We start from the raw sequence: 142,945 nt of genomic DNA on the forward strand, positions 1-142,945 counted from the left end.
AGGGACCCCAACAGAAATTGTTTTTCTTCAGCTTCCTTCACTCCTTGCCAGTTTAAAAAAAAAATTAACTGAATTAACTTTGGATGCTGGTGTAGAGGTGGCACTGCATGGCCTAAGCAAGGCTCTGCCCAGATGGATCTGACAAGCTCCTCCAGAATCCAAACCCAGCTTCTTAAGAGCCTTTTATTCAAATTCCCAAGTATATTTCATGCCAGGCTGCTTTCAATCCCTGAGAAAAAAAACCCCAAACCAACCCCCAACCCTCCAACCAACCAGCACAGAGCAGGAACTCAAGTCATTTCACTGCAAGTTTATGATCTCAACACAACAGAAAAGGGCCATGATCTTTGTTTTGCAACAGGTTATTTATTACTGCTTGTTTTAAATAAAACCAACACTCAGTACTCTCTGTCCCAAGCTCCTGTGACACAAAGCCACTGGTAGGACAGCTATCCTTAAGGAAGTGTCCAAAAGAATGCACGAGATGCAGATTTTTCAGTGTTCAGAGAAGTAGCACTGCCACCTACTTGGGAAAGCCAAAATCCATAAGTAGGTCACCACCTCCAAGGAAACATTTCTCTGGGTTACAAACAACAACAGAGAGAGATCACTGAGGTCACATTTTTCTTCTGCCTTGCCTCACGGTTCAGTTATCCAGACTTCAGCTTGCTGGAGGTAATTGTTTTGGGAGGCAGCATTCAATTATTGGAGATCCCAAGCATTATATGAACTGCTGGGTATCAGGAGCTGCTCCAAAGGCAAAGCAGGATTCCAGACCCTATTCTCTGTTTTGATGGAATGGTTTAAACGAGACAGAATGTGAAGGGAAAACCAACACTGAGTCAGAGTGGCAGCTGAGACACCCAACACACTGATGCTGCAGGGCTACAGAGCTCAAAAGGCATTTCTGACCTTCAGGGTCATGGCCACCCCCTGGCAGATTAGACAAAGTCCAAAAATTAATGTCCAGGTGTGAAAATGCACAGAAAAAGCCCTGAACATGCAGGTTACCTTGACTATTTGAGTCCCCACACACCCACCCACCCTTTGCTGGGCTCTGAAAGCCACAAGTGCCCAAGTCAACACCAACATTTTTACCAAAATCTCCAAAGCTGCACTTTCTGGAGCACCCTCCAGCCCTGCTTTTTTTTTTTTTTTTTTTTGAAGAAAAACTCCATCAAAATAACCCCTTGAGTATTTTGGAGTAACCATGTGAGCTTTCTTTGTCCTTAATGGCATCAATAAAAAAATACTAAAGGAAGATAGCAGATCAAACTGGCTACTGAGCTGTGAGAGCGTGAGATCTCCCATGGGTGGCCTCAATGGCCTTCCTTAGCCATGAAATTCTGTCTGGAACAGAGGGAAAGTGATAGGAAAATGCTACAACACAAGGGCCAATTGTGAGTGCACTGCACATGCCTTTGGGCCAAATCCTTGTTCAGAGAAAGCAAGAGACAAACAAAAACAGTCCTAGGAAGGTTCTGGTTTTTGAAAAACTCAGTCAATCATGAGAATACTTAAAATCTTCAGAAGAAAAACACGTAAGACAAAACCAGTCACTGGTGACACTTTTAATTTGTTATGGACAGACTTTTCTGAAGTAAAACCAACAGAGTAAGACAGAACTAGCGGACAGGCAGAGTCATATTTACAGCCATTCAAAACTAAGAGTGTAAAAGCAGAGCTCAGTGGTGAAAGAAGCACAGAAGCATACAGAGAATAGTATTTTTTTGGTTATTATTAGAATTTTATTATCTTCTTAGCTATTAAAAGAATCTGTTGCATTTTTACTGCCCAATTCCAACTCACCAACTCCCTCTCAAAACTTGTGATACAAAAAGCGCCATTTTTTCTGTTTGAAGACAACAAAACCACCTGCTTTTATTTTTCCAAACCTTGCTGAAGACACGCAGCACAGTTAACACTAATGCTCTATTCTTTACCATTAAATAAAAAATAAAACAGTTGGGCAAAGGGAAAAAACCAGACTGAGTCAGTGTAATCATTCAGTTGGATTCTGGATGACAATCAGGAAATAGTCTTTATCTGGAGAGGAGAAAAAAAAAAAATTATTCTTTCATTCCTGGTATTTATTCACAGAAACAGTAAATTCCAACATTTTTCACATCTCTCTGATGCGCTGTGGGAACTCCAGAACCCTGACATTCATTCTCAATGAGTGAAACAGCCTCCAAGTGGCAGATAATTTATTTTATGGGTTTTACTGAGAAAAACTCTCAGCTTTAGAAGCTGCACGTTCCCACGGCAGCCAAATTTAACCTTGTTTGTGCCAGGAAACAACTGGCACATGCCACAGTGGTGCAAGGTGGTCACTGCCCTTCTCTCACAGGCACACTGGGGGCTGCAGCTGTTTTTTCTGGAACACCACTTACTCCTCTCTTTCCATCCTTCCTGTGGAAATCCGAGGCTGCCTCAGCATGAGCCAGAGCCCGTGTTAAGATCTGCCCCGACCCATCCCTGCCTAGGGGAACTGCCATTCCCTGCTTGGCCTCTCCACCAGCCCCATCCCAGCAGGGAGCATGCAGGGACAAAGCTGAATTCCTGCCACCTGAAGGACCTACACTCATCTCGCTGCTTCCCAGTTTGGAATTCAGCAAAATATTGAGGATCTTTCCTGAAAAGAAGGCTGCTGCTGCTGCTGTATTCCATGATTTGTGATTACAGCCACGATGTGCTCTAATACTTTTCCCAGAATTGGAAAATCAGGACTGTCTTTGTTTTATCACTCAGTCCACAGTTCTGAATGGAAATTGCTCTCAGAACATATTTCTTTCCAAATCCTGAGGTTTTATACTGAAAAACAAAGCATGAGAGGGTGCACCACACTCTCCAGCATTATCTAATATTTTCTACTTTGATTAACACAAAATGAGGGAAGGGATTTGCCACATTCAAACTTGACAAAGGAAACTTAGGTCAACGATAAAGCTTTCAACTCTCCAGGAAGCAGAACAGTTTCTTGGAAAGAAGGGATTATCCAACGTGAACACAAGCAGCAGGCACTCCTTCCAGGCTGACAGTGTCAGTCTCAAGAGAAAACAATCCTGCTGGATTCCCAGATTCCTGCTTTCACCCTGCTCTCTCCTACCTGGAGCAACCATGATTTCGTTCTTCTTGGAGCGGATCCGCAGGAATGTGAGGTCGTTCTGGGGATCGATGTCCCGCACGGTGCTCCTGGCCTTCATGATGAAGCTGTGCATGAGGCCGGCGTACTGAATGGTGGTGGAGTTGTCTATGGTGCTCTTGATGGGAATACCTGCAGGAGAGGGACAGCAAGGTTCAGTGACAAACCGCCAGGACCAACCCTGCACTGGGCATCACCAGGTCCAACCTCGGTTGTCACTGCCCCAGGGGTTAGGAGTGTTCTCTCTGAAGGCAAGAGGAAAACATGAAGAAAAACAAGATATGAAAAAGCTGAGATGTGGGACCACAGCTATTTACCTCTAGTAGCATCAGTGCTTTACTTTTGCATTTTTAGTGTTGGAAATAGAAATAAATTAAACAAAAACAATTATTTGTAGAGGAGAGAGGGAATAGCAACGTTGCAGTTTTTTCTCCTGACTGGGGACATCTTTTCCTTTCAGAAAGGCTCCCCTACACCAGTTAAATGATACTGAGGTAGGCCAGGTTGGGATCAGTGACTATGGAGGACATCAGCTGCTGCGTCACAGTTCCAAGGCTGAGGCTCCAACATTCAGCCCTAAGAGGTGGTGCAGTCCTGGGAGGTCCCTGGTTCAGTGACAACCAGCCAGGAGGGCAGACACACTGATCAGCCAGAGCTTTCCCTCCCTTACACTTCAGCCACCCATTAGATGTGTTTTCCCACCAAAAGCCAGTCAAACCCCAGCTCATGTGCCAGAACACAGCAGCCAAGTACCAAATCCTGCAGGGCAGAACCAGGTGTGTGTGCCAGTAACTGCAGCTGCAGCACAGAGAGCACAACCCACTCAACCATTGTGGAAAAGCAGTGAGCAGGAGCCAAACTGCATGATCTGATCCTCAGTATATTCACATGTAGCTACTGTCATCTTTTCTAAGGATTATTTGTAGGAAACATTCAATTTTAATTGACAATCACACAATTTTAACATTTTGGGCTGTTCACAGTGTATTCAGAGTGCTCTGAAGAAGTTGCTCTGTTGGACCCTTCAGAGACTCCAAAAAGAGACAACTTGCTGATGAATTCCATGAGGCCACAAGCACTAAGCAGTGCTAAAGAACTCAAGTCTGCCAGGCCAGCAGCATTCTGGACAGGCCCAGCAGCAAGATTTACACCTCATGAGTGCCTCAGTGCTCCTGATTAAAGTTTTCACAGACCCAGTTTCAAACACTGGCATAACTCAAATATTTTGATGCTTTTGCAAATTATTTTATTTCCTAAAATAATAAAGTGAGCTTGCAGAAATGGGAAACCAATTTTCTCTTGTAGCCTGACTACTGTCTGCCTCCTTGGGCTCCAGGAAAACCTCTCCCAAAGCCAGACTCTAAGCTAAGTGCAAGTGGTACAAGCAGCAGCCCTCAAAGTATGTGACTGGAGTAAGTGATAGGTCAGAAAAGTGAGGCTGACACAGCACCTTCCGAATTAACCACGATGATTCCCTGCACTCCCTTCTGGCTCTGGATTCGCTTCAGTGTTTCCTCCACCTCAGCCTGCAAGAGAAAGCACAAATCAATACAGGGTTACAGCTGCTCTTTGCCTCCCCCCAAAGCTTTGGGATAACGTGGCTGAAAACAAAACAAAGCTGCACAGGGATATCAAACACTGCCTACACTGGTTTATGCAGCCAACTGTCCGTACTTTGGTGCCACCTTTTCTGCAAGAGCTTTCCAGTTATCTTCCATCTGCCTTTCTTCTTCATTCATTTGTGATTATCATCCTGGAACTCCCCTCTCTCCTCCTCCCCAAGCCTCCTGCTGAAGGCTTGCAGCTGGAAGCTGCAGTCAGACTGCTACAATTTAGGTGTCAAACAAAAATAATCTTTGAAAAATTACATGGAATTTATGAAGAATGTAGGGAAAGGATACATTGTGGGTGCAAGATGACCTTCCCTTTTACCAAATGAATGCCAAAAGCAATTACAAATATGATAAGTGAGGGGAAAAACAATGAATGAACACTATTTGTTTATAATTCTGATTCGTGCTGGGATGGCCACAAGGCTGTAACCACTGCCAATAATTTACAACTTAAAAAAGGAAAAATGCAAATGCAAGCCAAGGCAATAGTCCTTCCTCTTCTCTATAAAAACCATCAAAGGAGGTTTCAGTACCTTCTGCACAACCTTCCTGCTACAAGACACCCATCATATGGGATCTGTAGCAGGGGGAAACCTTCACACCTGAGCTGATTTCCATAGCTGGGTGAGTATTTGGCATTTGTTATTCCCATTAAAAGAGAAACAAGCAGCATCATTCAGATCCTGCAAGGCAGAGTCCCACAGATGTGGTTTAGGAAGGGAGACAGGAATCCCCTGAACCAGGACAGGTGAGACCTACAAGGAGCATTTGGCCAAGGCTGTGTTCCCTGGGCGCCTTGAACAACCCTCTCCACTTCCTCCCACAGCAAACGGGCACAAAGACATCACAAGCCCTGTTCCCTGGGAAGAGACCTTGTCACACAACACAACACAACACAACACAACACAACACAACACAACACCAGCTCAGCCCCAGTACCACCAGCACTTTCCTCAGGGTGCTGTTGGTAACACGACCTGTGGCTCAGAAGAAATGGGACCCCCTGAGCTGGTCTTTATGAAGCAGAAGTTTTTCTGTGTGATCCAGCACAGAAAAATTCAAGTATTTTCAACAAAACTCTGGATTATTTCTGAATGCTGGACTATTCTCAAATGGAAGACAAGGGAAGTGAAACAAAGAACAAACTACAGGGTGTACAAATGCTGAGAAAATATAGTGGCAAAACGTTAAATCTGTTGAGAAATTAGGATATGACTTCCTGCCTTCTTACTAGCACTGTTTAAGTCCTGATTAAATACTTTCCTTCACAGGACCTTAACAAACCTTTTCAGATGCAAAGCAGCATCCATAAAGGATACCAGTTTTCAATTTCCTCTAACACCTTTAGCTGATCTAACTCACAGGTGGGTGATCTGCTCTGACAGTTCACTGCTGCTGACATGGGAAGGTCCTGTTTCTCCTATTCCCACTCTGAGGCTTGTCCAGCACTTCCACAAGCCAGTGCAGCTCACCAGACCAACAAAAATAGTACTGAGAAAAAAATTACATATTTAATTCATAGAACAAACAAACCCCATTTTAATGAAGGGCTGAATAACGACAAGAGATAGCACACAGAGAAGGAGAGATGCACTCTAGGAAAGGAGAATAAACACTCCCTCATCACCATTTTGCTGCTAAACACCTTTTGCTATATGTACAACAGCAGCCTTTATCTTCCTGCTTCCATCTGGAATACCTGAACTCCTAGGTTTGCCTAAAAAGTACATCTTATTAGGCAATTTCAATTTTCCCTCTGCAACTTCGGTCAGCATTTATTTCTTTACAAATGTTGACATACATTTTGATCCCCAAATTTCATCAACATGCAATAGCCAGCAACGCACCTGAGCAGGGAGAAACCTCCAATACAATCACAATAGAACGAACACAGCCCGGGTTATTAAACAGCCAAACCCAGTCTCTTTTCCCTGACTGCTTCCAGCTTTAGGGTTGTGCCCTGGCAGCCGTAGGAAATGCAGGTTTCGCTGTAAGCGTTTCCACGGCACAGGGCTGGGCTGGATCGGGTGAAGGTTCGGCCTCTCCCCACAGTGACTCAGGGCCGGGCAGGGCCAGGGAAGCCCCTGGGAGGCAGCGCCGGGACCCCCGGGCCGGGCCCGCCCTGCACAAACAGGACCCCGCCCGGGGCCTGACACAGAACCCGACACAGAACCCGACGCGAACCGAACCGGGCCGGGCCGGGCCGGGGCTCCCAGACCCCGCAGAGCCCCCGCCGCCCGCAGCGGGGTCTCGCCTTTACCCGGGCCCCGCCCGCGGGGCAGCGCCTGAGCCTGAGGGGAGCCGGGACCGGCACCGGGACCGCCCCGCCCTGCACCGGCCGCAGGAGCCCCCGAGGGCCGGGGGGGGCCACAGAGACCCCGAGGGCGGCACAGGGGCTCCGCCCGGACTCCGGACAAACCTCACCCACCATGATCGAGCCGCCGCCGCCGCCTCCGCCTCCGCCCCGTCTCGGCCCCGGCGCTGCCCCGGAAGCGCTTCGAGCTCGGGGCGGGACCGCGCCGGGAACACCTCCCTGAGTCCCTCGGAGTCCCCACGAATCTCCGCCAGCCTCCCGGGGCTGCGGCGGATCGGGATCCCGCTTTAGGGACATCAGCCATGTGTGGGGAGTTTTCTCCCCCCAAATTGCCGTGTCCCCTCAGCTGCTGCCGGAGCCCCCCTGGGACACGGGCAGAGCCACTCCAAGGCATGGTGCACCCTAAAACCCTGGGACCTCCCTGCCACAGCCCCAGGGATCCGTGTCCTGAGGGTAAAGGTGTCTGCCGCCCTGCCCTTGAGAAAGGATCCTTGAGGAAGGATCAGCTTCCTTGGGGGAAGGACTGGGGATGACCCACAGTCTGATGGCAAAACAAAACAACGCACTGAAGAACTGCATCCCGCATAACCTCAGCTCTGTTCTACACACACAACAGCAGCATCTGGGACTTTCCCCATCCTCAGGCTCTGCTAGAAGTGAAACAAACGGTCCCAGAATGGTTTGGGTGGGAAGGGACCTTAAAGCTCATCTCATGCCACCCCTGCCATGGGCAGGGACACTTTCCACTAGCCCAGGCTGCTCCAAGCCCCATCCAGCCTGGCCTTGGGCACTGCCAGGGATCCAGGGGCAGCCACAGCTGCTCTGAGCACCCTGTGCCAGGGCCTCCCCACCCTCCCAGGGGAGAATTTCTTCCCCATATCCAATCTAAACCTACTTCCTATCAGTTTGAATGCTCCATCTTTCCGGACCACAACTCCAGCATCAGCAAACAGACACTGGGCTCCCACTGAGCTCCCACAGCACTCACAGTGAGGTGGTAGTTGGGTGAAATGTAAAACATGTCCTCACAATGTGTTTCTAGATTTTTTTCCCCCTCTGAAAGCCAGGATTTGACACAGCAGGTAAGCTCGCTGGCCCTTCCAATATGTCAGAGCCTACTTTCTCCTTAGAGAAAACAAGATTTCTGCAATGAGCCCTGTCATCTGTGCACTGCTCGGCTGACAGGCTGAGAATGAACATGGGAACAGGCATTGCCAGAGATCAGGAAAAAATCCTTCTTTAGGATCCAAGAGATAGGGCTATTTCCTCTTCTAGTGGCTATTTGCAACTCTGCAACCTAATTCAGTTAAATTCTAATCTCTCTTACCAGTCCAGCAGCAAGTTTCACAGCTTGGCTACAAGACCTCATTTTGCCATGGATTGATTTAACTTCCAGTCCCAGCTGTGATGGTAAGATTTGGGCAATAGTAAAGCTGTGGTTGATAATTTGGGCAATAGTAAGCAGCGCACAGCTGCCATCAGACACCCAAACCAAACATGGGTTTGTTTAAACAACCATTCCCATTTTGCCATGAACAAAACCAACACCCCTGCCCAGGGCTGGTGCTGACATTAGCACCATCATCATCAAAGCAAACAGAAAACAAAATGCTGCAACTGAGACGTACATTTATCATACATATTGTATTGTACATATTGTGATTAATTTTTGCCTTTTTAAAATAAACTTCAGATGTATGTGAAATACCCTTGTAGCTGTACTCACATAAAGATGCCCAAAGCAGTGTCAAATCCTGGGTTTACACAATTTATTAGGATGCTCTTAAGTGGTTCCATTCAAAGCTTGGAGGAAGCAACTCCACACCAAAAAGGCAGTCATTATTGCATGTATTTGCGTGGCACAGAAAATCATCCTTGGGATTTGCTGCCACTGATAAAATTGTGTTAACCGAGCCTGTGGGGAACACCTGGGAAAGTCAGCAGAGGGAGAACCCAGTGGGAAGGTCTGCAGCAGGGAATGTCTCCCTCAGGGAAGGATGACCACTTTAGGGACCATTTGACCGAACTGGACATGACCATGGACATGACCAGGTCCCTGACACAGAATCACAAAATTAACAAGGTTGGAAAAGACCTTGAAGGTCATCAAGTCTGACCTAAGACCTGACGGGACATCCCGTGAGCACTGAGGGAGCTGGACTGTCACTGCAAAGCCCATCTCAATTATCTGGGAAAGCTTGTAGCCATCAGGAGAGGTTCTGATGACAGGAGGAATCTAAATGCCACCTCCCCCTTCAAGGAGGATCAGGGACACTACAAGGCTGGTTGGCCTCACTGGAGCTTTCCCCCCTCCTTGGTGGCATTCTGTCAATCCTACCCACTTGCAGTGTCATTCCTCATTGCAGATATCCCTACAGCAGTGCCACAACAAGGTGTTACAGCTGTGGCTCCTGCAGAACCTCCCTCCAGCCTGTCTCCCTTCGGCCTCAGCAGCCTCACAGCCCTCACTGGCTCCTCAGGGCACCATCCACAAGCACTAAAAATCCAGGAATTGTGTCCGAAATCTGCTGTTCAATATCCAATGCAATCAACAAGGGTGGATGAGGTCTTGGGAAAGAACTATTCCTAAAGAATCCTAGTGGAAGGACAAGTCCAGGCAGCCTGACCCTCGCCCCCAGGAGCACACAGACAATTCATTTCCACCTGGATATTCTGTCACACATAAGGAATAAGGACCAGACCACCAGCTCTTTAAGTAGTTTTATAAAAGTATTTGACTTACTGAGATACTGTTACAGTTACCTGAGTATTTGAAATTACAATGCAAGGAAATATCGACAATGAATTTCAGTACAGTATTTTACAATCCAGTGCTGCTGATCCCAGTTTCTACATGAGTTCACTAGAGCACATATACACAAACAGTGATTCTTGGAGAAAATTAAAAGACACCACAAAAAAGGGGGCTGGAGATACCAATATAACAGAGTTGAGATTACAAATCCAGTGCAGCATGTAATAAAATTAAAACAACAACAACAACAAAAAAAAAAAAAAACAACAAAACACCCCCAAACATTTTTTTTACTGTTCTCAGAATAATAAAAAAAAAAGGTGTTTTTTTTTTAAACACAAGCAACTGGATTAAAAAAACCCCAAACTTCCATTCTAGATCAGATAAAGACATGATGTATTTATTGTGCATGTCATTAGTATATGAACAGTACCTGAGCTACTTGTAAAAATAAGGCTTTGTTAATTCTCAGCATTTAATTTTCTCACTTCATTCTCATGAGGGAAAATTCTAAATAAAATTTCTTTTAATACTTGGTAATTAGGATCAATTGAAAGTTGCATATGAATGTACATTTGTGACATACTATGAATTTATGCAGCTCAGGTTGCTAAACAGTTGAAGCAGTGGGAGACAAACTCATTAATCTCTGCTGAAAATCCAATCCACAAAAACCTGTTATCTGGGATAGCAGCTGCTCTGGGCTCATCCCTGTATTGCTTCACCAGATCCCCAGAAAGAACTGAAAAGTGCACCAGTGGCTTGTATGAATACCTTTTAATTTCTACACAACATGCTGTAAAAATTTAACAGATTTGTTCGTATGCCAAATGCCTAAGGAATCTGAACCTGTGCCTTCAGAAATATTGTCAGTGTAACATGGTAAAGTTGCTTTAAACTTTTTATATTTGGCCAAATCCAATATGTCACTGATTATTTTTCCGTCTCAATGAGCTCTTTATTTGCAATATTTTTAAATCATATCTGGTGCTTGGGATATCCAGCCCCCTTTCTCCCATCCTGGTACAGCAGAAAAGACATATAAACATGCCATTTAAATTAAAGAAACAATGGAATAAGTGGAATCCTGGACATCAAAAATATATACAAGCAGGTATGTTTTTCCTGAACTAAACATTTCAACCATAAAAATATTCAACAGCCAAACCCTATAGAACTAGGGCTAAGGCTATTTCAATTATAACTATTCTTTATTTTAAAAATATAGGGCTGACAGCCTTTTGGGTGATATTTATACATGAACAACAGTTCTAGGTTCCCTACACGAATCGTAAAGCAATATGCAGAACATAGACTATTTTTCATAGCTTAATCTTGCATTATCTTGCTTAATTTAATCTCTCTTGTAAATATGTTAGATAACTACATTTCAATGTAAGAATTAATATAAACAGAAAATATATATAAGGCTTTTTTCTGTTTTCCTCATGAGCTGTATACTGTGATAGATCCAAATGTTGTGGAAGTTGGCAATTCTCCTCCCAGTCACACCTGAAGGTGAATTCTCACCATCAATGAAACTTTAAACAAGGGGCATTTCTGTATCATCAGCACCTCTCCCCGGGCCTTCCTTCGATTAAGCCTGACAAGTCCCACCCTCCTGCCTTCCCCAAAGCTTTTATCACTGAGACCTGACACACTTGTGAACTCAGTTAAAACCTGTAGTGTCTTGGTTCTTTCTCAGGCCTCAATCAGATTTTCCCTCTTGTGGTTTAGATGGATGAGACAGCAGGAAAGAAATACTCTTTTCCAGACTGAACGTTCAGTTTTACACTTTCCCACTGTTCTGTTTCAGCTCTGTCATGTCAAAGAGTCTTAAATGCAGCTCCTGCCCCAGTGCTCTGAGCTGCAGGTTTGCTTTAATGTGTGCTACATGTTATTTCAAGTGTCACGTCTCTCACTGTGGCTACAGCTCATTTCACTGGTGTCTGCCTTCCTCCCTTCAGGGGAAGGGAAAGGGCTGACCAGACCCAAAAAGTGCATTCAGTCTAAAGGAGCAGTAAAATGCAAAATGTTCTTGTAAACCAGAAAAGAATTAACAGATTCTAAAAGGAAATAAAAGATGTTAATCCAACAGGAACTCGCTACAAAAGTTACAGGCTGTAAGTAGCTTAGGGTGAATTAGCTTAGAAACCTCCCCAAAACTTTAGTTTCAAACTTTATAGAACTATTTACTGATGCTCCGGCTTTCCGAAAACCTGAAATCCATGTCTGAACTTTCTAATCCTCTTGGCCTCAGCCAGTCTCACACATCAGTTCAGCCGCAGAAATGATGAGCAGGATCATTTTCTGAATCCAGTTGTTTTGTGTCTCTTCCTGAGAGCCCAACGAACTCTTCGGAGCAAACTGACTGCAACATGTAGGAAAAACACTGAGGGTAATGTCCATTAATGCTGCTGACAAACATCAGCCTGCAAACAGGAACCTCAATGGAATCAGTGCAATCCCAGCTGGGCTTGTCTTTTGCAAAACAAGTGAAGTACCACAGTGTTAATATCGATTTCAAAGTTAAAATGTGTTACACAGCAAAAGCTCAGAATCCTTAAGAGGGCACAAAGCAGTGCTCCAACAACTTTGGGCAGGTGCCTGTTTTGCTGACAGGAGCAGGATTGGGATAAACCAAAGCGAAGCTATGCCCTGGATTTGTGCCACAGTTTGACATCCCCTTAACAGCAGCTTGAGTCCAGCTGGCACATGAGCAGACTCCAGGCAGGGAAAAACAGTCTGGCCACACTTGAGTTAGAAAAAGGAGCTTAAGGAATGGAGCTGCTCACGGCACAGAGGTGGATCCAAGCTGGCTCTGACACTGCTGTGAAGAGGCTCAGGATGCTGCTGCAGCATTGCAGCTACCAATGAACTTCCCAGTGCATCAGTAGCAAAAATGCTACTAAAAAGGAAAGACAAAACTATTGTTAAAAATCTGTCAGTCATTAAGGACACATTCTAATTAATGAATGGTAAAACAAAGCAGAGCCCAAAGCTGTATTAAACCTCTACTTCGGTCATTAGTCACTCGTAGCCATATCTGATTCCGCATTTGATTTCTGAAAGTGCTCAGCAGAATTCCAGAGTTAATGTGGATAACCTCAGGATAACATCCATTTATTTACACATTAGTACTGTTAAATAAATCCAAGTCATTTCTACTTTACAATGAAGTGTGCAACAAGCAGAAGAAGTGAAGAACATACATCGTGTTGAGTTCACATTCTTCAAGGTGCAAATTTCAGCTACTCTTGCCCAAATCCTTCTGTTTCTTCAATTGCAAATAACAGCTTTTCCTTCAACTGCTCATAATTCTTATATGGTGGAAGGTCTAAGCGATTGAAACTGAAAAATAAAAAAAGTTAAGTACTGGTGAAGAATTCAAAAGTAACAAAAAATCCATTATGAATAGGGGTGATTGGAATTTTTGCTGTGGAGATGGATACAGGTATTTATACCCTGAGAAACGCTGACTACTGATATAAATGTATGTATTTCTGAGGGCAGAGGTTAGGATTCAAGTGCTCATACAATGATAGTTTTGGCTAACTTTTCCTTGGAGGAAAACCAACCTCTAGCTGGTTAATTAGAGTCATCCCTCAGATTGGAAATTTTCAATTTGTGTGGTTTTACCTACCACTATCACCCGAAGAAATGAGTAAAGTGACCTTTTCTCTGGGAAGTGTGTGACTGTGGCTATTTCACTAAGGTGTGCAGTCGTAACAACGGATAGTCCCAACCTTGCTAGACAGTACTGTTAATTACTTTAATTGTTCTGTAACATAATACACAAATCCATGGAATGCACAATGAAACCTACTCCAAGCCACATGAGCTTTTCAGAAGTTCAGCTATTATTCAATGAAATAGTTCATTGGTGTAATTTGTGTTTGCTTTCACAGAGTCTCAACTATTTCAGCATATTACCCATTTACTAAAATGTCAAAGCAGACTGTGCTCAGCAAAACCAGAGCAATAGCAATATTCTGGTTTGTTATGTACTCACCAGGTATGACTTCTGGGTAACCAGTTTTCCTTTCCAACTTTTTCGATACAAAATTTTTGGGGTCCATTGCTCCCTGTAACAAATTCCAATAGACAAGGCATAGGTCCAGCTACCTTTGTATCATTATAGCACACACCTGAAGCATGCAAGGCTTAAAGAAAGCAGGATTTCCATTATTTGCACAGAGAAGGGACATTTGTCTCACTGTACAGCTCTGCCTGGATCAAAGTACGCACGTGGAGAAATGCACCATGAAGCAATTTTAAAGCGCAATAAATAGGTGTAAACATTCCTTCCCTTTTTCCATCATAGCTCAAGTATATGCAGGGCTTACCAAACAGCATTCAGTGTAAGAGTCATTAAAAATGCCATAAATATATAATTTGGTTCTTTTAAAAAGTATCTCCTGCATTAGAAGGGTTATTAATACATACCCATGAGGTCAGCAAATCCTCCCACTGGCAATCTGCATGTCCCAGTCACAAACTGCAAGAGTCTCATTCTCTTCTCATTATCTATTTCTTTCACAAACTGAAAAACAGTAATTGAAATAAACATTTAGGGATAGAGTCAATCTTCAGATTTTCACATGACCACCAACCACAGATGAACAGTAACGTGGCTGTTAGGAACATCTGGATTAGCAGTAACAGTTTCTATCTGCACTCTGCAGGTGTGCTCAGTGTTCTGACTACTGTTCACTGAGCTGTAGCTGTGCTCTGCAACTTCTGCTGGTCTGAGAATAAAGCAAAGTCTGCAAACCTGCCAGAACCACATGATCTGCCTGCTGGTCCTGGTGTAGTGCCTGTAGATGGTGTGTCTCTGCCAGTCATTCAGGTCAATTTCTTGCATTCCACAGAGAAGCACCTTTGGGGCAGAAAAAGGGAAATAAGCAGAGGAGTACAAATTTCCACTTTCCTTCTGTGACTTCCCACACAGCAAAAGAGAACAACTGGACCCTCACTTAGCAGCACCTGCAATAACTGTGCACTTGGTTTTAATTTTAAACTTCATCCAGAACTTCTATAAACAAAGACTGGTGATGGCTCATGAAGTGTATTTGGAGAGGCCACAAATTAGAGAGCATCTCTGTTGTGAAAAATGGAGTAATTGCTTGCAATTTTAGGAATAAATTCTTCCCTCTGAGGGTGGGGAGGCTTGAGTACAGGTTGCCTAGAGAAGCTGTGGCTGCCCCGTGCCTGGAAGTGTCCAAGGCCAGCTTAAAGGGGGGTTGGAGCAACCTGGGATAGTGGAAGGTGTCCCTGCACATGGAAGGGGGCTGGAACAAGATTATTTAAGATCCCAACCCAAACCATTCTGGGATTCTATGTAGACATTCGAACCAGAACAGTTTATCTTTGCCATACAATTCTTCACTAGGGATGGGATGTTTTGTTTTGATGGTTCTACTTTTCAAACCAAACAGATGCTTCAGAAGTTGTAATTTTGAGAGATCAAACTGAGAACTTGGCCCAATCTATGTGCACCATCGATGCACTGCATATCTGGTTTTATCTCCCAGTCTGTCAAGTTACTCATTCTTTGAACGCAGGCGAATCAAAGAATCACGAAAACAAAGTAAGAAATTTCTCCTGACAGAATCTTGGCCTCTAGAAACATCTAAGTTGGCTGCAAAGAGGAAAGTTAAGGAAAACACATTAATCTAATACTATTCCATGAAGTTTCCCACATATTCCCTATAAAACAGAGTTGTCAGCCTAAGTGAGTTCTGCTCTTCAGATGTACTGACTGGAGTTTAAGTATTTTATGTGTAATGGCCTGGATCCAGCAACAGCCAAGCAATCCTTTACCTCCAGTTCCTTTGCATCAAAATACTGCAAATACTGTTGTGGCAGAATTTCATTGAAGCCTTCAAAGAAAGCCTGTGTCTGCTCCTCAACACCTCGGGACAGTCTCCATTCTGCTACTAGCCTGGAAAAGAAGACACACCAAGACATTTTAAAGGGCTTATGCTAACCCAAGTCCACATCTTTGCCTATTTTGAGATGAACTGTAAGCCAATTTAAAAAAACATGGAAAGTCTGGAAAGTTCTGGGGATAGAGCTCTATATAATTTTATCAGCAGCCTTTACTCTGTGCAAATGATTTCATTTTTTCTCTAAATTAAACCCTAAGTGTTCAACCATTCTGCTACAGAAGTGTTTTGGACTCAAAGAGGAGGCAGCATCTCTTCACTGATTACATTAATGAGAGCACAGCAGTCCCAAGGTATTTGAAGATTTTGTCTGATATTCTCCCCAGAAATCTCAGTTGTTATCCATGACAAGGTAAAAAACAAGTCAAGCTGTACTGGTGAAGAGCAGCAGGACTGCCAGCTTACCAAGCAGTGACTATGTCCATTTGGAAAGTTCCATATTTGTTTCTGTTAATCATGAAACTTTGCTCTGTGGCAGAAACTCCACTCTCCATTAATAAAAGGGTGAAAAGCAGGCAGGAGACCCGGAGAACCTGAACCCAGGGAGAAGCAGATATTATGCTGAATTCAAGCCTAACCTGTCAGGAGCACTGGAGTCTAAAGGAGAGGTGGCTATTTCTCATTTCAGTCCTAGAAACTTTGGGGACTTAAAGCAGGACTTGGAGTAAGACAAAAGAATCTGAATGAAACTGGAATCCGAGCTCTCCCTGGGTTCCTAGGAACTAAAGAAGAATGATTTCCTGCAGATCCTTCCTCCTGCCAAATGCCAGTATGTTTCTTGTGCAAACACCACCTTTTTTGTGAATTGCTGAAACGTCTGCAGATTTCTCATGCGATGAAAATAGAGCCCACTCCCGACTCCCTCCCCCTGCCCACGGAAAAAACCTTCACAGAACACATCCTAACAAAGAGGAAAATGATTCAGTTTAGTTTGTGCCTGCAATGTGTGATGACATTTTTTTGTTTTTGCAAGCACATCCTCCAAGCTTTTATGTTGACATTCACACCTTAAATCAGAGCTGCTGTACTGCTGTACACTGAGGAAGGAGGGGCTATTTCAGGACAAAGCAGGTCACTGTTCATATTTTTATTCCTTAATCGCTCTTAGGCTCCTTCACTCTTAATCTACTGCTTTAAAACATTTTGGTGCTGCAAATATGATCCTTACTTTATGACAATACAACGTATGCCATCATTCATACCACTGTTACAACTACAAGACCAGTTCAGATAAAACTAATAGCAATTCTAAGTATCTTTGAAAAATAAGAATCTTCACAAAAGCATCCAAAAATGTTCTCCAAAAAAATCCAACAAAAACCAACCCCTCAAAACTCCAAATGAACCAGAAATGGCTGGCTAGAACATCAGCAGGCTATGAAACAATATAATAATAAACACATGTAACATTTCATGAAATACCTGACATTCACAATTCTTGTCATGGTGTTCTGCTAAACTGAGATAACATTAGAAAAAAGTGGACTTTCTTCTAACCATGATCTTTAGGAAAAGTGCATTTTAGAAACTTATTTCTATCAATATTCCTCTTTCAAATATGAGATCCAAACACTTGCCACTTGTTGCCAGCATCAGCAATTATTCAGCAATGCTTTAGATGACACAGTCTTTTGTTGCTAGAACTCAAGAAAGAAAATGACCAAGTATTTTAAGGTCTTCACTTATTCTTCTCACCTGATGTAGTCTTCTTTATTTTCTTCTGTGACCAGAATGTTGCTACCATTTGGCTTCAAATCATGGCTTTTGATTTCACCTAGTATTTCTTTATCAACAGAAAAAAACATTTCCAAGCCACATTCTTCAATATCATTCTCTCTGGAAGGAAAAAATAGTTTTAAATAACTGTGTTGAGAACTTGCACACAGTAGAGGACATGAATATAAAGAACCTTAAGGCAGAAGGTTTGGAGCTAAATGGTCAAGATAAGGAAATGCTCCTTACACAATAATTACAGCCTTGCAAGAAGTCCTGGAGTTTATATGTTGATTTATGCTTTTGCAAAGTGAAGAACTGCCTGAATATACAGAGGTTTTCATGACCATTTTCCTCCACAATGAAGTGCAAAATCAAGGCATTTATCCTGGCCCAGAACACAGAAATGCCACTCTTGGAAACATGGCTGTGGTTTATCAAGCCCCATGATGCAACTGCACTTCTGAACTTCATCTTTCTGAAATACATGGTATTGCATGAAACCTTGGGTGAGGAGGGAAGGCTTCAGATGAAGGGCTGATTTTATTTCATCATCCACCCCTTTTAAAAAGAAAGCTACATGCTCCAGCTCAGTTTGAGCACAGACGTTTGGCAGATGACCTCTAAAAGTCCCCTTCCAAGCTCAGTCAACCTGTGACATCTTCAAAATTGTGGGAATGAGACGAAGAGCTCCATGATACAAGTGCCAAGGAATGCTTCCTGCAAAGTTGTAAGATTTGGTTTTTCTGCAAGGAACAAATTTATGTCTGTCCTGACAGACATGGCTCTTCTCCCCTGGAAATGTGCAGTCCTTTCCTCAGGGGTACCTCCAGCAGCACTACAGACAAGCAGGCTCAGCTACCCTGAAGTTTGGGTCTGGACTGGGAGGACTCTGCAGCCCTTGGAGGTCCAAAGGCTTTTGTCCAATTCTCACATCCTTAAGTATTTTTTCAAAGGGGCAAAGCCTTTCCTGGACTACAGCCTAGAAGATTTCTATCACTGCAGAAATTGCTTTGAATTAAAATGAAGGCACATTAGCAGCACATCCATGGGGTGCAGAACATTCTACTCTGAAAACCAAATAAAATTCCTATCTCAATTCTTAAGCATCTCATATGCTGCTTTCTCTGCTCCTCATATTTATAAATATTTAGCAATATTTAAGATAAACCTTCCAAGAATCACCACTACAGGAGATGAAAATCCTGGCTTTTATATTTAGTTTTGCATTTCAAAAACCAATCTATTCTCACACCTTCTATGGAGCTTTCAAAACACATTTAAAACTAGTCTGTCTTAGTGTGATTCTTAAGTAAAATGTTTTGTCTCTAGTCACATGAAAGACTAATTTTTCTGTGAAATTGTTTTTACTATAACTGAAGAAAAAAAATTTACTCAATTTGTCTTTCTTTCTTTTTCTTCTAATGTATTTCTTACCTCCTGGCATCCTCCTATGGCAAAATCAGTATAGAATTACAATCAAAGGGGTTTTAAAGATGACTTCTTAAAATATCTGTAATACATAATTCCAAAATAACTGTGGTTTAGAAATTCCACATCCTTTTCACTTGCTCATGTCTGGTGGGGAATTTGCAAAGGAGTGGAAGAGGAGGACTCCACAAGAGCATGGACACAGAGGTGCCCGACCACGGAGATGTGGAAGGCTGCAGGTAGGAATGATCTGGAATCATTAAGCTTGGAGCAAAAATACCAGGACAGCTAGAATTTCTTTAAAGCATTAAATCTTCAATACTAACCTTGAAGTCAAATTGCAAGTGTGACTAACAGAAGAATTATGTGGTAGTAAATAATAAACTACATTTGTTAACTTTGTGTTATTGTAGCACTACACATTTTGTTTTCTAACTAAACCAGGTACTAGAGAAACATTAAATGGATTTTTGCTGATTTCTTTTAATCAGTTATCTGAGAAGTCTCAGTCAAATTTACTCAAGCCATTTTATTTGTAACCATGTTCAAGACAGCCACGTCTGTATGTCTAACTAGAATTAATAAAGCCAACAAAAACATGAACACAAGATACTGCATGAAATATTCAGTGAACTAGAAAAGCTCTGCATTAACAAATCATTCTTTGTGTATCTTAAGTCACAGTAAAAATTCCATACTGCTCTGCAATGTTAGATTATACTTTTCAGTGGGGTTGTTAGATTTACACCTACTTCCTGGCAGAAGTGGAAACCAAAACCATTGTATTGCTATTTCAAGAACAAAATGAAGTCAAACTCACTTTACCCAGATGAGAGAGTTGTAAAACTCTGGGTCAACAGATTCTAAATCCTTGAGTCCTACTGCCTTGTTTAGGATACGTTTATAGAATGGCAGAGAGAAACCAGTGTCAATGAACTTCCCATGGAACAAAGCCTGAGGAGCACAAAAACAGAGAAAATAATGCAGATGATGATTCAGGACTTAAGATGACAATATTCTGTTCTCTGTGCCCATGAAATCTGACAGCCAAAGAATTCAACCAACCTGAATATCATGACTATCAATATGCTGAATTAGTTAATTCCAACAGGAGTTACAGCCAAACACCTGATAGTTTCAACTCAAAAGTGGATTTTTAATTATCCATCTGATGGCACAATATTTATTTATTTATAGGAAAATTACAGGGCAGGCCCTCTTCCTGCTTTAGGACTTACCATGGCAATGAACCTCCCGATGAATCTGAAGTATTTCAGGTGGTCGGGGTTGATGTAAGAGGCTGGGTTTATCTGTAAGCAGTAGTTATCTTTCCCTGCATATTCAAACAGGCAATACATGGGGTTCAAGACTTCGTGTGACAATAGAAAGAACCACTCCCTGAAATCACACAAACAATAAAAACACATTTCAAAATAAATCACAGCAGAAATGACTGCAGCTAACTCATGTTGACTCAGGCCCTTGTTGGCACAGTCTGCCTCCTTCCCCAGAGAGCAGCTGGCCCACACTGACACCAGAGGGAAACTAGAGCGAATTACAAATTAAAATGCAAAGCTGCAATGATACACAACTGTCAGTGGTTTGGATAAAACCCACTCTTATCTAAATGAGCACATTACAAGTCTACCACTGATCTAAACATCCGGGGTTGGGGAATGCCAATTAACATATGCACTTCTCAGTTACATTCCAGTCAAGATTTTGGATTTAAATGTAGATTTCTGTTCATTTTTTCAATAAACTCTACTTTGAGATTAACGGTTGGGTCAAAAGCTCACTTTAGATGAGTAAACTGCATCTCTTTAATCGTGGAGATGATTAAAGTCATTTCTAATGCAAACTGAAAATCACTTTATACAGTTTTAAGAGAAGCAAACATCTTGCAGAACTGCCTTCCTCAGATGTTCCAAGATAAGGAATAAACTTCACTCCTATTGTGAAAGCACTGCAGTTTAAGTATCTGCTTTGGGGAAGCCTTCACATCACTTAGAGAACAAGTTATTATCTGCCATTTCAATGTAGTTTACCTTGCCACACCTCCATAATCTAAACCTTCTTCACCAGGGAAAATAACCCATAAACGTCTCCGGAGATCCTGAGGGCTGAAGCTCATTATCTTAGTGAAAGAAAAACAATCAATTCTTTTTAAGAAAACAGCTATAAGCACTGGCTAGAATTATTACTATTTTCTAACAAGAACTAGAGCTTTTAATAATTTGGAAAAATTTTAACCAGGGTCTACAGAGCTTAACATTTTAACCTTAGGTCTACAGAGATTAACAAGAATTTCACTACTAATAATGCAAATAGAATTAATAATTTTTGTTTTTAAAAAAATTAATTACTCATTTCAAGACAACCAGACTAAGATCAACTTAATATATTTTCGTACATAGCCCACACTAGAGTACAACACACTGTGAGGAAAAATGCACTAACAAACATCAGCACAACTTGAAAACATCCTGAGAATGGGGTGCTGCTCTGCCCCGGCACGCTCCTCAAAATTAACTCACATTTTAAATCACCCTGAGGAAAAACTTAAAAAAAACTAACAAAAAAAAAAAAAAAAAAAAAATCACCTTTGCCAGATAAATCAGTGCCAGAACTTCATATTTTAACATGATCTTCTAAGTGTGAACGCAGCCTGACTATTAAACTAGTATTTTTTGTTAGCCTGACTTAAAGTAACATTAGCAAGCTATCAAAGGCTCAAAAATGACATGTGACAAGAAATTTAATAACTCCAATTTTCATGCCCATTACTCTCATGTTTTAATACAATACCTGCTGAAACGAGTCCTCAAATAATGTTTTCCTGCTCACTGTGATCTTTATGTGCTGTGGCATTGCCAGTTGCTGAAAGGAAATTTTTTAGAGGTGAAGGGTACAATCACTTAAAGTTTCCACTACTGAGTTTGGACCGGTATTTGTTGTATATATTATAAGGTACAGTTGAATTTCGTTAATTTATATAAAACAAACCCAGTAATCAAGGTAACTGAATTGGAATTTAATCCAAGAACAGACTGCTTCCAACATTACTATCTACAGTGGCATGCACACATCTCCAGATGCTGCTCAGAACAGGTTAAATATTGCACTCCTACAAGATACTGGAAAACATGAAGATCAGTAACATATTCTACCTGAGAAAGGGTTTATACCCCAGAATTTATGAGACACATGAAGTACCTCTCCTATGAAAAAAGGCTGAAAGAACTGGGATTGTTCAGTCTGGAGAAGCTTCAGGGTGACATAATTATGGTTGGAAGGGACCAACAAGAAAGATGAAGAGAGGCTACTGAGAAGGGCCTGGAGCAACAGGACAAAGGGAATGGCTTCCCACTGCCAGAAGGCAGGGGTAGATGGGATATTGGGAAGAAATTGTTCCCTGGGAGGGTGGGGAGGCCCTGGCACAGGGTGCCCAGAGAAGCTGTGGCTGCCCCTGGATCCCTGGCAGTGTCCAAGGCCAGGTTGGACATTGGGGCTTGGAGCAGCCTGGGACAGTGGAAGGCGTCCCTGGCCATGGCAGGGGGTTGGAATGAGATGAGCTTTAAGGTCCCTTCCAACTTAAACCATTCTGTGTTTCTATTAATTTAATAAAAAATTAAAACATTCAGGCTATACTGCACAAAATTCCAAGTGAAAAATGAGGCTCTCCACTATTTTCAAAGGATAATTCAGTGACTCTTGAAAACTGGAACATTTAAACCTAAGACTTTTTCCTAAACACGAATTTACTTCATCTCTTGATATAAAGAGCTTAGAGGACCAAGACTGACACACTGGAATTTGGTATTATGTTAGAGCACCCTAACATGCACCACAGTATATCCTTCAGTGCTTAGACATGTCTGTTGTGTGGCAAATGCCCTGCATTTTCTGCCAGAAGTGGGTATTTATACAGAAAGTAGATCGTGTATTAGCTCTAAAAATACTGCCTCCATATATTCCTGTATGAACAGCAGCAAGAAAATGCTATTCAGAAACCCACCACTTCAAGAAAAGTAGGTAAATCGATGTCTTCCTTTATTCTAAAACATTTTAAAGCTATGTTACGTTGCTTTAAAGCTTACCTGAGATGATACAATTCAATACAATACAATGTATTTCCTCCTTCCTAATTTACCTCACCTTTAACCTTAAAGTAGTTTGATTCCCTTTATTGGAAGGCACTGAAGAAGGCATTGAAACCATCTAAGCAAAACCAAAAATGCAAGCAAATATTGCCAAGAAATGAATCCGTACCTGACACCAGAATCTGAAATAATGGACCTTGGCCTTGAAATCACGCACATAAGCTATCTGGGGTCCATTGTCTCTGCAACCAAAACGAGGAAAAGAATGAATTTCCAAGTGTTTTTGTAACTGAAGTAAAAGTCTGCGAATGTTTTAGTTATACAGCTGTATGGTTTAGCTGGCTATCTAGTCACATTTTTTGATTTTGGAGTGTAATTTCTTGTTTTTAAACTAAAAGAAAAAAATCTTCCTTTGTAAACTGTGGAATGCTTATCAGTACATTTAAAACACTACCTGATCATTAACTGTAAAAAAAGATTCTAACAATAAGGATGTGATGACATTCAGTTAACTTGGGAGGTAAATTCTGGTTTTGACTTCATTCTGGTTCCTAAGAAAATCAAAAAAAGAAAGGGTTGGGTCTCTTTAAAAAAGAGAGACTAGTAACTCTCAGGAAGGGATCTGGTCATCAACAGGACAGATGCAGCTTCTCCATTACTCTCAAATATCATTCACTATGTGGCAAGAAGGATTCTGCAGTGTTCGGAACTCTGCCTTCTTCAGGGACTTAGCAGTGAATGAAAAATCCCAGGTAATTAAGCAGCATTGCTCTATGTAAAACTTTCTGCCTAATAACGTAGTAAGAGGGAAAAAAAAAAAAGGTTTTGAAAATGATGTGTGCTAAACTTGACTTTTGAAAACTTAGTAAAACGTTAAGAACACTTACAGAGCTGACTTGCCCGTGCGGGGATCTATGTATGTAGTGGTTCTTCTATTGTGATCCACAAAGTAGGGAATTCCATCCACAGTAAATCGCATTTCCCAGCCCTCTGGCAAGGGCTTCTCATTTAACTGACTATGGATACAATAAAATACATGGTAACTGATCAACTAAATCTATTAAGTCAATCGAGTAATACCTGAGACATTAAGCATTTTGGAACATCTAGAAAATCTACGGATTGAGAAAGTTTCCATTTGGATTTATTTTGGCTTTTCCCCTGCTCCTAAATTTGCAGTCAGCTCTCCATTAGACCAAAATGACTGGTTAAGTAAACATTAGCTCATTTGCTTGCACTACCTTAAATAAAAGAAAAAAAAAAAACAAACCTTCAGGGAAAAATGTAAGCAAGGTTTATTGTTTCCTTCACAAACAACAGAATTTTATCTTCTAACTACAAAGCTTTTACTCATAAACTGACATAATTTTAACAGGTAGCTTTTGGTACCTCATGTATAATCACAGCAGCCAAAAACATTTCAGAATGACAAAAATAAAAGAAAATGCAAATACTGATCATGTATAATTTTTTGACAACTCCAAACTCAGTTTTGCTATACACAAAAGTAGATCTCAGTATATTTGGAAGACCTGAGCAGTATCACTGTGACGTGCTCCCCAGTGACTTCCCTCCATAAACACCCTGTCCTGACTGTGCAGCCCAAACATGCTGTTGTTGGGCTGCTCCAAGAGTAACTGTTCTGCACAGCTGGCTGCTGCAGAGGTGAGTGGCTACAGCTGTTAGCCCTCTCACACAGCCTTGGCTGTCCCCCTTCCCCTCCTTCTCCACGGAGGACAGGTGAAGTTGCTTCACCAAACAGAGATTTTCAGCTCAAACAGCAGCTGGGACTGAACACCCTTCACCCTCAACTTCCTGCCTCCATTCCTTACCTCAAAGACTCACAGTGACACAGAACTCCAGTGTTTCTAGTAGTGCCTCAAGCTCTCTGTCTCCTTTGTTCCTCCTTTTTTTAAAAGGTGTGAGGAAAAGATGCTGCAGTTTTTTGGGTCTGTCTTCTTTCTGTCTCCTGCCTATCCCTGGAACTGTCCCCAAGGCCAGGTTGGATGGGGCTTGGAGCAATCAGGCATAGTGGAAGGTGTCCCTGCCCATGGCAGGAGGGTGGAACGAGATGGGCTTTAAGGTCCCTTCCAACCCAAACCATTCTGTGATTCTGTGACTGTCTAGGAAACAACCAAAGTCTTATTCAAGACTCTCGGTACTATCCCATCATCATACAAAAGAAATCTCTCCTTCCTCCAATGATACAGGTGTTTAAACAAATGTCATTGATTACTTATGAAAAGCAGAAGCTGTCCTGGGGATTGAGCTTATTGCTTACTGTTGACCAAGGCTTTCCTGGTAACTGTAGTATAACAAAGTAATACTGTGACAGTTTCCTTTTTGGCTAATATCTCTTAATTTTTTATGAGCTCTCTGATGTTTGCATAGCACAATCCATGTGTCACCTGTGCACAGCAGTTCCTGGCTCACTCTGCTCTCACTGCTTGGCTACATTTCTGTTTCATTTACATTTTCATCATACATGAAGCTGCAACTGATTTCTTACCCCTGACTCCTGGGGTCTTCCCACTGAGTGATTCGTGTGTTGTGATTGACAAAATACACTCTGCCATTGCTGTCAGTTCTCTTTTCTGAAAAGATGTAAAAGGAGAAAAAATTCAATTCCCCCTTTAATGTATTGCTGAGACTACATCAAATAAATAATACCAATCACCAGACCCTGCCACAGCCTCTCCTGTCCTCAGGTTTCTCTGTACCTCCTCTGACCCAACATATTTTAATAATAATTAAATAATAATAACAATCAAATAATCATTGACATTATTCCTTACTATGTCATTTATTTTTCAATTGTAGGAAAAATTAATTGAAAAAGGGAAAACTGTGAGCTGTTTTGTCCATAGGAAATTTCAACTGTGTCAAATATTGTGATGTGCCTGACAAGCAACACAGAACGCAAACACAGAGGAGGGAACAGATGTACACAGAAGTATACAGAAGGTACCAGGGGGCTTCATGTTCAAATTATAGCAGGGAATAAAAAATGGTCAATGCAGTTTCCAAGAAAACCAATTTATATTTTCTCTCAGATGAACCATGGGCATACACCAACCTAACACAGCTTATAAGAAATGCCCTGGCTTGCTCTTCTGTACCATTCTGCAGCTCTTCATAACAATTTTACTCAGTGTTGCAAGAGAAATTACAAAAATGGGCCAAAATCTGACTACCACAAGTCAAAAGGTTCAGTTTCCAAGAGAAGTCTGTAAATAGGCATTTGCCTAAGAGCCTGACAGCAGAATTCCACACAATGTGGAGACTCAGTTTGCCATTTCCCGGACAATGCCAGCCTAAAGACTTTTCTTTGAAATGCTATATATGTAATGTACTAAGCACAAGTGTGGGGAACAACAGCTTTATGGCATGAAGTTGCATCACTACCATGATACAAAAAATCCAATAGTTCTGTTTGAAAAGCAGATGAGCCCAAATACCGAGGTCCAACTCTGCCAAGTAATTACTTGCTCCAAATTCCACAATTCTGAGAGCTTCGCCTACGTATCATAAAACTTGAATTTTTGTATCTGTTTGATAGTCACACCAGAAAGCAGTTTTACAGTTCTATATTTTTATTACACCCCGACAAAATTCGTATTAATTGTAAATTCTCAACCCTGTAAAGTACAAGAACAAATTTATTCCAGGGGGAGGGCCAAGTCAAAAAGTGCTTAGTTGTCACTATAAAAAACATTTTCAGACCAACAAAACTGTTCAAGAGTTGTCTTGGAGAGAGAATTTGGCAGTTTGATTTAGAGAGGATTTGGAGGCTGATTTAGCAGGAACAGGATGGTAGGGGGGAATGAAAAACTCTCAGAAGGATGAGAGTGTTAAAGCAGCTATTACACTTGTTACCAGTGAACCAGAACACTTTATAGTTTCTAAACCACTTTGAAATGGAATATCCTAGTCAGGATTCTGTTTTAATAGCACATTTGATTAGATCTAATTTTAAAATATTTTTAATCCAGATTTTAATTTTTAAAAACTAGCCTAGAACAGCTGACAAATAATTTGGCAGAAGTATGCTTTAATGTTTAATTACACTGCATTACAAAACACATTCAAGTTAGTCCTACCCCATCCATGTGGCAGAGGGCCAAGAGGATCAAACTCTTTGTTCTGTGTGGATGAAAAATCCTGGTTCTGCAAGTTACACAAACAAATGAGGCATTAATGACTAGTCATTTGCTATCCAGATGTTCTACCATAGCCATCCCAGATTACTGAAGTAAATGCAGCTTTGTTGATGTTACACATAAGCAAAGATGCCAACTATTTCTTTTTCTTCACAGAGAAGGCCTGTTTTACTGACCCTGGCATGCTTAATTAACTACAGTGCCAAGAAATAATTACTCTTTGTTTAGTGCCCCTGCCTACGCAGGAGGAAATTAGTACAGTAGCACCCAAAACAATCAGAAAGCAAACCACTTCATTCCTGCACTCAGTACAGTTCTCCCTACCACCTCTTACAGGCTCCATTTTATTCTCACACATACACCAAATCAGAACTCACATCATTCTTGATGAGCATGAGTATCATGAGCTGGAGTGATTGAATGTCAGCTATTCATCACAGGCAGACAATGGATTTAAAATGCTGGAAGGATTATTTTCAATTTCCCTGCTCTAACATTCCCTGCACATAATTCATTTTACCCAGAGCAGAAATGGGTAAAAGCCTGGGAGCTTGCCTACCTCCCAGGTGTTTGGCCAGGGTAACACAAGATACAATACAAATAAACCAGCTTATTACTAAGCTGTAGTTTGTTTTGAACCAAAGGCTTTATCAATATTGTACATAAATTTTATCCAAGATATACTGAGGTGACAGATAAACCCCATGTGCTGCCTGCAAGGACATGAACTAATGTTACAATGAGCCCTCCCTGCCGTGCTCCACACAAAGATATATCATAGAACATAACAGAGTCTGGTGCCTTCATAGGGAAAGGTCACCCACAAGCATGCCCAAACCCCAAAACCACCTCAATCCTCAGAGTCACCCATGTATTCCTTACCCCATAGATAAACCTCTGGTTGAACTGCTGCATGGCTCCTTGGAGCTGGCTGCGCTGGAGCTGCCACTGCTCGTAATTGCGGACGGACTCCAGCGTTGGTCTCTGCCACGTCGTCGTTCTGGTGAAGTGGTCAACGTAATAAATCCTCCCCATGTTGTCAACTCGGCGCTCCCAGCTTGGGGAAAAAAGACAAGTCACAGTTACAGCAGGCAATTTAAGGGCTCAGAGGTGCTTGGAGGCCAGTGTGGTGGAAGGGAACAGAAAGCATGGGCTCATCAGCAGTTTCTTCTCCTTGCACCCTTCGGTAAAATTATGCAAGAGCTAGAATTGTTTTAGGAGAATCACTTTTTTTTGTTGCATGCTATACAAAGTCAGACTCATTCCATTTACTGTATTTTTAGGGTTTTTTGAAATAGTTTTCAACTAAACCACTGTCCATACTGTGCTGGCATCACTGCAGTTATCTCACCCAGCCTGTACCACAAATCTGCTGGTTTCTCCTAAAACTCATCAACTCCCCTGACATTTCAAGCTATTCAATGCAAGACTTCCTCACACTGATTTGGCAGAAAAGGAAGGTTTGGGCATTGGGTTTGGTGTTTTATTTTGGTTTGATTTTCTTTTGGTTTTTTTTTTTAAATTTTCAGTTCATATCTGATCAGTACTACTCACAAAACTTGAAAGAAAACATTCCTATTCTAAGTAAGCTTAAGCAATACACAAGTTGATCTGTTCAAAGAGTTCAAAATAACTTGAAACATGACAGGTGGGCTCCATTTAGGAGACTGTCTGCCAGTTTTTGTTCTTTTAATACAAAGTTCTCTTTACTATCCCATATTTTCACTTTGTAATTCTTTCTTGTGTGTCAACTATTTAAAGATGAAAAAGTGCAACAGAACAACTCTTGTATTTTTCTTATATTGTTAAAAAATAAGAAACATAGAAAAACTGTGAACTAACATCACTGGCTGTTCTGATGCCAAGAGCTGGAGAAGTTTAATAACCAAAGCTGGTTTCTTTGTGCATAGTAAATTGGCAGTTGGGAACCCTGAGACAAGATCAAAGGCCTGTGAACAGTAACCTTGGGATAAGAAGTAACCAAGAGCATTCCTGCTCAAGCTGATAGTTACCTCACTCCCAAAATACTTTTCTGTGGTTTTGGTTCTCTTACTCTTGGGGGTGTCTACTGTCTTTAACTGACAGTCAGTAAAGATGCAGTTGCTTAATCTTTGACAGTAAATTGAGATTTGGTTGTTTTTGACATTCAACTCTTTTCCATATGTAATCCTTAGAGACAACCTGGAGCAACTATTTGCACTGGGTTCACATTTCTATTTACAAATATCCTTTCCAGCTTTAGCAAACTGTCAGGCAATTAATTCCTGAAAAACCCAGACACCTGAGATGATCATATGGCTGATCCTGGCTCACCTTGGAGGAAGAGGCTCTGGCCGATCCCACGTTGTTCTTTTTTCAACATGATCCACATAGTACACTCGACCATGCTGGTCTACTCTTTGCTCCCAACTGAAAATAGATCAAAGAGTTTAATCTTCCTCCAGATCAAACTAATCCAACCATGCATCTACAGCATAAAGATGAGAAACATTTGTTTTCATAAAATGCTTATTTCTAAACAAAATGCTTAAAACTAACCCTTGGCTCATGAGATGCACCAGAACGGTGTGCAACACACAGTGGTACCATTCCTCTAACAGTGATTCTATGTCAACTAAAATTTAAAAAAACATTGTACATGACTACCTTTCTGGGAAACTGAAGCTCAAATTCATGCTTATGTGTAACAATTTTAGCAAAATTTTGTACTCAATATCAAGCGTATCAATAACCTGTTGAACAGAACCAACTACAGATCATAATCCCCTTTTAGAGTATTTGGAGCATTAAATTAATACATGCACATTTTTCAGTGATCAAGTCTATGCAGAGATCACCATAAGGGCATTGCTCACATTTTCTGCATATGCAGCATTTGGGATAATGACTTACCCCTGTATTTGCATTAAATGTAACATCACACGGGGAAAAAAAGATGCTATTTGCTATTTCTGTTGAAATCAAAATGATAAAGCAATAACTGATGTTTTCAAGACCACTTTTTTATTTCCATTATCCTGTGAGGTAATTCAGACCTCTCCTACCTTTTGGTTCAACTACCTGCAATTTAAGGCAGCTATTTCATCAATTACACCACTCACATTGGGAAGTTTTTGTTTTCCCTCATTTAGAGAGTCCAGAAACTTTTTCACTGTTGTTTATTTAAAGTTGAGAGCTTTGAGGCAACAGGCCAGCTATCTCACAAATTCTATGTGTACCCAAAGCACAGCAGCATGTCCCTGCTACTCCCAGGAGCTGCAGTATGAAATCCAAATCTTCAAGACACGCTGCAGATTACGAACTGCAACAGCAGCTTTTCTTCTTCTTATCTGTACCAATATTTTCCTACCTGATTTTATTCTAATTTGAAGACAACAGGTTGTCACACTATTTTAAACCTGCGTTTCACTGACATGGGAATATATGATAAGTATCAAAAGTAGTTCTTTCCTTGAATGCTTGAAGACCGATCATGCAAAACAGTTATAAAACTCTCCAAATTCATATTGGGGGATTTTTGTCAGGCAGCAAAGGGCAGATGTTATCAATGGTTTGTTACACCTACTGTAAGTAAAATAAAGTAAAACCAGAAAAGTCAGCACACACAGGGAGAAAGAAGTCATTAAACCCATACCCAGGTGGAAGAGGACCTTGACTGGCTGTAGTCAGGGCCTGAGGTGGAGGATTTACTGGCTGGACTTGTCTCGACACTGGAGGAGTGGTGAGTGCAGGAGTGGCAGGAGCTGTGGTTGCGGCTGTTGCCCCCTCAGGGCTCTGCTCTGAAGGTGTATTTGAGGCTGTACCTGCCAGTGATCCTGCACTGGCCCCATCGCTTTCTGTGGACATGGATGAAGGACCATTTGCATTTGCTATGATGTCAGAGAGAGAAGAGAAAAAGCCTTGAACTGACATTTATCACCAATCTATTGTAGAAGTTATACATTACAAAAGCAAACCTGCAAGAACTGCTGTTTCCACAGCCACGTTTTGCTCTCATACAGAAACTAAACAGCAATTCTGTCTCACTGTAAAAATGCTTTAATCCAAGGACTGCCATCAACAGCACAATTTGGTATTTCTGATAAATATTTACCTTGTCTGCATTCTGTAAACATTAAATGATGATAAAAAACTACTTCCTTGTACTAATGAATTAATTCTTTTCCATTTATTATTTGGAATAATAGTTTAAGTGATGATAAGCATAAAATTTTCAAGAGAAGATTTGATATTGCATGGAAAGTAACAATCACAATGGGAGGGGAACACAGACATTCTTTAAATGTTTTCAGTTTTATCTTAATGTCATTTGGTGGGTGGGGTTAGAAATTGAACACAAGTCAAATCTTATTAACTAACTGCACTGGATTAATCTTTTGAAGTAATTTCTGTATTGCAGGGCCCATCCAGACCCAGTATTTATCAATTGTAATAATGAGACTACCGAAACATTGCACTGTATGGGGGTAAAGGAATTACTCAAAAAACATCAAGTAACTTTTCAAAATTAGTGGCCTTCAAGTAGTTTTTAAATAACTAGATAAAAAAAATCTATCCATTTCAGCAGAGAAGAATAGTAAATGTTTTAAGTGCTGCAACTTCACAGAATCTAACTGGAATTGTAGAAACCAGTAACTCGTATCTCAGAACTCAATACTATCAACTTGAGACACTTCTGTGAGTCCTTCAATGGATTTCATGTCACCCTCAGTGGGTGCCTTAGTGCAGCAGCAGCAGCATTCACTTGTGTTCTCCTGGTCCCAGCTCCACTCTCTGTAGCACCATCACTGACTGCCACCACCTCTGAGCAGACATGGAAACAAGAAATTTCCAGTAACAGGAACAATGACTAAACAACACGTGCTGAATGCAAGCTAAAAAACACTCCTTCAGAAATGACCTGCCAAAGAGTTTACCATCAAAAAGTGCAGTTAAACATCAGGAGCAGAAACAGTTACGTTCACTCAAGGAGTGCCCACCCCACGGACGTACCGGCTACCGATGGGGGTCTGCGGGGAGTGGGGGGCGGGGGCCTGGCAGGCCTGGGAGGTCTGGCAGGTTTGCAGTTTCCATTTGTGAGTAATGGAGAGTCACTGCCATTAACGGTCTTGTTTTCACTGGAAGCAGCATCCTCACAGCTTTCAAGGCCATTTGAGTTAGTCCTTTTGCAGGAAAAAACACAGAGAACTGTTCTAGTAGCGCATGGGTGACATGAAACTTTGCAAATCACAGAATCATGGAAGAGTTTGGGTTGGGACAAGCCTTAAAGCTCATCTCGTTCCAGCCCCCTTCCACTAGACCAGGTTGCTCCAAGCCCCATCCAGACTGGCCTGGGACACTTTCAGGGGGGTTGAAAATACACATGAAAGACACTAGAATGCTACAGTTACAACTAGGTGAGATTCTTAACACTCACAATAATTCCAAGCATCTTTACATCTGTAAAAACATACTCAGAGTTTACCTCCTGAGGTACTTGAAACCTCAACTGATGGAAAGGTGGTGAAATAGATGTATGTAACATCTGTCACCAAAATCTCCTCTTTCATTTCCCAATTCAATACCCTTGCCCTTAGGTCCAGGCTCTGGATTTTGCTGCTCAGCTATTTCTGCCCATGAGTCCCACTTGTCTCTAATGAGATGAGAAGCTGACTAAGGCCTGAGAACAGCCTGTATGCCTTTACTCCACAGGGCTGCCATATGCTCAGAACACACAAAATGATACAAGTTTTAGAAATCTTACTTATGCATGTCGCAGTATCCCACAGTGGTAGGGAGAAGAGAGATCCAGCAGGCAGGAATTGTGCAGCAAGATCGATTTCTTTAATTATTTTACAAACTCTTTTATAGACTTTTTTCTTCATAGTCTAATTGGTCAAAGGATCAGCCACCCCTTGGGGGTGATTGGCTAAAATCCTAAAACATCCATTGTCAAAATATTTTCCTACTGTACTATAAACAAAGCTTTGCAAGGTCACAGGTGTTCATAGCTTATAGAATTCTGCTAATATCTTCCATGAGAGAGAAAAATATCTCCTGGGACTGGAAAGAAGCAAGAAAAATTCTTGCTAGCAGCATATTTGTATCCACAAATGCATACATAGATTTTCCCTGTAAACTCAATTCTGGAACAGGCTGAAGAATTTAGGACGAAGTTTTGACCAATAGCTATGAATATAAACTGCTCAACCTTACTAGACTTAAGAAACTACATAGCAGTACTGACCCATGCTGTGCTGTTCACTTACACCTAGCACAGTATTATTCTGATGTATTTGTAGCTTCTTAAGCAAAGTTAGAGGTGTCTACATCTTTATTCTAAAGCATTTTGTTTTCAGAATATGTTGGGCAAAATAAAAAGGTTGTCAACTAAAATTCTAGTGGATTTACAGGTCAAGCACATAAGCCATCAGAAACAAAAGGTTACAGTTTCAATCCAGTACCTCTAAAATGACATTCCTTTAAATGTACAGAAACCCAGTAGGTAAGGCTAAGTAAATCATAAGTCATAAAGGCCCAAGTACAAACATGTTCACTTAACCTCAATATCATTGTCAAACACACGTTTGCTCTCTACCAGGTATGGTGCATGTAATTCTGAAAGTGGATCCAAATCATTAGTGACCTCAAGTCTGTAGGAGATTTAGCCCCAGTTTTTCAGCCGTTCCCCCTTGTTCTTTCACTACACACCCTTGTAGAAAGTCACTTTCCTGAGCATTTACATGATCCTCACAATGACAACCAAAAGCCACCTGGCTGATAACAAAACTAAATCATTACTATTGTTGTTGTTATTATCCTAATACACACCCAGGTATTCTGAATATCCAGGGATCTAAACATTCTTTCAAACACAAAAAGGAAGCAGAACAAAAACAAACTTTCATGGGAAGACTTCAGACAACACAGCCAAGAATATGAACTATTAAAAAAAAGTGAAATTTAGCTTGGCTACTCCAGATGTCATGCAGAGTGTTGTGCCCTGTACAGATCCCTAAAATACTCTTAGTACTGGGAACTAATTAAAGTAACATGGTGCTGAGCACACTCTTATCCTACCAGGCAGCAAGGTTCATAATCCGGTATCAGCCTTAACGCACTGTAAGAGCCAGACAGCTTTTGGGATCTTCTTAACAAAGCTAAACATAATTCTGATACCTCCATGCTACAAAGCCAACCAGTGTAAAAATAACCAGTGCCATTGGTTTGGGGTTTTTTAACTATAAATTTTACTTTGGGTAATCACTGGGCGAAGGATGAGGAACACAAAGGGAAAAAACGAAAAGATAATCAGGTTTGGAGGCAAAACTGAGGCCAGACAATGGAGCTGAGCAACAGTTCAGTATTTTTGTTTAGGGCATGCTCAGATCTCGACAGATACTGCTGCAGGGCATATTCATAAATTTTTCATTGTCTTCTTTCCAAAACACACAATTCCTCTTTCAAAACTGTGAATACTAAAAGGCAGAATAAAAAAAAACAGAAGAGGAAAGAAGTCTTACCGTGTATCACTCTTTACTCTGGAGCTTTCACTCTGTGTAGGACCTTAAATACCAGGAAGAAAAAGACAACAGAATTAAAAGCAACACTCTGAATCATTTCCAAGTAAAACAGCAGCCTTTAATGCTCACACTTCTTTCAAGTGTGGAGGTGAGACACTATGTGCTGCTTATCTACTGTGTTTCAAAGCTGTACATGTTTTGCATGTCTCTATTTGTGTGTGTTAATACAATTTTTTTTTAACCACTGCCACTGTAATACTTCCACCTTACGGAAGATACAACAGGATCTCATTTGACTGTACGCATATTCCCAAACCCACACACACAGAGTTTAGTAACACTGTCTTTCTAGCAGTATAAAGCAGTGTTCATTCTTTTACGTGGAGCTGGCTTTTCATATTCTCTCCCCTTCACTGATGACAGGCAGAGCAGAAAAGGCAAAAACTTCACTAAAATCTCCACTCTGGTTGGCTGGGGGCTTTGTTTTCTGCGGCTCTCTAGCCCAGACCCTTCCCCTTCTCAGTAAATTATTTAACATAAAGGCATTGAAGCAGGTACAAAATACGGCTGCACTCCAAAAGCATTACAGCAGCTCAGCCTAGATTTGCAAATGTTTTGCAACTACTTATTCAGCCGGCTTGGAAATATTTGCCTTTTGTGCCAGCATTTGCAAACCTTGGATATGCAGCACAGAACTGCTCATTTATGTACATAGCACCAATACTTTATTTCCATAGAGTTAAACAAATGTCATTAATAAAGAAATCAGTTCTCAGTTCTGATGGGAACTGTGGACAGATCTAGGCAAAGACAAGGATGTAGTCACAGAAAGGCTTAGGATAATGTGCTGTTAGTGGACTGTGCACGGAAGGAATTTAATCCCAGCACGAGAAATCTTAACTTAAAAGCAACTCTGTGAACAATGTGTTTGTCTGAAGTGCCTTTAGTCTGCACAATGTGCTAGACTACTTTAACATTTAAATCCTTCCTTACGTGCTCCAGTCCCCTGATTATCTGGGAACCTTCTGCCGAACTTGGGGCTTGCTATGTCGAGCCCAACCCTCTAAACAGTACTCAATTCCACTACCTGCATGACTTTTCCCACCTTTTTCTCAGTAGGTGAACTTTGGGAAATTGAAGAAAGCACAGATGAAAATCAAGTATTGCATAAGAGGTAAACTTGGTACTTTCACTTGATATTTCTATCCCTACACCTCAGCCCTGCTCTGTAAGTCCCCCAAAATCCCAGCACTTGGCTTTTACTTACAAATAAAATTCTATACAATCAGTCTGTGCGATTGATCCTCTTAATAAAATGGAAAGGAAATGGACTAAAAGCTCTAAGAAATAATGGTTACAGAATTTGTGTATTGATTAAATTTTTCTGTGATACTTACATGAAATTTCAAAGCAACTTCTTCTAGGACTTTAAAAAACCCAGAAGCCTAGAACTTGCCAATTAAGTGCCCAGCTGGTCACTACACCAGACACTCTCTCATGCTGCTTTGTAGAAAAGTAACTCTTATCTAGTTCTACTTCTCAAAGTACAATATGTCAGAAATGCTCCACTGCCTGTCCTGCTCCAAGGGAATTAAAATCACTTTTTTATTTCAGTGTAATTAGATATTTTACATGTATTCAAGTTTTCAGTTTAAAAAACTGTACACACAACTACACAGAAAGTGGATCCCTCTCTGCAGCTCTCCACAGGGAGCTAAACCTATGAATACATTTATTTAAATGAGCTATTTTAAGAAAAATTAATATAAACCCCTGTCTCCTAGTAAGCAGAATACTTATTACTAGGATGATGATGAGATCAAACCAACTTTATATTTTTTTCTGTTTATGATGTTATTAAAATTCAGAGACGCTAGAGGCTTTCATTAATGTTTGGGCTCTCTAGGTAAAAGTTTGCAAAGTCCAGGAAATAAAGATGCTGATCTGGTTTTTGTTACAATAAGGCTGAAGGTCTGCCCTGTGAACTATGACTCCACCTCAAATAAAAATGCACGAGACTTCTGATCTCTATCAACAGAAAGTTACAGAAACTGCTGTTATTGGAATTATTTAAATTGTGTTAAAGCTTCCCCAAAAAAGGCTTTGCATAGCAGATACATCTAGATTTGGACTGAAAGTTACTTCTTGTACTTGAGGCTTCCCCATTGGTCAGGAGCTCGGGGTCGACCTGCATCCCATCCAGACAGACCGACAGATCTCCCACCACTTCTGCTGGCTCCCTGTCACCGACGAGGTGCAACGTCACCACTACCTGCTCCACTGGAAAAGAACACAGAACAAAGGGAGCTTATCTTACTACATGAGAAAAAAGGGCCTTTTATTCAAGAAGCCAATTGCAGATCTCAGTGATCAAGGGGGGAAAAAAACCCCAAACACCCCTCCAGAACTACAGCTCTGCCTCTCCATTATTTTTTTGTGTGGTAAAAACTGAGCGTTTTCATGTATCATTAGAAAGTTATTGTTTCTACAAAAAGGGCAAAAACTGGACCATAATCTTGCTGCTGCCTAGAAAGGGTTATCATTACAGCATATTTCTGCAGCAATTAATGCACCTGCCCTCAATATAGAGTTAGGAAGTGTAATTCACTTTATTCTTGATTAAGAGCAGATATAATTTCTGTCTTCGACTAAAAAGCTTCACATTTACCTAATGACATCCAGATTCACATTCAGAATGGGAACATTTTCCATCATATCCCCAGACCAATGGTATATTCAGGGTTTTCAGTGAAAACAGAACTGTAAATAAACATTCTTGCTGAAAAGGTTTGAAACAAACCCCAGTGAGCTCCAATAGGTGCCTGGTGTCAGACAGCAAATGCACTGACCCAAGAGGATTTTCACCCAGCTTCAGCAGGACAGGCACTGCCAGGAGAGCAGCTCTCACTGCTGCCAGCATTCTCCATCTGCAACACCCATGTGGGACAGCTGGGAAGCCAACACTTCTTTAAAGAACACAACAAAAGCAGGACAGCACAGAGCCCTGTGCTGCAGCCCCATGGGTGCTGTAATGGGTCTGTAGAACTCTGTATTTCTCCTTCAAGCTTCCCAGGATGCACATATTGCCCAAAGCCTAACTAGTTCTAAGATGAAGGAAATAATACAATATATCCCTGTGGAACTACTTAGAACAAAAATAACTTTACATATTTCCTGTCTAGCACCAGAATCCCAACCATAGTTTTATTTTTTAAGCTATGTAAAAGGAAACTCTTCTCTTTAATTAGCCTTTCACTCCCTCTTGCACACACTAGCAAAGGAAAAAACATCTTGTTTTCAGGAACACTAAGGCAGCCTGTGTATAACCAAAAAAGATTACTCTGAAAAAGTAGGAGGAAGCTCATAAAAGCAACCTGTAGCACCAAAAGGAACCCTTAAGGGCCATTTCCAGAGGTGCACACAGCATTCATGTTCACTAACAGACAGTTCCTGAGGAACTCCATGGCATTCTGAGGTGCCCTCCATCTCAGACTTACATTTCATACTGTTGGATTTCAAAGTCTCATGAATATCCAGAGCAGCACTTCCCAGAAGGACATCAGACTTCAATGTTTGATGGCTCCAGACCCGGAAGTTTAATTTACTTACGGGAGTGACAATTCTGAAAAGAAAAAATTGAGCACTGTAAGGGCATTTGTTGGTGGGGAAGGGGATGAACTGAGCCATCTGCTTCCACTGTCACTTTAAGTTATTTAAAAACAAAGAAATAATGGTGGTAACATCAAACCATTTCCAATTATCACATTCTCATGTCATCTATATATGTCATGTCAATCAACACTGCTGCAAGACTCTTCATAGACAGAGTACATGCTTTATTATTACTATTTTAAGGAAAATATAGAAAAACTACCAGCAACTCCATAGTAATACACAGTAAGTTCCATAACAGCAACTTCAAAGTAATTTTTAATACTGACATTCTTTTTCTAGAAGGAACATTCTAACATTTCTATAGTTTTAAACTATTTTCATTTTGAGAAACAGGTACAAATGACTGCTTGTTTTCTCAGTGGAAAATTTCAGCTGTATACGGTTGATAAGTCCAGACTTTCACAGTCAGCAATCCCTTCAGAAGATCCACCTAACAAACTCTCTCCAAGGAAAGGAACCCCAAGAGGGTCCACCCTCATTTGCAGAAGCCATTACATCTTCCCTTTTCATCCTGAACCTGAATATAGGCAGCTGTGCCAAAATATTTCCTAAAAACCAATTCACTTCACTAAGCTCCATGTAGCTTTAGTGTAACCTTCAATGAAGTTGATATACATGGGATGTCTCTGCTTAGCTCTTACTCAACAGAGGCAAAAATGGCCCATGTATTATTGTGTGGACTAGCACAGCACAAACCACAAACATTCCCAGTAAAAAAAGAAAGAGAAAAAGACAAGCTTTAAAAGGTAAAAGAAAATTCTGCTCTTCTAGACTTTTATGCATATAAAGTGCAAGATTTCCTTTTTCTTAATATATCTCAGTGCCAACTGAGGTAGTAAATAGTAGTAACTAAAACTTCATAATAACCTAAATTACAATAGAAGTACAGATTCAAAAAAGGTTTTCATCAGGCAATGTTCCAGGTGCTTCAAGAAGAATAATCTACAATTTAAGTACAAGCAAACCAGAGAATCACTGAATGGTTTGCATTGAAGGGACCTTAAAGCCCATCTCATTCCACCCCACTTTCCACTCCAGCCTGGCCTCGGACACTTCCAGAGATGGAACAGCCACAGCTTCTCTGGGCACCCTGTGCCAGGGCCTCCCCACCCTCACAGGGAATAATTTCTTCCTAATATTCCATGTGACATGCCTTTCTGAAAAGTCCCTGTCCAGTGTGCAAGACTGACCTTTATCCCAGAGTTCCATGTGACATTAAGAGAAAACTAAATTTTATAGAACTTGTGTATCTTTTTTATTCATGCTTTACACTTCCTATCATTTCACAGCAGAAATACTCGGCCAAGCAAACATCAACAGCTGTATTCATCTTGAATCTGATGTTAGTTTCATACTAACAAGTTGCACAAATCAACTGGGCATTTTGGATTTGTGCCTGAATTTAGAGGTGCACAAGACAGAGCCAACTATCTGTGTTATGGCATGGTACGCCACAGTGGGACACAAAGAACAGCTACACTTTTCAGCCACAGAATTTCTGAAAACTATAACTTTAAATATGACAACAAAAATGTGCATGGGACCATCAGTTTTAATATTAAATTACCTTACTGTCCTTACTACTCACAGAATTAGAGCTCCTTTGATATGCCACACACATTAATACAAAATATAAGCACAAGCAGTGTAATAGTTTGTAAATACTTATTTTGGACTGTACTATAATTACTCCAGAAATTACACAAATCTTACCATCTCATGCAACATTCCACTCCTTGCTTAAAATAAAAACACAACCTTCAAGCCCACTGTCAATTGCATTAATTTAGCTCAAATAAATTGGAAATTAAAACCAAACCTACACTGTAAGATGCTGTTTCCACTTTGGACTATTTGTATTGTTGCATTTTTCTGTCTTCTTTGACTGTCCATCTACTGAGACTTCCACATAAGGGCTAGGTCCAAACCATTTATTCTTTTCTTTTAGTTTTGCCGAAATAACTGTTAAGAAAGAAAAAAACCAGTAATTTACTCAGGAAGATGTCAATTGCAAAGAGTATTTTTCAGTTGTGTGCTTCAGTATCCAAGTATCGGGTCATTGATGCCTGACAATAACACTCAAGAAAAGAACCACATTAGATGAATAAAAACCATCTTGCATTCCAGCTCATTTATACAATGCCATAACTCACACAAATACCTAAAACAAGCAACAATACTTTTGCAACATCAGACACTCTAATTAATCTTAACCAGTGCAAGATCCACAGAAGTGCTTAGATGCTGAAAGCAGAAAATATCCCCTACAACCTTCTCCTGTCTATCGCCAGCCAAGAGAATTCCTAGAGTTTATTACATTGCTTGTTAAAAAGCTCAAAGCATGATCTGCCTCTCAAGGCACCATGGAAAATTGCCACAACTTCTCAGGAACAGAACATCACTGAGAAAATTAATTTTGTGTAAAGTCTGCTGTAGCTAAGCAAGCTTACAGAAAAGCTGAATCCAAACCCTGAGTTCCAGTAACTACCTCCTGTTCCAGCAACAACAAATCTCTACAGGAGCTGCGGCTCAATTTTGGTGGGGAGAGGGTGTGCTGGGTGTTGACTGGGGGATTTTTTGGTGTTTGGGTTTTTTTTTTAGCATTCAGCATTACTGACTGCAGCATTCCCATGTTTCCAAACAGCACTGTTTTGCTGCCTCCTTTAAGATGCGTGTCTACCGTGATGTTTGAATCCCGGCTGTTCTTGGATTCACTGGTGACACTGAACCCACAAAACAGTACTGAAGACAAAGATATTATCATTCCCAGTTGACCCCTGAATTCACTGTTCTAAGAAAGAACAACTTGCTCTTCTGTGTGTTTGTCACCCACCACAGCCTCACTACATCCTTAAAAAAGAGATGACTAATTCAGGCCCATCTGGCTAATCTCCCCAGATTCCCTTTATAGTCTATGCTCCTTCAGAGATTTAGAGAAGTAGCTTAGTATAAACTGCTCTGAACTGCTCCCAAGGAAAACTCCTTTTCTGTGTATTACAGACATCTCACAGAAATTAACTCATTAATTTTCACAAACATCTCTCCATCCTTCCCCTCCTGTCTCCAGGACTTCTATGCTATAGCACCTCATACCTCAACATCTCTCATTATCTCAACGACCTGCTTTGGAACAGCAGAAATCAGCAGATTTGTACCTACATTCAAGGTTTGTTCTTACCCAGACACCCTAAAATTTCATTTAAAACTAATGAGGGCAGCAGAATGGGGCACTGAGGGTAGGGCAGGTGGAAAGTAACACCAGCAACAGTTTGCTGCAGATCATGGCTGAACATCTACAGAAATTCAGACCTGAAATTCAAATATCTCAGTAGTCTCACTTCTAAACACTGAGGCATTTATTCAGCTTCACTGTCTTTGTGTGAGTCCCAGGGATAGCCTTAGACAGCAATCACCACTTCAATCCTTGGCTCTGCTCTCCATCCCTATGTGGAGGAGGTACTTCTGTGAAACCCTCTTCCAATTTCTCTCCCATATCAACCTGTAGGAACAAGATTTCTCTACAGCCTCACAGCCTACTGAGGAAACACGAGCTTGTGACCTCAGAGGGATAGCTACAGCCTGTGTAACTTAGTGAGATCCAACCTCCCTCCTAGCCTAAAGCTTTCCCATCTACTTTTCACAGTTCTTTTCATCTCCTCAATATGCCTTTTCTGAAACTTCTGCATATGCCCCCAGGTCTTCACACTGCAGGTGCAAAATTTACTCTTGATGCTTCTAAACAGAGACCTGCACGCACCCCCAGCTCTCCCATTCAGTTTTGATGCCTCAGTTAAATTTTCAGAGAGCAAAAGCGAGAAAATTAAGTTTCAACAGCTGCTCTGTTGGTGAGGCACTACAAAAAGCAAAGCCTGTTATATAAATCCATTTCAAAACAATTCAGAGGTGTTCAATTACAGTGATAGTCTCACCAACACTTTTATTAAATTTTTTATCCCTTTTTTTATCCATTGCAATGGTGGCCATAAAAACATGTAACAAGGGAGAAGCAGTAAGTCAAATTTAACAAACAGCAGTGTCAGGAAAAAGTGTTAGATTTGATATTATACCAAGTTTCAGTAAGTGCAAGCAGTATCATAATGCACTATTACATTTCCAGAAGGACTGCCTGTACAACTTACTTAAGAGCACCCAAAAAGGATTATTCCTTCCTTTTTTTTCTTACACAAAAATGTATCATTTCAAAATGCATTTTAGATAAAATGAAGATTAAAACAGTTGCCAAGTGATTATGGCCTAACATCAATTTTGACCTCTCTTGGGCTTTCTACAATGCAAAACTTCCTCAAATGCAACATAGTAAACTCTGTTTAATTGCAGAAAAACAGTGTCACATTTCTAACCAGAAAAGACAGATAATTTCAGAAGGCTCACCAGTGATCTGAAGCTGTGATTTCATGGACAACCCACTGGCTGGTCCTGATCTGGACCCACTGCCAGCCATAATATTGGCTGGATCTTGAATCTGCATGAAGAGAGAATGCAAACATTTCAATACTCAGAAGCTCCAAAATTCATCTGGTTTTTGACATCTGGACACATTATAGTGCAAACAGACCCACCACACTTGTTTTCTATCTAGTTCCTTTCCATTCCCCCAAAAGTACCGAAAATCCTTTACAAAGGGCTGTCTCTATCACACGACCTGTACCTATTCAGGTTCTAGGAAAGAGGTGTTTTGATTTTGTCCCTTCAATATGCCAATTAATTAGTGAATGATGTCCTAATTCCAAAATTTGCTGTACCTCTTATGTCTAAAACACCTGCTTGTCTTGTGTCTTAAATTCTGGATAAGTTTATCTTCCTGTGTCAAGTACTACTTGGTTTTAAAAAATAAACACCACAATCCACAAGCACAGCAAAAAGACTGAAAATAAATTATTAAATTAAAAAGTGAATTTTGAATTTAGAGAAACCTGCTTTTGTATCTTTTTTGTTTTCACCTGGTCAGAGCAAATCTACAGACAAGGGCTGTAACTCTACAAAGCACTTAATTAGAGAAGGAAATATATCACTTTTGAAAGAGAGCAAGACAACTTCCAGTTACTGCACAACTTTTCTTCTCGGCACATCCCAACCCTCACATCAAGCATGGTCTGATCCTCCCAGCCCAAAGCAGCAGAGGTTCTTACTTGCAGTATTTGGTTTTGGGGGGCAGGCAAAGTGGACAATGTGCATCAGAGAGCTTCCAGAGAAATTAAATGGTGTACTATTATATTATATACAGACATCCCTCTGGAAATACCCAGATACCCCTGTCACCTATTCATTTTTAGAACACATTTCACCTCAGCATCTCTCACCAACTGAACTACACTGCAAAATGAACAGCCTGTTGGATACAACTTCCAGACCACTCCCTGCATCCCTGTCATGCCACGTTCCCTCCTTTGTGTCACTTCCACATCATCTTCCCTGCTCAGAACCTACTGCAAACCATTCATGAACCTCTCTGGGTGACCCCTCTCTCGTGAGGCTCAGCTGCTGTGGCCAAGGAGATGCTCATCAGCACTGAGCCCACACTGCTGATCTGCTTTGGGCAGCCACCAAATGGGATCCCAACACAGAGCAAACATCACGTGCCAGCTCTCAAGCACTTTTCTGCACACAACATTACTTCCAACAAGGAAAGTATTAGCTTAGGCTGCCGCTATCTGTATCGTGAGTCAAAAGACTCAATTTATGAATTTACAGCTGATAACACCACAAGCAGTTTATCTAACCCCAAATGTGTTCAGCCACACCAAGCAAACCAGGATTTGTACAAGGGGACCAGGTCCCAATATGGCAACTTTCTTTTTGGAGGCTGTGATTTGAAGCAAAAGTCTGTGACAGTGACTGTGGAAACTGGTAATTCCACAGGTATTTGAAAGTGGTGAAACGGGAAGTTCTTGCATCCTGCAGCTTGCCAGTGTTCCCTATTGCAAAATGTGACACCACCAAAAAAGATACTAATGACTTGCTCAAATAGTTTTTGGTGTTATTAGTAGAGTTCAGTGCTGTTTCTAAATTACAGTGTGAATAACACAAATTTATATCACATTAGAGTGAAAAAGATTTTAATGTGAGTATTTAAAAAGTAGCCTAAATTTAAATAATTTAGAGGGCAATTCTTAATTCTGCTCCTGTGACTGGTTGTACCAAACTCCCTGGGTATTCTTTACACTATATGAAAGCAATCAGATTACATCTAGACCAACACAGACACATTGGGTAGTCTAAAGCAGTTTGGATTTACAGAGGAGCTGCCAGTTCCCACCCGGAGAAATAACACTGCACAGAATACACCTGGGATCCCTGAAGGGCATCACTCTCAACTGAACTCCCACACTAAGCATTTACACCATACGACACTCATTCAGAAGCACATGTTAAAGCCAACTTTCATTTCTAACCCTGCAAATGCACTCACTGAAATTATTTTAGTAACATTTGATCATTTTCATTGAGAATATGCAGAGAAAAAATCTAGCAGCTTAACCACATCTGAAATGAGTGTCCTGCAAACACCCGCTGAGTTAACACATGTGGATGTGTAAATGTGTATGTTGGGAGACACAGCCTTCACCAACAACCAGCTTAAGGAAAATTCCAGGAACATAATGCCTGCCAAAACGTCTAAGAAAAGAAACTATACTACACATTGTTTAGTTCTCTCAGCTGCCAGAAAGTTTCTAATTATTTTTGAACAATAAAACTGAAAAGTCTTATTTTATTGTACTCTTGCTAAAACCTAGAGGCTGTTCACTTATGGCAAGCGCCATTAATTAACCAGGAAAAGCAGAGTACCAGAGAAAGAAGCAGGAAGCAACAATTTACCTCTGCCCTGCACTTCAACAGCCCTACCTCTCTTTCCATGTTTTCCAATACCTTGACTCCAGTGCCTCTTCTATTCCCCTTAAATGCCCGCTGAGAAAAGACTCCACAAGCGGAACCCTCGCTGGTTCCACGTCAAGCTTCCAGCAAGGAATAATCATGGAAAACACACTGCAGCTTTTCTCTCAGCTGGGTACTAATTTAGGTCCCTTCCCTACCATGCATGTATATACTTTATCTGGATTTTTCACAACTCATAAAAATTTAACCAACTTCTCTACCTCCATCTCCATCAGTTTTTAGCCAGAATGGATCAGTAATTAACAAAGTCTGTAGTGCAACACACAGGAAAATGGGAAGAGAGCAGGTGGAATTATATGCACCTCATTTTGTTAGGAAACAAAGCTAAAATATATTGATTAGCCAAAGAAGAATCCGTGGTGATTAATGAAGTAGACTTAGAAGCAAAAGAGAGTGCAAAAGGCGGTAACACTGTCAGTCATACATATGCAGCTAATTTCTATATTTAAACTTAATTTTTAACATTTTACTCCTTTTTATTTATGTCAGGCCTCTCCATACTTGTATTTGGACCATCACCCACCATACCACAGGGGCTTCACCCGCTTGGCCTGCTTGATCACAGCGCATGTCTCACAATCATGGATCACATGGGAGATGCTGTCCATGGTTAGATCCACCCCTCGGTCTCGTGCCCACTTATAGGTGGCATCTCTGCCCTGATGGCCTGAGGCATCATGGGCCCATCGAGCTAGGAACAATTCTCCCTTGTGTTTCCAGTCCAAGTCTACCTGTGACACTTCTATCCCCAACACAAAGTAGTTAAATTCAAGCAAAAATGTAATTAGCACGGGTTTTTCACTTTCCTTCGTGGGTTGGGGCCTCACGTTGGGCACCACTAAATTTGTGCCGGTTTGGCCAAACTTAGAAATATATCCTCTGAGAGAAGGTAGGTTACAACCACCCTTCCCCCACCAGGTTCAGGAAAAAAGAAACTTTTTTCTCAAAGGAAAGTGAAAGAGATAAAAACTGTTTATTTAACAAACACACGGGAAAAGGATAATAATGCTGAATAATAAAACCTCTCGCTCTGCTGAGAGAAACCTGGGAAAATTTCAGAGTCCATCCGTAGATCTCTCTCTCCCCCTCCTTGGAGCTGGGACCAAGGCCTTGGTGGAAATTCCTCCTGATATATTCTGATGTTGAAACAGTCCAGCAGAGAAAAAAGGGGAAAAAACCAAAGTACCAGGAAACAGAAGTTCAACTCTCGTCTCTCTCCGGAGAAAGAAAAAGGAGCTGAAAAAACTGGTTGAAAGCAAGCAGGGTGCTTTCCCCACTCTCGCTCTGCTGCTGCAGCTGAACACAGAGCCATTTCTATCTCTGTGTCCCTGAAAACAAGAAAATAAACTGCTTAGAAAGTTCCCTCTTGTCTCTCTGCCTCTCAGGCTGTTTAAAGGCATAGAAAGGCACAGAATTAATTTCTGGGCATGGGGCAGCGATAGGGGATACACATCACAAAGTCACCCCAAGATATTAATACACCAAATAGATTTTGTTTGTGTGTAAAAAACCACTCTATTAAAAGCTGCAGATGATTTCAAACTCAAAACCAGCCTAGGGCTACTTGTAAGCCTAATCACAAAATAAAAAAACATACACTCCTTAATTGTTGTTAAAGTACTTCCATCTAGTTTTATTATAATAGAAATGATACTTAGGAATGTGAAAAGCCAATGTCTTTATAAATTTAATGTAATGCTACAAGCACTTTCATGAGTTGAAACTCTCATTCCAAACCTGAGAATGCATGTTCAGGTTTTTTACTGCAGTAGAAAATTAAACACATCTTCATGGATATTTAGGGATTTGGTGTGGTTTGGGTTGGGTTTTGAGGATTTTTTGCTTGGTTGGTGTTCTGTTTTGTTTTTCTGGTTTTGTTTTGTTTTAAATTATAGTAAACTCCTATTGCCATTATTCTCCCAGATGCTGCTAACTCACTTCCAAGAAACCTGTCAGAATCTGAAATTTAGGAACATTAGCTGAAAGGTTTGAGAGCTGTGACAGAATGACTGGGGCAGTGTAATGGATGTTCAGAGCATGATCAGGTAAGTATGATTTTCTCAGAAATGAACAAGATGAATTTTGTGGCATATAAAAAGATAGAATACAGAAAGAGTATCTTCTTGCCATTAAAAAGAAACCATTCAAATGGCTGTCTGATTTTCTTTGGTGGCTGCATACCTACTCCAAGGGAGGTTTGTTTCTGTAACATCCTACCATAATATGTAAATTATTAGATAAATTATACTCAGCTTCATAATTGCATGCACCATTGTTGGTACTCAGGCAGGTTTGAACAAATACTGCTTAAAATAAATCTGCCTCACAGCAGGAAACTCGGACCACACATCCTTTTGGTCCTGTTCTCTGAATCCCACCTGCAGTGCTTTCCCAGCAACTTCCCCTTTGGCCTGACCCAGTGCTGCTGGGGCACTTTCATCCAAGACAACAAATTTCCACCACAGTTTGCAGTGTGAGGGGTGTGAAGGAAGGAGGAGAATGCAGCCCAAATGCTACGCTGGGAAAAAGGAAGGCAGCAAAGGAGGATCCTCAGTTATTTTTCTAAGAAATCATGAGAAAGCTGCTTTTCTCCTCACCCTCTTTAGTGCTTCATGGTTAAAGCAAAGGGAAGAGCTGGGGAAGAGCTTCTCATCCCACAAAATCAGGGAGCATAAACAGAAGAAAATGCTATAAACGTACCGAGCGACATTCAGTGTCACACCAATTTAACTTGGGTGACTTTAATCAGCACTGGAATTCATCTGGTAAAGAACCAACTTACTGAAGAAGGTAATTTTGTTTCATGTTTATTTCAAAGAACAGAAGACACCTAGGTGAGAATGAAACCCTGTGACTGTGTATTACACACGCATAGCTTTGGAAATATGTTGGCACATGCTCTTTATAATTTAAAAAATACTGAAATAATTGCGCATTGTTGGCTGCTCTAACTCTTATGTTTAGTAATTAATTTTAAGAATAGGCTAAGCTGCTCTTTGCAGGTGATCCTATTCAAAGTGCATTTGCAATTCCAATAATGGAGAAAAAAACCTGCATAATAAAAAAAATTCTTTTAACATACCTAGTAATTTTAACAATGGTTTTGAGAACTTCACTATGTAACAGGAATACAGACTTTTGGAAAAAGCATAAAATATACAAAGTTTTGTTTAAAAAACTGCATGTAAAATGTAACATGTACCTTTTATCAACAGGTATGTGATAAATACATGCACTTCTTTTGTATGTGAGAAATTATAGAAATGCTTCCTTCTCCTTCCCTCAAAACACTGAGGCCGCTCTTTAACTGAAGGCATGCATATTGTGGAAAAGGTTTTTCTCTTTAATGTTAGCTATAACTACACAGTGAGCCCAGGCAGACACAGGCAGTTTGGCAACTTACTTGCTTAGCAAATTTGCAGTTACTTTAACTGTTCAAGTCTCATCTTTCAAGTAAAATGTGGTTTGACAAAGCTGGTTTTAGTGGTTTACACTTTTTTTTTCCCTAAAATAAGTTTTAAGGACGTGGTCAGGTTTGCTGAAACAAGTCGAAAGACAGAAAGGAAGAAACTGCTGAGTAATCAACCAGGGAGAAAAGAATAGACACAGATTATAAGAGTGTTGAGTACACGTTGGAAAGGGAAGCAATTATGAGGTTTGCATCAAGGGATATTTATATAAGGAACGGATCAGAGAGGTTAAACAGAGAATGCAGCTTGGCTCCCTTTGGCCATTACTTTGTGAGCAGCACTACATCCATTCACCACGAAGGCTGGAAAATCCGAGCAGTCTGTGCCAGAATACAACTACTGGAATTTAAAATGCCTGAATTGTTTTTTGAACAAATGTGAAATACATGCTGGATCTGAAAACAGGCTGTGGGTTGGATTACTGAGCTGTGTGGTCCTGTCTCCCCTGCCATTAGAGCCAGCACAGGCACAGTTCCCTGCAGCCTCCACGCTCAGGTTATCCAGGTACACAGCCAACATCCAGGCAGCTGCTCTGAGAGCAACGAAAGAGATCCTGACTGAAAGATAAGACTGGAACCAATTCAAAACACAGGCTAAAAATGTATTTGTGGGGAATACAATTTAATTGGTTTGGGAAGCAAACCAAGTGGTATGACCTTCAGAGGCTGCAAAGAGGGACAAGCAAGACATATAAACCACAAAACAAATGAGAAGAGGTACCCAGCTTCTGGCCTGGCCCTATAGTAGACTTTCTAATGATATATCCTTGACGCTGAAGTAGAAGTTTCATCTACTGTCCTAAAACTGCGTATTTTACTTTTTTTCATATCTGATCCATGTATACAAAATATATGATCTACTGTACTCCTGGCTCAACATAGGAATCACTTTCTTGTTACATCTCCTTACAGATGATCATTTTTGTACCCTTTCCAAGCACAGTGGTACATCAGAGTCAGAAGTCACATCTCTAAATCAACAGGTCTAATTCTACAAGTGAGATTATCTGAATCTATTCTCTAGACCCACCATTCTGAACTTTTCTGTTGAATCTTTTATTGCTATGAGCAAACATACCTTGTAGAGAACGTAATGGAGATGCTAAATTGAGATGAACCAAGTAGGGATGAAAACGTGCATGTATAAATCAGCTAAACAAGAGTTAAAATGGCTTTGATTGATAACAAAGAGCACTTCTTGCAGGAATAAAACTGAGGAGTGTTTGTGTCAAGGCCAGGATGCCTTCACTCTGATAGGACTCCAGCACAGATGCCTAACCAGCAAAACAGCCTGTGCTTCAGAGAGGAGAGTGCCAACAGGGTTATGTCACATCACGTATGTCATTCCATTTCCTGTCAGCGCAACAGGAAAACATACTGTAGCTTTAAAGACATGGATATTCCAAATAAGGAAAAAACCAAGCAGCATCAGCCTTCACCGAAGATTTATGGAAGCTGAAGTAAGCCAGACTCTGAAGCAAAGGACTAGCAAAAAACAACTCTTGACCCCTAGAGGATATAAAATATCCAGCTACGAAGTAGTTTGTTGTCACCAACAGGAACCCGAAGCACAATAAACAATGACAGATCTCATTAGTTCCATCCTCCACGGAGCACAAGAGAGACACTGGCTATCCCACCTCAACACGTGGACATGTCCTGGTGTCTGCGAGTACACAAGCGAGAGGACAAGTTAGTGAAATGTGTGACAGGGTACAAGGAATGTGAGATTTTAAAGATAAATATACCACATTCTCTGTGATAAAGAGTGAGACTCTTTACCCTCTGAAGTCTCATACTGAGTTTTGTTTCACTGTTTCCTACGACCTCAATGCAACATGAATGCTAATGACTGTGATACTATAATGATATCCTACAATGGCATCAAAAAATGACTGTCACAAACAGATTTTAAATTACAGCAGCAAAGACTAAGAAATTACATACTATCAGCCTTAAATACCTTTTCTAGAAACAATTATTTATGCAACAGTAATCCTCAGTGCTGATTCCTTGTTGTTCCTAAACATCTCCCACTTCAAGAGAGAACTGAGCATAGGGAACTCCTCCGAATCTGAAGTTTCTGCGTTGGAAATGCTGAAAAACCTTCACCCTGCCGACCAAAGCAAAGACATTGCCCAATGAAAGGCAGAATAACTCTGGAAACGTTCTAGCCAGATACCCAGTGAAACTCACTTTAACTTCTCCCTGAATACTTGGGATCACCAAGTAGTATTCCTTGTGCAAATGGCACAGGTTAGAAAAACTGGTCTATCAACTTCAGCCTGAGGAGAAAAATGCTTCCAACACTGCTTGCAGTCTGAACTAAACTGTCTTCAGGCCTTCCAAACAGGAGACTTACAACAAAATTATAGAGAATTCAGTCATTAGCATTTCTCTGCAACGAGAAGCCTGCTTGTTAAACCTGCACCTCAGCAGAAACTGCTTTTTCTTTTTTCCACATACATGTAACGTTTGATTCTGAATAAAATAATAGGGAAAAGACACGTAAAGAAATAGAACTGCAATATAAAAAATTCAAAGAAAAACAAATGTAATTTGACAGTTTTTCATACTTTCAACAGTACATCAGAAATTTCCCAACCACAAGCTGTTCTAAGACTAAAACAGAGGCAGGCAGGACAAAGTGATAAAACTGGCATTGCCACCAACTCAGGAAACTTCCCAATGGATTTCCTTCCTAACTAGGAGGATGTTAGCTATTACTAACTTTTAAGAAATGCTCAAAGAGGGGAAAAAAAGAAAACTGTACATGATCATATGCCTTTTGCTTCATTTCCAAAAGCCTGGCAAGAGCAGCCACTGCAGAGAGCTGCACAGGATAATTAAAACCATTTGTGAAAACAAAGAGATGGTCTATTTTTATTTCAGCCATTTCCTTCTCATGGTACAATCATTTCAAAGAGGACAACAATTCATATATGCAAACCACTAAGCTAAAACTGGTTCACTGCTGTAATCTTCGAAATAGAGCAATATAAAAAAGTGGCTGGTTCTTAAACACCACCACTGGAAAACATCTATGAAACTTGGCATGCATGGTAACCCCCAGTACAGAGAATTAAACTAGTATTAAGATGACAGGAAAAGGCAGTGAAACGGGAATAGTTGTAACTACAACAACCTTAAACAGATTTTTAAATTACTGGATTTACCTGTATTAACTGGACATTAACTGGATTAACTCCTGCATTCTACAAACCACTGCTTTTAGAAATTAATTTTGGCCTTTAAAATTCTTTGCAAAAAATCTTTGGTAATCACATAGTTTCAACAAAATACTGCACTGACTCAGAACTATGTTTCATTCTAATGCTTCTGTGATGAGGTTTCAGGAAAATTTCCCAGTGGGAGTTTACGACCAGAAGAAAGTTACAAGCTGGCAAGTGGAAGGTAAGCAGTTACCTTGCTGCCTGCAAAGCAAGACAAATTGCTTTTCATTCAAGAAACCAGATATTCAAGACTGTTCCTTTACAGCCGAGAGTTCCCAGGTGTTACCATGGGCTGGCAACACTCAAAGTAAAAGCTCATTTATAGGGGTCTGTGTTTTTTTATCTACTTCATGATGGGCAAAACTCTTTCCTAGGTCCCCTTTTCTGGAAGCTACTTGCAGGTCAAGAGTTTTAATTCACTGTTGGCTGCCTTTTTTCAACGGAGACCCCTAAAAGTGAGAGCACACAAAAGTTCTACTTATCAAACACATCTGGTTGAGAAGGCAGTGAGCACCTGGCAGCCAGCCATGGCTAACCCACCCCACTGCTCTGCTGTGACCATCATATTTCTTACAGAATGGTTTAAAGCAAGTTTAGCTTTCAAAACACAAACTCACAATCTGAAACCCCCCAGGTAACAATACAGAGCAGAGAGTTTATGCCCTTAAAAGGTGAAACTCCTAGAATTGGGAGTGATTTGATTATATAGTGAACCAACTTCTCAGAATGAGCAATTATCTTCTATAGGGAAATACCCTTTTAGCATCTCCAAAGTTCCTCTGACCTTAAATATTCCTGTTACTAAGACTGTTAGACTGTTAATACAGATCTCTAACAAAAAAAAGCATCAAGTTCTAGCAATCAGAACACTCACATCTTGTAGAAATTAATTACAGCTTCCCCTCTTAATTCTTCCACTTCCTTGCACTGTGAACCATGTCCTATATGGACCTTTGAGGAAACAGTGGTTAAAGAAATATTCTGTGCTGTAACTTCAAGAATATCCTTCCTGAGAGAGGAAGACGACAGACTGAAGCAATGTAATTGACAGCATGTATTTCCCTAACAGGCAATTAAACATTTTATATTTCATTTTCAAAAAACAACAATTGCTATGTTTCCAGGTTTTTACAAAGTAAGTATCTAGAAAGTATAAACAGCATTTTTTCAGTGGTTACCTTGGAAGATAATTTTCTCCAGGGAAAAGCACACAGTGTGGCCAGACACTTCCAAGCAGTCACCGTTAAACTGCTCTGATATTAACCTGACCAGGTATCTGAAAACATTTCGTGCTTTCTATAAACTGCAGCTGCTTGATAAACGCAACGTCCTACAGCACACAGCCTCGGTTCACCCCAGTAACATCCCACCTGGACTGTAGGAATACAAGCAACACATGTTTTGTAATTCGGAGATCAGGTTTCCCAACACAACTCACATTTTATCAGAAAGGACAACTTTGAGCCCAAAGAAGCACTGAAGAGAAGTAGCACAAGGTAGTTAACAAAACAATTACCCAAAGCAATAATGTTTTATTCCATCTGCCCTATAAAAGCTTAGTTAGCCCTTTAGCCATGTTTAGCTTCAGTTGGCTCAAAGGTAGAGAGGCTCCTACAAAGCAAAAATCCCAATCTTGAGCATCTCAGTCAAATATTCAAGGTGGTGTTAGCAACAGGTTATTTTAGACCTTACCATGATAGTATGCAAAGGAATCTTCTGAACAAGTTTACCCAAAGTCCCTTCCTGCCTGTTGCTATGGGAAGGGGAAGGAAAGAATTTATCTGGAGGCCTCTGCTTATCACTGCTTCAGCTGCATGACATAGTAGTGAGAAGAGATAGTCACATAAATCCACAAGCTATAAGCTACTTATTCAAGTTATTCAATTAATTTTTAATTAGGGCAATGAAATAATGTGATCACCCAGAGCAAAAATACCAAGTCAAAATTTTACATTATTTCCCCCCCTTTTAGGCAATTTTCTTACTTATAGTCTATTAACTGATGACTGCCTGGAAGAAATAATTCAAATCACCTTCCTTTTAGCCCTCTTTTTGCAGTTTTAACAGTTTTCCTGCAGTGCAAGAAGTTCGTAGAAGTAGCCAGGAAAAACACAAATTAACACTTATGTATTTAAAACAAAGGCATTCATGGATTAAAAATATAAAACACATGACAAATCTTCAGAAGATGAAAATACACCAGAAAAAAACCCCAAAATATTGCCTGTTATGAAGTGCCCAGAAAATTAAGGACAAGGAGACAAAATACACAGAATTTGCACTGACTTTGAAGTCAGGGTACATAATCTTGTGACAATTTTCACTGAGGATGAGAAAAGCGTGCTTGGTTTAACTCTCAAGACATTTCTGAAGACAGTCGAAACAAGTGCCAAGCTCCATTTATATCTTTACCTCTCACACCCTTTCCGTGTATTTCTGCCCTTCCCTATGCTGTGCATTTAAGCAAAACACGATCTAAGAATGATCTGAAAATCACATAAATGAAAACGTGTTACTGGAAGAGCACATGAGGATATCTTAAAACACGAACACACTTCTAGGAATTGCTTTTAATTTTTTTTTTTTTTAATTGGAAACAAACCATAATTTGGACTGGAAAGGGCCTCTGAGGGTCATCCTGTCCAACACCCTCCAAAACAGTTTGGAATATCAGTGTTAAACCAAGCTGTTCAATGTCTTGTAAAAATGTTTACTCAACTAGGAGCAAAATACAAGTTATAATAAAGGCATCTTAGTAGACATTCATGTTTCAAGATACAATGACAACAAAGTGAGTGGCTCTGAGGCTTTACACAAATATATCCTATTTTACTAGGGCATAAATGTGCACAGTGCCTTCCATCCTTACATCTCCCTGCCACACTGCTGATGAAACCTAACAAGAAAACTAAAACATGTGTAATATGAAATTACAAAAAGATGCATTCCTTAGAAATTATATTCCTCTTGATATTGGCAATAATATGGTAAGAGATTGCTCATAGTCAAGATTGCTTACTTCTGTCCAACAACTTCATACCATAAATCAAACAGCTTCACTAAAACCACTGGAAAAATCTAACAGTTAAAACAAACAAACCAAACATTGTATATAGCAAGATTTATTTTGTTACATTATTTAATTCTTAGAAGTGCAATCATTTTTTCAGTGTATGTTTGTACATTCATTTCAGATGGCTTTCAACTGAAAGACTGAGAAGAGTTTCCAAGCTAACTCCTTTGGAAGCATTCTCCTGCTCAGTTTTTTAGCTACTTCTTTAACACCTTAGGATGTGTTTCCCTGTGCCTTTTATTAATAACAGTTCATATAAATGCTTCCCTTATTCTCAGTTTCGGTGGATTTTTTTGTTTGTATCTTATTGTTATAAACATATATTATAATATTGGCTTCTTGCAAAGTATTAAGGTAGATATTATATAATGTTAGAAATGCTTTTTGCTGTGTAGATGTAGTTTTCTCTCTTTTTAGCAAGAATGTTAGCAAGTGTGAGCAAGTAAGAGAACCTCCAAGCGAGCAGAGGATGAGGCCCAAGGAGCTGCTAATCAACACTTTGTCCAGAGAACAAAAGGGCCCAAAGGCTGCTCTGCCCGGAGAACGGGCAGCCAGGAGGGTCCGAGAGCCCTTATCACCGCTCTGCCCGGGGGGCAAAGAGGCCCAAAGCTGCAATCAGCCCTGACTGTCTGGAGAATTAAGAGATCCACCCTACCATCGACTCTTACCTAGCGGGCCCAACCCCAAGAACCAAAAGAAATAAAACCGCGAGGCAGAAGAATACGCATGCTCTAAAAAGGCGGAACCAAGGAGTGGCCATGCAGAACAGCTCCTGGAAAAGTTTTAATATGAATAGAGAACAGACAGTAAAAATGGTATAAAAAAGACTCACCTCGAGCATCAGGTGTGCTCTTGGCAGAGCGCCAAGGCACCCGGCCGTTATCCCTTTGCTTTATTTTATGTGTCTCTTATTGTCTTTATATTAAACCCTTTAAATTCTCACAGGAGAGTGAACCTCGTTTTTCACATTCTTGAAGACTTTCACTTCTTCTTTGTTTTCAAAACTTGCTCATATTGTACACATTGTACACATATTGTACAGAGAAAATTAAAATAAACCAATAAAAGCTGCATTTAAAAATAAGACTATTACCCTTCAGCTGGTACCAGCTAATTGCACTGTCATATGGCTTCTAAGCTTCACTGAGGGAATTACTTGACAAATCAGATTCCTATTTTCTTACAGACCCATTTTCATCTCCTGTACTGGAATCTTCCTAAAAACTCTGTGCCACACCTTTCAGAATTACTGCAGTCAACCCGTCTCTTTTTTGTTACAGCACCTTTTATGACAGCACAGCCTTTTCCAGCGCAGTCAGTCTCTGAACTCCCCCTGTACGGATTTGCTGTGCCCACACCCACAAGCAGGGCAGTGCAACAGGAGTGGGGCCACAAAGGAAGGTCTGCAGACCCAAAATCTACATGGGATACGTTCTCGGAATTTTAAGTTTGGAACAGCCCTATGGGATCCCACAGTCCCACACCAGCAGGACCACAGCTTCCAGTTTAATTTCATCCAAAAGCAACTCAGCTTCCTTGATCCAAGCTCATTTCACAAGTCAAATCAAGTGCAGTCTGTGAGAACATTCAGTGGATTAATTTCCAAAGTGCCCTCCTTGTCCAAATTAAAACAATTAAACCACTAATGAAGATTGTTTCCTTTCCTGTTCTCTCTGCTATGCATTCTGGCCCTGAGGAAAACCTCCACAAGTCTCTCTCACATCCACTGACTCAAGTTCACTCTTTTTGCATTACTTGTGTTCTCCTGCTTTAATTTCCTGCATATGGACATGAGGATTTTCATGTGTAACCTTGCTTGGCCACTTTGTTTCAAGACTGCCACCTTTCACTCAATTTCAACAGTTTCAGAGGATATTATTTTTCAGAACATTTTCCTTTTAAAATTACAAAAAGGAAATCCCTAAGTTTCTCACTCTCCATCAGTGGGACAGGTGTGCTTTTTCCCTTTTTCTGTGCAAAAACAAGGCTAGAAAATTGTTTCTACAAAACTACTAGAAAGTTTTAACTGCTGTGCTCTGGTCTAAGTAAAAATCGGAGTATTTTTAGTCAAATAGATTGAGGTTACATTTAGAGTATATGTCTATTTAACACAAATGATGAATGCTGTAGGTAAAAAAAAAAAGTCTGTCATAAAGCACAATGTGTTTGTGTCATCAAACAGGGTAACAGATTGTCTCCCTGAGGCCTAAGTGATGAGCCAGACCACAGAACCGCTTGTTTTGTGTGGAAGGAGGAGCAGTAACTGAGTACCACTACCTGTGTAAGCACAAATGGTTTTCCTTCACAAGGAGGATAAACTTCCAGAAGTATTAAGCATCTAGAGAGATGCTGAAAAACTGAAGTTTCTTTTCTCATTCATCCTATGCATTAGAGAAAATCAGTGAAGCCTGCTCTGTGCCACATTAAAGTGAGAAGTCCAACTCCTGTGAGTGACTCTCCACATTCCTGGTACTGAAAAAAGCAAATGACACTTCTTTCTTTGAAGGAGCAAGAAGGATGACCCAAGAAACTACAGGCTGACCAGTGTCATCACAACCCCAGGGAGGTCAGGGAGCAAATGCTCGTAGGAGCCATTTCCAAACAAAATGGGGACAAGAAAAGTGATTTGTATTAGTCAGCATGGATTTATAAAGGGGAAATATTGTCTGACTGACCTGACAGCTTTCTTTGAGAAGACGACTTGGTAGGTGGGACAACACCATGTCCTACAACATCATCACACACAAGCGGATGAAGCAGGGGCCAGGCAGGACTAGGGGGGGTAGACTGCAAGCCTGCGTGAAGGGCAAGGTTCCTGGGGCTGGGATCAGAAGTGCACTGCCCAGTTGGAGTCCAGGCATTAATGCTGCAGCCCAGTGGTACAAACTTGACCAGCACTGTTTAACTTCTCCATTTATGACCTGGACAACAGGACCCAGGTCACCCTCAGCAAATATGGTGATGGAACAAAAATTCCACACAGGGAAGTGCAAAGTTCTGTACCTAGGGAGGAATAAACCCATGCACCAGTAAAAGCTGCGGGGCAGCTGGACAGAAAACAACTCTGCAGAAAACACTGGTGCTGTTGTACATGAACTAGCAACATTTCCTCACAATAACAACAAAATAAAGGGTTGGCAGCATCCTGGATTAGGAAAAAGCATCACTAGCAGGATGAGGAAGGTGATCCTTCTCTTTCACTCTAATTCTAGGCTCCCCAAATCAAGAGTGACACAGATGTAACTGATGTGACACCAGCAAACGGCTATAGAGATAAGAAAGGGATTGGGAAGAGGCTGAGAAATCTGGGATTGTTAAACCTGGAAAAGAGAATGATCAGGAGGATATTATCAGTGTGTAGAAATACCTGAAGGGTTAAAAGGCTGAAGGCAGACTCTCCCTAGCAGTACTCAGGGATGGGACAATAGCCAGTGGGCACAAATTAAAATACAGGAAATTCAACTTAAGAACAGGGGATGGAGTTATTTATTTTCCTGTGAGGTGGTTGAACAGCAGAGAAATTGTCAAGAGAGGTTAAATCACCACTCTCAGAGTCATTCCAAACCTGACTAAACACGTTACTGACTGCTCTAACTGGCCTTGCTCTAAGCAGATGAATTTGGATCAGGCCATGTCCAGAAGTCTCCTCTAACCTCAAGTATTCTGTGATTCTTCGAGTTTCCTAAAACAACCTCAATAATTCCTGTTGCACCTGTCCTGCTCTTCTTGTTCTCTTTGGGTCTCTGTCTTGTAGCAGATTCCTCCTCTAAAGAGACATATATCAAACTGGTCATATAGGTTACTTTTTTTCCAGAGGATCCCGTTCAGTGCATGGTTATCAATACAGCTTAAGTTTTACTAGTTTGAATGGAAAGGCACAGATTGCCTAAATCAGCATTGCACTTTCTTCAGGTTCAGTAATGTTCATCTTGAACATCACCTACTTTCATTTCTACAGCTTTTCCTAAGTCCTATACTAACATTCAACGCACAAGTGTACACCAGGAATTCCTTCTCACTTTTAAAAACCTACTTCCACTTCCCTTATTGCTGCTGTGTATTATAAGGAGCAAATCAATACAGCTTGAGTAAATCTCCTACATGTCCAGCACTATACAGACCCAAGAGTTAGCCAGCTCCAATTAATCAGGTAACATGAAACTGAAAAACATGCAAAAGTCAACTGGATCAACTGTCCCAACATAAAGATGCTATTGGACAGTTAATAAGCACACTGGTTTCTTGGTTTATTTTCATTTTCTTTTGTCCTAATAAGAAACCTCATAAAACATTCACATATCACTGCCTTGGAACCTGTGGTATCCCACCATTATATAAACAACACCAGAGATGAGAAAGTCATTAAATATCATGGCTGATACTCTGTTTATTCAAAAAGATATCATAATTTGTTGATAATTTATTTTTTTCATTTAAACTTATATGGTTATTGTTTACCCAAGAAAATCTGGACAGTTACCTGGATGTTGCTCTGTATCTCTGCCATGCTTTTTTAAAACCACTGTCCTGGTACTTTCAATCAAACTAATTACCCTCTTTTACATGAAAAATATCCCATGTGTGACAAATTTAGGCTGGAGTGTCACTAAAGATGCTGATCCTCTACCAGTTTCTAAAAGCTTCTCCTAGGTGTCTATATAAATTAATCCAAATCTCTGTGGGAAAGATTGGCATTGAACTTTCACTTACGATACTAAAACCAAACAAAAATTATGCTGACAAAAATCCCCACAATGTCTATACAGGTAACTTGATTTTGGAGGTATAATATAGTTGTATACCATAACATAGCTGCCTTTCCCATCAATGTGCTTTTCTACCACTTTAGCCTGATGACTTTCACATATCTACTGACTTTCCCTCATTTCCCAGTGCCTACATTTATCTCTCCTATCTCATTAATACAGACATACCCACACAGCATCACAGCTTACATTACTGCCTTATGTTATTTTCCAATTAAAAAGGTGGAAATAGTCAACTTTCATGAGCAAATTTCAGAAACTGCAGAACTTAATTTGATGCTTATGGGGAGAGATAAAAGACTTATCACTAGATATGTTAAGAGAACCACTTGAACTATAACTAATTTGACAGGTTATTTTGTGACTTGTCATTGGAAGAAAATCCATGGTTTTTGTATTACAGCTATTTTTAAATGTACTTCAAAGGCATTACTTTTGAAGCGTGTTCTGCTTATTGATGGGGGCAATTTAAAGGACACAGACACCAATGGAAAGAATGGTCCTATTTGACTGTGAATATTAAGGTAACACAAAAGTATAATGATACATTCAATAAAACTACATGCTTGGCTTTAGCAACAAGCAAAAGTAAGCAGAGTAATGCCCCTAATAACTGCTATATGAGAGAGAGGATAGTGATTGAGAAAGATACATCACCAATTGCCTGAATACTTTACCATCATCCAGATCCACAGTCACTGGGGAGCCCCGTTTGCAGCAAGGACCTGGAGAACCCTTCCTGGCAATTGGGGAAATCCTACACGGTGTGTCCACCCGTAGCTGAGGTCTACAAATTCACCCCGAAAGTGGGTCCAGCTTTTATAGGCCCAAATCAGCAAGTCCAAGTGACCTGATGATATTTTTAGCGCAGAAACAGCTGGATCTGATGGCCCACTCCCGACCATCAGGGGCCAGGGCTTGGCCAGAGCCCAGGCCTTGGCTGGGAGGGTTTTCCCCTAAAATACCCTACAAACAAGCCTCTATTCATGTCAGTTGGGAAAGTTTCTTGAAATGATACATTTCTTGCAGATAACTACACAAGGTTATACAGAGCTAGCATAAGCATCTGTGTCATTTATTTTTAGCTAAATAATACTGATGGTGTTGGTCACATAATGCCCAGGGTTCATCTTGTAAGTCAGCTCTGGCTGAGGCCTGCTGCTCTGGCCTAAGCACATCAAAGTGTCAACAAGAAACACTTTCTCTACTGTAAAATAGCACAGTAAAACAAAATATGAGGCCACCACCTTCTGTTTCACCACCTACCTTGCAGCTTCGGAACAAGTCCCTTCAGAAGTAGTTACACATTCAGTTATTAACAGAGGACAGCATTTACAGAGGATTTCATAATCTCTGGCCATTAGTTTTACTTCCTATTTACAGCTCAGTGCTTGCTTCACATTATTTCCCCATTCCTTTCTCAGAGCTACATTTTATTATCAATGGTTCGTACACACGCTTAGACAAACCTGCAAAAAGCTTTTAACTCTGGGGAATGAAAAAAACCAGAAAGCCTGACCATTAAATTACCCAATTACCTGCAGTCATTACTAAGAATGACAACTTCAGCTGCCGTTACTGTTGTCATACATGTTTTTGTATGTTTGTAAAATTGTGCAGTTGTAATGTTTTTAAAAGTAGCTTTTGGAAAGACCTACCAGCAAAATGTAAACCCTGATCATCTCACCTGGAAGCCTCAAATGGAGCAGGTACAATTTCCAAAAGTACAATGCTGGTGTCTACATGAACCTAAACATGATTTTTCAGGATGCTCTGTGCAGGACTGACCAGCACACAATGCACCTTGTTTTAAGTGTCCAACAGCAGCGGTGCAGGTTTAATGAGTACAAAACTGCCTCCCTCTGTGAGTATAGCAATGAAGAGAGCCCCAGATATACCTTCACTCCTTTGCCCCCAAGAACACAGAGAAAAAGGCCTGTGGAGCTTTCAGGAGATACTGCCTATAAAAACTTGCTAAACAGATTGTCACTGTAGGTACCTGAGCAATAAACGAAACTGGAACAGACTGCACAGCTCTGCAATTCAGCCTGGCAAGGCTCATCAAAGAAATGATGAATCATTCCCTACTACCAGTGACAACCACACATCTGAAATGTGCTGATGACTTGAAATCTCTCAAAAAAGAAAGCTCTTTGTCACTTGCTGCTTGTACCTGCTTTAGCAAAGTAGATGGTGTAAGACAGTTCCTGTTGATTGACTCAGCTGTGGGAACAAGAACTGCTGTAGACAACGCACTGAAATTCTGACAGGTAACTCGTTACCACGGTATGACTACACTTACATTGCTAAGAAAAATAAGCTGCTTCTCTCAATATTCTTAAACAGTAGAATCGAAGAAACTAGAAGCAGAAAGCCAGTACTTGCAACAAAATGAAGGAATATTCCTGTGTGCAAAATTCAATGTCAGCTGAAAATAAAGCTTGCATTTTTCCGAGCTAAATTATTTATTACTACAGTAAATCCAAAAGATGTAATGGAAATTACAGTTTCAGGGGAGGGAAGAAGTATTGAGATTATTTAAGTCAACCCTGAGGTATCTGGAAGTCTGCCACGGGTCACCGTCTTTTCCAAAACAGCAAACTGCTGCAAGCAAAACCTTGAGTTCCAGAGAAGTCGTCTTCATGTTTCCTAATTTCAGTGGCAGTCCATTACCTGCTTCCCAGGAATTTTATACAAGTGATCAGATGGCAACATGAAAGTATAGCCATGGGTGGACAACACAACCACCCCAACCTTGCAAAATCTGACTGCTTGCTACATTCCAGCTCATGCCTCTCTGTAAAATAAAACAGAAACTGGAGGACAAAGGTGGCCTAGAACTGTACCACTATTTCAATATTCTCAACACTTCTATTAAACTTGGTTCTTCTGGGGCTGCTCTAAAATTCCTTTGACCTTTATCAAAACATAAAGCAGATGTCAGAAATCTCAATTCTTAAGAAATCTTAATTCTTCCAACTAAAGTAGTAAGTAAAATCCTCAAACAAAAGTTTCAGTCTTTACATCCTAGATCTTCTGTGTGAAAAACTGACAACTGAACACTAAATAAAAAAAACCAAGATCATCTGCTAACAACAAACATTGACTGCATCCTTCAATTTCAAGGAACTCACCTTACTGCTGGGATACAACTGGAAGCCCACAGGTCTGTGAAGAAGCTTAGGACTAGCTCCTAAACCAAAACTTGCAAGTGAACTGGAGGTAACTGCATCACCCACACGTGTCAGCAGGGCAGCAGCTGCAGCTATCGAGCACTGCAGCTGGGGAGTTCTCCTCCTGCAGCTGGATACTGCCCAAGGAGTGGGCCCCCCTTCCCTTTGACACTCCCCTGTCTCACAGTCCTTCCCTACCTTTGTGTCAATTCTAATCATAAACTGACATTCACTGATCTGTTTAACCCAGGAAATCTTCAGGAAAAAAAGCCTAGGGCCCCTGATAACTGTGAAACTGTGTATTTAAAAAAAAAAAAAAAAACCAGCACACTTTGCATGCCCTGGCAAAATATTCTATTCAGGGAGAGTAATTAATTGTGAACACACTACACCATATATCCACCCCTTCATGGCTTCCCTGGCCATGCATCATGTGGAAAATCAAAAAGGAACCGATATACTGGAGCAAAAGTACAGGCCCATAGGGTTATAATGCTGTGCAATGACCACCTTAATCAGCAAAACATCTTTACAGATACAAACCCTGAGTCTGAACCATGTGAGGAGTTCTGACAGTTTTCTTCTAAATTCTGTTCAGACACTTTAGCTTGCAATACATTAGAACATTACTGTGTGTGATTAGAAGTCATGAAGGCAGAAATACAGAACATGAAGTATAGAGTTTACTATTTTTGAAACAGGAAGTGAAATTCCAAAAAGCAAAGAAATCCCAGCTATGACACAGGCTTTCTCAGAATAGATCTCATCCCTATTATTACTGTCTGTAAGTCCCCTCCTCTCTCACCTCCCACATCAGCCACGCTTAACTATGAATTTCATTTTCTTGGTGTCTTCTCCACTCAAACACAGAGTTTATTGAGCAGCTCCCAGCCTCAAAATGAACAGGCATTAGTCTGAAAATATTTTCACCTCTAATATCCCCCTCAGGACAGTATTATTTTGTTCACATTGCAGATGTGAAAGCAAGATATTGCTTAAATGTTATTTTTTGCTTTAGTGACTCAAGCTCCCACTAGTGCCTTAAGTCTTGTAGTTCTGAGAGCCTGATGATGAGTGGAAAAGAAGGGAAAGGAGAAAATTATATGCCATGCCACACCTCACAGGGCTATGTTTAAAACATGGAGAATATCAAATAAACCACCAGCAATGTCAACAGGTCTCCACACAGAGCAAATCTACCTGCCCAAACTAGATTTCAGAACAGGAGTTAAATACCCTGATTCAATGGGTGCACAGAAGAACAATGAGAACACCGCTGCCTCATGATAGCTTATTCATTGACCTGAACTAGATTTGGTTCAGGCAAATGTTTAATAAATGCAGCTTTGCTCTGGAAATTGGTCTTTTTAATATTCACCAAATGCCTCATTGGTATAAGGCAAAAAAAGATATTCTAAAATCTTACTGGTACGCTCAATTTAACATGCACAAAGTGGAACACGCCAATTACCTGCGGGATTACTGCCTGTGGATCCTAGGTTCTACTCTGTATCTTTAGGTGACGAGCACTTAAACGGAATTAGAAATGTTACACATGGTGAGTATCCACCTGGAAACACAGGTGACAACTGCTTAGTTTGGACAGCTATGGAAACTTCTTTCATGTGGAGTGAGGCAATAAAAGTGTCCTCCTCCAGCATTTCCCTCCTCTTTCCTGTTAGCATTATACACATTATTCCCCTTCAAAAAGCTGGAATAAAACTGCTCTGAAGACTTCATCATTGAAGACAACACATGCACTGGGTCAATCACAGACATTTAAGAACCAAAGCAGCTTTGTGATCTTTGAACTGGTGTCTTTAATGTTCCTTCCAACTCAAACCATGCTATGATCCTGATACAAAAAGCAAATCACTGCCACAAGTGTCACTTTTTATCTTCTAAGCTCACGAATTTTCTTTTCTCTCATTTCCTTTATAAAGTGCTCTTCACATGCCCAGGAAGTCTTAACCGAATAGATAGGAAAGGGTGTTGAGGTAAAATCTGGTGAAAATATGCAGCTCGCCACTTTCACAGAACTTAGCAAGCCTGGTTAAAGATTAGGCTAAATACGTTATGAACATTTTTATGTATTAGTCACCCCACTTCTTATCTAGTCTCTGAAATTATATACTTACAACAGTAGGAAATACACATGTACATATACAAGGAACACACACTTTTAGAGACAAGCCTTATTAAGAGAAATTAATCAGAGTGATCCACAGATCAGTTAATTCAGACTCTGACTAGCCAAAGTAAAAAAAAAACTTTAAAGATGAGGAATCCTTATACAGAACAAGCTCACTCCATCTAGCTGCTCTGCACATACATGAAAAGGGCAGCACTGACAGAGCAAAAACCTCAAAGAGTCAGAAAAATAGAAAAGGAGTATTCAGAGCAACAAGTCTTAATCGATTCAAGTGTTTATGAAGCCAGCAGTGAATAAAATAAAATAAAAATCTGGGTATCTGAGCACTCTAACTGTTAAGCAAGAGTAGTGATTATTAATACGTAATTAAAAGTCAGCTAGCACTGGGGACTGGGGAGGCACTAAGGATGGATACTAACCAAAAGCACGTTAAAAATTAACACAACCCACTCTTCCATGTCTCAGTCCACCTCTTCAGCTTGCTCAGCACTGAGCTTTCCTTCAATTTTTCCACTGAATGAGGCAAAGCTAAAAAGGGTAGTAAGTTATGAATGACTTGCCTGGGGAAAAGTTCCACCCCAATCACGTGAAACTGAAGGGATCAAAGAGCCTATTTTATTTTTCAGTAAATGAATATGCTTCCAGTCACAAATTTTATACTCCTGATGGATATTTCACTGCAAATGGCTATTCATTTGATGAATTAATGAATAAATCAGAAGCAGATTACAGAACTGTCTTACCATGTCTTTTTCTATTTCAAGATCACCTTAACCTTTTACCCGATCTTTCTTTTCCTTAGTAATAAACTTCAAAAAGATTACTAGGTACCCAGCTAATACTTGGAAAGAAAAAATATGTGTGAAGGCTACCCTTGAAAGAAAAATAGACCTATAAAGAATAGAAAACTAAGAGCACGAAGATTTTATAGAGGCTGATAGTAACACACTCCTCTTGAAAGCTCCAGCTTCCGTATCATGGGCTAACAAATCCAGAACCTGAGATCTGCACACTTCAGGTAAAGGTAAGTCACCTAACTTTCACTTCCTGATTAGAAACAAGGTTCCACACAATCAAATTTGAACAATCCCCCTGAAGAGAATAGGCCTTTTCTTGCTGAGCAACACCACCATTTGAGTGTGAGCTTCAGAATCAATGATGTAAACGCAAACATGACAGGAGTTCTGTGCCTGACTGAAACAATAGGCCTCTCCCAGCAGCAGAGCTGAGAAAAGTTCGGGCAGGTGGGTGGAAGGAAGAAATTATCAGTTCCTAAACAGGAGGAGTGTAATAAAACTTTAAAAAAAAAAAAAAAAGAACAGCAAAAAAGAACTTGCTGCCAAGTTTGAAAAATTATTTGAATAACCAGCACAACAAGATCTGGTATCGCGTTTCCTCAGAGGGGAGAAAAAAACCTGCTGTGCTTTGGTATAGTAAAAGCAGAAATTCCAAGCATAACTTGAGAGCTGGTCATATGAAACAGGGCCTTGGCTTCTTCAAAACACTCTTTCCCAGTTTGCTGCAATACTTTCATTTCTATTAAGTGTAATTTGCAATTCTTATGAAGAAAAATATCAATCCTTCAGCTCCAGCAACTCTGCACCACAGTAAAACCTGAGTGTCAGTCACTTACAGAAAATGACCAAGTCTCTATTGCTTTATTCTTCAGAGGGGAAAGATGAAGAACAACTACCTTTCTCTCACCAAAATGTGCACACAATTAGCTCAGCTAACAGTCCAACCAAGCCCAAGAAGGAATGCCTAAACTCTTTAAAAACACTCAAGTTATGAGACAGTAAAAGTAAATATCTAGAATACTCCCAAGCTAGACTATAATCATAGCTTGTCAACTTCCTCTTCTGAGGTGAGCACTCACTTCAAAATGCTTCTGCAGCTGGGCAAAGTACAGTTACAGCAAGGAACTGTGGCCAGCAGTCCTCTGGGTTATGCACACACCTTCACTTTCCTCAGTTGTGAGGGCACAAAGTAGTTCCTGCAATTACATGTAAGTACAGCAGAATGACAAAAACTAGAACATTACATGAACATAACTGGACACCCAAAAAGAAAAGCTTAAAAATAAACTCCCAGAAGCTTCACCATCACCATGTGCAAGGGGTTTTTCTTCTGCTCTCACCCTGCAGACTCTTTTCCTTGCTTTTTAAGAAGAAATTAAATTGGTTTTGCGGCATGAAAAGTACTTCACTATGGCTGAATACATTTACCACTTTGTTTAAACAGCTTAAACTCACAAAAGATGTTTATTTAGATGCTATCATTGACTGATATTGATAATGCTGCTGAGAAGCATCTTATCTCTTGCACACATTGTAAAATAGAAAATGACTTTGTAAATCTCTTATGAAACACTTTTCAAGCAGTCTATGACAAGCTCTCTTAGAAAAAATGATTAATTAATTTAAACTCCTCAAGACACACACCATGCTACTTTACTGCCTTTCTTCTTATTACCTTATTTATTCTGTAGTTTTCCCTGAACCATTGTGCAACTTAGAAACAAAGAAATAAGGTAACTCATGTTTCAGGTCTGCTTCACAACAGAAGAAGCAGAACTTTAAGAAGGGAGAGAAAATTGAGGGAAGAAAAAGTGGTGATGCTGCTTAACTAATAAATTCATATAAATAATCTTCTCTCAATCTCTCTTAAGCCCCAAAATAACTTTAATCTGTAAGAAGCTTTCAAAGTTAGCACTCAGAAGTCTCAGTTATTTTCCACTCCAAAATTATCTTTCACATCTACTGTATAAGTTCTTGTTTTAAAAACAAGAAAACTCACTTTGGGCCTGAATGCTAATGTTATTCCAAAGATCACTTAGAGGTGAATGCATTCAGTGCAGTGATTAAATGTCAGCTAAATCACAACTAAGAACACACACTAGACACAGTTCAGATTTAAACAGCTGTAGTGAACAGCAATATAACTGTGATTCAATTAGAACTGCTCTGGGCTTTCACTTCAAGAATACAGAAAAGAATTTATTGTTTTTTCAAACAATACGTTTTTAAGCATTAAAATCCTCAGAACCAAAGACAGCCTGTGATTCATGTTTCATTCTGAAATGCCTGTGCCTTTTCTCAGGTAAATACAAGCAATTGCTGGATCTACTGTCACTCTCTCAGCACAGAATGCCTTCTTTCAAATACCAGCCCAGATGTCTCTCCATTTCTCTTTGAAAAGGCTGACTGGCAGGGTAGCAGAGACCAAGCAAACCAATGACAAATTCACAAAAATAAGCAGCAATACACTGGGAAAAGACAGTCTAAAATACCCTGGTTCCTGACTTCTTCAATTCTAACTACACTGGGGATATTTCCTGAAGCATCAAGGGTAAAGGATGCCACAACACAGATACCCCAAATGCTACACATGCCCCTTTCTCTGCATCACGCACAGATCAGAAGATCTTCTGCCAATTTAACATCAGCAATTACAGCTATTAAAACAAGCTGAATTCTCGAGTATCAGAGCAAATTAGAGAAACCTATCCTCAAACGCCTTTGTCTGCTTTTATCTCGACAGTACTGGCACACAAGGTCAAAGACAACCTGCATGGGAGCGGAAGAGTTAACAGCCAGAACTTGTCCGTGTTTCCAAAATAGAGCGGTGGCACCAGCGTTGCCATTCTTCTGTGTTTACAGAAGAGGGAACACAGTTCGGGATAAACCTAGCTGTAGTCACTCTTTATCGCTAGGAAACATCCTACAAGGTCCGGCTGTACCCGGCCGAGACAAAGGCACCGAACCCTCTATACCTGGAATGAGCCCCGGGACAGGGGGGACACACACGGGGGAGGAAGGCTGTGCTGGAAGGGCTGCGGAAAGCACAGCCCTGACGGGAGCGAGCCCCCGAAAGGGCGAAGGTTTAAGGGCAGATCCTGGCGACCAGGAGCCGAGAGAGGCTGGCGGGATCCGGCCGGGGAGGGACGCGACACTGCTGGGGACGGCAGGGGAAGGGACTCGGAACTGGAGGCACCGGGGAGCGCGCAGGTGCCCCCGGGCAGCCGCGGAGGGGCAGCGGGGCCGGGCAGCGCGGGGGTCCCGGGACCGCCGCCCGCGCCCCGGGGAAGGAGCGGCGCTGCCCCGCTCCCGGAGCTGCGCCGCGGGGCCCCAGGGGGCACAGCGGCGGGTCCGCCCTCAGCGTGCCCCTCCCGGAGCGAGCGGCCCCTCCGGATCCGGGCCCGACCGCGGGATTCCCACGCCCCCCGTGTCTCCCTGCCGCCCGCAGGGTCCGGTCCCCAGCGCTACCCCCGTGCCCCCCCTTCGCCCCCCGGCCCCGCTCCGCTCACCGGCCGCGACTCCCCCGTCCCTCAGGTCCAAAATGGCAGCGCGGCCCGCCCGGCCTCCGGCAGCGACTTGGCAAAGTCGGGTGCGACGTGCGCAGGCGCCGAGTGCCCCCGGCTGCGGCGCAAGGACTACAGCTGCCGGCGTGCCCCGCGCCAGGCACTGCGCATCCCTTGGGCGCGTCACGGGGGCGCCCGGGCGGGACCGTCAGGGGCCGTGCGATCCACGTTAAGTCCTACTTGCGCACAGCCTACGGAGCCGGGCTGGGAGAGCTGGGGCTGTTCACCTGGAGAAGAGAAGGCTCCAGGGACACCTCAGAGCCATTTCCAGTGCCTAAAGGGGCTCCAGGAGAGCTGGAGAAGGACTTTGAACAATGGCCTGTAGTGACAGGACAAGGGGCAATGGCTTCCCACTGCCAGAGGGCAGGGCTAGATGGGATATTGGGAAGGAATTCTTCCCTGTGAGGGTGGGGAGGCCCTGGCACAGGGTGCCCAGAGAAGCTGTGGCTGCCCCATCCCTGAAGTGTCCAAGGCCAGGTTGGATGGGGCTTGCAGCAACCCGAGATAGTGGAAGGTGTCCCTGCCCGTGGTAGGGGTGGCACTGGATGATATTTAAGGTCCCTTTCAGCCCAAATCATTCCATGAATCTGTGATTCTGTAAACAGTGTATATGTATGTGTGTGTGTGTGTGTATGTATACGCACACTACAGTAAAAATCTTCGATCATCGAAGCACCCCTGAGGGTTCGGCTGGTACAAGAACACCTTGAGGAGCCCACGGCCGTCCCTGGCCCCACGCTACTGCAGTGACATCAGTAACAGGAAATCTCTGGGAGCACAAAGGGACGTCCTGGGTAAGATCAGTCTGTAACAGTCAAGCAGCTGGGACATCACTGCTGTCACTGTGGGCTTTGGGACGCACAATAAAGGTTTTGTGATTTTGAAGTATCTGCTGCAGGTACTTAGGCCACTGATATTATTTAGCCTTTACATAAAACCTTTCTTGTTTTAAGCGTATTTTTTCTTAACCTGAATGTACTACTGTATAAGTAAATGCATAGAAATTACAATATACCTTCTCTTTTGACAGTGAGGAACAAGAGAGTCCACACTCTGAAATCAGAGGAAAGACTCCCCAATTTTCAGAGAGTAGGAGAATATCCTCAATAATTCTTCAGGAAAATTACATACGTTGCAAGTGCAAAGTTTAGCATTTTCTTACAGCTGGTAGGGATGTGAAAATCCATCTTGCCTTCCAGGCATAAACTCCAACAAGATCTCACAGCCACAATTAAGCGATATCTATTGATAATGCCTAAGCAAGAGAAGAGCTCCAACTGTTTGCTCCAACTGTTTCCCCGACAGACCAACATGCATGTTTTGATGCCAATCAGCCATCTGTGGTTCCGACTGACCAAGGTACACGTGCACATCACTTCAGGCACAGAAATCACTTTAATTCCAGCACAGAACAATGCATGCTGCTCAGCCAGAGGCTGAGTATGGAAAAGTCAGGAGTGTGCAGCTTTGTCAGAGAGATGGGAATCCCTGGGAAGCAAGTTTGGAGCCAAGTTTACAGCCCAGTATAAGGACAAACAAATTGATCAGCTGAAATAAGGTCTGGAGGGTTTTTTGTTTTCTCTAAACCTTTTCTATGCACCTTTAAATCTTTATGTTCCTTTAGTGATATTTGACCACATATACATACATTTACAGTTCCATAGTTAATGGTATATTCAAAGTAATAATGATAAAAATGAGTTCTACAAGCCTTGCTTATCGGAGATTTCTGTCTCATGCATCACCTTCATAAACAGTTGTCTCTTGTCCAGTTCCTGTCCTGGCCAGTGAACCTCTGGTGGCCTGCAGCTGGAGTTCCACATCTGCACAGCTGGATGTGGGAGGAGAAGGACTTTGCAGTGGATTTGTTGTCTCCCAGCTGGCACATAACACTGTTTGGTTTTGCAGATCACCTGTGGTTTGATTCCCAGCGGTAGGAACATTGCACTTTACCCTTCTCCCCAGCTGCCTGGATTAATGTTACCTTTAGCAGACTTGAGTGTTTGCAGGAAGAAGCCGGATGCTGCCCAAGGACACATCCCTGTAGCTCCTTGGAATCCAGCAGATGTGCATATACCCATCCCTAGGTCAGTGTGGCCATTTGCAGTCTCTTTTTGTCTTACCGGTTTTTGGTAGGTAAAGGTTGCTAAAGCAGATGTGAATAACACTCAATGTCTCTTTCTAAGAACATCACATCACTTGTCCTCTGTGTTACTGTTTTTTCCCTCCTTTTTCCAACTGGCATTTCGGACAAAGTGCTTGTTTTTCAACCTCAGCAGCCCTAATCTCTTTGTTTTTCAGCTTCTGATGCCTCCAGTCAAGTTCCACTGGTTCCATATGCTCTGTAAAATTCATGAGAAAAAGAATGTATTCCAAGTGCACAGAGTACTGATCAGTTTGTGCTTGCCAGGACAAGAGGAATGCAGAGCAATCCCCACATTCACGCTCTTTCAGATGTCATTTTCCCTGGTAAAAATCATGGCCTGTCAGTGAACTGGAAAAACAAATAAATAATTAACACAGAATACGTGGCAAGCAAAGATTAATGTAATCGAGTGGCAGAAAAACTGTGTGTCCAAGATTTTACCTTTGGGGAAAGGAGGAGAATGCTTGATTATTGTCTTTTTTCCCTGTGCTTTTTCTAACTACAAGATACTCAAGCAGGATGGAATTTTCTTGCTATTCCCTGTCATAACTTTCTTTTGACGAGTACAAACCCCAATAGATAGGAAAGTTTCCCACTATAGTGCAGGATGATCTTGTGCAAAGATTTTTCAGGAAAACCGAATGCTTTGTAGCTTTCCGGATTTGCTGGGTTTGATATGGTGAAGCTGTGCTTCTGGAGATAATTTCTGACAGATAATATTTAAAAATTTTTGTAATATTTTTCCTTTATTTCTCAGTCCGATCCAGACTGGTCTGTGGGACAGAGATTGGTGTTTGTGGCAAAATATGTGTAGCATTTATTCTTGATTGGGCTATGATAAGTAATAATATTCACATCCCTAATGAAATCTTACCCTGTTGTAACAGCCAGAACTGTCAGACAGTGAGTGCTGTTGGTGCTGGGAGCTGACTGGGAAGCCACTGAGGATTAGGGTCCGTGTGGCAGAGTGGTGCAAATGATTTTCATGTTGAATCTTTAGTGTGGTAATAAAAAAATCCTGCAAGATCATTAAAATACTGGGATTCTGTTTGATTTTTGAGCAGAAGTCTGCAAGTGGAGATTGCTGTCTCATACCTCTGGGCCCTGGGCTCCCTCAGCTAAAGGGCTGGGACAAGACTGTGTAACAGAAGCACTGAACACTTATTATTCTGCTATCCCTAGAGTATGGGATCCCCTCTCTTGAAACAGACCCTGCCTTCATTCCCTCCCTTTATCCACTCTCAACCAACTCCATTGACCTCATACATGACACACCTCTTTCTAATACTACATAATTTCCTAAAGGTTGCACAGCAAGTCTCTTATCAGACTTGGAAGCAAGGCTGGGTTTCTTAGCTCCTTGACAAGTGTTTAATGATTTTTTAGTATTTTTTTTTTTAGTGAAGCACACAAAAATCCTGACAGAGTCACTTAAATACAAAATAATTCAGATAGGAAGGAACCTCTGGAGGCCTCTAGATCCACCCCATGCTTGAACCAGAACCAACTTAGATAATGCTGGATAGGTAAGAGGTAAATACCTTCAAGGTTGGAGATCCCACAGCCCCTCTGTGCCCTGATCAAGTGTTTGATGACCCACATAGTCCATTTTATTTCCTTATATATATTTGGAATTTCACTTACAGAAGCTTTTCCTTTTTACCCCTCATCCTGTGGCTGTGCAGCTCTGCAAAGAGTACAGCTCATCCTCTTCGCACCTTCCCATCAGGCAGTTGCAGGCAGCAGTAAGGTGCCCCTTCACGTTCTCCAGGCTGAACAGATCCAGCTCTCTCAGCAGCTCCTCCTGTGTCCTGTGCTCCATCCCTGATAACTTGGTGGCCTCCTCTGGACCCTGGTACATCAGTACCTGTATAGGACAGGCACCAGGGAGCTCAGAGTGGTCCCAGCACTCACAGATGGGTTTTTATCACTGCAGAGTAAAGGATGAGGTTCCTCACTCCGCTGGCTGCACTCTTAGTGACACAGCCCTGAATGTTCTTTTTAGTCACAGAACACTCGGTTGGGGTCCAACTCAACGTATCAGGATGGCAGCACCTGTTCCACCAAATTGCTTTCGAGGCAGCACCCCACGTCCTGCTGGATTTGGGTTAGTCCCTTGTTACAATCCAGTTTAAACCCAGAAAAGCAAAGCAAGCTAAGTCTCTGTGCATAAACTGGAAAGAACTTAGAAGGTTCAAAATATTCCCAGAAACGAGATTAAAACCAAAACGAGATTAGATGTTGTTGCCAAAAAATTGATGTATTTTATTTAATAGTAAAAGAGGCAAAGAGAAGGAAAGAGAAAAGAAAGAAAGCAGTGTGTGTGGGGGTGGGGGGACAGGGAGCGGTGACAGGGGTTGGGTGGAAGCACATCACCCATCCGAGGGCCCCAATGATGTCTCGTTGCTCCCCTCCATCTGCCCTGCTGGTGCTGAGGGTCCCCCGCCGCCGCCGTGGCCGCCACAGCCGCAGAGCCCAGAAGGCCGTGGGTCAATGCCCGCCGGGGCCGGCCGGGAACGCCCGCGTGTCTGCCTTGCAGGGGCCGGCTCGGCGCTGTCCCTGGCAGCACTGAGGGGCTGCTGCATCGTCTCTGGTGCTCTGTGCAGGGTCTGGGACCCCTTGGAGGGGCCGCTGTGACGGGCCGGGTCACCCCTTCTGCTGGGTCTGAGCTTCCCCCCTCGGTGAGGGCCCCTCAGCTGGGCCCCTCTGCACAGTGGAGGACGGGCGCTCACTGCGCCTCTGACCAGAGGCTTTTCCAAGATACCCAAAGCCTCTCCTCCGCCGCCCTTCGGTGCGAGGGTCTGGGCGAGCCTGGCAGCTGATAGCCCTGGGGCTGTGGTCTCCACCTTGGAGGTGTTAAGCCTGTGCTTTGTGAATGTCCCCAGCCCTGAGCTGTTACTTCATCAGTGAGCGGTGTAAGGCCTCACTCAGGGCCCCATTCCGGGTGCGGTAGTCTTGTCTGCAGCTTTTGTAACACAGTTTTAAAAGTCCTTCATGAAAATGTTTAAGTCATAGACTAAAATATTTCAGTCTCTGACATCCCTCCCAGACCCAGAACTATCTTTGATCACCCACATTTGTCTTTGCTGAGTTTCCCAAGGGCTTTGTCCACCTTCCTGCAGGACCTCAGTCCCTATCACAATATAACTCGACAATATGAAGCTGGTCCTGGTACCGGGGAGACCACAGTGACCATCTCTCCATGGAGGCAGTTTTGGTAGTGTGGATGTTTATCTGTTTTGGGATAGACACAGCCCCGAGCAAATATCACACAATGACTATGGAATAGTCATCGGGTGTCATCAGCACCCATTAGCACCTAAGCAATTGTCAGTCTTTAACTGTGGCTTAATGCTGCTGTCTGACTTAAGGCTGTGTAAAGTTGGTGATTTATAAATGCACGAGTACTTTGTTTTCACATAATTTCTCTTTAGTGGTGTTAAAGCACTTTGTAAGTACTATAAAGTCAATCTTCTTATTCTTCTGGAGCATTTTGTTCATTGGGTAATTATTCCAGGTAGTGCTTTATATTTTAAAATCTGACTACTTGTCTTGAAATTGTCATCCCTAGAAGGAGAAATTTTGTTGAGCTGCCTTGTAAGGAGAGTCTGAAATAATTTCACTCATGAAGATAATGGTGTAGTGTCAGAGTGTATCTATTTCTAATTGACTTTAAAATCAGAATTGATTCATTTGATTTAGGATTTAGAAAAATACCAGTAGGAAAAAATAGATTACTTCCTGTTATTTGCAGAGAGAATTAATGAACCCTTCAGGCTGGCAAGAAACTATTATTATTCCCAAGTAATCTAATTAAAGGATATAACAAAGGCATGCGGCTATTTAATTAGGTGTTTTATTACTCAACTGCTCTACAGTGCGTAATCAGAGAAGTGGGAGGGAGTGATTAGGTGTCTTGAGAACGGAAATGACACAACCAAGATATGTAGATGTTTTAAAGGATGGAGAAGCTACTGGGAAAATTGTGTCTCTCTTCCCCACGCAAAAGGCTGAAGATTATTTTTCCCTGGGAGTGAAGAACATTGTCATGAACAGCACATGTAAATGTGCTGGGGGGGTTTTCAGAAGCAGACATGAGATGTTGGCAGTGGAAAAGGTAAAACACACCAGGCAGTGCTTAACTGATGGCTCTGTCCAGCTCTTGTGTCCACACAGGCCTTGCAAGCAGGATCAGCTGGGCCCATGGTGAGGCACCACAGCAGGTCTGCAGGGTGTCCACAGGCACCACTTGGATCCCAGTTAGAGCTTTGCCCTCTGGATGATATATTGACGACTCAGGATGGGAGCAGATGCTCAGTGTCAGTGTGAGTTGGATGCCTGCTTCTGCCAGGCTCTTTGAGAAGAGGTTTTGACATGCAGATGTTAATAGAGACAGAACTTTTTGTTTAGACCCAGGTTTATTCCCATTCCACCCTGATCACCTCCCTCATTTATACAGTTATGAATTATCTACATCTGAAAGGTTGACTGATCCCCTGAGTGGTTTGCCTCCTTGCAAATTGCTCTGGTATAAATCAGCTTGTGTTTCAGAGCAAAACAGGTGCTGATAAAAAGCCATGTAATGTCAAAACTAATACAGAGGGAGGAGGTATGATTTAAATACTTGGAGCTTGATCCAAAGCCAAATAAAGCTAATGAACTGGTTTCCATTAATAACTCTTTAATAGTCTTTATCAGCTTTAGGGGTCTGTACCTTCCTTACCTTATGTAGCACCTCGTAACAGGATACCTGAATGTCCTTCACTAAAAATTAAAACCCCACACAAGCTATCGATTCTGAAGAGTGAGAGGTGGAGTTGTGTATTTCACTATGTCCCTCTGTCCCTTGGAGCTGCAGCATTACACTTGTGAACTCTGAACAAAGCCTCTTGTCTTGGACTGACAATCCAGGTTTAGAAGATCCCTGGCTGAGCAGAAATCTTGCTCATTCACTCGATTTCTTTTATCCAGCCTTTCTTAGGCTCACTGTGCAGTGGGTAACTGGGCACTGAATTGCAACCTGAGGGTGAGTAACAGCAGGGGCAGGAAGGTTGCTGTACCAGTCCCATCACGTGCCATTAACATACCAGGTGCAGTGCTCATGATTTCCCAGGCTGGATTAAGGGAGAATTTACTCGGTTAAACTTGCTCTGCGAGGCCCAGGGTTTGGTCCTCAGTTGATGTTCTGCGCGTGCTTGCTATGACTGGAGAGGGAGGAGAAGATGATGCACTTGACTTACCACCAACCCAGAGCCTGGGGCTCTCAGGGACTGAACCAGCCTCTTGTGTAACAGGCTGGCCTCATGGACAAATGTTCCCATAAGGAACAAAATGTTCTAGTTTTCCTCTCATTGAGGGTATAAGAAAAATAAGAGGCAAGAGGTAATAAAATTAGTCCAAGCTTCCCTTCACACGAGTTCATTTGTTATCTTCTGGGTCTTGTTTCAGCTTCTGCCTGCACTGGGTGTACAAACAGCATTTTCATGAGTAAATAATTTCTAGTGTTCTTGAAACAAAAACACAGCCATCTTTTAACCCTTGAACTAACTGCGCTCCTCCCAAAAGGCACCCGCTCGATCATCCCCAGCTCTTGAATGTTGTTGGTCCTTGTTCCCAGAGAAGCCAAACAAAGGCTCTCTCTGCCCCCTGTTGGGCAGTTCGTGGTGGGAAGGGATGGTACCATTAGAGCATCAGCACCTGGCACAGTGTAGAAGCCTTTATTGAGGACAGAGTAGGAGAAAATCAGCTGCAGTAAAACTGGAATGTGTTAAAATTAATGTCACTGGGGCAAATGGTATAATCCTCATAATGGAAATGCTTGCTACAGTAATATAAACATTTCTGTGGATGGAGACAGTATTAACTGAACTGGATCCCAGCCATTCTGTACTGCTGGCTGGGGCCCTCACAAGTGTGAGACAACAGAACAAAGCACTTTGCTTAGAAGACACCCATGATGGCATCACTGGTGTCCTCATTAGGCACTCTGTGACATTTACCATGGTGTGATCAAACTGGACCATCAAACACTCCATGTGTCCCTCTGCACAGAAAGGCTGTGCTGGCTGGAACAGCAGTTATACACCTCTGTGGTGATCTCTTTACCCATTGCTTTTCCTATCCCGTGTCTTCCTCCCCACACTTTCCCTTGCCCTAGCTCTGGACACTCCCTCGGGTTCTCCCTATCGGTTCCTGTATCCCAACTCCGCCCATGCATCGCCCCTGCGATCTGACAAAACCCCCCTGCACCCGCCTCATGAGGTCTCTCTGCCTCTGGGGATTTCTGGGACAGGATGTAAGATTAAAGATCCTCTAAAGCCCTCGTGGAGGACCCTTCTTGCCTCCTTCGCCGTCACTGTGTTGTAGAGCTGATAGCGGGCCTGAGCAAAACTGCGGAGCTGTCCGAAAAGGACTACAGGAGGACAGAATGGAAGCCCTGCCCTAAGAAGCCCCTGCAGCAGGGAAAGCTGCAGCTTGCTAAACTAAACCTAGCATTACAACACACCTCTTCCATCTGCATCATTCACCATGGGGATTCTTCTTCATGCCTCACTAAACCACTATGCAGAGTAGAACAACACTGGTTTCCTAACCAGGGTCTCCTGAAGGCCACCACCACAATATTGTAGTGCCTAAAAGGCAGAACTGAATTTGTGTTTGCAAATGTGCATCTGAGTTTGTGGAAGGGTGAAATAATTGCAGTTTGCATGGCAAGGGCAACCTGAGGTACAGAATATGACAGTAAGTGGTTTTTTTTTTCTCAGTGGGTACCACTTTGAGACATGTAGGGAGTGCTTTGTCAGAGTATTTGGCATCGTGCTGCATTTACTAAGGTCAGTGATGTACTCTGGACTTTGGTCCCTGCAGCCTGGCAGAACACCAATCAAAAAATAGGAAAGAACAGAGAACGCTTGTCATGGACATCTAGAAAATGGGTATGAAATTAAGGATCACTGCAAAGCCTGTCCTAAGGGCTGAGGCAGCACCGAAGGGGATGATGTGCTGTGGGTGGATAGAACTCTGTTCTCCGTGCTCACAGAGCACTGCATTATTTGTCAGACCATCCTTGCCACTCTTTGGTGCCCATCTTCCACCTGCTGTGACAAATGAAGTCCTGTGAGCAACAGCCTCATTTTCTGTGTGTTTCTAATTCTAACTCATACAGATCCTCCCAGTGTACTGTCAAGTGAAAATCTTGTTGAACAAATCATTCTTTTTATAATAAAAAAATCAGATTGCAGAAAATCCTTCTCATAATGTTTATAACATACAAATCATCCCAATCAAGCCACTAACTGGCTTTGTATGGGGCACTTGAGTCAATATCATCTGCATTACAGAGGCTCAGACTGATGTTTTCCTCCTGGTCTTGACATCTACAGCACTTCCTAGCCACGCCAGTAAACCCAGTTGGTTTTTTAAATACATTTCTGAAGAAATGTCATATTCTTAATTTTTAAGCAGTGGGGCTTTTCGCCCTGAGTTCCACAGCTTTTCAGTGACTGTGAAACATGTAAATTTACATCCCAGAACTTCCCTACTTGAACTCCTACAGTAAATGAAACAGTCACGTGATATATAACATAAAAAAACATCCTGTTACTGTGTCATGGACTCTTTTGGGTAATAGGGTTTAGTACTCCTCTTTTTCCTGTTCCTTCTTCTTTTTCACTACATCCTATTCTCTCCCTTTCATGACTGTCTTGTGCCACCTGGTGTCCCAAATTCACCAGTGACAGCAACAATGAATGGACCAGGGTGTATAGGAGCAGTCAAGGCATGAAATACTTACATGAAAATGTAGTAAAACACAGTGTGCTGAGATGTATTAATCTTTTAAATCAGAGGGTCAAGATGAACCATGCAGCTAGAGTGGCTTCTCCTTAAGCATTCCTTATGCACCCAGAAACCACTGAGAATGTTTTTTCACTGGAGCACCTTCACACCAAGTGGAGCTGATCTGTCCTCATTTAATAAAACAAGTGATTGTGAAGGTAAGAGAAAGAATATGTGAATGCCAAAGGAGAGCAGGACCCAACACCACTGTTGGCAAAACGATCCTTTGCTGTAGAAGTTTTTCCACTGCCTGTAACGCATCCGGTGGGATCTGTGGAGCTGGCAGGGCCCCAGATCCCCTGCTCACACTGTAGAGCACATACCTCACTAGTCACAGCTACCTGTGCAGCCAGGCAGGCACAGAGCTCCAGCAGCATCCTTAAAACATAGACTACCTTGGACTGCCCAATACTATTGATGTGTTTTTCTAACATACCCAGAAAATACTTGCAAACATTTCTCTGTTCCAGATACTTCCATGCTTGTACTGAAGCTGCAAAACTAACAGTGCTCTGAGCCACAAAGGAGACAAGAGGAGACTGTGCTGATGAGCAAGAGCCAGGAGAAATAACTCCTGCTGTGCTGTTGGCTCTACAACAAACTTTAATACTCTGGAATTACTGGCTTCTACCCACAGAGCTGCTCACAGGTACCTTGGGGAAAGCTTTAAAGCAGAAGAGTTGCTCTAAATCCCTTTTGTCCTGCTAACTTGACAACACTCCCTCTCCCCCCAAATATTTTTGACCTTTATGAACTTAGAAAAGGGATTTACATGTAACAAAGAAATTACTCAGGAATCCAGGTTTGTGCAAGAGAAGAAGTCATGCAACTGTGATTATTCTTCAGCTGGGGTTTCACCATGTCCTCAAAGAAAATAGTCCAGTGCAGGATGGTAAGCTCTCCTGTCAGTCTGTGGCAGGATAGACATCATCCCTTGCACGTCAAAGAGCAGTGCTAAAAATGCCCATTTATTTTCAGTGCCCAAACAAAAGACTTGGAGAGTTGATCTGGTAGAAAAAGTCATTGAAGTAAACAGGTTTCCTTCCAGTAGCCATGGAAGAGTGCAGAAGAGTCCAGCATTCATAATTTTTCTAGAATTTATAATTTTTTCCCAAATCCTCTGCCCTATATCTACAAATTCCTAAATTTTCCACACAGTCAGATCTGTGCCTTCAGCACCAGACATCCACAGTGTCCCACACAGGCTGCAAACAAAGGCCCACCATGTCTCATTCATCACTTTCTCCAGGCTTTCTCCAAGTGAAGCCAAGGGCAAATGGGAGCACAAAACATGGAGAAGGACAAGAGTTCCCACAAACCATTGCATCCCTTTAACTGAGGTATGGGCAGGGCAGGAGGAGTGATCCACTGTGCTCTCATTCGAACCATCCCCATTTTTCTGCTGGGTACTGCCTGAACAAGTAGAAGCTGTTCAGTGGAAAGAGGCTTTTGGGGAGCACCAAAGAAAAACAAGACAGGCAAAGATAACCCACAGTTCTGTGGGAATAAACCAGGAGCCTCTCACTGAAGACACCCCTGGCTGCTTCCCCTGTAGACAGCAATTTGGATTTTATTTTCTCTTTCAGATCCAGAGCTAGAACAAGACAGAGAAAAACCCCAGCAGAAATGGTGCTGAAAACCACAGGCCCAGAGAAGACTCTCTCAGGAAGAGCACAGTGACACCACCCCACCCATCCCCACACAGTAGGGTCAGCTCCATGCAGGATGACCCCACGCCGCATTTATCCAGAGCAGTACTGTATTCATTGGGCACAGCCTGGTTCTTTGGTAGCGGGGAAGTGCCACAGAAGTGGCTTCTGTGAGAAGCTGCTGGAAGCTTCCACCGTGTCTGACAGAGCCAATCCCTGATGGCTCTGAAAATGGACATGCCGCTGGCCCAATTAGCGCCTCTGTGATGACAATTTAAGAAGAAAATCAAAACAGCCCAAGGGCAGTTTTTTCCAGGGGTGGCAAAGAGCCGCTGCTGCCGTGGCCATCCTGGTGCAGCGCGCGGTGATGCACCGCAGCAGCCACCATCTCGGTGCGGCCCATGGCGAGCCTTGCCTGCCTGGCCACCCCTAGCCAGCTGCTCCGCGGGCAGAAGGACAGGGGTGGCAGTGGCTTCTCCTTCCTGGCGCCCTGCAGGAGGAGAGGCATTAAATAGCGCCAGCGCCGTGGTGGTCACCACTGCCCACAGAGTGGCAGCAGGGCTGCCTGGCTGGCAGCGGAAGCAGGGTGAACGATTTCCTGATGCAGAACCTACATGAGATCAACCTCTCGGCGCTGTGGGGTGCTGCAAGAATCTTTGAATTGGTGGAACTTGTTGGCAATGGTACCTACGGGCAGCAGCTTTTCTTCTATATAGAGAAGAGGAGGAAGGGAGGAGATATGAGGGAGAACAACGTGGTGGCACCAAGGGCAGTGGAAAAAGAGGGGAGGAGGTGCTCCAGGTGCCAGAGCCGAGATTCCTCCACAGGCTGTGGTGAGGACCATGGTGAAGCAGGTTGTCCCCCTGCAGTCCATGGGGATCCACGGGGGGTGCAGAGATCCACTCGGAGCCTGTGGGAGAAGTGCTCACAGCAGAGTGAGTGGATACCAGAGAAAGCTGTGATCCAGTGGGAGACCCGAATGGAAAGAGAGGGCCCTGCTTCCAAACTAGAGCAGCTTATCCTTAGAGGACTGCACCCCGTGGACAAGTGACCCACGTCGCAGCAGTTTTAGGAAGATTGTTTGCCTGTGGGAGGGACTCACGTTGCAGCAGTTTTGGCAGGACTGCTGCTCATGAGAGTGGACCCATGCTGGAGAAGTTAATGGAGAATTTTCTCCCATGGGAGGCACCCCACAGCATAGCAGAGGAAAGACTTCTCTCCCTGAGCAGACAGAAGAAGATCTCGAGTGCTAAACTGACCAAACCCCCCACGCCCTGTCTCCCTGTGCTGTTGGTGGGAAGGAGGGAGGGGCTGGGAGGAAAAAGGTGTTTTAAAGGCTTATTTTACTTCTCATTATCCTCCTCTGACTCTGTTAACCATAAATTTACTTTATACCCTTAAATTTGAACCTGTTTTGCCCTTAGAGTGTTTTCTCCCAGTCCTCATCTCAACTCATGAGCCCTTAGTTAACTTTTTTCCCTCTATTCTGCCCAGCTGAGAGCAAGAAAGGGTGAGTGAATGGCTTTTGTGGGTGCCTGGCGTTTGGCCAGTGTCAAATCACGACAAGTATCCAGCCTGCCAAGGCTTTATCCCTTCCCTGAGCACCTTCCTTACCTTTGGTGAACAGTGTGGTGGCCCTGAAAAAGCTGTTTTTCAGCTGTTTCCAGTGAGCTTCCTGCCTGAAGTGCCAGGCTGAGCAGGGAGGGCAGTGCTCCAGCTGTCTGAGGACTAGGACAGGCTGGGTCATGTCCCTCTGTGTGGTGGGGGAGCACCAGAACAGGCACCCCACCTGTTGATTATGGGAGGGCTAGACTCTACCAGAATCCCCAAAAGCTGCTGTAGGTCCTGCTCTGGGACAGGGAGGGCACCCACAGCCTGGCAGGTTCTGTGTCCTCTTAAGCACATCTGTAAGTCCCAACACAGCTGAATTCACAGTTGAAGTATCTGTTTTGTAGGTACAAACTCACGAAATAAAATAGCAGGAGCCCAAGTCTTAGCAAATGCCACAGGAACCTCTCCAAAACAAAAACTTCCCCAGGGGATGGATAAGGCTCTGTGCCACACTTGCCACCTACCTTCCGCTGTGACTTCTTTCAAGAAGTTTCTTATACCTGAAAGGTAAATCTTGGAAGTGATGCATACCCTGACACCTGACACTGGGGCAAGGCAGGGACCAGCCGCAGGCAGCACCCCAAGTCCCAGCCGGCTTCCCAGGCTCTGCCAGCTCCCAGCACAGAGCATCCTGCACCCCAAACACCCTCCGGTCCTGCCCTGCACCTCGGCTCTGCTGTCCAGTCCCACATGGGCGGGGTACCAGCTCCAGCCCCCTGCAAGCTGGGACTGCCTAGAGGACAGGAGCAATTCCTCTGTCACCCTCCCATGTCTGCCAGGACACCAGGCATCCGTCAGGAAGGGGATGCAGCCGGCTGGCTGAGCTGGGACCTTGTGCACTAGGAGGGGACAGCTCGGTGTTTGTCCGTGTGCCCTGTGCTGGGGAGGACACCTTGCCCAAACAGGGGAACCTGAGTACTCTGCTTACATCGTTTTCCTACCGGGTCTTTTGTCAGAACACCAGCGTGAGGGAGTTCATTACACCGATTCGCTGTGGCAGAAAAAAAACCCCCAGATAATGAGAAAAGCTGGAGCCAACCCAGGCAACCTGCAGTGCTCTCTCCCGAGCTGAGGCAGCGGCAGAGGCAGCTCTGAAGGGCGACAGTTAAGACTGGCCCGTGTCTTCAGGCAAAAAAAGGCACAAGACCCCGGGGACAACCCTATGTCCGGCATCCGCACCCCCGCCCCGGCAACCGCAGCCCTGCCCCGGGCAGCATCGCATCCCGCCGGGACTCTGTGCCAGCCCCCAGCGCTCCCCACACCGACGCTGCAGCCACCTCCAGGCACCGGCACCCACAGGGCCCAAAGCCCCCGCCCCCTGCCCAGCACAGCCTGCGCTGCCCCCTCTCCTCCAGGCGTCACCCGAGCGGGGCACAGGGGCCAGTGGCCGCTGCCAGCAGCAGGAATCCGGGCAGGGCGAAGATCCCCTCGCTTGGCTTTTGTCTCTTGGACAATCCGGGCACAGAGCAATGCAAAGCAGGGGGGGAAGCAAAGCCCGGAGCCTTTGGAGGCTCCAAGCCTTAAACATCAGCTCCTGCAGCTGCAAAAGCTGCTCCCCAGGTCCTGGCTGCAGCAATTCCCAAGGCTGTCACGGCCTTCAGAGCATACCCGGGGATTTCGCATCCCTGTGGCCTGATGCCGGCTCTCGGCCCAGGAGTCCCGGTGACTCCAGCAGGAAGGGGGGCAGAAGGTTTCCTGCCTGCTTTGGTGGCATTGCTGCAGGGGCCGCTCCTGTCAGAGCCCCCTCTCTGCTGGTGACAGCTTTGCTCTTGGGGACACTGCTCTGCAGCAGCCCAGAAGCACGAGCAATGCCCAGTGCCGGGAGTGGTGTCAGTGGGAACACCCCGTGCACAGGGACCCCCAGCCCCGGGGCGGCCGTGCCAGCACCCCCAGGGACCTCCAGCCCTGGGAACCCGGAGCAAGTGGAAACCACAACTCTGCAAATGCTGCCTGTCCCCAAAGGAATTGCAAAGAGAGCTGGGGTGTGACAAACGAGGACAATTTATTTATAGAAAAGCAGAAAAAACAATGAACTACAGAATGTATTTCCAATACAAGAATCGTTGTAACAACAACAATCTATAAAAAGTATTTACATATAAAGGACCTATCTATTTAGTAACCTATTTTGTTAGGTTACTAAAAACAGTAACCTAACAAACGTATTTACAGAATAAAGCACCTATATAAAAAGACCAAACTTACAAATGTATTTACAATATAGGGGCTCTACAGAACAACTGGAATCTAACACACATATTTACAGAAGAACCCAACAATTTCAAAAACATATATGCAGACAGGTCAGTGTCTGTCTTCCCTATCAGTCCTGGAAGAGAAAGAAACAGCACGGCCACTCCAGCCCTGCCCTGAGAGCTGTTCCCTGTGTCCCCAGGCTGGCACACGCTGGCAGAGTGGGACTCTGCTGCCAGCATTGAGCCCAACTGGGGCTGGGAGCCGGGCCCCAGCCACTGGGATGGGGCTGGCGTGGCCCAAAGCAAGCGCAGGGCAGGCTGGGGGTGCTGCTTGTGCCGCCAGAATCCAGGGCCCCCCTGGGGCACCTTGTCCCTGAGCGGGGCACCCAGCCCAGCCCTGGCCTGGCAGCAGGGCACCCACTCTGCCTGTGGGCAGGGCATGGGGAGCACCTGCCTGTCCTGCTGCTGGGGTCGGTCTTCATCCCAAAACCATATCTTCATTTTCCTTTTCCGCTTCCATATCCACCTCTATCTCTTCTTCCTCCAAATCCACCTCCATCTCTTTCACATACTATCCAAAATCCACCTCCATCTTCTGCACATAATCTTCCGAATCAACCTCCATCATCTCCTCTCCATCCATCTCCATATCCACTTCCATCTCTTCTATGGTCTCTCTGGCAGCCTGCATGAGGGAGCACAACCTCACAGTGGGGTGGGTCCCTGTTCCACACCATCCCCACAGGGCTCCAGCCCACCCTGGCAGTCAGGGAGTGCCCACCTCCCTGGAATGGCACTGTACCTTCACTGGGACAGGAGTGTACATCCTGCTGGGATTGGTGCTGAGATCCAGGCAGCAGGAAAAATTCAGGACTAATGCCAATAGCCAGCAGCAGCTGAGGACAGTCTGGTGTGACCAGGGTGAAGGGTGGTCTCCGAGCAGACTGAAGGCTCTGCTGGCTACAGGGGAATGGTTGTGTTGTGCTTGAATAGATGAATCTGGGAGCTGTGATGTGGCAGGAGTTCCAGGGCCACTCTGCATTGGAGGCTGCTATCACAGAATGATCAAATCCTTGAATGATGTGGCTTGGATGAGTTCCTAAAGATCATCTCAATCCAATCTGAGCAACCTTCCTCTTGAGCGAGATGCTCAGGGCCCCATTCAGCCTGGCCTTCAACCAGGTTCCCATGGATGGGGCATTCATAGCATCTCTGCACAGCCTGTGCCAGGGCCTAACCACCCTCATTGGAAAAAACATCTTCCTCAGACCAAAGCCAAATTGAGCTTCTCCAGTTTCCAGCCATGCCCCTTCTCCTCTCGCCACAGGCTCTGCTGAACACTCTGTCCCCATCTTTCCCCAGGGCGCCTCCCAGTCCTGCTCGGCCGCAGTGAGGCCTCCCCGGGGCCTTCTCTCCTCCCGGCTGAGCAACCCCAGCTGTCTCAGCCTTTCCTCAGAGCAGAGGGGCTCCAGCCCTCGCAGCATCTCCGGGGCCTCCTCTGCACTCCCTGCAGCAGCTCCAGGTGCTTCCTGTGCTCAGGACCCCAGAGCTGGGGACAGGGATGAGCCCTGGAGGGGCTGCAGCTTCACGGGCAACAGCAGGGAATTTTGTGTTATCCCTGGAGAGGAGCTAAACGCACTCTGGTGCAGAGGGATAAAATCAAAGGAATGAAGCCTGCACTGGACACTTTTTGATTTACAGAACTCCTTGGTATGGTATCAGGAGTGCCAGTGCACCTGCAGCACTCTCGAGTATTATACAGAAATCCTGCCATTTCCACATGTACTGATTGTCTGTGCAGGTGTCTTACTGGGATTTCTGTCTTTCTGTGGTCTGTTCATTGTAGGACAGTCACTGAAGATCCGTTGCTGCTCACCTAACAAATAATTACCCTCTTTTACAGGGTGGACTGAGAACTGGGGTCTCAGGATAAACTCTGCATTGAGAAGTATTTCAAACTTTGCAAAACAATTAAATGAGAATTTCTGTGTAATTATGAGGAAATCCTCACTCTTATGTATTTCATGTATTAAAGGAGATGGATATATCAGTGTGGCTGAAAAGTTCATCCCAGTTCATGACTGAGGCTTATGAAAAACATATTGCAGATGTTAGAACAGAAGAAAATTTGTGTGTGACCTACAGGCAAGGCCGAAGCGGGGCTGTGCCTCCTGCGTGTGTGGCAGGCATTGGCTGTGCCCAGGGGCCAGCAGCCCTGCCCAGCACCTGGCAGAGGACTGCGGCCTGGGGAGGGGAGCTTGGCTGCAGCCAAGTCCAAGGTCCAGGCTGATAGAGCTGCTCATGCCTTGGCCCCAGCTCTGCCTTGCACCTCACCAGTTGTATCCTGCCCAGTACCCTGGGCCCCGCTGCAGTGAGGGGTCTGGGTGCCCCAGGGTAACACCTCACACTGAGCAACTGTCGGATCCTCTCGGGAAAGTGAGACAGGGAGTGCTGCCTGCTCAGTGCCCACATGGCCAGGCCGGGCATCAGGAATCAGGGCTGTTCCTGGCACTGCTCTGGGACCTGCTGCAGCTTCATGTGGCTCTGGGTTACAGAATCCCATAACGGGTGAGGCTGGAAGGGACCACAGTGTGGCTTCTGGTCCCACGTCCTGGGTCAAACAGAGTCATCCCAGAGCACCGATCTGGAGTATCTCCAGTGAAGGAGACTCCACAGCCTCTCTGGGCAACCTGTTCCAGTGAGTGGTCACTTGCAAGATAAAGCTCTTCCTCATGTTCAGGTGGAACTTCCTGTGCATCACTTTCTGCCCGTTGCCTCTTATCCCATTGCTGGGCCCCACGGAGCAGAGCCTGGTCCATGCTCTGAGCCCTCCCTGCAGATAGTTATACACCGGCTCCTGTGCTGGCACCGGTAGCGGTGGGTGCAGCGGCCGCCAGAGCCTGCTCGGGCACGGGGCTGAAGCTGCGGCAGAAGCGGTAGTGGGGGGCAGGTTCTGGGGACAGGGCAGGTTCTGGGGACAGCCCAGCCCCGGGGACTCCATGCTCGCTGCCCGCAGAAAAGGCGGGCACGCGGCCGGCCCGGCCCGGAGGAAGCGCCGGCCAGGCCCAGCGCCTGAGCGCAACCCGGCCCCGCCTCACGCTGACGGTGCCGCCTCTACTTAAAGCGCGCCCGGCGCCGTTTCCACCTCCTCCTGTCCGCTGGCCCCGCAGCACCACCATGTCGGACCGGCTGCCCTACAAAGTGGGTGAGTGCGAGCTCTGGGCCGGCCCCGCGGGGCTCGGCGCCTCCCCCGGGCTGCGGCGAGTGCGGTGCCGGGAGCGCGGCCTCGGCGGCCGCGGCGCCGCGCTGGACGCGGCCGCGGGGGAAGGACGGCGGGTCCTGTCCACGGAGGAGCCGGGCCTGAGCCCCCGTGCGCCGGGGAAGCTGCCGCGGGGGACGGGGGCTCGGGGATGTTGCACCGCTGGGTTCCCACTCGCGGTTGTGCCGCTCTCCCGGCCCGGCCCGCCTGCCGCGTCCCTCCCCCGCCGCTCAGAGCCCTTGGCGCGAACAGGCTTCGCTCCGAAGGTGAAAGTATTTCCCATCCTGGGACCTTCGACTCATGTGCCCTGAAGGTTTTGGCGGGTATTTCTGTAGACCTGAAATTTCACAAAGAACCCCAGTTTTTATAAAGAGTTGGGTGTTCCTGGGAGGCTCCTTTCAAAGAAGCGAACATTAGTCTTTAAGGCTCAGATTCATAAATAATTTACCCTGGAGGCTCTGAACCTAAAATACTGTAGGATATTTTTAAAGCAGCCCTGGTAAAGGCTACCAGGCCCTTAAGAGGGGTAAGATTAAACCTCCTCCTCTTGATGTATTTGTTTCCATGGTCCTTTCCTTGCCTGTTTTCAGGCAGTTTTCAGTTCCGGTGGTGTACAGACTGTGCTCCAGTCAGCTCTAGCATGTGCAATAGCATCAGTGGCCCCAGGCTTCAGTCTGCAGCAAAATGCAATTAGCGTGTCTGTATTAAACCTGGCAGTCTAACTCCGAGTCCTGGTGTTCCTTAATGCTTTAAACAGTCTGTGTTCACGAGGTAGGTGACAAAAAAGCATCCGACTGTGGCCTAAATGGAATGGTGAACTTCTGAAATCTCTCAAAGAGCAAACCGAGTAAGAGGGACACTGTGTTGGCTGGTGCTGTAGAGTTGATGCATCTGGGCATTACCTGCTTAACCCTAGTGGTTTTAAGGCTGGGGTTGGACATCCATGGTGAGTGCAGTGAGCCTGTCAGAAGCCTCTCTTGCTCATTTTTTGCTGGACTTTTCTGCTATAGATCCTTTTTACAAAGGTAGAAGCAGACGGGCAACTAAGGTAATTATGGTCACTTAAAATAATTTGTGTGTATCCAAGGACCTGCAGCTTTGCTGTGAGGAGGGGGAGCTGAGCTAGGCACTCAGCTCCTGGTGCACTCTTAGGGAGCATTCTGTGTGTGGGAAGCCACTGCCCTACAGCCAACCCCTCCCCACATGCAGGTCAGTACTGTGGAAGTCAGTCCCTGTAGGAAGTGTTGGATGCTCGGGCAGTGTCTGTAAGAAGAGCTTAAGGCTGTGGCTTACTGAATTAATGAGCTTCAGGATATCTGTGCACTAGATCACAGTTGCTTTATACCTTCTTGCAGTAGCATGCTTTTTGCAGAGGGGCTTGTAGGTTTGGTCTAAACTCATTTGAAAGCCTGTGAGGGAGGCTATTAAACCAGGGAGTAACTGGTTTAATAGGATCTATTTCCTGCAGCTCTGACTCCCAGCTGTTGCTGGGTGTTCAGTTCAGCTGTTGCAGCCAGTGCCTACCCACAAGTGTGTGAACAGATACCAAGGTCTCAGCTATTCAAACTCTGACACCTGTCCTGCTTCTCTTGCAGCTGACATCAGCCTTGCAGACTGGGGTCGCAAGGCCATTGAGATTGCGGAGAATGAGATGCCAGGGCTGATGAAGATGAGGGAGATGTACTCTGCATCCAAGCCCCTGAAAGGTGCCCGCATTGCTGGCTGCCTCCATATGACTGTGCAGACAGCAGTGCTCATAGAGACCCTCATCGTGCTGGGGGCTGAGGTAACGTGGCTCTGAGTTTCTCTCTCAGCTCTTGGGTAACTCTCTGCCAGGTCACTGCTCCTGCTTATGTAACACCGTACGGAATCCTGGCAAATGTCTGTACTCTTTGGAAGAGGCTGCAATCTCCACGTGGATGGATTATGTCTTCTCTCCTCGAGCAAGAAGCTTGTTACCTGCCCTGAACAATTCTGGGGTGTGTGTGTTCCCTGTGGACAAGCTGCAGCTTTGAGTGCCTGTTGTGCCCTGTGTGCAGTGCCCTGGGCAGTGCCCACAGCTGCTCCCACATAGCCGGGCTGTGCTTGGACTTGCAATGCTGTGGCTGCTCGTGCTGCAGCTCTAGGGACTGCCTCCAGCACAGATTAGCCTGTATTAAGAACCCCACAATGCCCTGGTAAAGTCAGCAAAATCTAATGAAGCTTTCTGAGGGCTGTGCTGGCTTTTGAGCTGTGCAGGAAAACAACAGGGATGCAGTGTGGCTCAGGGACCAAGGGCTGGCCAGTTACTCTCATCCATATTAAAGTCTGAGATACTTAGAAGCCAGTTACTGCCTTGTGTCCCATGCCTGACTGGCTGAATGAAGTCCAGACATCACAGCTGAGTGTTCAGGGCATGAGGAGAGCCAGGTATCTGAGCACAATCTGCATTGCTTGTGTGCAGAGCAGGGAGCTGGCTGGATTGCTAAGTATGTATATGATCTGAAGTTCCTTCCTCCTGCAGTTTAGCTGCCTGAATTCAGGCTGCCCAGAGGTGCCCTATATGGGAGCTCTCTCTGGGAGCAGTTAAGAACTGAGCAGTGTCATGCTGATTGAAAGGCACTGGGAGAAGGGGAAGTTTTCCTCTGTAGCAGTGAAGGCATTTCCTCAAAAAGAGGAGGAGGTAGGTGTGGACAGTGTGCCAGCTCAGCCTGGGCAAGGTATATGCTGCTGTGCAGGCGCTCCCCAGCCTGTTCAGAGCTGTCCTGTGGCTGCAAATGGTGCAGTGCTGAAGGAGAGCTTTGATGTGGAGGTCCAGTCCTGGCTTTGTTCCAGCCACTCTATGTGGAACTCTTGTCCGTCCACAGGATTTACAGGAAACCAGTAGCCATTGAAATTTGGGAAGCTCCTTGCTGCTCCTGTTGGTTGCTGTATCCCAGTATGGCTGGCTTAGGAGGCAGCTGTGTGATTATTTAACATTGCCAAGCTGCTTTAAGCTGAGCACAACCCCATCTGAGTCATTCAGGGAGGTACCTGCAGAGACTGGGTTCCTCTAAGAATGTTGTGGTTGTAGCTTTGAAGGCGTGTGCTGCTGTGTTAACTCCTTGTCTGATGCCTGTGGATTAGTTGAGGCTTTAATTTGAGTTTTGATTCAGCCCTGGTTCATCTGTTCTGTCAGAACTTTGGTGCCAAGGAGGGAGGAATGAAACTGATGAAATCATATCCCATGTAATGAGAATGTAGCTCACTGCAGCACAGCAACGTTAGTGTCCCTTTTTTGGCTGGGATAACAGGGATAGAGTAAATGCTCTGTGCTTCAGAGTGTAAGTTCTAAATTTGTAACAAAAACCAATCGTTCCCATAACCAGTGATGTAAATACTAGGGTCTGAGCCCATCAGGTGTGCCAGTTAATCCAGGTTCTATGTCACTATGACAAATCTGTATCAAGTCTGAAGTGTAAACAATATATAGGTATTCTGTGTACTTTGAATGTCATGACACCTTTTGATGTCATCTGTACTGGTATGGGAGAAACTTGAAAAAACCCAGGTGAGGAGGTTCAGCTTTAGGTTATGGATTCTGTTTTCCTGTGCTCCTTCCAGGTGTGTTTTCATGACAAGTGTTGGTTGTGTAGGCTGCTTCCAACTGCAGCCCTTACTTCAAAACGTCACTTATTGATCAAGTGGGATGAGTATCTGAAAGCAGGCTGGATGGTTGTGCCTTGTTGCCCTCTCTCCTCAAGCTCTTTAACCAGTGAATATGCAAATAGCTGCCAGTCAGCCCTGTGGGGAGCAGAGGGTATGTGGCTGTGATGTGGTGCTGTGAGCTGCAGTAGGTGTGCAGATCCTTTTCAGTGCAACTCAGCAACATGCTGTTGCTTTTCTAGGTGCCTGAACCTAGTTATGAAATCTGAGGAAAACACTTAGCTCAGCTGGAAAAGCTTCCATGACTGGAGCACAGAGTGGGAGGTGGGTGAGCATAATCTTAGAGAATGCCTGGATTGAGTGTAATGTTTCAGCTGCATTTCTGACTCTTGTGAGTGCCAGCAGGTGTGTTGCTGCATGTCCATACCTTCAGTAGACACTTGCTATGGGGCTGTTCTGAAAATCTGACCTTTATTTGACCAAAACTTCCCAAACCCATGCTGTTGGGCACCCCTGAAGATCTGGAGTATGCTCTGGCTGTCGGGGAGAAGTGCTTGTGAGATGGCTGAATATATGGCACAGCTAAAGCTCATTCACCTTCTCTCCATGTGACATTATTTTCCCTTAGTCAGACACCCAGTTTTCAACTTATCTTTGCAGAGCTACTGAAAAAGGCAGGAATCTGCACTCATTTCTTTCTGCTCTTGTTCCCTTTTTAACTCCCGTGTTTGGTAGAGAGTGTCTGATATCTCAGAACTTTGTTCAGCAAACAAAACTTGTTTTCCAGGTACAATGGTCAAGCTGCAACATTTTCTCCACGCAGGACCACGCTGCAGCTGCTATTGCAAAAGCTGGTATCCCTGGTAAGTTTTCCATGTTCTGGTTTGGCTCTGAGTTGGGCTGTACTGCCTGTTCCTGCTAAATCAAACTGTGTACACATTAAGCTCTTCTGAACAAGCTTGAGGATGGAAACAGCCCATCAGAAGCAGTGATTGTTACAAACCAGGACATTTGATTCAGACTGTATTGCATCAGCCTGTGCACAGGTCTCCCAGCAAAGGCTGCTGTTGGGCTCTGTGTTACCCAGCTCATCAGCGCTGGGTGATTAAATGGAGTGGTGTATAGGTGTGTGTAGCTGGAGGTGTTTGGTGCTTTCCAGCAAGCTCTGTGCTAAATAGGGGTTGGGAAAGGCAAGGGAACTGCCATGTGCCCTGTCACAGTGGCAGGATCAATACCCAAGATATTTTTAGGCTAGAACTAGCCCAGCTGTGTTCCTGCCTGATATCCCTTAAGTGCTGTATCAGGATTGCTGCTGTCTCGTTACTGTCACCTTCCAACAAGCAGCAATTCCTCACAGATCAGTAGAAATACCTGAAACTGTCTGCTGTGTAACTCAGCTTAAGGAAATGCAATCCTCAGTGCTGGAAACTGCATTACCTGAGCCCAGCTGCTGGCAGATGCTAAATCTGATTTCTGGCAGCCTGGTTCTTTGCTTTGGGAGGGGTCTCTCATTTCTATTACAATTAACTATTGCCACAAGTCTTTCCTCATCTGTGGCACATTCTAAGGCAGCAATGTGGTCCCTTCATCAGCTCCTTTGGCACTACCAGCTTCAGGCATTGCCTCTGGCGTGGGATGTCAGAGAGCCATGTGCGATTCTTTAGATGTTGAGTTGTCTTCCTCACTGCTTTCAACACCCAAAACTCAACTGAAGAGCCGTTTACAGGTTGAGTGTTTGTCAAAGTGTTTGACCTTTGTCCTTGGTATCCTCATTTTTGGAACTTGCTCTCTTTGTTAATATTGTACTTCTCATACTAAATTTATGAGATCTCAGAGGAATGCTGGTCCTTTGGCTTCAATATGAGATCCTGACACACTTTCCTTTAGAATAGGTAATTGCATGATTGGCTCTTCATGGCTCAAGGTTAGTTTTCTGTATAAACAGTGAAAACATGACAATTTAGCCAAATGCTGGAGTGTGTAAATAATGTGCCCACTATGTGTTTGAGTGGCTGAGTACCTCTGAGGATTGAGTATATCATGAAGACAGTACAGATGCCTGGAAAGACACAAATCCTGGTGACTGCAACATGCCAGTGGTGGCAGCCTGTTGCTGGGGCTGTACTGACACAGAAATACACCCTAGTTAGAGCAGTTAAGGCACCTCAGCTTGGATTTTAGTGCTGGGCTAGAGATTAGAATTTAAACTCAGTTGCTGAAGAGTTTATATTCTGCTGCTTAGCTCATGCTGAAGTCTGGTCCCTCTTTTCTGCTGTGCTAGAAAATGCTGTAGTTGTGTTTTCATTTGTCTGTATCAATATGTCTAGTGGCTGTTTCTAATGAGTGGGGTGTTGCGGATGTGAGTCTGCTTTAGTTTGCTTTGTCTTCTCCTTTTTCATGGAAGAAGAATGAGAGCAATGAAGTCTCAACATTTTGACCATGTTTGTGTCTTGGAACAGTGATTATTCTGAGGTCTGTTTTTCAGTGCAAATGTCTTTGCTTGCCTGCAGGCACAGATAATCATCTGTCTGTCAGCTGCTACTGGGAGCTGCTGATGAAATCTTCCTTTGGCTGCTTCACTACATGCTGAGTAAGAAACTGGCTAATGGTGTGCGTTTGTTCCCATGCAGTGTTTGCCTGGAAAGGGGAGACAGATGAGGAATACATGTGGTGCATCGAGCAGACCCTGTACTTCAAGGATGGGCAGCCCCTCAACATGATTCTGGATGATGGTGGAGATCTTACCAACCTAGTTCATACCAAATACCCACAGCTGCTGAAAGGTGACTCATGTTTTATTTTCACAGGCACAGTTCTGCTTAGGGGACTATTTGGGGGGATGTTTTCTGCAGGAATTCCCTGCTGGTGTAAAAAAGGGTGGGGGATGAGGGACAGGCATGTGCAAACAGGCTGTGAGAATTCCTTACAGTTCAAGACCAGAATCTGTTACCTGGAGGAGCTGTTTCCACCTCTGCTCTGTAGCCCATAAGCTGCAGTGTCCTGTCATGGCCATCCTTTACTGTGCCCATTACCTGAGAATGACCACTGGTTCTGCTGTCATGCCAAAAGCTTCCTGGAAGTGGGCTGTGTTCTAGAACTGCTCAGTGTCTGCTTGCAGTTAACGATTTTCCATTAATGCGTTTCTTACCCATCTTCTTAGTGCAGTTCTGAATGAAGTCATGACCACCTGTAGCCTTCCTTGGAAAAGGAACAGTTTTCTACCTTAAATACTCATTCTGTTTGTCAGTGAAGATGCTGATGGAGTGAGGGTTGGCACTCTTGCTTTGATTTGCCTTCAGTGCAAGTTAGTAAAACTGATCAGTGTGGTGTTGCTAGCCTGTGTTTATGTAAAAGATTTATGTGAAGGGAATTTGGCATGACCAGGCTGATCTGTGCCTGGTGAGTATGACAGACTCTTCTTAGCCCTGCCAGTGTCCATCAGCTCTGCTGCAGCAAGATGTGGGTGCCCAGGGTTGTTAAAGGGCACGTTTAGTTTGGGATGTGAAGGAAATTGGAAGGTAATACAGTGGGGTGTGGTGGCGCTTTCATAGAGGTGCGGTAGCTGTAGAAGCCTGCTGGATCAGCTCTCCTCTGACTCGTGCTCTGCTTTAGTAGGAAGATAGGAGGAAAAAATCTGAAGGTGGCAGGTGGTGAGTGGGGCTGTGTGAGGGGAGTCTGGGGCTCTGCTCCTCATCCATGTGTTGCTGCAGGTAGGAGCACCAGGAAGAGGGAAACGCTCTGTGACAGGCTTCACTTTGTCCTTCGTCCTCAGCCTGATGTCACTCATAATCCAACACTCAACATCTTTGTGTTATTTAAACTGTAATGAAAGGTTTTCATTGGTCTTTGCTCAGCCTCTCTTCTATCTAAGGTCTTGTGCTTCCTGGGTTGCCTCTGTGTGATGTTCATGACCTCTTGCTTTTCCCATGTTTGATGCCAAGAAATACCTCAATTGGTCATCCCTCTTTGTCTTCCTTGTGTTTTCAGAGGCCAAAGAAAGTATTTTCCATGTTCATTCTCTGTTTTCCAGGGTTGTTTCCCTGCCGTGCACACCTTGGTTAGTGTCCTTGTTCCCAGGGTCTTTGAGCTGAGCCCCTTTCACTTCCAGCCCTCCTGTTGTCCTTATTTCTCCTCTCCAGCCCTTTCCACCCTCTTGCTTGTCTTGTGCTCCTGGTGTGGGAGGGACTGGCATAATACAGTGCAGTAGGACAATGGCTCTTGCACTGTCTCGTGTCTTGGCATCCATCTGTAGTCTGCCTCTGAAAAACATCCCTACTGCCTGGATCTGCTTCCTAAATTCATAGGAATGGCTCTTCCTCTGGAGTTTTAAAGAGTCCAGGGAGGATGCAATACCTGTCAACTTTTCCCTTCCCAAAATGTGTGGCTGTCTGCACTGGCTGTAGTTGAAAACCTCCTTGCAGCAGTTCAGTAAATTAAGACCAGTCTCTGCAGAGGGGAGCAAACTTGATTTGTTTTACTTTCCAGTCCCTTGCTCCTTGGAAACAGCAAAACTTCCAGAATGGACCCACAGAGTAGAGTCTTGATCTCATTTATCTGAGCTTTGTGCTTAGCCCTTTGCTTATATGAAGCAGTGTAGTATCCAGTTTTGGTATCTTATAGCTAACAGAGGCTAATATATCCTAAGGGCTTGTGGGGGTATCTGACCTCTGTGGAGGTGGAACAAGAGTGACATTGGCAGAGCATGCACAGTGTGGATTGTGAGCACAGGAGACATTTTGGCATGAGGCAGCTGAAAGTGCCAAATTCAATTTGACAATTAAGGGCTGGAATAAGTTTTCTGGGCTAATTTTAGAGGGAATTGTCTTCCATGCTTCAGCTGCTTCTAAATTAAATAGTTCAGTCCTAGTGTGCAGCTAACAGTTGAAAGTAGGATTCCTTCAATTAGGAGATGGGTTAAATATGTGTGTGGAACTGTTCAGTAAGCTTCCCCTCTCCTGAAGTATGCCTGCAGTTAGAGGGCAGAATGGCCTTTGTACTGTTGGCTTATTCTATTAAGCCAAATGCCCTTAATACCAAGATAAATAAAAGTAGGAAGGGGGAAAATGAGAACTGACCAAAGGGGAAAGGCATCTGTGCAAGGGAGCTCTCTGGCATCCGTGCAAAGACCTGTGTGGAGAAGATTGGCTTGTGATTTCATTCATCAGATTTGCTCATTGCTCAGGTCAGAAATATGGGGGAGCAAAGCAGGTCTGAGAGTTTAGCAGGGCTGTCTCAGTTTAATTCAACCTTGTCCTTGCTGCAGGCCCTTCTCTGCTCCCCAGTCACTCAGGCATTGACCATGAGTGGTGTAGGCAGCACTTGGGGCAGCTGCAGAGTGGTTTAGACCAGCTGTAGATGGCACCTGGAGCAGTGTTTGGGTGCCTCCAGGGAGGGGAAGTTGTTGGCATACAGGATGTGAGGTCTGCTTAGTGCCGTGGAAGGATAATCTGTTAACCTCAGGACTGTCATCTTTAGAGCCTTTGAAGGATGAGGACTGTCTCCTGCTTGACAGATACACCAGAAGAGAGAGAGGGCAGGTTTGAACTGGACGTTCCTGCTGCAACCTCCAAAAGCTTTCCTTCACAAGGGGATGACTATCCTTGATCCAGGCAGTTGCTCTGGAAACTGATGCTTTTTGGAGACTGTCTACAGATCCTCCGTTTCGCTGTGCATGAGGCTGCACTGTGAACTTTAAACTGTCCTCTCCCCTCCTAGCAAGCCCTAAATATGCCAAAGCCTGAATGCATTCCCTCAGCAGGTGACCATCAGGGGAGTGGGGCTATGGAGGACTCTGTGGTGAGACACAAGTGATGGGGATCAGTCAGCCTAATCATAGAATCACAGAATGGTTTGCTTTGGGAGGGACCTTTTAAAGGCCATCTAGTCCAACCTGCCTGCAATGGGCAGGACACCTTCAACTCGGGTTGCTCAGAGCCCCTTGAATGTTCCCAGGAATGGGACATGCAGCACTTGTCAGGGCAGCCTATGCCACCCTCATTGTAAAAAAAAAAAAAAAAGCTGCCTTATAGCTAGTCTGAATCACCCTCTTTCAGTTTAAAACCATCCCCCCTTGTCCTGTTGCAACAGGCCATGCTAAAAACAATGTGTCCCCATCTTATAAGCCCCCTTCAAGTACAGAAAGGCTGCAGTGAGCTCTCTCTGGAGCCCTCTGTTCTCCAGGTTAATCAAGTTCTTCTAATGCTGTTGGTCCAATTTCCTTTATGTGCCACAGAGTGGTCTGGGGAGCAACAGAAGGGTCTCATGGCTCAGTCTCAGGCTTTACCTGGGCTTGGACTAGCTCACACTGGGTTTTTTGAGCAGTGAGGACAGGTTTGGACTGGACTTGGCATCTGTGGGTGAGCAGTGCTCTGAGAGCCAGGAGGGCCCACTGTGTCCTGGGGGCATTGGGCGCAGTGTTGCTGGCCAGGCCAGGGAGTGGATTGTTCTGCTCTGCTCTGGGCTGGGGCAGCTTCACCTTGCATATTGTGTGTGGTTTTGGTCACTGCAATATAAGAACGATATTAAACTGTTAGAGAGTGTCCAAAGGAGATCATGAGGATCATGAAGGGCCTTGAGGGGACGCCATATGAGGAGTGGCTTGAGGGCACTTGGTCTGTTCAGCTGGAGGAGACTGAGGGGAGAGCTCATTGAGTTACAACTTCCTCGTGAGGGGAAGAGAAGGGGAAGACACTGATCTCTGCTCTGTGACCAGTGACAGGACTCAGGGAACAGCTGGAGCTGTGCCAGGGGAGGGTCGGGCTGGGTATCGGGAAAGAAAGGCTCTTCCCCCAGAGGGTGCTGGGCACTGCCCAGGCTCCCCAGGGAATGGGCACGGCCCCGAGGCTGCCAGAGCTCCAGGAGCGTTTGGACAGCGCTGCCAGGGATGCCCAGGGTGGGGTTGTTGGGGTGTCTGTGCAGGGCCAGGGGTGGGACTGGGTGATCCCTGTGGGTCCCTCCCGGCTCAGGACGTTCTGTGGGTCTGTGGGGGCCGGGCTGAGGGGCTGCCCCGGGGTGTCAGCAGAGGGCGCTGCGGCGCCGCGGAGCGCGGCCGGGGGCGGTGCCGCCGCTTGTGCCGGAGCTGCTCCGGCCCCGGGCACCGATCCTGGCACCGATCCTGGCACCGATCCTGTCCCGCCGGGCAAACCAACCCCGAGGGGCTGCGGCAAAGCACCTGCCTACCTTCCCCCAGGAGCTGGGCTGCTACAGCCTGCTAGGGAGTCCGGGCGTACAGCACCAGAGGGTGCAGAGGTGTGTGGCTCTGAAGCACATCCTCTGGTGTTTCTGCAGTTGTTTGAGGGTTTTTATCTCTTCCTTGCTCTCTGCCAAGGGTTTGCTTAACTTAAGCCTCTAGGAGTTGCTCCCAGCACCTGGACATCCTGGTTTGCACAGCATTGACTCCAGCTAAGGTGAATCCTTTTACTCTCCCCACAGGAATTAGAGGTATTTCAGAAGAGACAACCACTGGGGTTCACAACCTGTACAAGATGAAGGCCAACGGGACCCTGAAAGTTCCAGCTATCAATGTGAATGACTCTGTCACCAAGGTAATACAGAACAAGCCCTTCTGCATTTTTCTGCTCTCTGACCAGCTTGGTGTTGGGATGTTGTCATTCCCGTGAAAGTATTCCTTCTCTTGCTGAGCTTCTCCTGATCTGGGTTGGAACAGAGATTTCCACCATAGCCTTAAAGTGAGCCCTTGATGTCTCTAATGGGACATGCCATTGTAAATACCCTGCTGTCAGGACCTCGAGAGCTTTTTGTATGTAAGAATGTACATTCTTCTGCTATTTAATAATAAAGGTGAAAACACCTTTGGAGGTCATGGCTCCGGAGGCACAGTCAGTACCTGTGGCAAGGAGCCTGTCCTCATTCTGAGCAGCTTAAAGCCCCCCAGTACGTGTCAGGTAGCAGCTGGAAAAGCGAGTGTGACTTGCATGAGCTTGTGCTGGTTAGGGTTGTTTGGTCAGCCTGTGGTTGATCTCTGTGAGCAGCAGTTGCAAAGGAGAGGGCAGGAGGGAGATATTTATCCCTTGCTTAGCTTTGGTACTGCTGCCGAGATAAACCCTGGTGAATTGAGGATGAAGTGAAATGATGTTTAAAGGGTGCTCGTGCTTTTTGGCTGCAGATGAATTATAGTGGGAATTAAAGGTATACTAAAGGTTTATGTATCTTGATGTTTTTTAAATCTAATTACTGAATCTATTTCAAGTTCCCATGCAAACATAATCCTGGTGGGTTGGCAGTTCTCCTGTTTGGCCTGCCTGTTCTGCAGTTTGCTGTCTCCTTTTTGCTCACTAAGATGCACCTGACACTTACTTCATAGGTAGTGGGCTGGAATCCAGTTCATGTTGGAAGAAGTTTATTCCTTTACATCCTTTTCACCCAGATTTGTGCCTCTTGCATAATAATTATTAATACTGTTTAGTAGATTTGGAAGTTCAGATGTTTCTAACAAAGCCTCTTGAAGGGATTTGGGATCCTAGTGCCAAACAAGTGCTTGTTTTCAAGTACTGTTTGGTATTTATACAGTACAAGATTTGCACTAACCACAATTAGAGATCTCTGGGAAAATGTGCAACTGAGCTGACAAATTCTGCTCTCCTAGTCTGATATTTCCACTTGGTGCCAGGTTCCTGTGCTGACATTTGGAGAGAGGAGGCAGGTACAGCAGCCAGTTCTGTTCTTCCCTTCTGCCACTTGAGTGTATTTTGGGTGGGACAGATGTCTGCATCCAGCACTCTGCTCTCTTGCCTGCATGGGAATACACAGACACCTGGAAGGCTTTGATTGCAGTTGGGGGATTTGGTGATGGGGAATCAAATCTGATGATGCTGCTTTCCTCCATGCTGCAAGGAAAATCTGCAGGACTAGGAAAGAAGGATACCAACTGGCACTAGCTTTAGAATTTGAAGGATTGGTAACACAATTTTCTGAAATATTAATGGCAGATATGCCTCTGATAATGTTTATAGGCACTGAGTCAGAACTTCTGGATCTGAGGTATAATTTGTTACACTTTGGCCAATTTCTGCCATGCGCAATTTATCCCATTTCTATTCATACTTAAAAGAACTGCAGGTGTTGTGGGTGCACCTTCCACTAGACCAGGTTGCTGCTTCTGGGAATTTAATCTTATGATTACCAGTAGCAGACAGCGCTGTGTTAAGTGAAAGCAAGAAGAATCGCTGCCCTAAGGCTGTAGAAAGCTAGCACAGGCTTTGAGACCAGAATTTTGCTGTGAACAGTGAATTCTTCTCCTTGGAGAACACAGCAGAACATTAGTAGCGAGCCAGACTTTAAAAAAATTCTTGGGCTCTGTAACTCCCCAAATAATCAAATCTGTTTGTCCCTCTTCCTGGTCAAAACAAAAGGTCCAAGGAGAAGAAGGCATATTAGAAAAACCAGTACAGCAACGTGTGTTTCTGAGTTTAGGAAGGTGTTCAAGGACTGAAGTAATATTTAATGTCTGACTTAGCTGGGCAGTTTTGATTTGAGAATCTGGCTGTTAATGTCATGTGATAATGTTATAGTAGGAGGATGTTGTGTGATGGGGCATTAGGAGATGAAAGCCAGGGGTTCCTGGTTGCAGTGACCACTATTGTGAGTGGCTGCTTGCTGGATTTTTCCAAATCTGAGCAATAGTGAGGTCTTGACAGTGTTAGGGTAGCTCTTCATGGAGGAAGAAATTCCCATGGGGGAATTTTGATCTTCTGGGTCTGCTGGAACCAGTTTCTCCTGATTGATGTGGGCAGCTTGCTACTCTGCAGGCTGGACATGTCTTGCAAAGATAAGATGATGTGCTGCTGGTGTGTTTTGCCTTCCTGTGGCACTTGGTTCAGTTATTATCTGATAACCAGCAGCAGGGAACTCATGAACATCTAGTTTAGAAACTCAGACCTGCATTGGTGTGAAAGCACTTGATAAATTTAGGTTACTGCTAACAAGTTTTTAACAAGTCCAACCCCTGGTCAGTAGACACAATGAAATTTATGAAATGCTTCTCACCACGTTGAAGCCTGTGTCTGATATAACTCCCTAGACTAAAACTGGATAAATAGAAACCTCAAACCAAGTTCTCTAATTCCTGTCCCTCATGGTGATTAAAGTATTTAGGCGACTCTCGTAGTACTTGCACATAAGTCCATCTTCTTTCTCTAAGGAAATTTCACTTGAGTGGCTTTCCTCTATTCTGAAACTGCTCCCTTTCCTTCCTCAGAGCAAGTTTGATAACCTTTATGGCTGCAGAGAGTCCCTCATCGATGGCATCAAGCGTGCCACAGATGTCATGATTGCTGGGAAGGTGGCAGTGGTGGCAGGATATGGGGACGTGGGCAAGGGCTGCGCCCAGGCCCTGCGGAGCTTTGGAGCCAGAGTCATCATCACCGAAATCGATCCCATCAACGCGCTCCAGGCAGCCATGGAAGGTGGGAGCTGAAGCAGAGCAGGAATTCAGGCATCTGACAGGGTCTCTGCACATGCAGTGTAGAGCAATAAATGAGATCTGGCCAAGAAAGGTTCAGTGGGTTTCAGCCCTGTGCCTGCTGAGGTACAGTTGAATCCAGTTTAACTGTAGGAATCCCTTCCTTGCAGTAAGGGAAGGAGTTGGTTACTAGAGGCTTTGAAGATGTATTTGGAGTCAAGGATTCAGAGACCAACCATAGTGTGGGGTAAGGCTGAGGGAGTGTCCTCAAGTTGTGCAGTTCTAACCTCCAGCATGGGATAAGACTTCACTGGAATTAAAACAGTAAAAAATGCCAGGCCTTATGTTTGGTAGGTTTTTTTTGGAGAACCAATGCCATGCTCTCTCTTTTTCCAGCTGAGCTCAGGGCATGCTCTGGAGCTGTGCTCCTTCTCTTCTGTGGGTGCCTCGTGTAACTGTGCTTCTTGGTACCAGTTTATTCCATTTCTGTTCATACCTGACAAGAATTGCAGGTGTGGTAGGGGCACTTTTGCAAATTCAACCCCCTGAATCCAGTCTGAGTCCTATGCCAGACTATACCTCTGGACATTGAATGCATAGATCCGCAGATTTGGAAAGGATGAGGGATGAATGGGTTTTGTGCCTTGTTGGTGTTCAGCAAGACCAGTATCCCACTACCTTGCATCATCCCTAGGCCAGGTGTCAGCAAAAACATTTGACTCATTCTCTCTCGGTACTTTTCTACTTCTAGTATTGTGTCCCACTTGTTAATAAATGTTGGTGGTTGTGTAGAAAAGTAACCTTTTCTCTTTTTAGGTTACGAAGTTACAACCATGGAGGAGGCCTGCAAAGAGGGCAACATCTTTGTCACCACCACTGGCTGCACTGACATTGTGCAGGGCAGGTATGGCTTTAGTGAAAAAGCAGCCAGTTGCTTTAGTGAAAGCATACCTGTACAGCCAGGTTTCTTTTTTTAAATACAACCATAACCTGTCAGCAGTACGGTGAGGGTTAGCACACAGTGATCTCTGGATGTCAGAATTTAGCATGAATTTAGTGAGAAATTAAGCCTTTGGTCTTTCAGTTTTGTTGGATGTTGCCAGATTGCAGTTGTTCCTGGCTTATGGAATGTAATGATGGAGAAACAAAAGCTGCAGAGGGATAAATTGACTTTTGGAGAATGAGGGCTTCAGGGCTGAATTCTGTGTTAGGCCAAACAAATGTGAACAGAAGAGGAGGCAGGTAAAGGTTGAAAGTGATTGCATCTGTGGATGCATATAGCAGCTGAAACCAGCCTGTTCTCAATGAGCTGCCCTGCAGTGTTTGGTTACTGCTGCTTAGATCTCAGTTTATAGCCCCAGCTGCACACAAACTCCTTCCTTCCTTTGCCATTGACTGTACATGTTGTAATAGAAGATCAGATTAGGTGGGAGGAGATCAGGCCATTAATGTCTAGAGATGTAAATCTGCTGGGAACTTCAAAGTCATGAAGAAAATGATTTCTTCTGTGTAAGAAGGAGAATAACTGCAGGTATTTGTTTTGACCAATTGAACAAAATTTTATTACTTTCTATATTGGGGAAAGTACTTTCTCTCCAGTAAGCTCTTATATCCTTGGGAAATGTCCTTCCCTGGAAGCTTGGAAGTCTTTTCCAGTGGACTTCTCATGCCTGGAGGGGTTACCAGCCCCTCACACCTTGTGAGAGTCAGTGCAGTTACTGAGCTGGGCACTTGTCAGGGCTGTGGATTGGAGCATCTGCTGAGGGAGAAAACTCTGTGGATTAACTTTTGGTACAACTTTTTTTTCTTTTGCAGGCACTTTGAGCAGATGAAGGATGATGCCATAGTGTGTAATATTGGCCATTTTGATGTGGAAGTTGATGCCAAGTGGCTGAATGACAATGCAGTGGAGGCAGTGAATGTCAAACCTCAGGTGAGGCAGCCTTTGCACAGGCTCTCCTGCTGGAAAAAAGCAGTAGCTACTCAGTGTCCATTTCTAGAAAGGTGATTTTCTCTTCAGGTTCTTTGGTGTTTCTAGCTTTGTTGGAAGCCACTGTTGCTCTGGTCAGAATGCAGATTCTGCTTACCTGGAACAAGTTTCACATGATATTCTTGGGTTGGCATCAAAGCAGTTGTTTCCAGCCAGTGCCCAAGTCCCTCAGGGTGACCTCTGGTGCCTGGTATGGATACATTTTTCTCCATGTGTTCCCTCTTCCTTGAGAGATAGGAGCTTACCCTTAGTACTGGTTGTGCAGACAATTAATTGCATCAAGTCCATTCCTTATGGGAAGTCAGCTTTGATGTTTGGGGCATGGGCAAGAGGGTATGCAAGTGTGCTTGCTTTGATAGCCCTGAGCTGAAAACAGTGCCAGATTTCAGCTGCAGAAAGCAAGTTAGATGAGGAATACATAGCAGACCATTAGCGACTCCGTAAAACTTAAGAGCAGAGCCCATAGATTGCCTGGTGCCTGGTCTGAATTTCCTCTTGTGAAGCTGTTTGCTCATGTACTGCTCAGCAGCAGAACAGTTGTGGTCCTGAGGGAATGTCAATGGAAAGTCTTTCAGGATTCTGCCAAGGTTTGAAAAAATTCACACCTCTTTCACCTCTTTGTTTTCAAAGTGTGGTGTGTTGTTTTAGTCTACTCTGAGATTGAAACCTCAGGAAAGCCTATCTGGAGCTCTGCCAAACTTGGGTTTCTCTTCCATACTTGGTGGCTTCATTTTAGAAACCTGTGTGGGCAGACCAGGCAGGATGTTTTATCCTTGCTCAGATTGCATGTCCACCATGCATTTGCTTTAAGCTGTGCCTGTAGCTACACAAGGAAAATCAGAATCTGAAAACTGCAGCTTTTCAACTGTCTTAAAGCAGAGGAACAAAACTGAACTAGATCAAAACTGTTTTGTGGCACCAGGATTGAAGGAGAACATCACATAAATCAAACCAGACTTTACCTGACTTGGTGTGGCACTTCTGGCTATCTTTGAAGAGGGAGTGTTCGTGCTGATAGCAGGATTCTGGGACAGGTTTTGTACTTTTTAATAACACCACACCCAAACATAACTCTCAGAGCTCCATCTGTCCTTCCAGTTTTCATAACTCCCCTGTGGCTATTGGTCACCCACATCAAAGTCTTACTAAGCAGTTGTGAGGGGTAAGTTGGGACACTTTGCATGGCCTTAACCAGGTCTGAAGTTTTACCCTCAAGTTCTCACTATGTTCAGGTTCGTTCTTGCCCATGGCTGTAGTGGAGCTGCCTGTGCTCAGCAGCTCTTGTCCTAGAGGAGCCCACAGGTACCTGCCTGCTTTCTGGTAGCTCAGGTTGTTTTAAAACTAAACCTTGAACTGCTTGAAGAGTAAACACTGTTGAATGTTCAATTGGGTGTTAATACGGCACCACACAAACTACCTGCACAGAGGCAGTAAATTCCTTTTTGTATGCTTTGCTTTGAGGAGCCAGTCTGGCATTGATGAGAGTGCAGTAAGGTGCAGTGTAGTCCCAGGTGTGAAAACTGTAACAAGTTTCTGCTATAAAAAAAAAATTAAATTACCTTTTGAAAAGAATGGAATTGGGGTCAGGGTTGTCCATATGGATTAATGCTGAAGAAATCTAATGTTCTGAATATTCCAATTTTTACTAAAACCTGGCAGCTGCTTTTCTGTGTACTGAACCAGAGAGGGGAATATAATATCAAGAGCAAAAATCCCTGACTTTCTATGAAGACATCTGTCTCTTGATGAGAGGATTAATGTCAGAGCTGAGGGTTGTTACCTTCACCTGGAGGTACACAGTAATTGAGACCATGTCCAGCATGGAAGTTTCAGTACCAGTGCTGGGCAGATGTAAGAGATATTTAATACTTCAGTAAGAAAAACATCATAGTGTGCCGTTCTGGCTCATGTGATGCATTCAGAGGACAGTTAAGGAGGAAATAGGCTTATTACTGAAAAGCTGGCAGGTTGGTTTTGCTCTGGGTTTGCACTGCAGCCCTGCTCAGCTGTGTTTGGGTATCAGAGACTGACCTGCAGCACAAACTCAACTCGAGAGGGGAAGGGAAGGTCAGGGTCAATGAACTTCAGCTCATAAATAAATTATTCCCATATAGTGTGCAGGGAAGTGCAAAGCAGGCAGAAAGTCCAGAGCCAGGTAAATTCCAATGGGAAAAAGGAGGAGGCATTTGTCTGTGTGTGGAAAGGAGCTCATTGCTTGGGTAACTTGAATTCTACTTCTGGAGCAATTTCCTGAGCTTATGAATGAGCCTGTTTATCTGTCTGTATATGAGATGTGTTTCCACAGTACTGACTTAAGCCTCTGCTGGTACCACTACTACTTTGTATTTATTTTTGTGCATTAATTTTACATTTTCTATGTTCCCTTGTGCATTGAATGACCCTGTTAGCACAGGTTGCTGAAGGTGTGGGGTTCTGTGCACAAGCCAGGAGCTGTCCAGGGGCAAGTTGTGTGGCTGTTATATAAGGATATAAGATTTTGACACCTAAACTGCCCAATTCAGACTTCAAAACTGAAATGCTACTTTAACTGCTCAGCTATCTTTTAGTAGTTCAATCTGTAAATGTAATGTTTGTTGTAAGTAATATTGTAGCTGTTCTTGGGATTTTTCATGTTCTGCTTCCCATCTGGTTCCTTCTTTGTTTTGTTGCTTCCTCCCATAATCTCCTGATGGCCCATATGGTGTTTTTTGGGTGGATGGAGCATGTCACTGGTGGTCCACCATGGAGAATTTGCATTCAAAATGATAGCTGCAGCTGCTCAGTGGGGATTGTTCTCACCCCACCTGAGTGCTGAATGCTTTTGGGCAGGAGAAAGCAAGACTGCTTTAGGGCTGCCCTTTGAGGTGGTTACTGCCTGCATGTGTTGTGCTGAAATCACAATCTGTCATGTGATCTCAAGAAGCAGAAAATGGTGCTGTGATTGAAGCATAGCTGAGGCAGGCAGGTGGAGGCACAGACCTGCTCTGAAGGCAAAATACCTGTTAAAGAAAAAATGGTTTGGATGGGTTTGCTCTTGACATCTCTGCTAAAGTCCTGCACAAGGATGTTTTTTCAGAAGATGGTATTGTTACACTTAAAGCCTCATCCCATGTGGCTTTTAACTTACAGGCCAAAACTTTAAGAACAAAATTGAAAATGATGCATTTTACTTAATATTAAATAACTTCTGGCTTCTAAAGTTTAAATACAGCTGTGGAGAGGGACCCTTTTAGGTCTGTCACAGTTGCTGTTCTGTGCTAGCAGAAGATAAATGCTCTGAAGCATTAGGTTTTGTTAAAGTGTGTTGCTGATTATGTTTTAAGTATTTCCAAACTGCTCTGCTCCCAAATGCCTGGTATGACATGAGCAATAAATATCAGTTAATACTGAATATTCTTGTGACTTGTGGGCCATATTGGTGTTTCATTAATTGGTTTAATATTGTAACCTCCTCCAGGGTAAAGGCAGGGCAGAGAGGAGCTAGTGAGAGGTGGAAAGGAGAAGCAGGGTTGAGTTTTACATTGCAGGAGTCCAGTTTGGCCCAGGTAGTTGGGGCACATGCTAAGTGACATTATCTCCTGAGCTATGTGGGACAGTGAGATTATCTATCTCCTGAGCTGTGTGGGACTCTCAGAGCTGAGGACCTGTCTCCTTAGCCCATTTGAGCCTGGATTCTGTGTGCAAAGTCCTGCTCTCCCTGGCGTAGCTCAGGGAGGATCTTATGTGTGGTCCCCCAAGAGCAAAGGAGGGTACACCAGGAGCCAGGACAGCTTTTTATTGAATGTATTGGCCTTGCAGAGGTGGGACCAATTCCAGGGGACCTTCAGCAGGCTGAGGGCTCTGGCTGTTATGCTGTGTTAGATGCCAAGGCTCTGAACTGCTGCATGCAGAGCTGTTCCCTCTGCCCTGTGTCCCCACACCAGTTGTGACCACTGGGCATAGATGAACTGGGGTTTACTGCAAGCAGCATGTTCCCACCACAGCTGGCTGGGACTGCACACACGTGGAAAAGCCAGGAGAATTGGGGAGCTGGTTAAATAAATTGGGGAGCTGGTTAAATACGAAGCAGATGCCAAGATGGGTGTGCTGTGAAGCGCAGGGTTGCTGCAAGCTTTGCAAACACTGGCTGGGATTGAGGGAGGGGTCTCTGGTACAATTAAAGTGCTGCAGTGCTGGATTGCTGAGAGGGAGGGAGGCCCCCCAAGCCCCCCAGGTTCGCCCTGTGCCTGACGTGGCTGTGGCACCGCTGCTCCCACAGGTGGATCGCTACACCCTGCGCAACGGCCGCCACATCATCCTGCTGGCCGAGGGCCGCCTGGTCAACCTGGGCTGTGCCATGGGCCACCCCAGCTTCGTCATGAGCAACTCCTTCACCAACCAGGTGCTGGCACAGATCGAGCTCTGGACCCACAGTGACAAATACGCCGTGGGGGTCCACTTCCTGCCAAAGAAGGTGAGTGACAGCCATGCAAAGGTGCTGCTAAGGAAGCCAACTTCAGGTGTGGCTTTGTTTGGGCTTGAACTCATTTCCTGATGAAGGTTTTTGTTGCAAAGTGGTTCTGTCCTTCAGAGGATGTTTGGCTTTGGATGTGCTGGGTATGGATGAGCTGTTCTTTTGTGTGCAAAACTTGGACTTGCCTGTCCTGTGATAGAACATCCAGGCACTTTTTGACTTCTCTAAGGTGCTGGGAAGCCCTGTGCTGCCTCAGGGTAGTTGGAAAGCTTCTCCCCATCAGCTTGTTCCTTCCACAAGCTTGTCCAGCAGCAAAATGTAGTGGGCAGAGTTGAAGCTGGAGTGAAACTGAATCCCTTTTACTGTGGGTGGTAAGAGTCCTGATCCCATTTGCACCTGAGAGAGGGTTATCACAATCTGGTTCTAGTAACTTCACAAAGTATAAATGACAGATTTCCTTGGATTTCCCTTTAAATTTATCTCTGCATTCTTTGTTCTTGGAAAAGTCTGGATCATGTCACAGCTTGCAAATTCCTTTTAGAAAACTAACCTGGTTTTAATTTTTCAAAACAAGACTGAGAATTTGAGATGGCTCATGGAAAAAGATGCTGGAGTTAAATCACACTGCCTTTGGAACTCACTGCCAGGTGTGAGAGCAAGTGTGAAAATACTTTCCATTTAGGAAGTAGAATGTGTATGTAATGAGGTGTTTTCTGAAGGACTTAAGTTTCCAAACTCATCAGTTAAGGATCAAGCAAAGCATACCAGAAATGCAGTGTAGGAGTTGATCAGGAAACTGCCACATAATTGTCTTCAAAGGAACAGTCTTGTTGACAGTTCTTGTGAAAATGATAGCCCAGTGTTGTTGATTAAATGTGGTTTCATCCTCTCACTGAATAACAATTTTTAGTAAGCATACTTGAACTGGAAATGAAAAGTAATGCCCAGAGCAGTTAAACGTGAAGTTGCTTGTTAGGGGAGCATATGGCAGTGATCTCAGGTTCATCCACTGTGACAAAACACTCTTGACTCTGTGCCTCCCAGCAGGCTTGATTCAAAGAATAAAGCAGTCTCCTTCTCAGAACCAACAAAGAACTTTCTCTGATAATGTTCTGGGCTAGTGCCTTTCCTTGTTCTGTGCAATTGCTTTGAGGTCCAAATGTAAAACTTAACAATTACCAAGTACCTTACACAGAACTTTCTTTGACTGCAGGAATATTGCTTTGCTCAACCATTACAAACGAGCACACATTTCTGCAATGTGTATTCCTGGAAATCTAGGAAAACTCTTATCTCTGTGTTCTTGACACCAAATAATGTCCTGCCCGCTCAGCTTTGATTTTAAGATGAGAATGTCTGCTTACCTTCATCTAAATTTGTGTGTCTCTTATATCTAAGTCTTGAAGTCCCCAAGCTGTCCCAAGCAGCTTTGAAACAACTGATCCCTGCTGCAGTCTGAAAACCTTGTCAGGGACTCAGTTCCTTTTTAAGTGGGTGAAATCTTGTCTTAAATTCACTGGTAATACACATATGAGAGCTTTGTCTGTCAGTCTAATCAACAAGATATGAATCCAATTTCTGACCCTCCTTTATTTGTTTCATGGTATCCAGACAGGATGTACTAGGCTTAAATACTTGTTTCCCTTCTAAACACAGGCGTTCCCTTAGGTTTTCTTTCTTTCATGGTTTACCTGACTCTTTGGTGGATTTCATTGTTCACTTCCACATTATTCAACCATTTCCTCTTAGGTTTCTAATTTTCTCTTGTCACCTTTGGCTCTGCTGGTTCCCAAGAGATGCTGGCAGTTCTGCAGTGGTTACTGTGAGCAGGCTGAGCTGCAGTGAGTTACACTCTGTGCACATGGAGCTTTTTACCTGGTTCATGGGATTACTTCAGAGTAGTGGCTTTGTTACCACAGTCCCTTGGAGGGGGAGATCCAGGACTAGTTTTTGAATCATTTAGGCCCTGCTGGTTCCCACAAGCTGCAGGTTTGGCCCTTGATTGTTTAGTTGATTTACTGCCCTTCAGTTATATTGCAGCCTTTCATGTCTACTTAACTAATGTGAGGGAAATATTGCCAGTCTTTGCTATGTTGCTGGGATTTAGACTTACTTTGTATCTGTTTCTGTAGCTATGATTGCCTGTTTTTTGCAGGAATTACAAATGGTCAAACTTGTCCTTGATGCCTGCTTGTGCTGTCCTTTCTACCTCTGAATATCCCCTGTGCCTGTACATCCCCCTCTGACACAGCAGCTCATTCACCATCCTCCTGTTTCTTCTGTACCAAGCTCCTGGAGCTCCTTAACTGCCTTCTAACTTTATACATTCTCCAGTTTCTTGAGTTTATACACCTGCCTGACACCTCTGGGATAGAGACATTATATCAACCTTTCTGAGCTTGTGTCCTACAGCCCACCTTGGTTTTATTCTTCATGAAGACAGTGCCAGCAGATACAAGTAGTCTTGCTGAATTGGAGATTCTGGAATAAATTTCGTTATTCATGTGCCCCTAACATGGGATATCTGGAAAGGACAGGAATTTTTTTCCAGTGTTAGGACTTGTAGGATGACAGTGCAATATGTCCAGGTGTCTTTGTAGTGGAAACTGGGGCTTAATCATCCTAGCAAACTGGATATTCTTATCTCTGAAGAGTTTGATCTCTGTTCTTTGCTTGCTGGATGGATGTGAATGTGTAAATGAGATAGAAATGGGTTTGATTGTATAAATTTTTGTCTCGCTTAAACTTAACTTGTCTTCCTCAAAAGCACAAGGCTCTTCCATCTGAGTGCAGGTCTGTGCTCAGACAGGTGAGGGATGTTGGCAGGAGCAAAGCTGTGTCAGTGTAAGTCCCCTTTGGGGCTGCTGTTGGTTTCCACATACTCATTTCTCCCTCTGGACTGTGATGTCCTGAACTAATAGGGCTCTGTTCTCTTAATATTCTTGTCTCAATGTTTTGTTTTCTAGCTGGATGAAGCTGTGGCTGCTGCTCATCTGGACAAGCTGAGTGTGAAGCTGACGAAGCTGAGTGACAAACAGGCCAAATACCTGGGTTTGTCCAGAGATGGGCCCTTCAAGCCAGACCACTACAGATACTGAGCAGGTGGCACTACCCAAAGACCAAAGTGCAGGGATACAACCTTCCAAAGCTCTTGTGTGTGCTGGGCTTCTGAGGACAAGCCTTTTGCCATTTTCCTCTCAGTGCTGCACAGCCCCTCCTCTTACCAGGGAACCTTCAGGGCCCTGTCAGTGGAAGAGGATCACTGACTCCTGGAATTAGAATTGGTTACTTAGCTATTGTCACAGTGAAAAGGATCCCATGCACCTTTTGTTGGTTTCTAATGCTCCAATAAGGGGAGCAGGACAGAAGGTGGCTAAATGAGAATGTGTAGTCTTGCCATACAAGTGGCTGACAGCTTTGAACAGGCTCACCAGTGAGGTGGGGAACGGTTTCTGCAGGGAGATGCTTTTGCCATGTCCTGCTCCAATCAGGTGAATCCCATTAGGAGACTGGCAGCGCCAGGCCCCTTTCCACAACAGTACCCTGGTAAAAGTACATATTGTGAAACTGGAGGAAATAGGGGGGATGTGGGTTGCTTGGTCTCTGTGCTATAAAATCAACTTAGCCTCCTACCCAGAGATAAGAGCTGGAGTTTTTTCCTGGGTTAATTTACTCCATTGGTTTTGGTCAGAACAAAGACCCTTTTGTGCTTGTGCCATACCAGCTTGAGGAGGGGTGAGGCAAGAGAGACTTTTAGCAGCCTTACCAAGTGTGTTGTGAACAGCTGAGGAGCCACTGAGGGGATGGTTGGGTTTAGGGTCCTTGTTCAATCCTTTGCAGACACCAGCAGCACACTGCTACCCCCAACTTGATTTCTCCGAGTTGTCATGTCTGCTGTATCATGTTTGTCACTGATGACTTCAAGTGCTTTTATTAAAGATCTGACTGTGGCCTGATTTGTTTTGTGCAGTGAGATGTTTTGGGGTTTACCATGGGTTTGTTTAGCTTTGTGTGATCCTTAAGCTACTGAAAATACTTCATGTACCCATGTGGGGTGCCCTCCAGGCAAAAGCCAGTGCTGGGGCAACTCTGCATCATGTTCTGGGGCTGGGAAAAGCTGCTCCTCAGGAAATACTTGAAGGGGCTGCATCTTACAGGAAAGTCGCTCTGCCCATACAGAATTATCTCCATGTGTCATGGAAGGTCTCTCTTGCCACTGTCCTCTTCAGCCAGCATTGTACTGGAGACCATCTTTGTTTCTGGATGTAAGAAGATGAAAGGTTTGGAATGATGTTACAAAGTGCTTGAAGTTCTCAGATTTGTGCCCAAATCTCTGTGAGCGGTTGGAACAGATGGTGTGGAGTGTGAACTGTTGGAGGAGGAAACAAAAGAGATGAGTAAAGAAGGTGTTGCTGAGTGTAACTTTTTTCATGGTTTTGTTTTGCATTGGCCTCTAAAAAGCACCAATTTGAACTGAATTTGGGTCCCACAGAGGCACCAGAAATGATTCCATAATCAGTAATGGTGATTATCCTTTAAAGAGACATGCAGCAGCTGCAGTACACATCTAAATGTAGAGGATGGGCACCTTGTGCTTGTGGCATGGAGTAACCATGGTGGAAAATGGCACTGTGGTAGAACAAATGCAGTAGAAAAATAAGGACTACTTATTATTAAGTGTCCTTATTCCTTAGTTTCCACTACTTGGGCTTTGGCTTCTCAACCCATTTCACAGCTGAAATCTGCGGTGCTGAAGTGCAGGGCTGTAATTCTGCTCTTGGATCATGGGTGCCTGGAATTCAGTTAGGAGGGGCCACCTGGAGGTCTCTGGTTCATCCCTGTCCTCATACCAGGGCCCTGCTGAGATGACCTTGCCCAGGAGAGTTTCAGTTGTCTTGGGATAGATCACATCACCTCCTTAGGCTTCTCTCCCAGCATGTGACCACCCTTTGGTGAAAGTATTTTTCTGTACATTTAACTGGAATTTCCTGTGCTGGCTGCTTCCTTTTATATCTCTGCACCTCTGGAAGGGGCTAGTTCCATCTTCACTACATTCATGATTCCATAGACAAATCAGGGAAGTGTCCAGATGCCAGCAGCATGACCAGGTCTGAAACATCTCATCTGCTTTGCAAGGCCCTGGGCCAGGGCACTAAAGTACCACTGTGAGAACAAGAACTGTCCAGTGACTTCCTAGCACAGCATTTGCATTAACTAAACTAATGAAAATCTGATTTGCTGCTGAAAATCCCCTAGTGTGAACAAGTGAGCAATGTGGGATTTTGATGGTTTGATTTGATAAAATGCAGAATTTATATCTGGAATATATTTATTAGGTCTTTATTTGCTGTTGTTGAAGAGGACTAGATCAAACTCAGGCCCTAATAAAACCACTGGCAGAATTTCTGTGCCTCCTTCCCAGTCCCTCCAGTGCCGTTGTGGTTTGGTCTGCAGCAGTGCTGTACCCAGTATCTGTCAGCAGAGTGGTTTGGGAACTGGAACTGCAACAGGAGCATGCTGAATCTTTTTGTTCAGCCTTTTTTTGTGCACTTCACATTCTCTAGGTACAGCTCTTCAGCCTCCGTGGGGTCATCTTAGACTGTGTTCTCACTGTAGTATGAGCTCTTTGAACTCTTTCTCAAAGGCAATTTTGAATAGTCTTTACAGTAAAATACACAGACTTCTCTTCCATTTCAGAAGCTTTCCAGGATGAATAGAAGACTTTGAAACCTGACCTTTGGTGTAGCAGCTGCTTTCCTTTAAAAAACACATGGTGCTGTTTCACGTAGTTACTCCCTGCCGCTTTCTTAACATGTATACAATCCACATCACAGCACAAGTGTGCCCAGGTGGGCAAGGAGGCCAAGGGCACCTGGGCTGTCCCAGCACTGGTGTGTCCAGCAGGACCAGGGCAGTGACTGTCCCCTGTGCTGGGCACTGCTGAGGCCCCACCTCGAATCCTGGGGGCAGTGTTGGGCCCCTCACAAGAAAGACATTGAGGGGCTGGAGTGTGTCCAGGGAAGGGAATGGAGCTGGGAAGGGTCTGGAGCCCCAGGAGTGGCTGAGGGAGCTGGGAAAGGGGCTCAGCCTGGAGCAAAGGAGGCTCAGGGGGAACCTTGTGGCTCTGCACAACTCCCTGATAGGAGGGGGCAGCCGGGGGGGTCGGGCTCTGCTCCCAGGGAACAGGGACAGGAGGAGAGGGAATGGCCTCAAGTTGTACCAGGGGAGGGTCATGTTGGATATTGGGGAAAATTTCTTCATGGAAAGGGTGGCCAAGCATTGGCACAGCCTGACCAGTGCAATGGTGGAGTCCCCATCCCTGGAGGGATTCGAAAGCTGCGTGGATGTGGCTCCTGGGGACAGGGGTTAGTGTTAAACTTGGAGGTTCTGGGGGAATGGTGGGATTCTATGGTCTTAAAGGTCTTTTCCAACCTCAATAAGACTGAAGTCACTCAGCCTTATTGCTTGCTTGCTCTTTATTGGCAAGAGCACTTCTGCTGTCACTCTGTTTCACTAAATCAGTCACAACTAATTTTTTGCTCTTTTCTCTTTGTTTTTAATCCATATGCAATTAATTCAGAGTTCACTCTAGCCTGAGGCTGAGCATGTAGATTGCCTAAACACAGATTGCCAGCCCCATTGTGGCTGCTTTACAATCGCTTTAGCAGGAGCTAATTGTTGGAGTGAAAGATTCTCTGGACTCAGGCCCAGAGGAAAGCCAAAGCACAGGGGTTGAATTAAAGCTTTTGGATAAGCTGAGGTATGTGAAGTCACACCAAAGTGAAATAGAAATATAGATTTTTAAACTTTTAGTAGAAATATATGCTAAGTGCCTTAAACATTGAAAAGCTGCAGCAGAGACCTTAAACACAGTTCTTGCTGCAGCAGTGTTACCTTTTCACAGAATTCTTTACTTTAGACAAAATATAGATAGAATTATACTGTTCACTTTTTTTAGATGGAGTGTTCACATAAACAATAAGAGCTGATAGAAACTGTATATGCAGATCTGTGTAATACCTGTGTAACACTTGTGTAAGGCTTACGACTGTTAGACCAGGATGGGTTAAGGAAAGGAAAACTAGAATCATGTGTTAATCTTATTGGTCAATTAACAAACATAATCCACACTAATGTAAGAAAAATATAGAGAAACTAGAACTAGAAGAAGAAGCTGTTTTCTGCCTGCTGTTTGCTGTTGCTGCTTGGCCTTATCATGTAACCCCCTTGAATTCTGCCTTCAAGAAAGCTATGAGACTATGAAATAAAGAACTTAGCAGAAAAGCAGCCTCCTCTGCTCTTCTACCCTGGTCCGAGAAGGAAGGGTGTCCCATCAAAAGCCCAACAGCTAATGAATGAAGAATAGCACGGAGGAGAGCCTGGTGTCTGTAGGTACCCAGGCTGGGGAGTGTCCCCTCCCCAGCACCAAACCCCCCCAAATGGGCTCCTCTGCCATCAAACATCTGGCTGGTGAGTCAGAGGACAGTGACAGGCTTTTCCAGCTTTTCTCACTTCTGGGCCTCTGCACAGATGTCCCAGCACTGGGGCAAGATGTGAGCCACAGGCCCCCTGGATCTGGCACAAGGGATCCTGGAGAGGGGGAGCTGGGTCACTGCGAGCACAGAGTGCACAGTGAGGGCTGGCAGGGGGAAGGGGGAACAAAGGTGAGATTTAGTCTCAGATTTGTGCTGCTCAGCAGGTCTGGTGTCCGGGAGAGCAGGGGATGGATGCTCAAAACAATGTGTTTGTTCCCTGTGGAAGGTGTGGTGAGAGGCTCTCCCGGAGCAGCCTCAGGGCCCCGTCCCAACCAGGCTGAGCAAATGGACAAAGTCCTAAAGCAGCCTTGCCTCTCAGCAGCCTCTTCCCCCAGCCTTGTTTGCAGGCTCATTCTGAGGGGCAAAAATGCAAGAAGTGAGATGTCCATGTGTGCCCAAAGGAGGTGCAGTTTGGGAAAGCAAGAACAGTGTGTGAGGGATGAGGAGAGCTGGCGTGTGCTCTCTTTCATACAACAGGAACTGGCTCAGGTTTGCAGCTTCCTCCCATCCCTTATCTTCTCCATACCAGCAACAATTGTCTGAGAACTGGGAAATAGTAAGCCCATTGTAATTAATAGCTGTTCCTTAAATTAAGCTGTTCCTGGCTATTAATTTAGCAGGTCTTTTCCTACTATTTCTTTCTACTTGATCAGGAAAAAACTCTTGGTAGTAAAGTAGTGCTAAACCAGGCCTGGTTCCACCCAGGGAAAGTTTTTAATTTAATGCTTTGTCCAGCTTCAGGTTGTCATCCTGGGAAATCTGTCCCTGGAAATTGATGGAAATTGGTGATCAAATGAAATTAATGATGAAGGATTATACTCCTCGTCTTCAGACAGCTCTGATTTGCCAAAAGTAATAAAATATTTCCTCAAATGTCTTTCAGATTAATGTTCTGTTAATGGTTTCCTTACTGTTACCAGTGAAAATACTCTTCTCTTCTAAATAAGGCACCTCCTGCCCCCCATTTTCCCTCCACTGTTGAGTCAGAAGAAATAAGAGAGCACAGGCTGTACATTTTTTCTCCATTTATCTCAACCAGAAATGCCAGACTCTGGGATTTTTAAGCTTGCAATACAGTCTTCCTAGGCCCTGCTCTTTATTTTTTTGCAAGGCTGCAGTTGTGTGAAATGGAGGTTGATGGAGGTTGCACAGGTTGCCGTGGGAAATACGCATCAGTGCAGAGGAGAACAAGGGATGGTGGAATGGATGCTGCACTGATGACTCTCTGATTCTTGACTGAGCTTGTCTTCATAGCAGCGGTTCTTCCTGCAGATGATATGAAGCTTCTCAGAAGCTAAATGTGGGTTTTTCACCCGTGGGGCTTTTTGCTAAGACAAATCAGATGTAGTAAATGTGCCTGTGAAGGCTCAGCAGGATTTGCAGTAGCATTGTTTGCCGCTGGAGCTTTGCACCACTGTAACAAGCAACAATTACAATTATTTTTCTTCTTTTAAAATCTCTAACCCTTCATGCCTGTGGTTTGCATGCCAGCTTAGGGAAAGCAAAAACAAACAAAAGACTGGAAGAATAATAAGAAAAAAGAACCCAACCCTGTGAAAAAATACTTCTGGAAGTGAGTGGGATTAAAAAAATGGGTTTAAGGTTCTGCAGCATCCTTTTTATGGGATGAGCACATCCCAACTTCTTGTCTAATTCCCTGAAACTGCACAGCAGAAAGATTAAATTCTTTAGGATATTTAGAAAGTTTGTAGTAAAGTTTTCACTACTTGTTGCATCTGTAGAGTCCAGAGACACTTTTCAGCAAACCTGGTACTTTTCTGTAGCACCCTGGTTTTTGTTTCATTAACTGGAAAATAATTTCTGTGAGGGTATATTTAAAGGGCCACAGTCACAGGTATGTGCTCCTTCTCCCTGATGCAGCAGTTTGGATGTAAACTGAACAAATTGCAGAAGTTCAGGCACCTTAAATGCTTAATAACTGAATACAAGTTGTTGGGTTGAGCCAGGGCTTACCGTCAGTATCTGCTTTTTTATTGAGTTGTTTCCGCGAAGAACAAACATTTGGTGGTCCTGTTCTTCCTCCTCTCCAAAACTCATTTCCTATGTGTATTTTATTAACAACTGGCTGCAGACTCCTTTTGACCCTTTTGGGGGTCTGACCTGCCACTGAGATGCCATTTTGGAGATAAATGTCAGCATCTCTGACCACGCTCCAGACTTAGAAGAAAGGAGCAGTGATGGAAGATGTTGAAGGGAATACAGGGCAGAAAACCATCTGCTCTGCTCATTTAGTGCTCTAAATATTGCTTCCCAAATTGAGAAATTAGTATGAATTGAATCCCAGCTTTATAGCAACTACATCTCTGAAATACTAAAACCTTTGTGTTTAAAGTGGTCTGGCTCTGTCAGATATTTCTGACAGATATGTCAGTCTTTTCAGAGTGGGAGGGATCCCTGGCCATAGAATTACTTTGAATGCTCCTATTTCCATTTTAGAAGACTCTAAGATTTGATGTCCTTCACCAACAAGTGAAAGACCATTTTTTAATGAATCTATGCATATATATATATATATATATTTTAAGTGCTACTCTTATTTGTTATGGAACACAAGGAAGAGTGAAGCTGTGTATTCTTGTGATTGATTTCTGGCTGTTACTGTTGTAATCACATAATACTGTTGTTCATCTATTGGAGAGAGCTGTGCAGAGTGAAGGGGAGCCCATATGAGATCCCAAATGACATTTTAGCTGAGGAAACTGCCCAAAATAGTGAGGGTACCACAAGAACACTGTTAGGTAAATCTAATAGATCAGCTAAAATGTAGAGAGTGAGTGATGAAGGTGTTATTAAAGCATATTAGAGTGTATTAAAGTCAATGGATGGTGTCCACAGATTCAGAGGGATCTGCAGTGGATCACTAGGGACTCTGCAATTTAGTCTTTTCCTGCCTTTATCTGTATTAAACGAAAGCCACATGTGAATTGTGTTATGACACTAATATTAGAGTCATTTTAGGGCTCCCATATTTCAGGCAGGGTTTAATCTCAAAGGGTTTCCTGGATGGAAAGATGTGTGCATATGCCATGCAGCAATTGAAATAGTTTCTCATTTCACTGAAAAAACCCTTTTTTTCACAAATGACTAAAGCCTCCTTCTTCTTCTGGGAGAGGGACTTGACCATATGTTTGCCATCTGCATATCATATGAGAAGTTTGACAATAAAATCTTTTTATTACCTCAGAAGGTAATCTGCAGGCCCCACGGATTTCGGAGGGGCACTTTGAGAGTGGGTGACTGTGCTTTCAGGCAGCCCCACGTGTCCCTGGCCTGGTGCTGCTCCTCCAGCTGGGAATGGTGTCCTACAGGTCCCATGTCACATGTGCCAGCCTTGCATGGGTGCTCCTGGTGTGGCGAGACAGCACTGGGCACTGGGACTCTTGTGGAAGTTGGGAAAGGGGCAGGATTTCATTTCCCTCTTCCAGCCCTCCTTGAGGTGACTGTGCGAGAGGCAGAAAATACTTACTCTCATTCTGAAGGACAAGAAAAACTTAAACTAGCCCATCATGCCAGACTGACATTGGGGTGTCTTTGTCCCCAGATCAGGGGTAATTTGCTGGTGAAGGGGAAGAATATCCCACCAAACCCCTTTCTAGCTGTGAAACTCCATCTTACAGGTCTAAGAGCTATCATTGTGAGTGGCCACATGCACTGGGCAGCCCAGAAACCCCCTGTGTGCCAGGCTCAGCCCACAGCGTGGGCAGCGGGGAGGTGAGGGGACGCTGCCTCTCTCCTCCCCTCTCAGCACACCCCACCTGCAGGGCTGCCTCCAGCTCTGGGGGCCACAACGGGACAAGGACATGGAACTGTTGGAGAGAGTCCAGAGGAGGCCACAAAGATGCTCCAAGGGCAGGAGCCTCTCTGCTCTGGAGGCAGGCTGGGAGAGCTGGGGGTGTTCAGCCTGGAGAAGAGAAGGCTCCAGGGGGACCTGATTATGGCCTTTTAATACTTGAAGGAGGCCTATACGAAAGATGGGGTCCGACTTTTTAGCAGGGCCTGTTGTGGCAGGAGAAGGGGTGGTGGTTGTAAACTCAAAGAATGTAGATTTAAATTAGATAGAAGATTTTTGATTTTATGCTGAGGGTGGGGAGGCCCTGGCACAGAGTGCCCAGAGAAGCTGTGGCTGCCCCTGGATCCCTGGAAGTGTCCAAGGCCAGGTTGGCCAGGGCTTGGAGCAGCCTGGGCTAGTGGAAGGTGTCGCTGCCCATGGCAGGGGGTGGGACAAGGTGGGCTTTAAGGTCCCTTCCAACCCAAATCATTCTGTGATTTTAAGAGCAGGGAAATGCACTGTGGGACTGTTGTGTGTATTCCTGTTCTTTGTGCTATCCCAGGAGCTGCTGATGCCTTTGAAAAATACCTGTTGGAATCTGGACACCAGCAAAATGAAAGCTGAAACAGGGGAGGTTGTACAGATAGAGGAAAGAATTGTTCAGAGAGTGCCAAGATTCAGCACTGCATGTGTTGTGTGCCCACCTGTGATGTCCCCAGTTGTGGTTTTATGACTGCATTGTGACCTGCCAAATGTTGCCTTTATAAGGCTGGGGGACTTCACTCATTGCCTTTGGCCGGAGTTTGTCAAAAGTGACTGGTGGCTTTCTCATCCCCACAGTTAGAAAAGCACGTGGTGCTTCAAGTTGTTTGCATCTGGCCCAGGGAGCAATTATTTCTTTCCAACTATTAAATGTACTACAAAAATGTAAGATTATATTTCAGATTGGGAATGAGCAGCTGCTTGCTGTGCATTCTTGTGTGGTGGCCAGTCTGCCTGTGGGACAAGGGACAAAGCGGGTGCTCGGTAGGACAGTCCCTCGTACCAGAGGCTTCTGTCGGGTCAGGGTGAGAAGAGAAGCCTCTCCCAGAACGCTTTGTTCTGTCCTGGTAATCTACCCCAGCTCTGCGTTCCGGGCTGGCTGTTGGCCGCTCCACCCCTCGCTACCTCACCCGTTTCATGTCCTGGGAAGTTCTCCGCTCCAGGTTCCCCCCTTGGCCTCTGCCCTCGCCGCTCCCCCAGAGCTCCCCACGGGTCCCCATTCCCGGTCCCGCCCGCGCCGCCCCCGGGCCCTCACAGCGCTGGCTCCCGGCGCTCGCCCGCCCCCGCACTTAAACCTGGGCTCTCCGTTGTTCCCGGTTTCTGCCCCTGGAATCCTTCACGGTGTGGAAGCAACGAGCTGCTCCTGTGGCAATCTGTGCCCAGCTCCTTCCTGCCTCTTTGCCTCTTTGCCCGTGTGCTGAAGCTGCCCGCGTTTGTGCGCGCCCGCGTGTGGGGGTGCGCGGCTGATCCCGCCGAGCAGCTTCGCTCTGGAGACGCTTTGGAGAGATCGCAGCAGCGGCAGAGCCCGGGACAGCGATACTCTTGGTTTTGGAAATGAGGTGCCTGTGGCAAATCTGTTGCAGGTATTACAGGGGTAACTGGGATTTTGGAGTGCAGTAACCACAGCAGGCCATCCCATGTGTTTCCTGCTGGGTTCTGGAGATGACTGTGTGGGGAGCACTGTCCAGGAAGGCAGCAGGTTAGAGCTTGGGAATAGACAGAAAAAAATTGTTCCTGCCTTCATTAGGGGAGTCCATTGTTAATTATTTTCTTTTCCGGGCCTGAGTGTGCAACTCAGAGCCGTGTCTTGGAATTAAATAGGTCACTGGATGTGGACGAGTGCTGAATTGGTCTGTTTAGCATGTTTCTAGAGCCACTTCTGGCCATAGAATGGTCTAATTCATCTTAAAACGCTATGTTGAAATATGTTTTGATTTAATGTTTTTTTTTTTTTTTGCACTGGCCTTGAGTGCCATTTCATGTCTACACCCACCCAGGGAGTGAGCTGGAGGCTGCAGTGCCTCATGAGGAGTGTGTCCCACAGTGCTCTGAGAGGCCTCTTTGCTGTAGCACTGGGATGGATGTAATTTGTACTCTGTAAAATAGAGCTCCCACTGAGTCACAGCTGGACACATCATGCACAAGTTCTTCCTGGGCCCCTCGGTTTGGTTATACAAATCTCCTGCTGCTGCTCCAATAAGTCATTTCATCACATGTTTAACACTGTCCTCGTCTCAAAGGGCCTTGTCTTTCACCACCCTCAGCCAAAAGAGCATCACAGATACTGCTGACTCTTCTAGAGAACTTGGAAAAAGTAATTTTACTTTCCATCAAATCTTTCCTTCTCTCAGAAATTCCTAAAGGGTTTGTTTGGTTTCCTTTTGGGGTCCTCCAGAGAATTTGAGTGATTAGCTTGGAAAACTATAACATGTTTGGAGGTAGTTTGGTATAGTCGTCTAGGTGTTAATTCTACCATTTGTTTTATCCGTCAGGATAAACTTGGATTTTATGGGCTTTGGGTGTGACAATAAGCAATCAAGTCAGGAAAATACAGTATCTGTTTTAAATTTACACAAGACAGGCGATATTTGGAAAAGCTAACAGTGATTTATCTGTGTTTCATCCTACTGACCTGTAATTGGGGTAAAATTTCCGTTAGTTTCCTTGGGCACAATGACTCTGTCACAGAGCATTCCTGGCGCTGTCTCTACACTTGAATTCCAATAAGTTTTCAGTGGAGACATTTTGGTGTGTGACAGATAAAAATTAAATACTCTGTCTTTGTCATGTGCATATTTTATCGTCTGTGTGCTGATAACATTTCAAATGGGACCCCGGGGGGACTCCTATGCTTACAAACGTCCCCTCAGTATAAATAACTGCTCAAATTAAATACATTGAAGCAAATATTTGGTATACATATTTTACTGATTTCTGTATCCTGTGTCAATACCTCATGCAATGTGATCTTTACCCAGAAAAGTCAAGTCACTAAGGCTAATAACAATTTCAGTACTTGATTATATATATTCTTTGGTGTGATAGATGAACAGCAAGGAAAGCAAAGCCTCTTTCTAATCAATTCCAGTTACAAATAAGACTTACTAATAAATCAAATTTAAAAATACACTACAGATAGACACTATATTATAAAGTCCCCTTACTGTTATTAGCAGCTTTTTTCCTTTTCCTTTGTTGCCTACAGGTGCCATCCTGTCCTTGGCTGGGTCAGCTGCCATGTGTTTAGGTCCTTGGGTGGGTCTTGGCACTTTGATATCCTTGTCTGAGAGCCCCATGTTGTGCTACATCTCCATTAATGATGTGGATGATGGGGCAGAGTGAGCCCTCAGAGGTGTCCGGACACACAGGCCTGGGAGCAGTGGCTGATGTGCCAGAGGGATGAGCTGCTGTCCAGAGGGACCGAGCCAGGCTGGACAGCTCAACAAGGAGGAGCACAAAGTCCTGTCCCTGGGGAGGAACAACCCCAGGATACTCTGGGGAACACCCAGCTGGGAGACAGGAAAGGCCCTGAAGCATTTGGTGAGCACCAAGATGACCAAGGGTCACCAGAAGGTGAACTGTGCCCTGGGCCATGATGGGACCATTGTCACCAGCAGGTCGAGGAGGGGATCCCTCCTTGCTCAGCACTGGGGAGCTCATCCCTGGACTGCTGGGCCCAGCTTGGGGCTCCCCAGTGCGAGAGAGACAGGGACATACTGGAGAGAGTCAAGCACTAGGAAACTTCTCTTTTCTGGTTTTAATGGTGAGTGAGGGTGACCGAGCACCAGGACAGGTTGCCCAGGGAGGTGGTAGAGTTTCCCCCCTTGGAGATGTTCAAAAGCTGCCCAGACGTGGTCCTGGGCAAGCAGGTCCAGATGGATGGCTTCCAGAGGTCCCTGCTGACCTCAGCCATTCCGAGGTTCTGCAAAGCTGGAGTGGGAGCTGCAGTCGAGAGCAGCTGTTTGTTGGATTTCTGACTCTCCTTCCTTCCCTTCCCTCTGCTCCCACTCCTCTTGGCCCTGGTAAAATATGATTTTTCTGACCAGTTGGACTTCCTGGTATGAAAATGATCTTGTTTCCATATAAGAAGTACTGTGATTATTGGTATGTTTTTAGTATCAATCAACAACAGTTTGTTATAGTTATGAGAATTTTGAAACAATTTGATGGAACCTAAATCTTTACCTAGTAAAAGAAGGGGCCACATTCTGAAATCCATTGTGATGTATTGTTCTTCCTTCTCATCTCCTTTTCCATAATGACTGAGTGGCTTACAGATTCCTGAGCCAAGATATCTGGTTAAAAGACACACTTACGTGTATTTACAAGAATTCAAACTTGTATCAGACATCTCAATTGATGTACCATATAAAAGGAACACAATGACATTCTGTTGTCATTCGGGCTCTTCATTAGATTAATCTGACATCTATCTATATATATATATATCTAGTATGAACAAAAATTATTGTCAATATACGACCTTAGTTTTGAATCCTGGGCTTTAGACTGATTTTTAGAATTAAAAACACCCCTTCATGTGGCTTGAGCCCCTTTGGAGTCATCTGTATCGTCTTTTCCTGCCTGGAAGATTTTTGTAGCCCTCAGCTGTGTTTAGAAATAAATCAGGAAACAACTGTCTTCTCAATGAGAGCTGCACAGGGGATTAGAAAATTCCTGATTGGGATTAGAAATTCATGGTTAGGAAAAAATCTGATTGTGAAAGCTAAAGAGCACTGGAAGAGACCCTGGTGCAGGCAGGTGGAGAGAACATGGGACATGTGGGTTAGCCCTGGAGTGTTCCTGTGGTGACTGGGAATAGCAGTTGGATAAAGGAAAAATGCTAAAACCAAGGAAGTAGCACAGAAGTAAAAAGAGTGTATGGGAGCAGGGGAGAGACACTGTAGGTACAGAACAGAGGAGGTAAACAGCAAGAGCTGGAGTCTGGCAGATAAAAAGTCTTCAATGTCAGGGATGCTTCCTGGGTCTGCTCCCTCCTTGCTCTCCTGGGAGTTTAACCAAGAAAGGTTTTCCTCCTGTGCCCTCTTGGATACCTCAAGTTTAAGGCAAAGAACTTCAAGAACAAGAGAAAAAAAATCTTCTGTTGCCTTGAGCTTCACCCATCTCTTTCTGAGCCTTAAAGGCTTGATACAGCATGTGATGTATTTTTTTCCCCTGGTTGCTGCAGCACATGGACATTCCTGCCTGAATTCACCCTTGGAGTTGGTTCTGGGAGAAGAACAAGAAAGGGGAAAGAAAGGGGTTGATTGCTTGGAATGGTTTGCTTCAAGATGCACATGTGGGATATAAATTCATCTTTTGCTGATCTTTCCTTTCTTCCTCAAAGTCTCAGATATGTCTTCCTGCTTTTGGGCTCTATACATGCAGTGTCCTTGGCAGCAGGAGAAGAAGGGCTGAGGAGCTGATTCCTATGGACATGGCTGGGGAAAAAAAATCTGATTTTTATATTACAAGGCACAGATACATTTAGGGTTCAAGTATATATGTATGTCAGAGCCCTGGGAGTTACTGTCTGGTAATGACTGAAACCCCTGAAGGTGGATGCACAGCTGAGAATGACTGAAAAATGGCCTTATAGCATTGGGTCCATCTTTTCAGGTGGAATAACCTACATAAATTCTTGTCCTGATTTTTGTTGAATATGTGAAAATGGAGTTAACCCCAAACTCTGCATTTCCAGCCTGATACTTTGGCTGTGCTGGAGGCTGATGATGTCCCTATGGGCAAAGCCAAGCTCTAGTCCCTCACTGGCCTAACCAGTCCTGTTTCAGTGGCCGTTTGGGTGCCATTGGGGCAGGTTTTGTGGTGCTGGTTAGACAATTCTGCAGGCTAGCATTAATATGACCCTTCAAATAAACCCCCAAACCCACAGAAATCCAGAATTCATCATAAAACACAGCTCTTTTGCCAAAAATACCTAATCAGTGCCAATCTCCCTGGTTGTTTGCTCCCTGAAATAACATCCTGCTTGTGACAACATTAACCCCATAATAAAGACTGTCCATTAAATTTTAAAAGGGGCAAATCCAAGCTTCAGAACTCTCTATTTTGATTGCTATACACATGGGGCAATTTGGAATATCCACTTGAGAAGCAAATGAGAGACAGAATCCTTTTCGTGTTTCCGACTTGGCTTAGCACTTGGGGTTTAACATCAGGCACCTGCAGATCGTCTGGAAGATGCGGCACTTGCACAAAGCACAGTAGTGACAGCAGGAATTCAAGTGTGGCTTGCAGGTTTTGAAGGTTGGCACACAGTTAGCAGCAGGCGGGGGCCTTGGCTTCAGAGATGCCTTGTGTTCAGCCTTTTTCTGGAAGACAAAACCAGGAGAATTCATAGACAGGTGAAATGAGGGTGGCTCGGGGAGTGAACAGAGGGAGGTTCTGGGGGGATGAGGAGGTGGCTGTGGCAGTGGGAGCTGCGTTAGCAGTGCAGAGGTGTGGGGGGGCTGGGAAATGGGGAAGGGTGGCTTGAGACCAAGCTTCTGAGCAAAATGACAAACTTCATTTTGACCATGACTGGATGGAGCGCTGGAAAAGGGTCTGTAGGGAGGAGCGTGGCAGCAGAGAAGAAAGGGGTGCAAAAATGTGCACAGATAGTGAAGTTATCAGTAAAACCAATTAAGGTGTTCTGTTTGGATCTCCCAGCTTTTCAGATGAGGGAAAACTCCCTGTCAGGCTCTTGTTTGCTGAGCTCTGACACTGAGAGAGCAGGGGAGTGACTTGGCAATGCTCCACCTCGTGAGCTCGGTGGTCCTCCATCCGTGGGAATCCTTAACTGCACACACAGCTGAGTGAGTGGAGAAAGACCTCTCATCCCCCCAAGGAGTGCAGCTTCTCTGCTGGGGACTTGGAAAGGTGGAAAATTTTGGGTTGCTCAGCATGTGCCTGGGAGCCAGGAGGGATCTCTGGAGCCCAGGCACCTTGTGCACTTCTGAAACTCAGAGTTATGGAATTGTTTGGATGGGAAGGGATTTTAAAGCCCACCTCATCCCACCCCTTGCCATGGTCAGGGACACCTTCTACTATCCCAGGTTGATCCAAGGCCCATCCAACGTGGCCTTGAACACTGCCAGGGATGGGGCAGCCACACCTTCTAATTTTCTTTCCACCATTATTGTTTTGCATCTATTTTTACAATATTTAGAGCTTTAAACTGTACGTAAATGATTTAAATCAGGGAATGGCAGTAAAAGCCTTGCAAATGAATGCACTGAGGGAAGTAGCAAAGAAGTAGCAAACTGTTCTAATCCAACAAAGTTTTCTGAACAACCACCTACCTGGGAAGATTTCCTGTTCTCTGCCTCTTTCCTGCTGACTTTCTGGGATCTTCTAGTTAAATCTTCAATGAGAATAGCACAGCAAAATATGAAATCAATTTTACAGAATGTTATTTCACCGAGATAGTCCTATTTTTGTGTGAGAGGAGGCAGATAACCTGTATTGCCACCTCATTGCTGCATGTTTTGCAGTGATGTTCATCTCAATTCAGAGTGTCTGAACTCTGTCACTGCTGCTTGTACAAAGCAGAAGAGCAACTGGTATTTGTATTTTAGAAGGGATTTTTTACACATTGTTTGGTAGATGCAAACAAGGAATTATTTCAGAGAAATAAAATTAAAGGTCTCTGAAAAAGACTGGGGTGCTCATGCACAGTAGTCACATGGACAAAAGTAGGAAAAATCTTTAGAATTACATAATTTTTTCTGTTAAAATGTGGTGCTACATGCATAATTTTGGAAGGAATTAACAAGTGTAGGCTGCTTTCCACGAGCAAAAACTGCTGATTTATGCTGAGCATAAACTCTGCATCTGTGATTCTGCACCTTTCATTCTGCAGTGCTTTGCTCCCTCTCCACCCACAGGCTCGTTTTACATAATGTTACTTGCAAAGGTGTTTCATTCATGTGCTTGTAACTTTACTTTCTAAATATATTTGTAACCATATCTATTTTTAGGTATTTGTAACTAAAATGTAAATTCCATGACTGGGGCTTGTCTTGGGCTCTAACACAGCAAGACTGTTAAAGTGTGAGACACTTCCCAGCTCCCCAACCTGTTGTGGTATTTTTGGTACCTTTATTCTGTGTGTGTGAGTTTTGTAATTAGGACTAACCTGTATGTAATGGATGATTGGGATAGAAAACATCCATATCCCCACTGCTGAATGGTGGCTCCTTATCTATTCCAGGATCCTCTATCAATATATTTTTGAATATTTACTAATTGTTAAGATTTGTGGAGTTGTAGAATGAAGAATAAATATTTTGAGCTGGTTTGGGGGGTTTCATTTATTTATCTTGTATTGTTATAAGTTAGGGTTATGCATCTCTAAGAAGCAGTGGGGAGAAATGTGTCACAGCTCAGCCCATCTGCCATGGGCTCACTTCTGTGAGAAGATGGAGAAATCAGTTGAAGGCATTGTATTTTATATCTCTGATTTTAATTGGGGTAAAAATGTTTTTGGAATCGTGAGAGTGAAGGCATCAAGGATCTTAAGGACCATGAAATGGTACAGCTTGGGAGGCTGCAGAACAGCATAAGCTTTGCTAAACTCCCAGTTAAACAACACTGAGTTAAGTCAGGATTCAGAGGTTCAGATTTCTTTGAAAATGCACGTGTGGGGAACTGTTTCTCCTTAAAGATATTTCTCCTGGGTAAGAGCATGGAGAAAATACAGGAAACAAGGTAAGAACCAGAGTGCTTTAAACTAAAGCTGTAAAAGCCTGCAGAAAGGAGCTAAACAAGAGAAGCTTTATTTTTTTAATTATTAGCATTTTGACACAGTTATGGATGTTCTGTAGCTGATGATCTCCAAACACCTGTGAGTTTCTTGAAAGGAGAAGTTGCTGTAAATTACACTGAAAGAGCTAAGGCCGACATGAGGAAAGAATTTTGCAAAGAAAAGAGTTAAGCATCACCCTAAAGAGGTTCTTCCCAAACAGGACAGGTGGTCATCTGCCAGTAACCATGGTCCTGTCTTGGATAGATAAATAAATGACCCCTGGCTCTCCCTTGCGGTGCTCTTTTCTTCCCCTGTTTAAAGACCAGGTAAACTGAGGTTATATTAATTCCTGTTAATACTGTTGATTTCTCTACCACGAGAGCAGACCCTTAAAACCCTCACATTGCGTTCTTTTTTTCTCATGTGCATAAGATTTTCAAAGGAAGATTATTGCCCGTTGTGGAGGCCGGTGGGCCTGCTGGACAAGGAACGAAAGGAGTCCTATGGTGGGATAAGTCCTCGGTCCTTTTCCAGCTTATGGTGACTGAAAGGCTTCCCCCAGAATGCTCTGTTCTGTTCTGTTCAGGTACCCCAGTTCTGCCCCCCTGGTTGGCTCCGTTGATACCCCCTCAGAGTTTCTCAATCAGTTCCCTTACCCTGGGCCCCCCATTGCTCTGCCCCGGGACTTCTCTGAGACCTTACACGAGTGTGGATGCATTAAAGCTCTCCTGTAAAACCCTTATGTGAAAACTCTCTGGCTCCTTCTTCGTCGGACTGTTTCGCTGGCGATCCCTGGGTGTGTGCAATGTGCCAGCTGCACCGAGAGGCCTCCTTGGAGACGCTTTTGGGAAGGTTGTGACATGATACCAAACAACAGAAACACGACAGCCCATATTAGCAGAAAAACACTTCTCTTCAGTATAAAGTCTAATAGTGTGATAGGAGCGGAAGCAAAACCTGTAAAACTAAAATAAATTGTCTGATTTTTTTTTTCTTTCCTCTAAATTGAGGTTTATCACATTGTCATTCTTGGGTGCTGCAGCCGTGACAGTTCTGCACCCTATGAAGGGCGTTAAGCAAAGTTATCCAAATAATCCAGAATAATCAACAGCAGTGTTTCCTGCAAATCTTGTTAATTTAGCACCAAAGGGCAAGTTTTACTCACCTACTATGGAGATGGGTGGAAGATCTGAGAGGTCCATTTTGCTGGACAGGTCACATTCTGTCTTCTCCTCAATGACCAAGTGGGAATCAGCAGCTCTGAACAGGCTGTAGCAGAGCAGGAGGCTGAGGAAGAGGTTCTTTCTTTCCATCGTGGGGAGGAAAAATTCCATTGTCATGAAAACCAAAGTCAGTGGAAACCTGTAGAAGTGATGCAGGGGTATGAATCTCAGCAATGGTTTTCTGTCAGGTTGTGCAGCTTTAGCAACAAATCCCTGACAATTATTTCATTTCCAGCACTTTGCTTCTCGTACTGCAATACCTAAGATTGTAGTTGTAGGAGTGGAAAAATGCTAAGTCAAACAGAACTCCCTGAGATGGTCTTTTTCCTGATTCTTTCCTCAGAAGGTTTATTTCCCCCTAAGACGTGAGGGTCCTCCCATCTGAGCTTTACAATGGTTATTGTATGGCCAAGGGCAGAAACTCAATCGCATCATCAAATTTCTCTCAGAAAGTCTTGTTTACAAACTTGTGCTAGAAAACATAGAAAAGTAATGACAATTTAAAGCTGCCCACAAATTGTGTTTCCTGTTAATTTTCTTCTCTTAAAAATAAATCATGAAGTAATACCTTATTGCACCTCCAAGTGGCTGCTGTAATCCCATATAAATTGCAGACGTGACTCATGTGAGTTATAAAAGGCCCAATGCTGTAACGTGTTTATGTGCCTTGGGATTATGCACTGAATAACTTCCAAGATGTGGTGAAGCCTGGGATTTAGGATACTTATGGAGGCATCTGAGCTGTGGAGCTTGGCCATTCACCTGAGATGACAGTCCCTGCAGGGTACACAGTGTGTGTCACCAGCCTGGACTCCTTTTCTTGTTCTTTCTTGTATTTCAAAGCTGATTTATATTTCCATGTGCATCAGTTATCTTCAGTGTCAGAGTTATGGGAGCTGCCAGCCTCCAGATTTGTGGGTGGCTTTGTGTCAGTGAAAAGCTACTCATAGCAGTAAACAGAGTGAGTGAAACCAAATGTTTTGGGCCATTCATCTGGTTGCAATGACTTCATTACTGGGGAGTTAAAAGATGAAAAGTTTCTGCATTGGGAGGGTTTCAGTCTGGTCACTGCTGCTACACTGAGTCTGTTCTGCACTTGCTTTTATAACCCCACTGACCCACTCTTCCCTGGGAGGTGATCAGTATTAATGCTTCTAATTCCAAGTGCTTGGGATCAATGCTAAACTTGTCTGTTCTGCAGGCCATGCTCATGTAACAAATCAGTGCTGGGGGCATCGAGGCTGCTTCCACTGGTGGCTGTATCTGTGCCATGAGGATGTTCACCTCTGCTCTGGAGCTGGGCTGGGAGCTTGGAGGGTTCAGTCTGGAGAAGAGAAGGCTCCGGGGAGACATGAGAACCCCTTCAGCCGTTATCAAAAAGAGGGAGAGCAACTTTTTACCCAGACAGAGAGTGATAGGACAAGGCCGAATGATTTAAAACTAAAAGAGAGAGCTTTAGATTGGAGATTAAAAGTTCTTTACTCAGAGGGTGGGGAGGCCCTGGTACAGGGTGCCCAGAGAAGCTGTGGCTGCCCCTGGATCCCTGGAAGTGTCCAAGGCCAGGTTGGACGGGGCTTGGAGCAACCTGGGCTAGTGGAAGGTGTCCCTGCCCATGTTGGAACTGGATGGCTTTAAGGTCTCCCCCAACCCAAACCATTCTGAGAGTCCGTGATTCATTCCTGGATCTGTTTGGGCTCCATTGGGATTTGCAGGGAAGCATATGCTGGATCCTTTGTGGTTTATATATCCGAATGAGCTGAAACTGAAAGGGATGTGTGTGACCCTGGAGTTTTACAGGGGAGGATTAACCTCTGGGGAGGAAGTGCTGCTGTGTGTGGACTTGAAATGTTGCACATCTGGAGTCATTCAAAGCAGATGTGAAAGTTCAGACCCTGGCTAGGTCAGAGCCATGGCTGTGTGTAGGAGTCTCTTTTGAATGAGTTGATTCAAATTTTGTAATGTGAGACGTGATGAGCCTTTGATTTGATCCTGAATCACCTACTAGAGGAGAAGGTGCCTCTTGTTTGTTTTGTCTAGAAATTCCAGTAACCGAAAGGAACAAGTCCTGCCATGAGAATTTTTTGTTGTGATGGTAAAATTGTGGGCTTGAATTTTCAGCTATTGCAGTTTAGTAAAGAATCAAGGTGACACGTGTGTATTAATTCTCTACCTACTCTCATCTTGCAAACTCTTGTACAGAAGCTCAGCCCTTGCCCATGGCAATTGTCCATTTATAATGGGAGTATGTGAAAATATTTGCTAGGTCAGGACCCTACCCCGATCTTTTTCTTATCTTCGGAAGAGTTGCCCTTTTACTGGCTTTTTCCCATCTCCTTTCACAAAAGATGTCCAAACCTCCCTGAGATTTCTTGATGCTTCCTAAAGACTGCCCTAACACACACCTACATGTGTAAATAACCATTTAGGTCATAATGTTCAGGTCACAATTAGAACTTCTTTTCATGTAACTGGTTTTACCAACCTGAGTATCCCTGGTGATGTTCATATTCTAGAGGTATATGTTTACAAGTCATAAAATAAATAAATAATTACTTGTGTGCCCAAAAGCTTGTCTATGTTTTCCAAATATACAGTTGGTCAAATATAATATATTGCCTAAAAATCTTAGCCTGCTTAACATTTAAGTTTGCTGATTTTTCAGATCTAGGCTTATAGGGAAGAAAGAAATTTTTTACAGTGAGGGTGGTAAAACACTGGCACAGGTTATCCAGGAAGGCCCTGATGCCCCATCCCAGGAAACATTTGAGGTCAGGTTGGAGGGGTCTTTAAGTAACCTGGTTTAGATGAAGATGTCCCTGCTCATGGCAGGGGAATTGGACTAAATAACCTTTAAAGGTTACTTCCAACCCCATCTCTTCCATGTTTCTGTGACACAGGGCTTGTCTGTGGCAGGTGGATGGAGACATTTGGGCTCTAATTCTTTCTTTTGCCTGAGCTGGAGTGAAGAGAGCAAGCTGGTGAGCTGGAAGCTGTTTTGCTTTGCACATAGTGGTGTTCATGCTGCAGATTTTGCTTTTTTAAGCAACATTTTTAAGGAACATTAAGTAACATTCGTTACAGGATATGCTCTGTGAGATTCCTAAGATTCCTGTGCTGTTCAGGTCAGCATGTGCTGCCCACCTGGAGTGTTGGCTGTCACAAAGCTGCCTGATGGACACCACGTTGCCATGCCCCAATGTACTGTTTAAACAAGCTTCCACCCCAGCATGCTGTTTTCATTGTACTTCATTGTCTTTATCTCAGCAAAATTGCCAATGGATATGATTTAGTTGGAGCAAACAGTAAGATTTTACAGCTGACATCTCTTCATTTCAAACAGCAACACCTGAATGATGGATGGGGTGGAAATGTAAACCTGGCTCGTTTTGAACCCTGGTGCACGTGGGGGTTTTTAGCCACAAGCACTTGGGTGGTAGGGATTGTACAGCCCTGGGGTGAGTGTTTGAACCTGGAAATTGCACACATTGGTGAATAAGCATTTGATCTGCAAAATTCTATCCACTGGCTGGAAAAGCAACGCTCCCTGGAGCAGTAGGATCTGTGAGGTGTGAGCGGCTGAGTTCATGGAGGAGGGAAGGAGGAAGAAAGTGGAATCAGAAGTGAAGCAAAAAGGTGTTCATGGCCCCAAAGCTGCCAGAGCTCGAGGAGTGTTTGGATAACACTCTCAGGGATGCACAGGGTGGGATTGTTGGGGTGTCCTGTACAGGGCCAGGGGTTGGACTGGATGATCCTTCTGAGTCCCTCCAACCTCAGGATATTCCATGATTCTATGATTAATCTTGGGTTTCCTCTTTTGCATCGTATAGCAAAACCCTTCCCTAAGTTTGTTTTCTCTTTCTGGCACCAAAGAGAGGTTTACTTTTCCATTTTGCCCATTATTTCCCTTCTGGGACTCATCAAAGGCTGATGAAAGCAATCGAACTATTTTCCATACCTCTAGCTATCTTCACATCTGTTTCTTTCTGAGCACTTAAATTTAAAAGTTTATTTTCCTTTTGAGCCCCTAACAATTTAGAAGTAAATAGCTTTAATAGTGGAATCTTGAGAGGGTTCCCATTTCCTCAATGTTAAAATGTGTGAGGAGAACTTTAAAATACGATTTTTAAATTTTTGGAGACTTAGTCTTGCCCAGCGATGAAATTTAAGCAGTGAACTTTAGCTGCAGTTTAGCAAGTCGTGTAAGGAAATTGTTAACATGTTGCAGTGGTCTTGATTGTCAAGGGAATGACAGAATTCTATTTAAAACCAAAACAAAGGCAGACACTTTGAAAGTTTGTTGACTGTCAACAGAGATCACAGTACCCTTTTCTGTACCATTGCCTCTCTGCTTTGGATTATTATATTCAATATGTAAATAAGGAATTTTAATCTTTACCCCAATTGTTGCCTTTCACAAGCATTTTTCCTGACTGTAAATTTGGAAAATGACAGATGGTGGGAAACAACTTCTTCCTAGTTTTAGTCAATTTTTTTGTGGTGTCATATTAAGTCTTCATGGAAATTCGGTTTGTCTGGAAGCACCCGACTATATTCAACACTTGTGAGGAGAACTGATTTCTTACCACAGCTGGTTTCACTCTGTTCAGAGATTTATCTTCATCCACAACAGAGTGAAGAGTGTGAGACATCCCACACGAAAAGTCTGCCATGAACACCAGAAGGGACAAGTTGAAATTTTCTTAGACAGATTTTCTGACAACTTCAGACCGACTAATAAATAAATCGGCATCTTTATAAAGAGCTGAAAACAGCTGCTTGGAAGAATGAGATGTTAAAGTAGGCAAACAAAGACCTATAAAATACAGAAAACCATTTTACAGCACTCAGTAAATCTTCACCTACACTGGGCTGCTGAGCTTCTGCTTTGGAAAGGATCCTGGAATCATTAAGGCTGGGAAAGAACTCCAAGATCACCAAGTCCAGCCTTTGACCAAACACCACCATGCCCACTAAACCATAGGAGAGGACAGGGAAAAAAGGGAATGCAAGGAAAAAAGCTGCTGCCTTGAAAGGTGTTGAGATTTTTAGAGGGTGAGAGACTGAAAAATTTGGGAAATGAAACATGGAAGTTAATGGGATGACTGGGGATCTCCTGAGGGAATTCCATGGTCACCTAGAACCGTCCTATCCAGTCTGCAGAGCAATCCCACCTCAACCATCAGGTTTCAGCAAAGGAATAGCAGCAAAAAGGGAAATGCTGTGTTAAGGGGCACGTGGAGGGAAAGGAATGGATCCCCCTAAGACAAATGGGAATCAGCAGTGCTCCAGGCAGAGCTCTGCTGGCCCAGCCATAGGGGCTCCTCTGCCTTATAAGTTTCCTAACAACAGCTCAGGACTGACTGCACAGAATGCACTGCAAAGATAGATGCCTTTTCAGGGCTGTAAAGATGTGAAAACACATGAGGAAAACCAAAGAAATAGCTGCTCCTCCTCCTCAAACAAAATAATTTAAATTGAAATTGATGCAAGCAAAGTGTCCCCAGAGAAGAAACCTGGTGCCTCTGCTTGGATTCTGACCTGAATCTCACTGAATTTCAGTTTCACTCAGTGCTGGGGGACTGGGCTGATAATCTCAGTGTCCCTTTTTGGCGTGGACCTGCCATACACCTCTGAGAGAAAAATGACAGGGCCAGAACTTGCAGGAGCTTTTGGTGTTTGGGTGGATACCTGAACTCCTCAATCCCCTTTCCCATGCCCCCCCGGACAGCTCTTTGCCATCCCCACCCAGCACATCTGCCTTTGTTTTTCACAGTATTAAAATAAGCGGAAAGTTGAGTGAGACCTTAATGTAGAAATGTGACTCTGCAGATTAGAAATACACTCAACACATGCTCAATTCCAGCTGGGTTAGGGTGGGGTCTGCCCTTTATGTGTTGAGGTGGATCCTTGGAAGCATGAGAAAGGAAAAAACAGCATGTTTCTGTTCCCCTGTCGTGTTCTGGTCTTAGTTCTTAGACCATTTGGGGATTAAATTTTCATGCTCTTCAAATCCAATTGTAAAAAGCAAATTCTTGAGCACATCCAAATATGAATAAAAATGAAAGGAATTACTAATTTTGCAAGGACATGGATGCCCCATTCCTAGAAGTGTCCAAGGCCAGTTTGGACAGGGTTTGGAGCAACCTGGTCTAGTGGGAGGTGTCCTTGCCCATGGCAGGGGGTGGACCTGGATCATCTCTAAGGTCTCTTTCAACCCAAACTATTCTGTGATTCTATGATTTTATGATTCTACACCACGGAATATGTTTTCCTCAGCATTTGGATCTATTCATATTTTACTCAAGTTCCACTTGGCAGTTGTGGCACAGTTCCTGTTGCTGGAGGAGGACCCAACCAGGTTGTTTTATACAGCCTGCCCTCAGGCTGAGGTGAAGGGTTTCTCTGGGATTGCTCATGAAGCTCAGTTTCCAAATGTTTTGTTTTCTAATCTTTTCACCTCCAGTGACTTTGCCAGGAGAGGGGAAGGCTATTTCCCAGTAAGGGAAGTCTCTGTGTGCACATCCCTCCCTTCCATTTGACCTTCAGTGCAGATTCAGTACACGTGGCTTTTCCCTTTGGGAGATATCCCATGTATCCCCATCTGCTACTGATCGTAGTAGGAAACCCTCAATATACTCTCAGTTTTCCTCTTTTCTGCAGCACAGTGAGATGCAGGATATATAAATACCACTGCACTGCCCAGAGAGAAGTGTCATGGCCACTGCCAACCCCAGTGCTTGAATGGACACCTCTCTGCAGGGTTTGTGTTTCATTAGTGCAGATCACTGGGGTTATTGAAATATAGATTTAGAAGAAACATAAAGATTTTAGTTATAGGCTAGCTGTGTTGGAATGGGTGGAATAGGAAAGAATTTGGGCCCAGTGAGAGTTAATTAAAATAGTTAGGAGAGCTGGACCTGAAATAGGGTTTTAGATGTTAGTAACTGATTACCAAATAACTGATGATCTGTCATTTGCGTGTTTGCTTAGCTGTGCTTAGAACGAGGAGTAGAAACATTGATAAGTTGGTGTAGGGAACAAGGACAATTACCAATTTCCTCCCTTTGTGGTAACCTATCCAAAAGTCACGCAAGAAGAAACTTACAGGTCACTAAAGTAATTAGGATTGTTAAAGTTCAGAGAAGCAAAAAGGTCAAAATGAGGAAGATGAGTTACTTCATCTTTCTTGGGACCACTGACTCAATTTGAGACCACCGACTCCATTCAGGATACACACTACGCATGCTTAATGACATGTAAGCTCATTTCCATATGAAGCGGAGAATGGGAGGTGTTAATGTCATGAATATTCATTTGTATTTTGGATATTCGTAATTTTTGGGAATAAAAGGTATCATGTTTGCTTGGATCGGGGCCCTGTGTCTTAGGGAGCTATCCCACGCAGTGCCCGGTGCCAAATAAAACATGCACTTTCTAACTCTAAACTGTTAGAGAGTTTTTGTCTGTCTCAGTTGAATATCGATATTAGATCGATATTCATATTTTGGTAAATCATTTTGGTGCCCCAGGTGGGACCCTGCTCAATCTGGCTGTGGGGTCAGGGGTCTGGGGACCCCCCTTGGGCGCCTGCCCCACACTTTTGGGGAGAGGGGGCTCCTTGATCCTCTGACACCCCAGGGAGAGACCAGCACCTGCCGGAACCATGGACAAAGAGGTATGTTTGAAACTGTTAGAGAGTTTTTGTCCGTTTCAGTTGGATATCGATATTAGATCGATATTCATATTTTGGTAAATCATTATAATTACCCCAGCACTCCAGCTCTGCCAAACTTGGCTGTTCTGGAAGCCATGAGTAGTACAGTGCTAATCCCACTGGGTTTTGACATTGAATCAGGAATTCAGATTAACCTTTACACGTAACTACAGTAATCATTGCACAAATGCGTTTACACAAGCCACAAGAGCTGTTGTGTTTGTTCTGAACATGATCCCTTAGTTATGAGTCAATGATTATTGATTCCACTCCTCCATATATCTATTTTTTGTTATTCAAGAGACAGGATAAATGTCACTATTGGATTGTCCCATTTGTGTACTTATTTCTGGGCATCATTCATTCTAACTTCTCTTTTCTGATTTGCTCATAAAAAGCTGCCCATGGTTGTGGAAAGCAGGTTCCAAGAGTGTTCCAGTCTCACATTTCATTCATTATTTCAGGTCCTGCCTTTGCATTTTGGCTCGTTTTAAAAAAAAATGCAAAGCACTCAGTTGTTGTGCTTGGGTCTAAATATAAACTAGGTGTGGTTAGAACTGATCCATGTGCTGTCTATGGAGACAGCCATGTCTGTAGCTGAAAAACAATTTTTTTCAGACTTTCAAACAAAATCAGGTCCAAGTCTTTTTTCTTTTAAGTGTAACAGTTGAGGCTCTTTTTACAGTTTTCCTCTAATGCCTCTACTTAAAACTACCAGCTAATGTTTTCCTCCAGCCTATATAATTTCCCTTAGGCTTCCCAGGAATGACCCTGGAGGAAGAGCTGCAAGTGAAGCTTGGTGCTTACACTCCTTCCAGTCAGGGATTTCATCCATGTGCCCAGATGCTGCCAGAGAGGGACATTCCTGCTGCCTGTGCGAGACCCTCGCTCGGAGCATGGTGGGATGGCAGCACACCAAATTCCTCCCTGCTGTGGCCAGGTGGCTGAAAGAACTCAGCTTTCCCTTTTAATAAAATGGGTTTAAATCCTTTTTCATCTGTATAAAATGGTGTCATCTGCACTTGTTTTCAAGCAGAAAAAAAAAGGACATGAATTTCTGGGATTAGGATTGCTATGGGATGCCAGTGCATTACATCCAGATTTCTGCTTCTTTTTCCCTTTAAATTGAAGCCTGTAAAATACTATTGACCAAAGTCAAACTGGCAAGTGGTGTTGGAGGGCTTCTCTCAGCTCATTCTCATTCCTTTAGTTCTTTCTCCCAGACTCTGTCTGGTCTTTTGTGTATATTTTTGTCATTCCCAAGTAACAGGGGCCTGGTCCAAGAGGCACTGTCTCTTCTCTAGTTCCTCTATACCAACCCCACAATCAGTTCACTAAAATGAATTGTGTTTGTTGTACAGAGAGAAGTGCACCAGAGAGAATTCTGTAGTGTTTGATGCAATATACTGTTTCTGTGCAATTTTAACCTTTTTTTAACTTTCTGAACTCAATCTACCCTTCTTGCTCCTTTTATTTCGATTTTCTGTTTTCTTTCATTTTCAACCATCCACTGTGCCTTGTTACTTTTGACAGAATTCCCTCTAGGCAATTTTCTCTTGCCTGCCATGTATTTAGTTCTTTTTCCTTTGCACTTTTATTGCTTCCCTACCTTGTCCTCAGCATCTCCAGCTGGATAATCCTGAAGAATGAAGCAGTGAAACTTGATGAGATGCAACAGTGCAGAGGCCACATTCAAACACTTAAGCTTGAGAGCAAAAAACCATTTCTGAAGGTAATGACTTCTGCATTTCGAATTATAGATGAACTGGCTGTATTGTTCGCAGCATAACCAAGAGCGAGAACATGATGCAGCAGTGTATAAAAAGGAAATTGAATTCCAGGGTGTGTCTAGAGAAGTATTTTGTAACTGCAATATGAAAGCATTTAATATTCTATGCACATACTGGCCTTCATTTAGAGAACCATGTCCAGTTTTGGTCACCCATGTGGAGCAAAAATGTGTGTAAGTCAGAATAAATGCCAGCAAAGAATAATAATTGCCTGAGATAAAAGGTGATCCAGCAACATCTCCAGTGATCCTGCGCTTTACACCCAGCTTCCTTATACCCCACCTGGCAAAAGTTCCCTTTTTTTGCATCAATCCTTCCTATGACCTCCAACTGTGTGGGGCTCCTTGATGCCTACAGAGCAGTTAGGAAGGTCAGACAATATAAAAAAGATTTGCCATGTGCAGGAATATGCAGTGTCAGGCATAATTGGGCTTGCATATATTTAAAACTGCTGATTTACAGATGCTGTATACATTATTGTGTAAATAAATACAAATGCAACTGTTTTTAATTCTCTGTGTGTATGTGAGGGGGGACAGCTCAGCACAGACTCTTTCGAACCACCCTGTGTGTATTTTTCTCTCACAGCTACACTGGTTTATCAAGCCCCCTGTAATTAGGCATATGTCAGACTGTTCAGACCAAAACCACTTGAGCTTGGATAGGCTGAAAATGAAGAAAACAAATTTCCTTCTGGAGGATCTTCAGCTGAGTTCTCTCTCTCTATGTGCCATCATAGCTCAAATTCCAGGTAAAAAAAGGTGGGAATCGCACTTTATGGCAGCGAGGAGCCAAGACTCACTGGCTTTCAGAGATAACTGTGGTAAGACTGAAAAGGAAGAGTCCTCTTAGAAGTAAAACTTGTCCATCACAGCCTCTACAACTCAGGATAAATGACTCTGCTTGTTCTCCTCTCTCCTACTGCCCACTTGGAGCCATTCCTGCTCAGATGCTCCATTCTTTGTTCAGGATGGACAGAACAAGCAGAGGTTTGAATTACAGGAGAAAAGGTTCAGATGAGATGTAAGGGAAACCTTTGCCATGTGCAGGGTAGGAAAGCACTACAATCCTTGCCTGGAGATAATTATTCAGTCTTCAAAGTCGGGGAGAATTAGGAATGAATTAGATGTCTGTCAGTCAGTCTGCCCTGACACTTCTCATATGCAAAACTAACTCAGATGCAAAAAGAGCCCCCAAACCAGACAAAACCGCACCCTCCCAGGAACTATCCAGTGTGATGGTGGATACAAAGCACCATCAAGGGTTGGATCCTTGTCTCACTTTTCATACAGATGTCATGCCACAACTGAGGATGGAGTGAATCTCCAAACTAGAAATAGATTAATAAGAGAAAGACTAACATCTAAAGAAGTAACTCTGGTGCGAGCTGTGTTCTACCCAGGTGGAAAAGGCCCAGGGAATCAGTAATTCTAAAGCCTGTTTGCAGGGATGGGGATGAATGATGCGGCTCTTGCAAATGGTTTCAGGGATGTGGCCTGTACCAGAGCTATTGTGCTGATTACTGTGTTTGCAAAGGCTTTAGAAGTGACTACTGTTATGAATGTATTGTGATGCTGGCTTTTCGCATGGTACATAATGTTAGAAAAATTTTACCTAGGTTCTGTAATGTAATACATGATATAGAATGTCTATTGTTTATGTAGTCAGTTTAGAAAAGATAGGCAGAGAAAGCCTTCACGTTCCTGGAATATCTTACCAGAGAAGAAGAACACCAGAAACCAGAGAGAAGAATTTATGGAGGGAGCAGAGACGGAATGGAGCCAAGGAGAAGATAAGGCTGATGGGATGATACACAGAAACTCCAAAGACTTTATGAATCATTCATGATTGTGATGAATGTGCAATAAGAGATGTATTTTTAAAGCCGATCTTTTGGATGTAGAGGTGTGCCTTTGGCTCTGCCAAAGCACGCGGCCGTAACACCCTTTTTGCTATTGTCTCCTAATTGTCCCTTTTATTAAACTTTTTTTAAATTTTTCAAAAGTGAACCTCTTTTTTCCACACTACTGAACCCGTAATTTAGAGGAACCTTGAGAAAGTAGCCTGAAATCCCCAGAACAAGTCTGGATTAACAATGTGCTGCTAAATACCTTGGAGGGAGAAAAGTTGTAATGAAGCTGCAGCTTGCAAAAGCAAACAAGACCATTGGGATCACATGGTCTGATTTCTTCCAGGACAGGCCGGAGGTCCTGCCTGGATTTCAGTACTTCAGGCTTAGTTGAACCAAGTGATAACATCTCTGGTAATTCATTGCTGTAAATTTGTCTTATTTCAATTTCTAGGAACTGAATCCTTCTAAACCTTCTTCTTCTTCACTGTGGAAAATGCATTTACTTTCTTTTTTCCCCTCCTGAGAGGTGCTTGGATGAGCAAGCAACTTCCTAATAATCTCCCAGCTCGGGTAAACAGGTTGAACCTGTAGAATTACTAAATAGAAATGATTTCTCTTCCAGTTCTTTGGTTATCCACATAGCTCTCCTGTTCAGCTTCCTAAGTTTTCATTAGAGGCAGGGGTGGTGCTCCTTTAGTGACCTTGACTGTGCCAAATAATCTCCTTACTCCACTCTAGTCACCTTTAATCAAGTTCTCTATTTTCCACTCCAAAATTTTGCTAGGATCTGAGTCAAGCCAATGCCCACACAACAACTTAATTATCCACAGGGTCATTAAGTTAGTGATAATTACCTGGCTACTCCCTGTCTTACTGAAAAGGAGCTTCTTACCCAGCTTCACCAGCTTAACAGTTAGCACCTAATTTAAGATGGCTATTTAGCATTCCTTCAAGGGACAGCTTGGAATTTAATCTGTCTCCAAAGAGTATAATTTTGTTTCCTGTTTTTAAGTAATTCTAGCATTCTGTTTTAATACCATCAACCTCTTACAATATTTTGTCTATTAAAATGACATGTTTTCCTGGTCCTAGGGTTGTTTGGAGCTGAGGGGCAGGACTCTTTGATTGTTTGAAAATGTGCTCTTGCCTTCATACTGAGATTTAGGGTATTTTTTTGAAAGCATTCTTTAAGTGCTCTCCCCTGTTCCTCATTTTTTTGGCATATTTAAGTCTTTCTAGCTCAGTTGGGGGAAATCTAAGTTATAATGATTTCCAGTTCTATGGAACTGTCTCCAGGAAGGTGAGCATGTGAAGAAGGGAAACCAGGGAAGTGCCTTTGAACATTGTATGAAAGAGGAAGTTGTCAAGCTATTGCTGCTCCATTTTCACTGTCTAGAGAAACCCCTATTTTAAATCCTTATCCCTTTGCTGTCTTGTAAGAACTTGCACGTGGCTTTGACTAAGAGACATTGCTTTTTTGACATGTCCTTCTCCTCTCTTCCAATGCATGACTAGATACAGGCTTTACAGGCATGGCTGTGGGAGATTTCCTGTTGGTGTTCCCTTTGAA

At 43.8% G+C, this 142,945-nt stretch overlaps 4 protein-coding genes and 1 long non-coding RNA gene across 11 annotated transcripts in view; 2 read left to right on the forward strand and 3 right to left on the reverse strand.

The window, feature by feature from the left end:
• Positions 1-1,556: 1,556 nt before the first annotated feature.
• On the reverse strand, positions 1,557-7,384 carry DYNLRB1 (dynein light chain roadblock-type 1). The gene is made up of 4 exons (XM_042051067.1): positions 7,187-7,384; positions 4,596-4,671; positions 3,110-3,277; positions 1,557-2,046 (listed from the first exon to the last, which is right to left on the reverse strand). Exons 1-4 carry the CDS (start codon positions 7,367-7,369, stop codon positions 2,003-2,005), a joined length of 471 nt encoding a protein of 156 aa, XP_041907001.1. The 5' UTR covers positions 7,370-7,384; the 3' UTR covers positions 1,557-2,002.
• A 2,397-nt stretch (positions 7,385-9,781) lies between these two features.
• ITCH (itchy E3 ubiquitin protein ligase) lies at positions 9,782-69,547 on the reverse strand. Of its 4 annotated transcripts, none has more exons than XM_042051101.1 (25): positions 69,447-69,539; positions 67,017-67,133; positions 42,752-42,842; positions 40,183-40,321; positions 38,182-38,306; positions 36,827-36,964; positions 34,685-34,727; positions 32,175-32,344; positions 30,817-31,051; positions 29,496-29,591; positions 28,065-28,239; positions 27,123-27,189; positions 25,532-25,616; positions 23,910-24,038; positions 23,192-23,264; positions 21,728-21,799; positions 20,968-21,056; positions 20,158-20,317; positions 19,740-19,873; positions 17,471-17,611; positions 15,651-15,771; positions 14,602-14,706; positions 14,274-14,370; positions 13,840-13,912; positions 9,782-13,178 (listed from the first exon to the last, which is right to left on the reverse strand). In XM_042051101.1, the coding sequence occupies exons 3-25, from the start codon at positions 42,819-42,821 to the stop codon at positions 13,079-13,081; spliced, it is 2,637 nt and encodes an 878-aa protein (XP_041907035.1). In that variant the 5' UTR covers positions 42,822-42,842; positions 67,017-67,133; positions 69,447-69,539; the 3' UTR covers positions 9,782-13,078. The 4 variants fall into 4 exon arrangements, with proteins under 4 accessions (XP_041907035.1, XP_041907014.1, XP_041907030.1 ...); XM_042051080.1 differs by lacking the exons at positions 67,017-67,133; positions 69,447-69,539 and adding an exon at positions 62,950-63,064 and having other exon boundaries at positions 9,782-12,198; positions 13,040-13,178; XM_042051096.1 differs by lacking the exon at positions 67,017-67,133 and having other exon boundaries at positions 69,447-69,547.
• A 525-nt stretch (positions 69,548-70,072) lies between these two features.
• On the forward strand, positions 70,073-72,035 carry LOC121671891. Its single transcript, XR_006018656.1, has 2 exons — positions 70,073-71,587; positions 71,802-72,035. It is a non-coding gene; the product is annotated as an uncharacterized LOC121671891 (long non-coding RNA).
• A 16,000-nt stretch (positions 72,036-88,035) lies between these two features.
• AHCY (adenosylhomocysteinase) lies at positions 88,036-112,639 on the forward strand. The gene is made up of 10 exons (XM_042051113.1): positions 88,036-88,142; positions 89,792-89,982; positions 92,608-92,683; positions 94,451-94,603; positions 99,252-99,364; positions 102,037-102,244; positions 103,057-103,144; positions 104,056-104,173; positions 108,489-108,683; positions 111,650-112,639. The coding sequence occupies exons 1-10, from the start codon at positions 88,115-88,117 to the stop codon at positions 111,779-111,781; spliced, it is 1,302 nt and encodes a 433-aa protein (XP_041907047.1). The 5' UTR covers positions 88,036-88,114; the 3' UTR covers positions 111,782-112,639.
• Positions 112,640-122,957: 10,318 nt separating this feature from the next.
• The window catches only part of LOC121675568 (agouti signaling protein), a 34,467-nt gene continuing 14,479 nt past the window's right edge, over positions 122,958-142,945 (reverse strand). For 3 of the 4 annotated variants that reach the window (XM_042051143.1, XM_042051135.1, XM_042051151.1), the window contains exons 2-5: positions 129,962-130,158; positions 127,352-127,413; positions 126,234-126,382; positions 122,958-125,491 (exon numbers count right to left, since the gene is read on the reverse strand). In XM_042051143.1, coding sequence (XP_041907077.1) covers positions 125,392-125,491; positions 126,234-126,382; positions 127,352-127,413; positions 129,962-130,136 — 486 coding nt within the window. In that variant the 5' untranslated portion in view covers positions 130,137-130,158 and the 3' untranslated portion in view covers positions 122,958-125,391. Of the gene's footprint in view, positions 126,383-127,351; positions 127,414-129,961; positions 130,159-134,602; positions 134,683-142,945 lie in introns of all 4 variants that reach the window. The other variant, XM_042051159.1, reaches the window with a different exon arrangement.

The sequence above is a fragment of the Corvus kubaryi genome, unplaced genomic scaffold (genome assembly GCF_017639235.1).
Source record: "Corvus kubaryi isolate FWS band 111438036 unplaced genomic scaffold, C.kubaryi_AGA036_p1.0 134, whole genome shotgun sequence".
Lineage (NCBI taxonomy): Eukaryota > Metazoa > Chordata > Aves > Passeriformes > Corvidae > Corvus > Corvus kubaryi.

Coding starts and splice junctions, on each gene's coding strand:
- DYNLRB1 (XM_042051067.1), bottom strand. CDS start 7,369: ATGTCCCTAAAGCGGGATCCCGATCCGCCGCAGCCCCGGGAGGCTGGC. Junction 3,278..4,595: donor CATCGTGGTTAATTCGGAAG/GTGCTGTGTCAG, acceptor CCTCTCCTGCAG/GTATTCCCATCAAGAGCACC. Junction 2,047..3,109: donor CGAAATCATGGTTGCTCCAG/GTAGGAGAGAGC, acceptor TCTCCTCTCCAG/ATAAAGACTATTTCCTGATT.
- ITCH (XM_042051096.1), bottom strand. CDS start 42,821: ATGGCTGGCAGTGGGTCCAGATCAGGACCAGCCAGTGGGTTGTCCATG. Junction 31,052..32,174: donor CAGACCCCCATCGGTAGCCG/GTACGTCCGTGG, acceptor CTGACATCATAG/CAAATGCAAATGGTCCTTCA. Junction 13,179..13,839: donor TTACCCAGAAGTCATACCTG/GTGAGTACATAA, acceptor TTTATTTTTCAG/TTTCAATCGCTTAGACCTTC.
- AHCY (XM_042051113.1), top strand. CDS start 88,115: ATGTCGGACCGGCTGCCCTACAAAGTGG. Junction 88,143..89,791: donor CCGGCTGCCCTACAAAGTGG/GTGAGTGCGAGC, acceptor CTTCTCTTGCAG/CTGACATCAGCCTTGCAGAC. Junction 103,145..104,055: donor ACTGACATTGTGCAGGGCAG/GTATGGCTTTAG, acceptor TTTCTTTTGCAG/GCACTTTGAGCAGATGAAGG.